Genomic DNA, 141517 nt, shown 5'->3' on the forward strand with positions numbered 1-141517 from the left:
CACGTCCTGCTCCTTGTCCCACACGGAAGGTGGCAGCCCTGAAAGCTTTTGCTGGTCTTCACCGTCCCCCTGCAGCCTATTCACAGCTACAACAGGATCTGGGACTTGGGCTTGCCCAGAGGAGGAACATCTCATGGCTCTCGTCCTCGGCAGAGCCTCTTTCCGAAAAGGCACACGTCCGGCTCCTTGTCCCACACGGAAGGTGGCAGCCCTGAAAGCTGTTGCTGGTCTTCACCGTCCCCCTGCAGCCTATTCACAGGTACAACAGGATCTGGGACCTGGGCTTGCCCAGAGGAGGAACATCTCATGGCTCTCGTCCTCGGCAGAGTCTCTTTCCGGAAAGGCACACGTCTGGCTCCTTGTCCCACACGGAAGGTGGCAGGCCGGAAAGCTGTTGCTGGTCTTCACCGTCCCCCTGCAGCCTATTCACAGGCACAACAGGATCTGGGACCCGGGCTTGCCCAGAGGAGGAACATCTCATGGCCCTCGTCCTCGGCGGAGCCTTATTCCGGAAAGGCACACGTCCGGCTCCTTGTCCCACACGGAAGGTGGCAGGCCGGAAAGCTGTTGCTGGTCTTCACCGTCCCCCTGCAGCCTATTCACAGGCACAGCAGGATCTGGGACCCGGGCTTGCCCAGAGGAGGAACATCTCATGGCTCTCGTCCTCGGCGGAGCCTTATTCCGGAAAGGCACACGTCCGGCTCCTTGTCCCACACGGAAGGTGGCAGGCCGGAAAGATGTTGCTGGTCTTCACCGTTCCCCTGCAGCCTATTCACAGGCACAACAGGATCTGGGACCTGGGCTTGCCCAGAGGAGGAACATCTCATGGCTCTCGTCCTCGGCAGAGCCTGATTCAGGAAAGGCACACTTCTGGCTCCTTGTCCCACACGGAAGGTGGCAGGCCGGAAAGCTGTTGCTGGTCTTCACCGTTCCCCTGCAGCCTATTCACAGGCACAACAGGATCTGGGACCTGGGCTTGCCCAGAGGAGGAACATCTCATGGCTCTCGTCCTCGGCAGAGCCTGATTCAGGAAAGGCACACGTCCGGCTCCTTGTCCCACACGGAAGGTGGCAGGCCGGAAAGATGTTGCTGGTCTTCACCGTCCCCCTGCAGCCTATTCACAGGCACAACAGGATCTGGGACCTGGGATTGCCCAGAGGAAGAACATCTCATGGCTCTCGTCCTCGGCGTAGCCTGATTCCGAAAAGGCACACGTCCGGCTCCTTGTCCCACACGGAAGGTGGCAGGCCGGAAAGCTGTTGATGGTCTTCACCGTCCCCCTGCAGCCTATTCACAGGTACAACAGGATCTGGGACCCGGGCTTGCCCAAAGGAGGAACATCTCATGGCTCTCGTCCTCGGCAGAGCCTGATTCCGGAAAGGCACACGTCCGGCTCCTTGTCCCACACGGAAGGTGGCAGGCCGGAAAGCTGTTGCTGGTCTTCACCGTCCCCCTGCAGCCTATTCACAGGCACAACAGGATCTGGGACCCGGGCTTGCCCAGAGGAGGAAAATCTCATGACTCTCGTTTTTGGCGGAGCCTGATTCCGGAAAGGCACCCGTCCGGCTCCTTGTCCCACACGGAAGGTGGTAGCCCTGAAAGATGTTCCTGGTCTTCACCGTCCCCCTGCAGCCTATTCAATGGCACAACAGGATTCAGGACCGGGTCTTGCCCAGAGGAGGAACATCTCATGGCTCTCGTCCTCGGCAGAGCCTGATTCCGAAAAGGCACTGGTCCGGCTCCTTGTCCCACACGGAAGGTGGCAGCCCTGAAAGCTGTTGCTGGTCTTCACCGTCCCCCTGCAGCCTATTCACAGGCACAACAGGATCTGGGACCCGGGCTTGCCCAGAGGAGGAACATCTCATGGCCCTCGTCCTCGGCGGAGCCTTATTCCGGAAAGGCACACGTCCGGCTCCTTGTCCCACACGGAAGGTGGCAGGCCGGAAAGCTGTTGCTGGTCTTCACCGTCCCCCTGCAGCCTATTCACAGGCACAGCAGGATCTGGGACCCGGGCTTGCCCAGAGGAGGAACATCTCATGGCTCTCGTCCTCGGCGGAGCCTTATTCCGGAAAGGCACACGTCCGGCTCCTTGTCCCACACGGAAGGTGGCAGGCCGGAAAGATGTTGCTGGTCTTCACCGTTCCCCTGCAGCCTATTCACAGGCACAACAGGATCTGGGACCTGGGCTTGCCCAGAGGAGGAACATCTCATGGCTCTCGTCCTCGGCAGAGCCTGATTCAGGAAAGGCACACTTCTGGCTCCTTGTCCCACACGGAAGGTGGCAGGCCGGAAAGCTGTTGCTGGTCTTCACCGTTCCCCTGCAGCCTATTCACAGGCACAACAGGATCTGGGACCTGGGCTTGCCCAGAGGAGGAACATCTCATGGCTCTCGTCCTCGGCAGAGCCTGATTCAGGAAAGGCACACGTCCGGCTCCTTGTCCCACACGGAAGGTGGCAGGCCGGAAAGATGTTGCTGGTCTTCACCGTCCCCCTGCAGCCTATTCACAGGCACAACAGGATCTGGGACCTGGGATTGCCCAGAGGAAGAACATCTCATGGCTCTCGTCCTCGGCGTAGCCTGATTCCGAAAAGGCACACGTCCGGCTCCTTGTCCCACACGGAAGGTGGCAGGCCGGAAAGCTGTTGATGGTCTTCACCGTCCCCCTGCAGCCTATTCACAGGTACAACAGGATCTGGGACCCGGGCTTGCCCAAAGGAGGAACATCTCATGGCTCTCGTCCTCGGCAGAGCCTGATTCCGGAAAGGCACACGTCCGGCTCCTTGTCCCACACGGAAGGTGGCAGGCCGGAAAGCTGTTGCTGGTCTTCACCGTCCCCCTGCAGCCTATTCACAGGCACAACAGGATCTGGGACCCGTGCTTGCCCAGAGGAGGAAAATCTCATGACTCTCGTTTTTGGCGGAGCCTGATTCCGGAAAGGCACACGTCCGGCTCCTTGTCCCACACGGAAGGTGGTAGCCCTGAAAGATGTTCCTGGTCTTCACCGTCCCCCTGCAGCCTATTCAATGGCACAACAGGATTCAGGACCGGGTCTTGCCCAGAGGAGGAACATCTCATGGCTCTCGTCCTCGGCAGAGCCTGATTCCGAAAAGGCACACGTCCGGCTCCTTGTCCCACACGGAAGGTGGCAGCCCTGAAAGCTGTTGCTGGTCTTCACCGTCCCCCTGCAGCCTATTCACAGGCACAACAGGATCTGGGACCCGGGCTTGCCCAGAGGAGGAACATCTCATGGCTCTCGTCCTCGGCGGAGCCTGATTCCGGAAAGGCACACGTCCGGCTCCTTGTCCCACACGGAAGCTGGCAGGCCGGAAAGCTGTTGCTGGTCTTCACCGTCCCCCTGCAGCCTATTCACAGGCACAGCAGGATCTGGGACCCGGGCTTGCCCAGAGGAGGAACATCTCATGGCTCTCGTCCTCGGCAGAGCCTGATTCCGAAAAGGCACTCCTCCGGCTCCTTGTCCCACACGGTAGGTGGCAGCCCTGAAAGCTGTTGCTGGTCTTCACCGTCCCCCTGCAGCCTATTCACAGGCACAACAGGATCTGGGACCCGGGCTTGCCCAGAGGAGGAACATCTCATGGCTCTCGTCCTCGGCAGAGCCTGATTCCGGAAAGGCACACGTCCGGCTCCTTGTCCCACACGGAAGGTGGCAGGCCGGAAAGATGTTGCTGGTCTTCACCGTCCCCCTGCAGCCTATTCACAGGTACAACAGGATCTGGGACCCAGGCTTGCCCAGAGGAGGAACATCTCATGGTTCTCGTCCTCGGCAGAGCCTCTTTCCGAAAAGGCACACGTCTGGCTCCTTGTCCCACACGGAAGGTGGCAGCCCTGAAAGCTGTTGCTGGTTTCACCGTTCCCCTGCAGCCTATTCACAGGCACAACAGGATCTGGGACCCGGGCTTGCCCAGAGGACGAACATCTCATGGCTCTCGTCCTCGGCGTAGCTTGATTCCGAAATGCACACGTCCTGCTCCTTGTCCCACACGGAAGGTGGCAGCCCTGAAAGCTTTTGCTGGTCTTCACCGTCCCCCTGCAGCCTATTCACAGCTACAACAGGATCTGGGACTTGGGCTTGCCCAGAGGAGGAACATCTCATGGCTCTCGTCCTCGGCAGAGCCTCTTTCCGAAAAGGCACACGTCCGGCTCCTTGTCCCACACGGAAGGTGGCAGCCCTGAAAGCTGTTGCTGGTCTTCACCGTCCCCCTGCAGCCTATTCACAGGTACAACAGGATCTGGGACCTGGGCTTGCCCAGAGGAGGAACATCTCATGGCTCTCGTCCTCGGCAGAGTCTCTTTCCGGAAAGGCACACGTCTGGCTCCTTGTCCCACACGGAAGGTGGCAGCCCTGAAAGCTGTTGCTGGTCTTCACCGTCCCCCTGCAGCCTATTCACAGGCACAACAGGATCTGGGACCCGGGCTTGCCCAGAGGAGGAACATCTCATGGCCCTCGTCTTCGGCGGAGCCTTATTCCGGAAAGGCACACGTCCGGCTCCTTGTCCCACACGGAAGGTGGCAGGCCGGAAAGCTGTTGCTGGTCTTCACCGTCCCCCTGCAGCCTATTCACAGGCACAGCAGGATCTGGGACCCGGGCTTGCCCAGAGGAGGAACATCTCATGGCTCTCGTCCTCGGCGGAGCCTTATTCCGGAAAGGCACACGTCCGGCTCCTTGTCCCACACGGAAGGTGGCAGGCCGGAAAGATGTTGCTGGTCTTCACCGTTCCCCTGCAGCCTATTCACAGGCACAACAGGATCTGGGACCTGGGCTTGCCCAGAGGAGGAACATCTCATGGCTCTCGTCCTCGGCAGAGCCTGATTCAGGAAAGGCACACTTCTGGCTCCTTGTCCCACACGGAAGGTGGCAGGCCGGAAAGCTGTTGCTGGTCTTCACCGTCCCCCTGCAACCTATTCACAGCTACAACAGGATCTGGGACCTGGGCTTGCCCAGAGGAGGAACATCTCATGGCTCTTGTCCTCGGCGAGCCTCTTTCCGAAAAGGCACACGTCCGGCTCCTTGTCCCACACGGAAGGTGGCAGCCCTGAAAGCTGTTGCTGGTCTTCACCATCCCCCTGCAGCCTATTCACAGGTACAACAGGATCTGGGACCTGGGCTTGCCCAGAGGAGGAACATCTCATGGCTCTCGTCCTCGGCAGAGCCTCTTTCCGAAAAGGCACACGTCTGGCTCCTTGTCCCACACGGAAGGTGGCAGGCCGGAAAGCTGTTGCTGGTCTTCACCGTCCCCCTGCAGCCTATTCACAGGTACAACAGGATCTAGGACCTCGCTTGCCCAGAGGCGGAACATCTCATGGCTCTCGTCCTCGGCAGAGCCTCTTTCCGAAAAGGCACACGTCTGGCTCCTTGTCCCACACGGAAGGTGGCAGCCCTGAAAGCTGTTGCTGGTCTTCACCGTTCCCCTGCAGCCTATTCACAGGCACAGCAGGATCTGGGACCCGGGCTTGCCCAGAGGAGGAACATCTCATGGCTCTCGTCCTCGGCAGAGCCTGTTTCCGAGAAGGCACACGTCCAGCTCCTTTTCCCACACGGAAGGTGGCAGCCCAGAAAGCTGTTGCTGGTCTTCACCGTCCCCCTGCAGCCTATTCACAGGCAAAACAGGATCTGGGACTCGGGCTTGCCCAGAGGAGGAACATCTCATGGCTCCCGTCCTCGGCAGAGCCTGATTCCGGAAACGTACTCCTCTGGCTCCTTGTCCCACACGGAAGGTGGCAGCCCTGAAAGCTGTTGCTGGTCTTCACCGTTCCCATGCAGCCTATTCACAGGCACAACAGGATCTGGGACCCGGGCTTGCCCAGAGGAGGAACATCTCATGGCTCTCGTCCTCGGCGTAGCTTGATTCCGAAATGCACACGTCCTGCTCCGTGTCCCACACGGAAGGTGGCAGCCCTGAAAGCTTTTGCTGGTCTTCACCGTCCCCCTGCAGCCTATTCACAGCTACAACAGGATCTGGGACTTGGGCTTGCCCAGAGGAGGAACATCTCATGGCTCTCGTCCTCGGCAGAGCCTCTTTCCGAAAAGGCACACGTCCGGCTCCTTGTCCCACACGGAAGGTGGCAGCCCTGAAAGCTGTTGCTGGTCTTCACCGTCCCCCTGCAGCCTATTCACAGGTACAACAGGATCTGGGACCTGGGCTTGCCCAGAGGAGGAACATCTCATGGCTCTCGTCCTCGGCAGAGTCTCTTTCCGGAAAGGCACACGTCTGGCTCCTTGTCCCACACGGAAGGTGGCAGCCCTGAAAGCTGTTGCTGGTCTTCACCGTCCCCCTGCAGCCTATTCACAGGCACAACAGGATCTGGGACCCGGGCTTGCCCAGAGGAGGAACATCTCATGGCCCTCGTCCTCGGCGGAGCCTTATTCCGGAAAGGCACACGTCCGGCTCCTTGTCCCACACGGAAGGTGGCAGGCCGGAAAGCTGTTGCTGGTCTTCACCGTCCCCCTGCAGCCTATTCACAGGCACAGCAGGATCTGGGACCCGGGCTTGCCCAGAGGAGGAACATCTCATGGCTCTCGTCCTCGGCGGAGCCTTATTCCGGAAAGGCACACGTCCGGCTCCTTGTCCCACACGGAAGGTGGCAGGCCGGAAAGATGTTGCTGGTCTTCACCGTTCCCCTGCAGCCTATTCACAGGCACAACAGGATCTGGGACCTGGGCTTGCCCAGAGGAGGAACATCTCATGGCTCTCGTCCTCGGCAGAGCCTGATTCAGGAAAGGCACACTTCTGGCTCCTTGTCCCACACGGAAGGTGGCAGGCCGGAAAGCTGTTGCTGGTCTTCACCGTTCCCCTGCAGCCTATTCACAGGCACAACAGGATCTGGGACCTGGGCTTGCCCAGAGGAGGAACATCTCATGGCTCTCGTCCTCGGCAGAGCCTGATTCAGGAAAGGCACACGTCCGGCTCCTTGTCCCACACGGAAGGTGGCAGGCCGGAAAGATGTTGCTGGTCTTCACCGTCCCCCTGCAGCCTATTCACAGGCACAACAGGATCTGGGACCTGGGATTGCCCAGAGGAAGAACATCTCATGGCTCTCGTCCTCGGCGTAGCCTGATTCCGAAAAGGCACACGTCCGGCTCCTTGTCCCACACGGAAGGTGGCAGGCCGGAAAGCTGTTGATGGTCTTCACCGTCCCCCTGCAGCCTATTCACAGGTACAACAGGATCTGGGACCCGGGCTTGCCCAAAGGAGGAACATCTCATGGCTCTCGTCCTCGGCAGAGCCTGATTCCGGAAAGGCACACGTCCGGCTCCTTGTCCCACACGGAAGGTGGCAGGCCGGAAAGCTGTTGCTGGTCTTCACCGTCCCCCTGCAGCCTATTCACAGGCACAACAGGATCTGGGACCCGGGCTTGCCCAGAGGAGGAAAATCTCATGACTCTCGTTTTTGGCGGAGCCTGATTCCGGAAAGGCACACGTCCGGCTCCTTGTCCCACACCGAAGGTGGTAGCCCTGAAAGATGTTCCTGGTCTTCACCGTCCCCCTGCAGCCTATTCAATGGCACAACAGGATTCAGGACCGGGTCTTGCCCAGAGGAGGAACATCTCATGGCTCTCGTCCTCGGCAGAGCCTGATTCCGAAAAGGCACTGGTCCGGCTCCTTGTCCCACACGGAAGGTGGCAGCCCTGAAAGCTGTTGCTGGTCTTCACCGTCCCCCTGCAGCCTATTCACAGGCACAACAGGATCTGGGACCCGGGCTTGCCCAGAGGAGGAACATCTCATGGCTCTCGTCCTCGGCGGAGCCTGATTCCGGAAAGGCACACGTCCGGCTCCTTGTCCCACACGGAAGCTGGCAGGCCGGAAAGCTGTTGCTGGTCTTCACCGTCCCCCTGCAGCCTATTCACAGGCACAGCAGGATCTGGGACCCGGGCTTGCCCAGAGGAGGAACATCTCATGGCTCTCGTCCTCGGCAGAGCCTGATTCCGAAAAGGCACTCCTCCGGCTCCTTGTCCCACACGGTAGGTGGCAGCCCTGAAAGCTGTTGCTGGTCTTCACCGTCCCCCTGCAGCCTATTCACAGGCACAACAGGATCTGGGACCCGGGCTTGCCCAGAGGAGGAACATCTCATGGCTCTCGTCCTCGGCAGAGCCTGATTCCGGAAAGGCACACGTCCGGCTCCTTGTCCCACACGGAAGGTGGCAGGCCGGAAAGATGTTGCTGGTCTTCACCGTCCCCCTGCAGCCTATTCACAGGTACAACAGGATCTGGGACCCAGGCTTGCCCAGAGGAGGAACATCTCATGGTTCTCGTCCTCGGCAGAGCCTCTTTCCGAAAAGGCACACGTCTGGCTCCTTGTCCCACACGGAAGGTGGCAGCCCTGAAAGCTGTTGCTGGTTTCACCGTTCCCCTGCAGCCTATTCACAGGCACAACAGGATCTGGGGCCCGGGCTTGCCCAGAGGACGAACATCTCATGGCTCTCGTCCTCGGCAGAGCCTGATTCAGGAAAGGCACACGTCCGGCTCCTTGTCCCACACGGAAGGTGGCAGGCCGGAAAGCTGTTGCTGGTCTTCACCGTCCCCCTGCAGCCTATTCACAGGCACAACAGGATCTGGGACCCGGGCTTGCCCAGAGGATGAACATCTCATGGCTCTCGTCCTTGGCGGAGCCTTATTCCGAAAAGGCACACGTCCGGCTCCTTGTCCCACACGGAAGGTGGCAGGCCGGAAAGCTGTTGCTGGTCTTCACCGTCCCCCTGCAGCCTATTCACAGGCACAACAGGATCTGGGACCCGGGCTTGCCCACAGGAGGAACATCTCATGGCTCTCGTCCTTGGCGGAGCCTGATTCTGGAAAGGCACACGTCCGGCTCCTTGTCCCACACGGAAGGTGGCAGCCCTGAAAGATGTTCCTGGTCTTCACTGTCCCCCTGCAGCCTATTCACAGGCACAACAGGATTCAGGACCGGGGTTTGCCCAGAGGAGGAACATCTCATGGCTCTCGTCCTCGGCAGAGCCTGATTCCGAAAAGGCACACGTCCGGCTCCTTGTCCCACACGGAAGGTGGCAGCCCTGAAAGCTGTTGCTGGTCTTCACCGTCCCCATGCAGCCTATTCACAGGCACAACAGGATCTGGGACCCGGGCTTGGCCAGAGGAGGAACATCTCATGGCTATCGTCCTCGGCGGAGCCTTATTCCGGAAAGGCACACGTCAGGCTCCTTGTCCCACACGGAAGGTGGCAGGCCGGAAAGCTGTTGATTGTCTTCACCGTCCCCCTGCAGCCTATTCACAGGCAGCAGGATCTGGGACCCGGGCTTGCCCAGAGGAGGAACATCTCATGGCTCTCGTCCTCGGCAGAGCCTGATTCCGAAAAGGCACACGTCCGGCTCCTTGTCCCACACGGAAGGTGGCAGCCCTGAAAGCTGTTGCTGGTCTTCACCGTCCCCCTGCAACCTATTCACAGCTACAACAGGATCTGGGACCTGGGCTTGCCCAGAGGAGGAACATCTCATGGCTCTTGTCCTCGGCGAGCCTCTTTCCGAAAAGGCACACGTCCGGCTCCTTGTCCGACACGGAAGGTGGCAGCCCTGAAAGCTGTTGCTGGTCTTCACCATCCCCCTGCAGCCTATTCACAGGTACAACAGGATCTGGGACCTGGGCTTGCCCAGAGGAGGAACATCTCATGGCTCTCGTCCTCGGCAGAGCCTCTTTCCGAAAAGGCACACGTCTGGCTCCTTGTCCCACACGGAAGGTGGCAGGCCGGAAAGCTGTTGCTGGTCTTCACCGTCCCCCTGCAGCCTATTCACAGGTACAACAGGATCTGGGACCTCGCTTGCCCAGAGGCGGAACATCTCATGGCTCTCGTCCTCGGCAGAGCCTCTTTCCGAAAAGGCACACGTCTGGCTCCTTGTCCCACACGGAAGGTGGCAGCCCTGAAAGCTGTTGCTGGTCTTCACCGTTCCCCTGCAGCCTATTCACAGGCACAGCAGGATCTGGGACCCGGGCTTGCCCAGAGGAGGAACATCTCATGGCTCTCGTCCTCGGCAGAGCCTGTTTCCGAGAAGGCACACGTCCGGCTCCTTTTCCCACACGGAAGGTGGCAGCCCAGAAAGCTGTTGCTGGTCTTCACCGTCCCCCTGCAGCCTATTCACAGGCAAAACAGGATCTGGGACTCGGGCTTGCCCAGAGGAGGAACATCTCATGGCTCCCGTCCTCGGCAGAGCCTGATTCCGGAAACGTACTCCTCTGGCTCCTTGTCCCACACGGAAGGTGGCAGCCCTGAAAGCTGTTGCTGGTCTTCACCGTTCCCCTGCAGCCTATTCACAGGCACAACAGGATCTGGGACCCGGGCTTGCCCAGAGGAGGAACATCTCATGGCTCTCGTCCTCGGCGTAGCCTGATTCCGAAAAGGCACACGTCCTGCTCCTTGTCCCACACGGAAGGTGGCAGCCCTGAAAGCTTTTGCTGGTCTTCACCGTCCCCCTGCAGCCTATTCACAGCTACAACAGGATCTGGGACTTGGGCTTGCCCAGAGGAGGAACATCTCATGGCTCTCGTCCTCGGCAGAGCCTCTTTCCGAAAAGGCACACGTCCGGCTCCTTGTCCCACACGGAAGGTGGCAGCCCTGAAAGCTGTTGCTGGTCTTCACCGTCCCCATGCAGCCTATTCACAGGTACAACAGGATCTGGGACCTGGGCTTGCCCAGAGGAGGAACATCTCATGGCTCTCGTCCTCGGCAGAGTCTCTTTCCGGAAAGGCACACGCCTGGCTCCTTGTCCCACACGGAAGGTGGCAGCCCTGAAAGCTGTTGCTGGTCTTCACCGTTCCCCTGCAGCCTATTCACAGGCACAACAGGATCTGGGACCCGGGCTTGCCCAGAGGAGGAACATCTCATGGCTATCGTCCTCGGCGGAGCCTTATTCCGGAAAGGCACACGTCAGGCTCCTTGTCCCACACGGAAGGTGGCAGGCCGGAAAGCTGTTGATGGTCTTCACCGTCCCCCTGCAGCCTATTCACAGGTACAACAGGATCTGGGACCCGGGCTTGCCCACAGGAGGAACATCTCATGGCTCTCGTCCTCGGCAGAGCCTGATTCAGGAAAGGCACACGTCCGGCACCTTGTCCCACACGGAAGGTGGCAGGCCGGAAAGCTGTTGCTGGTCTTCACCGTCCCCCTGCAGCCTATTCACAGGCACAACAGGATCTGGGACCTGGGCTTGCCCAGAGGAGGAACATCTCATGGCTCTCGTCCTTGGCGGAGCCTGATTCCGGAAAGGCACACGTCCGGCTCCTTGTCCCACACGGAAGGTGGCAGCCCTGAAAGATGTTCCTGGTCTTCACTGTCCCCCTGCAGCCTATTCACAGGCACAACAGGATTCAGGACCGGGGCTTGCCCAGAGGAGGAACATCTCATGGCTCTCGTCCTCGGCAGAGCCTGATTCCGAAAAGGCACTGGTCCGGCTCCTTGTCCCACACGGAAGGTGGCAGCCCTGAAAGCTGTTGCTGGTCTTCACCGTCCCCCTGCAGCCTATTCACAGGCACAACAGGATCTGGGACCCGGGCTTGCCCAGAGGAGGAACATCTCATGGCTCTCGTCCTCGGCGGAGCCTGATTCCGGAAAGGCACACGTCCGGCTCCTTGTCCCACACGGAAGCTGGCAGGCCGGAAAGCTGTTGCTGGTCTTCACCGTCCCCCTGCAGCCTATTCACAGGCACAGCAGGATCTGGGACCCGGGCTTGCCCAGAGGAGGAACATCTCATGGCTCTCGTCCTCGGCAGAGCCTGATTCCGAAAAGGCACTCCTCCGGCTCCTTGTCCCACACGGTAGGTGGCAGCCCTGAAAGCTGTTGCTGGTCTTCACCATCCCCCTGCAGCCTATTCACAGGCACAACAGGATCTGGGACCCGGGCTTGCCCAGAGGAGGAACATCTCATGGCTCTCGTCCTCGGCGGAGCCTTATTCCGAAAAGGCACACGTCCGGCTCCTTGTCCCACACGGAAGGTGGCAGGCCGGAAAGCTGTTGCTGGTCTTCACCGTCCCCCTGCAGCCTATTCACAGGCACAACAGGATCTGGGACCCGGGCTTGCCCACAGGAGGAACATCTCATGGCTCTCGTCCTTGGCGGAGCCTGATTCTGGAAAGGCACACGTCCGGCTCCTTGTCCCACACGGAAGGTGGCAGCCCTGAAAGATGTTCCTGGTCTTCACTGTCCCCCTGCAGCCTATTCACAGGCACAACAGGATTCAGGACCGGGGTTTGCCCAGAGGAGGAACATCTCATGGCTCTCGTCCTCGGCAGAGCCTGATTCCGAAAAGGCACACGTCCGGCTCCTTGTCCCACACGGAAGGTGGCAGCCCTGAAAGCTGTTGCTGGTCTTCACCGTCCCCATGCAGCCTATTCACAGGCACAACAGGATCTGGGACCCGGGCTTGCCCAGAGGAGGAACATCTCATGGCTCTCGTCCTCGGCAGAGCCTGATTCCGAAAAGGCACACGTCCGGCTCCTTGTCCCACACGGAAGGTGGCAGCCCTGAAAGCTGTTGCTGGTCTTCACCGTCCCCCTGCAGCCTATTCACAGCTACAACAGGATCTGGGACCTGGGCTTGCCCAGAGGAGGAACATCTCATGGCTCTTGTCCTCAGCGTGCCTCTTTCCGAAAAGGCACACGTCCGGCTCCTTGTCCCACACGGAAGGTGGCAGCCCTGAAAGCTGTTGCTGGTCTTCACCGTCCCCCTGCAGCCTATTCACAGGTACAACAGGATCTGGGACCTCGCTTGCCCAGAGGCGGAACATCTCATGGCTCTCGTCCTCGGCAGAGCCTCTTTCAGAAAAGGCACACGTCTGGCTCCTTGTCCCACACGGAAGGTGGCAGCCCTGAAAGCTGTTGCTGGTCTTCACCGTTCCCCTGCAGCCTATTCACAGGCACAGCAGGATCTGGGACCCGGGCTTGCCCAGAGGAGGAACATCTCATGGCTCTCGTCCTCGGCAGAGCCTGTTTCCAAGAAGGCACACGTCCGGCTCCTTTTCCCACACGGAATGTGGCAGCCCAGAAAGCTGTTGCTGGTCTTCACCGTCCCCCTGCAGCCTATTCACAGGCACAACAGGATCTGGGACCCGGGCTTGCCCAGAGGAGGAACATCTCATGGCTCTCGTCCTCGGCGGAGCTTTATTCCGGAAAGGCACACGTCCGGCCCCTTGTCCCACACGGAAGGTGGCAGGCCGGAAAGATGTTGCTGGTCTTCACCGTTCCCCTGCAGCCTATTCACAGGCACAACAGGATCTGGGACTTGGGCTTGCCCAGAGGAGGAACATCTCATGGTTCTCGTCCTCTGCAGAGCCTCTTTCCGAAAAGGCACACGTCCGGCTCCTTGTCCCACACGGAAGGTGGCAGCCCTGAAAGCTGATGCTGGTCTTCACCGTCCCCCTGCAGCCTATTCACAGGCAAAACAGGGTCTGGGACTCGGGCTTGCCCAGAGGAGGAACATCTCATGGCTCTCGTCCTCGGCAGAGTCTCTTTCCGGAAAGGCACACGTCTGGCTCCTTGTCCCACACGGAAGGTGGCAGCCCTGAAAGCTGTTGCTGGTCTTCACCGTTCCCCTGCAGCCTATTCACAGGCACAACAGGATCTGGGACCCGGGCTTGCCCAGAGGAGGAACATCTCATGGCTCTCGTCCTCGGCGGAGTCTGATTCCGGAAAGGCACACGTCAGGCTCCTTGTCCCACACGGAAGGTGGCAGGCCGGAAAGCTGTTGATGGTCTTCACCGTCCCCCTGCAGCCTATTCACAGGTACAACAGGATCTGGGACCCGGGCTTGCCCACAGGAGGAACATCTCATGGCTCTCGTCCTCGGCAGAGCCTGATTCAGGAAAGGCACACGTCCGGCTCCTTGTCCCACAAGGAAGGTGGCAGGCCGGAAAGCTGTTGCTGGTCTTCACCGTCCCCCTGCAGCCTATTCACAGGCACAACAGGATCTGGGACCCGGGCTTGCCCAGAGGAGGAACATCTCATGGCTCTCGTCCTTGGCGGAGCCTGATTCCGGAAAGGCACACGTCCGGCTCCTTGTCCCACACGGAAGGTGGCAGCCCTGAAAGATGTTCCTGGTCTTCACTGTCCCCCTGCAGCCTATTCACAGGCACAACAGGATTCAGGACCGGGGCTTGCCCAGAGGACGAACATCTCATGGCTCTCGTCCTCAGCAGAGCCTGATTCCGAAAAGGCACTGGTCCGGCTCCTTGTCCCACACGGAAGGTGGCAGCCCTGAAAGCTGTTGCTGGTCTTCACCGTCCCCCTGCAGCCTATTCACAGGCACAACAGGATCTGGGACCCGGGCTTGCCCAGAGGAGGAACATCTCATGGCTCTCGTCCTCGGCGGAGCCTTATTCCGGAAAGGCACACGTCCGGCTCCTTGTCCCACACGGAAGGTGGCAGGCCGGAAAGCTGTTGCTGGTCTTCACCGTCCCCCTGCAGCCTATTCACAGGCACAACAGGATCTGGGACCTGGGCTTGCCCAGAGGAGGAACATCTCATGGCTCTCGTCCTTGGCGGAGCCTGATTCCGGAAAGGCACACGTCCGGCTCCTTGTCCCACACAGAAGGTGGCAGCCCTGAAAGATGTTCCTGGTCTTCACTGTCCCCCTGCAGCCTATTCACAGGCACAACAGGATTCAGGACCGGGGCTTGCCCAGAGGAGGAACATCTCATGGCTCTCGTCCTCGGCAGAGCCTGATTCCGAAAAGGCACTGGTCCGGCTCCTTGTCCCACACGGAAGGTGGCAGCCCTGAAAGCTGTTGCTGGTCTTCACCGTCCCCCTGCAGCCTATTCACAGGCACAACAGGATCTGGGACCCGGGCTTGCCCAGAGGAGGAACATCTCATGGCTCTCGTCCTCGGCGGAGCCTTATTCCGGAAAGGCACACGTCCGGCTCCTTGTCCCACACGGAAGGTGGCAGGCCGGAAAGCTGTTGCTGGTCTTCACCGTCCCCCTGCAGCCTATTCACAGGCACAGCAGGATCTGGGACCCGGGCTTGCCCAGAGGAGGAACATCTCATGGCTCTCGTCCTCGGCGGAGCCTGATTCCGGAAAGGCACACGTCCGGCTCCTTGTCCCACACGGAAGGTGGCAGGTCGGAAAGATGTTGCTGGTCTTCACCGTCCCCCTGCAGCCTATTCACAGGCACAACAGGATCTGGGACCTGGGCTTGCCCAGAGGAGGAACATCTCATGGCTCTCGTCCTCGGCAGAGCCTCTTTCCGAAAAGGCACACTTCTGGCTCCTTGTCCCACACGGAAGGTGGCAGGCCGGAAAGCTGTTGCTGGTCTTCACCGTTCCCCTGCAGCCTATTCACAGGCACAACAGGATCTGGGACCTGGGCTTGCCCAGAGGAGGAACATCTCATGGCTCTCGTCCTCGGCAGAGCCTGATTCAGGAAAGGCACACGTCTGGCTCCTTGTCCCACACGGAAGGTGGCAGGCCGGAAAGATGTTGCTGGTCTTCACCGTCCCCCTGCAGCCTATTCACAGGCACAACAGGATCTGGGACCTGGGATTGCCCAGAGGAAGAACATCTCATGGCTCTCGTCCTCGGCGTAGCCTGATTCCGAAAAGGCACACGTCCGGCTCCTTGTCCCACACGGAAGGTGGCAGCCCTGAAAGCTGTTGCTGGTCTTCACCGTCCCCCTGCAGCCTATTCACAGGTACAACAGGATCTGGGACCCGGGCTTGCCCAAAGGAGGAACATCTCATGGCTCTCGTCCTCGGCAGAGCCTGATTCCGGAAAGGCACTGGTCCGGCTCCTTGTCCCACACGGAAGGTGGCAGCCCTGAAAGCTGTTGCTGGTCTTCACCGTCCCCCTGCAGCCTATTCACAGGCACAACAGGATCTGGGACCCGGGCTTGCCCAGAGGAGGAACATCTCATGGCTCTCGTCCTCGGCGGAGCCTGATTCCGAAAAGGCACACGTCCGGCTCCTTGTCCCACACGGAAGGTGGCAGGCCGGAAAGCTGTTGCTGGTCTTCACCGTCCCCCTGCAGCCTATTCACAGGCACAGCAGGATCTGGGACCCGGGCTTGCCCAAAGGAGGAACATCTCATGGCTCTCGTCCTCGGCAGAGCCTGATTCCGAAAAGGCACTCCTCCGGCTCCTTGTCCCACAAGGAAGGTGGCAGCCCTGAAAGATGTTGCTGGTCTTCACCGTCCCCCTGCAGCCTATTCACAGGTACAACAGGATCTGGGACCCAGGCTTGCCCAGAGGAGGAACATCTCATGGTTCTCGTCCTCGGCAGAGCCTGATTCCGGAAAGGCACACGTCCGGCTCATTGACCCACACGGAAGGTGGCAGCCCTGAAAGCTGTTGCTGGTCTTCACCGTCCCCCTGCAGCCTATTCACAGGTACAACAGGATCTGGGACCTGGGCTTGCCCAGAGGAGGAACATCTCATGGCTCTCGTCCTCGGCAGAGCCCCTTTCCGAAAAGGCACACGTCTGGCTCCTTGTCCCACACGGAAGGTGGCAGCCCTGAAAGCTGTTGCTGTTTTCACCGTTCCCCTGCAGCCTATTCACAGGCACAACAGGATCTGGGACCCGGGCTTGCCCACAGGAGGAACATCTCATGGCTCTCGTCCTCGGCGGACCCTTATTCCGGAAAGGCACACGTCCGGCTCCTTGTCCCACACGGAAGGTGGCAGGCCGGAAAGCTGTTGCTGGTCTTCACCGTCCCCCTGCAGCCTATTCACAGGCACAACAGGATCTGGGACCCGGGCTTGCCCACAGGAGGAACATCTCATGGCTCTCGTCCTTGGCGGAGCCTGATTCTGGAAAGGCACACGTCCGGCTCCTTGTCCCACACGGAAGGTGGCAGCCCTGAAAGATGTTCCTGGTCTTCACTGTCCCCCTGCAGCCTATTCACAGGCACAACAGGATTCAGGACCGGGGTTTGCCCAGAGGAGGAACATCTCATGGCTCTCGTCCTCGTCAGAGCCTCTTTCCGAAAAGGCACACGTCCGGCTCCTTGTCCCACACGGAAGGTGGCAGGCCGGAAAGCTGTTGCTGGTCTTCACCGTCCCCATGCAGCCTATTCACAGGCACAACAGGATCTGGGACCCGGGCTTGGCCAGAGGAGGAACATCTCATGGCTATCGTCCTCGCGGAGCCTTATTCCGGAAAGGCACACGTCAGGCTCCTTGTCCCACACGGAAGGTGGCAGGCCGGAAAGCTGTTGATTGTCTTCACCGTCCCCCTGCAGCCTATTCACAGGCAGCAGGATCTGGGACCCGGGCTTGCCCAGAGAGGAACATCTCATGGCTCTCGTCCTCGGCAGAGCCTGATTCCGAAAAGGCACACGTCCGGCTCCTTGTCCCACACGGAAGGTGGCAGCCCTAAAAGCTGTTGCTGGTCTTCACCGTCCCCCTGCAGCCTATTCACAGCTACAACAGGATCTGGGACCTGGGCTTGCCCAGAGGAGGAACATCTCATGGCTCTTGTCCTCGGCGTGCCTCTTTCCGAAAAGGCACACGTCCGGCTCCTTGTCCCACACGGAAGGTGGCAGCCCTGAAAGCTGTTGCTGGTCTTCACCATCCCCCTGCAGCCTATTCACAGGTACAACAGGATCTGGGACCTGGGCTTGCCCAGAGGAGGAACATCTCATGGCTCTCGTCCTCGGCAGAGCCTCTTTCCGAAAAGGCACACGTCTGGCTCCTTGTCCCACACGGAAGGTGGCAGGCCGGAAAGCTGTTGCTGGTCTTCACCGTCCCCCTGCAGCCTATTCACAGGTACAACAGGATCTGGGACCTCGCTTGCCCAGAGGCGGAACATGTCATGGCTCTCGTCCTCGGCAGAGCCTCTTTCCGAAAAGGCACACGTCTGGCTCCTTGTCCCACACGGAAGGTGGCAGCCCTGAAAGCTGTTGCTGGTCTTCACCGTTCCCCTGCAGCCTATTCACAGGCACAGCAGGATCTGGGACCCGGGCTTGCCCAGAGGAGGAACATCTCATGGCTCTCGTCCTCGGCAGAGCCTGTTTCCAAGAAGGCACACGTCCGGCTCCTTTTCCCACACGGAAGGTGGCAGCCCAGAAAGCTGTTGCTGGTCTTCACCGTCCCCCTGCAGCCTATTCACAGGCAAAACAGGATCTGGGACTCGGGCTTGCCCAGAGGAGGAACATCTCATGGCTCTCGTCCTCGGCAGAGCCTGATTCCGAAAAGGCACTCATCCGGCTCCTTGTCCCACACGGAAGGTGGCAGTCCTGAAAGATGTTGCTGGTCTTCGCCGTCCCCCTGCAGCCTATTCACAGGCACAACAGGATCTGGGACCCGGGCTTGCCCAGAGGAGGAACATCTCATGGCTCTCGTCCTCGGCGGAGCTTTATTCCGGAAAGGCACACGTCCGGCTCCTTGTCCCACACGGAAGGTGGCAGGCCGGAAAGATGTTGCTGGTCTTCACCGTTCCCCTGCAGCCTATTCACAGGCACAACAGGATCTGGGACTTGGGCTTGCCCAGAGGAGGAACATCTCATGGTTCTCGTCCTCTGCAGAGCCTCTTTCCGAAAAGGCACACGTCCGGATCCTTGTCCCACACGGAAGGTGGCAGCCCTGAAAGCTGATGCTGGTCTTCACCGTCCCCCTGCAGCCTATTCACAGGCACAACAGGATCTGGGACCCGGGCTTGCCCAGAGGAGGAACATCTCATGGCTCTCGTCCTCGGCGGAGCCTGATTCCGGAAAGGCACACGTCCGGCTCTTTGTCCCACACGGAAGGTGGCAGGCCGGAAAGCTGTTGCTGGTCTTCACCGTCCCCCTGCAGCCTATTCACAGGCACAACAGGATCTGGGACCCGGGCTTGCCCAGAGGAGGAACATCTCATGGCTCTTGTCCTCGGCAGAGCCTGATTCAGGAAAGGCACACGTCCGCCTCCTTGTCCCACACGGAAGGTGGCAGGCCGGAAAGCTGTTGCTGGTCTTCACCGTTCCCCTGCAGCCTATTCACAGGCACAACAGGATCTGGGACCCGGGCTTGCCCAGAGGAGGAACATCTCATGGCTCTCGTCCTTGGCGGAGCCTGATTCCGGAAAGGCACACGTCCGGCTCCTTGTCCCACACGGAAGGTGGCAGCCCTGAAAGATGTTCCTGGTCTTCACTGTTCCCCTGCAGCCTATTCACAGGCACAACAGGATTCAGGACCGGGGCTTGCCCAGAGGAGGAAAATCTCATGGCTCTCGTCCTTGGCAGAGCCTGATTCCGATAAGGCACTGGTCCGGCTCCTTGTCCCACATGGAAGGTGGCGGCCCTGAAAGCTGTTGCTGGTCTTCACCGTCCCCCTGCAGCCTATTCACAGGCACAACAGGATCTGGGACCCGGGCTTGCCCAGAGGAGGAACATCTCATTGCTCTCGTCCTCGGCGGAGCCTGATTCCGGAAAGGCACACGTCTGGCTCCTTGTCCCACACGGAAGGTGGCAGCCCTGAAAGATGTTCCTGGTCTTCACTGTCCCCCTGCAGCCTATTCACAGGCACAACAGGATTCAGGACCGGGGCTTGCCCAGAGGAGGAACATCTCATGGCTCTCGTCCTCGGCAGAGCCTGATTCAGGAAAGGCACACGTCCGGCTCCTTGTCCCACACGGAAGGTGGCAGGCCGGAAAGATGTTGCTGGTCTTCACCGTCCCCCTGCAGCCTATTCACAGGCACAACAGGATCTGGGACCTGGGATTGCCCAGAGGAGGAACATCTCATGGCTCTCGTCCTCGGCGGAGCCTGATTCCGGAAAGGCACACGTCCGGCTCCTTGTCCCACACGGAAGGTGGCAGCCCTGAAAGCTGTTGCTGGTCTTCACCGTCCCCCTGCAGCCTATTCACAGGTACAACAGGATCTGGGACCTGGGCTTGCCCAGAGGCGGAACATCTCATGGCTCTCGTCCTCGGCAGAGCCTCTTTCCGAAAAGGCACACGTCTGGCTCCTTGTCCCACACGGAAGGTGGCAGCCCTGAAAGCTGTTGCTGGTCTTCACCGTTCCCCTGCAGCCTATTCACAGGCACAGCAGGATCTGGGACCCGGGCTTGCCCAGAGGAGGAACATCTCATGGCTCTCGTCCTCGGCAGAGCCTGTTTCCGAGAAGGCACACGTCCGGCTCCTTGTCCCACACGGAAGGTGGCAGCCCAGAAAGCTGTTGCTGGTCTTCACCGTCCCCCTGCAGCCTATTCACAGGCAAAACAGGATCTGGGACTCGGGCTTGCCCAGAGGAGGAACATCTCATGGCTCTCGTCCTCGGCAGAGCCTGATTCCGAAAAGGCACACGTCCGGCTCCTTGTCCCACACGGAAGGTGGCAGCCCTAAAAGCTGTTGCTGGTCTTCACCGTCCCCCTGCAGCCTATTCACAGCTACAACAGGATCTGGGACCTGGGCTTGCCCAGAGGAGGAACATCTCATGGCTCTTGTTCTCGGCGTGCCTCTTTCCGAAAAGGCACACGTCCGGCTCCTTGTCCCACACGGAAGGTGGCAGCCCTGAAAGCTGTTGCTGGTCTTCACCATCCCCCTGCAGCCTATTCACAGGTACAACAGGATCTGGGACCTGGGCTTGCCCAGAGGAGGAACATCTCATGGCTCTCGTCCTCGGCAGAGCCTCTTTCCGAAAAGGCACACGTCTGGCTCCTTGTCCCACACGGAAGGTGGCAGGCCGGAAAGCTGATGCTGGTCTTCACCGTCCCCCTGCAGCCTATTCAAAGGTACAACAGGATCTGGGACCTCGCTTGCCCAGAGGAGGAACATCTCATGGATCTCGTCCTCGGCAGAGCCTCTTTCCGAAAAGGCACACGTCTGGCTCCTTGTCCCACACGGAAGGTGGCAGCCCTGAAAGCTGTTGCTGGTCTTCACCGTTCCCCTGCAGCCTATTCACAGGCACAGCAGGATCTGGGACCTCGCTTGCCCAGAGGAGGAACATCTCATGGCTCTCGTCCTCGGCAGAGCCTGTTTCCAAGAAGGCACACGTCCGGCTCCTTTTCCCACACGGAAGGTGGCAGCCCAGAAAGCTGTTGCTGGTCTTCACCGTCCCCCTGCAGCCTATTCACAGGCAAAACAGGATCTGGGACTCGGGCTTGCCCAGAGGAGGAACATCTCATGGCTCTCGTCCTCGGCAGAGCCTGATTCCGAAAAGGCACTCATCCGGCTCCTTGTCCCACACGGAAGGTGGCAGTCCTGAAAGATGTTGCTGGTCTTCGCCGTCCCCCTGCAGCCTATTCACAGGCACAACAGGATCTGGGACCCGGGCTTGCCCAGAGGAGGAACATCTCATGGCTCTCGTCCTCGGCGGAGCTTTATTCCGGAAAGGCACACGTCCGGCTCCTTGTCCCACACGGAAGGTGGCAGGCCGGAAAGATGTTGCTGGTCTTCACCGTTCCCCTGCAGCCTATTCACAGGCACAACAGGATCTGGGACTTGGGCTTGCCCAGAGGAGGAACATCTCATGGTTCTCGTCCTCTGCAGAGCCTCTTTCCGAAAAGGCACACGTCCGGATCCTTGTCCCACACGGAAGGTGGCAGCCCTGAAAGCTGATGCTGGTCTTCACCGTCCCCCTGCAGCCTATTCACAGGCAAAACAGGATCTGGGACTCGGGCTTGCACAGAGGAGGAACATCTCATGGCTCTCGTCCTCGGCAGAGCCTGATTCCGGAAACGTACTCCTCCGGCTCCTTGTCCCACACGGAAGGTGGCAGCCCTTAAAGCTGTTGCTGGTCTTCACCGTCCCCCTGCAGCCTATTCACAGGCACAACAGGATCTGGGACCCGGGCTTGCCCAGAGGAGGAACATCTCATGGCTCTCGTCCTCGGCGGAGCCTGATTCCGGAAAGGCACACGTCCGGCTCTTTGTCCCACACGGAAGGTGGCAGGCCGGAAAGCTGTTGCTGGTCTTCACCGTCCCCCTGCAGCCTATTCACAGGCACAACAGGATCTGGGACCCGGGCTTGCCCAGAGGAGGAACATCTCATGGCTCTTGTCCTCGGCAGAGCCTGATTCAGGAAAGGCACACGTCCGCCTCCTTGTCCCACACGGAAGGTGGCAGGCCGGAAAGCTGTTGCTGGTCTTCACCGTTCCCCTGCAGCCTATTCACAGGCACAACAGGATCTGGGACCCGGGCTTGCCCAGAGGAGGAACATCTCATGGCTCTCGTCCTTGGCGGAGCCTGATTCCGGAAAGGCACACGTCCGGCTCCTTGTCCCACACGGAAGGTGGCAGCCCTGAAAGATGTTCCTGGTCTTCACTGTTCCCCTGCAGCCTATTCACAGGCACAACAGGATTCAGGACCGGGGCTTGCCCAGAGGAGGAAAATCTCATGGCTCTCGTCCTTGGCAGAGCCTGATTCCGATAAGGCACTGGTCCGGCTCCTTGTCCCACATGGAAGGTGGCGGCCCTGAAAGCTGTTGCTGGTCTTCACCGTCCCCCTGCAGCCTATTCACAGGCACAACAGGATCTGTGACCCGGGCTTGCCCAGAGGAGGAACATCTCATTGCTCTCGTCCTCGGCGGAGCCTGATTCCGGAAAGGCACACGTCTGGCTCCTTGTCCCACACGGAAGGTGGCAGCCCTGAAAGATGTTCCTGGTCTTCACTGTCCCCCTGCAGCCTATTCACAGGCACAACAGGATTCAGGACCGGGGCTTGCCCAGAGGAGGAACATCTCATGGCTCTCGTCCTCGGCAGAGCCTGATTCAGGAAAGGCACACGTCCGGCTCCTTGTCCCACACGGAAGGTGGCAGGCCGGAAAGATGTTGCTGGTCTTCACCGTCCCCCTGCAGCCTATTCACAGGCACAACAGGATCTGGGACCTGGGATTGCCCAGAGCAGGAACATCTCATGGCTCTCGTCCTCGGCGGAGCCTGATTCCGGAAAGGCACACGTCCGGCTCCTTGTCCCACACGGAAGGTGGCAGCCCTGAAAGCTGTTGCTGGTCTTCACCGTCCCCCTGCAGCCTATTCACAGGTACAACAGGATCTGGGACCTGGGCTTGCCCAGAGGCGGAACATCTCATGGCTCTCGTCCTCGGCAGAGCCTCTTTCCGAAAAGGCACACGTCTGGCTCCTTGTCCCACACGGAAGGTGGCAGCCCTGAAAGCTGTTGCTGGTCTTCACCGTTCCCCTGCAGCCTATTCACAGGCACAGCAGGATCTGGGACCCGGGCTTGCCCAGAGGAGGAACATCTCATGGCTCTCGTCCTCGGCAGAGCCTGTTTCCGAGAAGGCACACGTCCGGCTCCTTGTCCCACACGGAAGGTGGCAGCCCAGAAAGCTGTTGCTGGTCTTCACCGTCCCCCTGCAGCCTATTCACAGGCAAAACAGGATCTGGGACTCGGGCTTGCCCAGAGGAGGAACATCTCATGGCTCTCGTCCTCGGCAGAGCCTGATTCCGAAAAGGCACACGTCCGGCTCCTTGTCCCACACGGAAGGTGGCAGCCCTAAAAGCTGTTGCTGGTCTTCACCGTCCCCCTGCAGCCTATTCACAGCTACAACAGGATCTGGGACCTGGGCTTGCCCAGAGGAGGAACATCTCATGGCTCTTGTTCTCGGCGTGCCTCTTTCCGAAAAGGCACACGTCCGGCTCCTTGTCCCACACGGAAGGTGGCAGCCCTGAAAGCTGTTGCTGGTCTTCACCATCCCCCTGCAGCCTATTCACAGGTACAACAGGATCTGGGACCTGGGCTTGCCCAGAGGAGGAACATCTCATGGCTCTCGTCCTCGGCAGAGCCTCTTTCCGAAAAGGCACACGTCTGGCTCCTTGTCCCACACGGAAGGTGGCAGGCCGGAAAGCTGATGCTGGTCTTCACCGTCCCCCTGCAGCCTATTCAAAGGTACAACAGGATCTGGGACCTCGCTTGCCCAGAGGAGGAACATCTCATGGATCTCGTCCTCGGCAGAGCCTCTTTCCGAAAAGGCACACGTCTGGCTCCTTGTCCCACACGGAAGGTGGCAGCCCTGAAAGCTGTTGCTGGTCTTCACCGTTCCCCTGCAGCCTATTCACAGGCACAGCAGGATCTGGGACCTCGCTTGCCCAGAGGAGGAACATCTCATGGCTCTCGTCCTCGGCAGAGCCTGTTTCCAAGAAGGCACACGTCCGGCTCCTTTTCCCACACGGAAGGTGGCAGCCCAGAAAGCTGTTGCTGGTCTTCACCGTCCCCCTGCAGCCTATTCACAGGCAAAACAGGATCTGGGACTCGGGCTTGCCCAGAGGAGGAACATCTCATGGCTCTCGTCCTCGGCAGAGCCTGATTCCGAAAAGGCACTCATCCGGCTCCTTGTCCCACACGGAAGGTGGCAGTCCTGAAAGATGTTGCTGGTCTTCGCCGTCCCCCTGCAGCCTATTCACAGGCACAACAGGATCTGGGACCCGGGCTTGCCCAGAGGAGGAACATCTCATGGCTCTCGTCCTCGGCGGAGCTTTATTCCGGAAAGGCACACGTCCGGCTCCTTGTCCCACACGGAAGGTGGCAGGCCGGAAAGATGTTGCTGGTCTTCACCGTTCCCCTGCAGCCTATTCACAGGCACAACAGGATCTGGGACTTGGGCTTGCCCAGAGGAGGAACATCTCATGGTTCTCGTCCTCTGCAGAGCCTCTTTCCGAAAAGGCACACGTCCGGATCCTTGTCCCACACGGAAGGTGGCAGCCCTGAAAGCTGATGCTGGTCTTCACCGTCCCCCTGCAGCCTATTCACAGGCAAAACAGGATCTGGGACTCGGGCTTGCACAGAGGAGGAACATCTCATGGCTCTCGTCCTCGGCAGAGCCTGATTCCGGAAACGTACTCCTCCGGCTCCTTGTCCCACACGGAAGGTGGCAGCCCTTAAAGCTGTTGCTGGTCTTCACCGTCCCCCTGCAGCCTATTCACAGGCACAACAGGATCTGGGACCCGGGCTTACCCAGAGGAGGAACATCTCATGGCTCTCGTCCTCGGCAGAGCCTGATTCTGGAAAGGCACACGTCCGGCTCCTTGTCCCACAAGGAATGTAGCAGCCCTGAAAGATGTTGCTCGTCTTCACCGTCCCCCTGCAGCCTATTCACAGGCAAAACAGGATCTGGGACTCGGGCTTGCCCAGAGGAGGAACATCTCATGGCTCTCGTTCTCGGCAGAGCCTGATTCCGGAAAGGCACACGTCCGGCTCCTTGTCCCACACGGAAGGTGGCAGGCCGGAAAGCTGTTGCTGGTCTTCACCGTCCCCCTGCAGCCTATTCACAGGCACAACAGGATCTGGGACCTGGGCTTGCCCAGAGAGGAACATCTCATGGTTCTCGTCCTCGGCAGAGCCTGATTCCGAAAAGGCACACATCCGGCTCCTTGTCCCACACGGAAGGTGGCAGCCCTGAAAGCTGTTGCTGGTCTTCACCGTCCCCATGCAGCCTATTCACAGGCAAAACAGGATCTGGGACTCGGACTTGCCCAGAGGAGGAACATCTCATGGCTCTCGTCCTCGGCAGAGCCTGATTCCGAAAAGGCACTCGTCCGGCTCCTTGTCCCACACGGAAGGTGGCAGCCCTGAAAGATGTTGCTGGTCTTCACAGTCCCCCTGCAGCCTATTCACAGGCACAACAGGATTCAGGACCGGGGCTTGCCCAGAGGAGGAACATCTCATGGCTCTCGTCCTCGGCAGAGCCTGATTCAGGAAAGGCACACGTCCGGCTCCTTGTCCCACACGGAAGGTGGCAGGCCGGAAAGCTGTTGCTGGTCTTCACTGTCCCCCTGCAGCCTATTCACAGGCACAACAGGATCTGGGACCCGGGCTTGCCCAGAGGAGGAACATCTCATGGCTCTCGTCCTTGGCGGAGCCTGATTCCGGAAAGGCACACGTCCGGCTCCTTGTCCCACACGGAAGGTGGCAGCCCTGAAAGATGTTCCTGGTCTTCACTGTCCCCCTGCAGCCTATTCACAGGCACAACAGGATTCAGGACCGGGGCTTGCCCAGAGGAGGAACATCTCATGGCTCTCGTCCTCGGCAGAGCCTGATTCCGATAAGGCACTGGTCCGGCTCCTTGTCCCACAAGGAATGTGGCAGCCCTGAAAGATGTTGCTCGTCTTCACCGTCCCCCTGCAGCCTATTCACAGGCACAACAGGATCTGGGACTCGGGCTTGCCCAGAGGAGGAACATCTCATGGCTCTCGTCCTCGGCAGAGCCTGATTCCGGAAAGGCACACGTCCGGCTCCTTGTCCCACACGGAAGGTGGCAGGCCGGAAAGCTGTTGCTGGTCTTCACCGTCCCCCTGCAGCCTATTCACAGGCACAACAGGATCTGGGACCTGGGCTTGCCCAGAGAGGAACATCTCATGGTTCTCGTCCTCGGCAGAGCCTCTTTCCGAAAAGGCACACATCCGGCTCCTTGTCCCACACGGAAGGTGGCAGCCCTGAAAGATGTTCCTGGTCTTCACCGTTCCCCTGCAGCCTATTCACAGGCACAACAGGATTCAGGACCTGGGCTTGCCCAGAGGAGGAACATCTCATGGCTCTTGTCCTCGGCGTGCCTCTTTCCGAAAAGGCACACGTCCGGCTCCTTGTCCCACACGGAAGGTGGCAGCCCTGAAAGCTGTTGCTGGTCTTCACCATCCCCCTGCAGCCTATTCACAGGTACAACAGGATCTGGGACCTGGGCTTGCCCAGAGGAGGAACATCTCATGGCTCTCGTCCTCGGCAGAGCCTCTTTCCGAAAAGGCACACGTCTGGCTCCTTGTCCCACACGGAAGGTGGCAGGCCGGAAAGCTGTTGCTGGTCTTCACCGTCCCCCTGCAGCCTATTCACAGGTACAACAGGATCTGGGACCTCGCTTGCCCAGAGGCGGAACATCTCATGGCTCTCGTCCTCGGCAGAGCCTCTTTCCGAAAAGGCACACGTCTGGCTCCTTGTCCCACACGGAAGGTGGCAGCCCTGAAAGCTGTTGCTGGTCTTCACCGTCCCCCTGCAGCCTATTCACAGGCACAGCAGGATCTGGGACCCGGGCTTGCCCAGAGGAGGAACATCTCATGGCTCTCGTCCTCGGCAGAGCCTGTTTCCAAGAAGGCACACGTCCGGCTCCTTTTCCCACACGGAAGGTGGCAGCCCAGAAAGCTGTTGCTGGTCTTCACCGTCCCCCTGCAGCCTATTCACAGGCAAAAGAGGATCTGGGACTCGGGCTTGCCCAGAGGAGGAACATCTCATGGCTCTCGTCCTCGGCAGAGCCTGATTCCGAAAAGGCACTCATCCGGCTCCTTGTCCCACACGGAAGGTGGCAGTCCTGAAAGATGTTGCTGGTCTTCGCCGTCCCCCTGCAGCCTATTCACAGGCACAACAGGATCTGGGACCCGGGCTTGCCCAGAGGAGGAACATCTCATGGCTCTCGTCCTCAGCGGAGCTTTATTCCGGAAAGGCACACGTCCGGCTCCTTGTCCCACACGGAAGGTGGCAGGCCGGAAAGATGTTGCTGGTCTTCACCGTTCCCCTGCAGCCTATTCACAGGCAAAACAGGATCTGGGACTCGGGCTTGCACAGAGGAGGAACATCTCATGGCTCTCGTCCTCGGCAGAGCCTGATTCCGGAAAGGCACACGTCCGTCTCCTTGTCCCACACGGAAGGTGGCAGGCCGGAAAGCTGTTGCTGGTCTTCACCGTCCCCCTGCAGCCTATTCACAGGCACAACAGGATCTGGGACCTGGGCTTGCCCAGAGAGGAACATCTCATGGTTCTCGTCCTCGGCAGAGCCTGATTCCGAAAAGGCACACATCCGGCTCCTTGTCCCACACGGAAGGTGGCAGCCCTGAAAGCTGTTGCTGGTCTTCACCGTCCCCATGCAGCCTATTCACAGGCAAAACAGGATCTGGGACTCAGACTTGCCCAGAGGAGGAACATCTCATGGCTCTCGTCCTCTGCAGAGCCTCTTTCCGAAAAGGCACACGTCCGGCTCCTTGTCCCACACGGAAGGTGGCAGCCCTGAAAGCTGTTGCTGGTCTTCACCGTCCCCCTGCAGCCTATTCACAGGCACAACAGGATTCAGGACCGGGGCTTGCCCAGAGGAGGAACATCTCATGGCTCTCGTCCTCGGCAGAGCCTGATTCCGGAAACGTACTCCTCCGGCTCCTTGTCCCACACGGAAGGTGGCAGCCCTTAAAGCTGTTGCTGGTCTTCACCGTCCCCCTGCAGCCTATTCACAGCTACAACAGGATCTGGGACCCGGGCTTGCCCAGAGGAGGAACATCTCATGGTTCTCGTCCTCGGCAGAGCCTGATTCTGGAAAGGCACACGTCCGGCTCCTTGTCCCACAAGGAATGTAGCAGCCCTGAAAGATGTTGCTCGTCTTCACCGTCCCCCTGCAGCCTATTCACAGGCAAAACAGGATCTGGGACTCGGGCTTGCCCAGAGGAGGAACATCTCATGGCTCTCGTTCTCGGCAGAGCCTGATTCCGGAAAGGCACACGTCCGGCTCCTTGTCCCACACGGAAGGTGGCAGGCCGGAAAGCTGTTGCTGGTCTTCACCGTCCCCCTGCAGCCTATTCACAGGCACAACAGGATCTGGGACCTGGGCTTGCCCAGAGAGGAACATCTCATGGTTCTCGTCCTCGGCAGAGCCTGATTCTGAAAAGGCACACATCCGGCTCCTTGTCCCACACGGAAGGTGGCAGCCCTGAAAGCTGTTGCTGGTCTTCACCGTCCCCATGCAGCCTATTCACAGGCAAAACAGGATCTGGGACTCGGACTTGCCCAGAGGAGGAACATCTCATGGCTCTCGTCCTCGGCAGAGCCTGATTCCGAAAAGGCACTCGTCCGGCTCCTTGTCCCACACGGAAGGTGGCAGCCCTGAAAGCTGTTGCTGGTCTTCACCGTCCCCCTGCAGCCTATTCACAGGCACAACAGGATTCAGGACCGGGGCTTGCCCAGAGGAGGAACATCTCATGGCTCTCGTCCTCGGCAGAGCCTGATTCAGGAAAGGCACACGTCCGGCTCTTTGTCCCACACGGAAGGTGGCAGGCCGGAAAGCTGTTGCTGGTCTTCACTGTCCCCCTGCAGCCTATTCACAGGCACAACAGGATCTGGGACCCGGGCTTGCCCAGAGGAGGAACATCTCATGGCTCTCGTCCTTGGCGGAGCCTGATTCCGGAAAGGCACACGTCCGGCTCCTTGTCCCACACGGAAGGTGGCAGCCCTGAAAGATGTTCCTGGTCTTCACTGTCCCCCTGCAGCCTATTCACAGGCACAACAGGATTCAGGACCGGGGCTTGCCCAGAGGAGGAACATCTCATGGCTCTCGTCCTCGGCAGAGCCTGATTCCGATAAGGCACTGGTCCGGCTCCTTGTCCCACAAGGAATGTGGCAGCCCTGAAAGATGTTGCTCGTCTTCACCGTCCCCCTGCAGCCTATTCACAGGCACAACAGGATCTGGGACTCGGGCTTGCCCAGAGGAGGAACATCTCATGGCTCTCGTCCTCGGCAGAGCCTGATTCCGGAAAGGCACACGTCCGGCTCCTTGTCCCACACGGAAGGTGGCAGGCCGGAAAGCTGTTGCTGGTCTTCACCGTCCCCCTGCAGCCTATTCACAGGCACAACAGGATCTGGGACCTGGGCTTGCCCAGAGAGGAACATCTCATGGTTCTCGTCCTCGGCAGAGCCTCTTTCCGAAAAGGCACACATCCGGCTCCTTCTCCCACACGGAAGGTGGCAGGCCGGAAAGCTGTTGCTCGTCTTCACCGTCCCCCTGCAGCCTATTCACAGGCAAAACAGGATCTGGGACTCGGACTTGCCCAGAGGAGGAACATCTCATGGCTCTCGTCCTCGGCAGAGCCTGATTCCGGAAAGGCACTCGTCCGGCTCCTTGTCCCACACGGAAGGTGGCAGCCCTGAAAGCTGTTGCTGGTCTTCACCGTCCCCCTGCAGCCTATTCACAGGCACAACAGGATCTGGGACCCGGGCTTGCCCAGAGGAGGAACATCTCATGGCTCTCGTCCTCGGCGGAGCCTGATTCCGGAAAGGCACACGTCCGGCTCCTTGTCCCACACGGAAGGTGGCAGGCCGGAAAGCTGTTGCTGGTCTTCACCGTCCCCCTGCAGCCTATTCACAGGCACAACAGGATCTGGGACCCGGGCTTGCCCAGAGGAGGAACATCTCATGGCTCTTGTCCTCGGCAGAGCCTGATTCAGGAAAGGCACACGTCCGCCTCCTTGTCCCACACGGAAGGTGGCAGGCCGGAAAGCTGTTGCTGGTCTTCACCGTCCCCCTGCAGCCTATTCACAAGCACAACAGGATCTGGGACCCGGGCTTGCCCAGAGGAGGAACATCTCATGGCTCTCGTCCTTGGCGGAGCCTGATTCCGGAAAGGCACACGTCCGGCTCCTTGTCCCACACGGAAGGTGGCAGCCCTGAAAGATGTTCCTGGTCTTCACTGTTCCCCTGCAGCCTATTCACAGGCACAACAGGATTCAGGACCGGGGCTTGCCCAGAGGAGGAAAATCTCATGGCTCTCGTCCTCGGCAGAGCCTGATTCCGATGAGGCACTGGTCCGGCTCCTTGTCCCACATGGAAGGTGGCGGCCCTGAAAGCTGTTGCTGGTCTTCACCGTCCCCCTGCAGCCTATTCACAGGCACAACAGGATCTGGGACCCGGGCTTGCCCAGAGGAGGAACATCTCATGGCCCTCGTCCTCGGCGGAGCCTTATTCCGGAAAGGCACACGTCCGGCTCCTTGTCCCACACGGAAGGTGGCAGGCCGGAAAGCTGTTGTTGGTCTTCACCGTCCCCCTGCAGCCTATTCACAGGCACAGCAGGATCTGGGACCCGGGCTTGCCCAGAGGAGGAACATCTCATGGCTCTCGTCCTCGGCGGAGCCTTATTCCGGAAAGGCACACGTCCGGCTCCTTGTCCCACACGGAAGGTGGCAGGCCGGAAAGATGTTGCTGGTCTTCACCGTTCCCCTGCAGCCTATTCACAGGCACAACAGGATCTGGGACCTGGGCTTGCCCAGAGGAGGAACATCTCATGGCTCTCGTCCTCGGCAGAGCCTGATTCAGGAAAGGCACACTTCTGGCTCCTTGTCCCACACGGAAGGTGGCAGGCCGGAAAGCTGTTGCTGGTCTTCACCGTTCCCCTGCAGCCTATTCACAGGCACAACAGGATCTGGGACCTGGGCTTGCCCAGAGGAGGAACATCTCATGGCTCTCGTCCTCGGCAGAGCCTGATTCAGGAAAGGCACACGTCCGGCTCCTTGTCCCACACGGAAGGTGGCAGGCCGGAAAGATGTTGCTGGTCTTCACCGTCCCCCTGCAGCCTATTCACAGGCACAACAGGATCTGGGACCTGGGATTGCCCAGAGGAAGAACATCTCATGGCTCTCGTCCTCGGCGTAGCCTGATTCCGAAAAGGCACACGTCCGGCTCCTTGTCCCACACGGAAGGTGGCAGGCCGGAAAGCTGTTGATGGTCTTCACCGTCCCCCTGCAGCCTATTCACAGGTACAACAGGATCTGGGACCCGGGCTTGCCCAAAGGAGGAACATCTCATGGCTCTCGTCCTCGGCAGAGCCTGATTCCGGAAAGGCACACGTCCGGCTCCTTGTCCCACACGGAAGGTGGCAGGCCGGAAAGCTGTTGCTGGTCTTCACCGTCCCCCTGCAGCCTATTCACAGGCACAACAGGATCTGGGACCCGGGCTTGCCCAGAGGAGGAAAATCTCATGACTCTCGTTTTTGGCGGAGCCTGATTCCGGAAAGGCACCCGTCCGGCTCCTTGTCCCACACGGAAGGTGGTAGCCCTGAAAGATGTTCCTGGTCTTCACCGTCCCCCTGCAGCCTATTCAATGGCACAACAGGATTCAGGACCGGGTCTTGCCCAGAGGAGGAACATCTCATGGCTCTCGTCCTCGGCAGAGCCTGATTCCGAAAAGGCACTGGTCCGGCTCCTTGTCCCACACGGAAGGTGGCAGCCCTGAAAGCTGTTGCTGGTCTTCACCGTCCCCCTGCAGCCTATTCACAGGCACAACAGGATCTGGGACCCGGGCTTGCCCAGAGGAGGAACATCTCATGGCCCTCGTCCTCGGCGGAGCCTTATTCCGGAAAGGCACACGTCCGGCTCCTTGTCCCACACGGAAGGTGGCAGGCCGGAAAGCTGTTGCTGGTCTTCACCGTCCCCCTGCAGCCTATTCACAGGCACAGCAGGATCTGGGACCCGGGCTTGCCCAGAGGAGGAACATCTCATGGCTCTCGTCCTCGGCGGAGCCTTATTCCGGAAAGGCACACGTCCGGCTCCTTGTCCCACACGGAAGGTGGCAGGCCGGAAAGATGTTGCTGGTCTTCACCGTTCCCCTGCAGCCTATTCACAGGCACAACAGGATCTGGGACCTGGGCTTGCCCAGAGGAGGAACATCTCATGGCTCTCGTCCTCGGCAGAGCCTGATTCAGGAAAGGCACACTTCTGGCTCCTTGTCCCACACGGAAGGTGGCAGGCCGGAAAGCTGTTGCTGGTCTTCACCGTTCCCCTGCAGCCTATTCACAGGCACAACAGGATCTGGGACCTGGGCTTGCCCAGAGGAGGAACATCTCATGGCTCTCGTCCTCGGCAGAGCCTGATTCAGGAAAGGCACACGTCCGGCTCCTTGTCCCACACGGAAGGTGGCAGGCCGGAAAGATGTTGCTGGTCTTCACCGTCCCCCTGCAGCCTATTCACAGGCACAACAGGATCTGGGACCTGGGATTGCCCAGAGGAAGAACATCTCATGGCTCTCGTCCTCGGCGTAGCCTGATTCCGAAAAGGCACACGTCCGGCTCCTTGTCCCACACGGAAGGTGGCAGGCCGGAAAGCTGTTGATGGTCTTCACCGTCCCCCTGCAGCCTATTCACAGGTACAACAGGATCTGGGACCCGGGCTTGCCCAAAGGAGGAACATCTCATGGCTCTCGTCCTCGGCAGAGCCTGATTCCGGAAAGGCACACGTCCGGCTCCTTGTCCCACACGGAAGGTGGCAGGCCGGAAAGCTGTTGCTGGTCTTCACCGTCCCCCTGCAGCCTATTCACAGGCACAACAGGATCTGGGACCCGGGCTTGCCCAGAGGAGGAAAATCTCATGACTCTCGTTTTTGGCGGAGCCTGATTCCGGAAAGGCACACGTCCGGCTCCTTGTCCCACACGGAAGGTGGTAGCCCTGAAAGATGTTCCTGGTCTTCACCGTCCCCCTGCAGCCTATTCAATGGCACAACAGGATTCAGGACCGGGTCTTGCCCAGAGGAGGAACATCTCATGGCTCTCGTCCTCGGCAGAGCCTGATTCCGAAAAGGCACTGGTCCGGCTCCTTGTCCCACACGGAAGGTGGCAGCCCTGAAAGCTGTTGCTGGTCTTCACCGTCCCCCTGCAGCCTATTCACAGGCACAACAGGATCTGGGACCCGGGCTTGCCCAGAGGAGGAACATCTCATGGCTCTCGTCCTCGGCGGAGCCTGATTCCGGAAAGGCACACGTCCGGCTCCTTGTCCCACACGGAAGCTGGCAGGCCGGAAAGCTGTTGCTGGTCTTCACCGTCCCCCTGCAGCCTATTCACAGGCACAGCAGGATCTGGGACCCGGGCTTGCCCAGAGGAGGAACATCTCATGGCTCTCGTCCTCGGCAGAGCCTGATTCCGAAAAGGCACTCCTCCGGCTCCTTGTCCCACACGGTAGGTGGCAGCCCTGAAAGCTGTTGCTGGTCTTCACCGTCCCCCTGCAGCCTATTCACAGGCACAACAGGATCTGGGACCCGGGCTTGCCCAGAGGAGGAACATCTCATGGCTCTCGTCCTCGGCAGAGCCTGATTCCGGAAAGGCACACGTCCGGCTCCTTGTCCCACACGGAAGGTGGCAGGCCGGAAAGATGTTGCTGGTCTTCACCGTCCCCCTGCAGCCTATTCACAGGTACAACAGGATCTGGGACCCAGGCTTGCCCAGAGGAGGAACATCTCATGGTTCTCGTCCTCGGCAGAGCCTCTTTCCGAAAAGGCACACGTCTGGCTCCTTGTCCCACACGGAAGGTGGCAGCCCTGAAAGCTGTTGCTGGTTTCACCGTTCCCCTGCAGCCTATTCACAGGCACAACAGGATCTGGGACCCGGGCTTGCCCAGAGGAGGAACATCTCATGGCCCTCGTCCTCGGCGGAGCCTTATTCCGGAAAGGCACACGTCCGGCTCCTTGTCCCACACGGAAGGTGGCAGGCCGGAAAGCTGTTGCTGGTCTTCACCGTCCCCCTGCAGCCTATTCACAGGTACAACAGGATCTGGGACCTGGGCTTGCCCAGAGGAGGAACATCTCATGGCTCTCGTCCTCGGCAGAGCCTCTTTCCGAAAAGGCACACGTCTGGCTCCTTGTCCCACACGGAAGGTGGCAGGCCGGAAAGCTGTTGCTGGTCTTCACCGTCCCCCTGCAGCCTATTCACAGGCACAACAGGATCTGGGACCCGGGCTTGCCCAGAGGAGGAACATCTCATGGCCCTCGTCCTCGGCGGAGCCTTATTCCGGAAAGGCACACGTCCGGCTCCTTGTCCGACACGGAAGGTGGCAGCCCTGAAAGCTGTTGCTGGTCTTCACCATCCCCCTGCAGCCTATTCACAGGTACAACAGGATCTGGGACCTGGGCTTGCCCAGAGGAGGAACATCTCATGGCTCTCGTCCTCGGCAGAGCCTCTTTCCGAAAAGGCACACGTCTGGCTCCTTGTCCCACACGGAAGGTGGCAGGCCGGAAAGCTGTTGCTGGTCTTCACCGTCCCCCTGCAGCCTATTCACAGGTACAACAGGATCTGGGACCTCGCTTGCCCAGAGGCGGAACATCTCATGGCTCTCGACCTCGGCAGAGCCTCTTTCCGAAAAGGCACACGTCTGGCTCCTTGTCCCACACGGAAGGTGGCAGCCCTGAAAGCTGTTGCTGGTCTTCACCGTTCCCCTGCAGCCTATTCACAGGCACAGCAGGATCTGGGACCCGGGCTTGCCCAGAGGAGGAACATCTCATGGCTCTCGTCCTCGGCAGAGCCTGTTTCCGAGAAGGCACACGTCCGGCTCCTTTTCCCACACGGAAGGTGGCAGCCCAGAAAGCTGTTGCTGGTCTTCACCGTCCCCCTGCAGCCTATTCACAGGCAAAACAGGATCTGGGACTCGGGCTTGCCCAGAGGAGGAACATCTCATGGCTCCCGTCCTCGGCAGAGCCTGATTCCGGAAACGTACTCCTCTGGCTCCTTGTCCCACACGGAAGGTGGCAGCCCTGAAAGCTGTTGCTGGTCTTCACCGTCCCCCTGCAGCCTATTCACAGGCACAACAGGATCTGGGACCCGGGCTTGCCCAGAGGAGGAACATCTCATGGCTCTCGTCCTCGGCGTAGCCTGATTCCGAAAAGGCACACGTCCTGCTCCTTGTCCCACACGGAAGGTGGCAGCCCTGAAAGCTTTTGCTGGTCTTCACCGTCCCCCTGCAGCCTATTCACAGCTACAACAGGATCTGGGACTTGGGCTTGCCCAGAGGAGGAACATCTCATGGCTCTCGTCCTCGGCAGAGCCTCTTTCCGAAAAGGCACACGTCCGGCTCCTTGTCCCACACGGAAGGTGGCAGCCCTGAAAGCTGTTGCTGGTCTTCACCGTCCCCATGCAGCCTATTCACAGGTACAACAGGATCTGGGACCTGGGCTTGCCCAGAGGAGGAACATCTCATGGCTCTCGTCCTCGGCAGAGTCTCTTTCCGGAAAGGCACACGCCTGGCTCCTTGTCCCACACGGAAGGTGGCAGCCCTGAAAGCTGTTGCTGGTCTTCACCGTTCCCCTGCAGCCTATTCACAGGCACAACAGGATCTGGGACCCGGGCTTGCCCAGAGGAGGAACATCTCATGGCTATCGTCCTCGGCGGAGCCTTATTCCGGAAAGGCACACGTCAGGCTCCTTGTCCCACACGGAAGGTGGCAGGCCGGAAAGCTGTTGATGGTCTTCACCGTCCCCCTGCAGCCTATTCACAGGTACAACAGGATCTGGGACCCGGGCTTGCCCACAGGAGGAACATCTCATGGCTCTCGTCCTCGGCAGAGCCTGATTCAGGAAAGGCACACGTCCGGCTCCTTGTCCCACACGGAAGGTGGCAGGCCGGAAAGCTGTTGCTGGTCTTCACCGTCCCCCTGCAGCCTATTCACAGGCACAACAGGATCTGGGACCTGGGCTTGCCCAGAGGAGGAACATCTCATGGCTCTCGTCCTTGGCGGAGCCTGATTCCGGAAAGGCACACGTCCGGCTCCTTGTCCCACACGGAAGGTGGCAGCCCTGAAAGATGTTCCTGGTCTTCACTGTCCCCCTGCAGCCTATTCACAGGCACAACAGGATTCAGGACCGGGGCTTGCCCAGAGGAGGAACATCTCATGGCTCTCGTCCTCGGCAGAGCCTGATTCCGAAAAGGCACTGGTCCGGCTCCTTGTCCCACACGGAAGGTGGCAGCCCTGAAAGCTGTTGCTGGTCTTCACCGTCCCCCTGCAGCCTATTCACAGGCACAACAGGATCTGGGACCCGGGCTTGCCCAGAGGAGGAACATCTCATGGCTCTCGTCCTCGGCGGAGCCTGATTCCGGAAAGGCACACGTCCGGCTCCTTGTCCCACACGGAAGGTGGCAGGCCGGAAAGCTGTTGCTGGTCTTCACCGTCCCCCTGCAGCCTATTCACAGGCACAGCAGGATCTGGGACCCGGGCTTGCCCAGAGGAGGAACATCTCATGGCTCTCGTCCTCGGCAGAGCCTGATTCCGAAAAGGCACTCCTCCGGCTCCTTGTCCCACACGGAAGGTGGCAGGCCGGAAAGCTGTTGCTGGTCTTCACCATCCCCCTGCAGCCTATTCACAGGCACAACAGGATCTGGGACCCGGGCTTGCCCAGAGGAGGAACATCTCATGGCTCTCGTCCTCGGCGGAGCCTTATTCCGAAAAGGCACACGTCCGGCTCCTTGTCCCACACGGAAGGTGGCAGGCCGGAAAGCTGTTGCTGGTCTTCACCGTCCCCCTGCAGCCTATTCACAGGCACAACAGGATCTGGGACCCGGGCTTGCCCACAGGAGGAACATCTCATGGCTCTCGTCCTTGGCGGAGCCTGATTCTGGAAAGGCACACGTCCGGCTCCTTGTCCCACACGGAAGGTGGCAGCCCTGAAAGATGTTCCTGGTCTTCACTGTCCCCCTGCAGCCTATTCACAGGCACAACAGGATTCAGGACCGGGGTTTGCCCAGAGGAGGAACATCTCATGGCTCTCGTCCTCGGCAGAGCCTGATTCCGAAAAGGCACACGTCCGGCTCCTTGTCCCACACGGAAGGTGGCAGCCCTGAAAGCTGTTGCTGGTCTTCACCGTCCCCATGCAGCCTATTCACAGGCACAACAGGATCTGGGACCCGGGCTTGCCCAGAGGAGGAACATCTCATGGCTCTCGTCCTCGGCAGAGCCTGATTCCGAAAAGGCACACGTCCGGCTCCTTGTCCCACACGGAAGGTGGCAGCCCTGAAAGCTGTTGCTGGTCTTCACCGTCCCCCTGCAGCCTATTCACAGCTACAACAGGATCTGGGACCTGGGCTTGCCCAGAGGAGGAACATCTCATGGCTCTTGTCCTCAGCGTGCCTCTTTCCGAAAAGGCACACGTCCGGCTCCTTGTCCCACACGGAAGGTGGCAGCCCTGAAAGCTGTTGCTGGTCTTCACCGTCCCCCTGCAGCCTATTCACAGGTACAACAGGATCTGGGACCTCGCTTGCCCAGAGGCGGAACATCTCATGGCTCTCGTCCTCGGCAGAGCCTCTTTCAGAAAAGGCACACGTCTGGCTCCTTGTCCCACACGGAAGGTGGCAGCCCTGAAAGCTGTTGCTGGTCTTCACCGTTCCCCTGCAGCCTATTCACAGGCACAGCAGGATCTGGGACCCGGGCTTGCCCAGAGGAGGAACATCTCATGGCTCTCGTCCTCGGCAGAGCCTGTTTCCAAGAAGGCACACGTCCGGCTCCTTTTCCCACACGGAATGTGGCAGCCCAGAAAGCTGTTGCTGGTCTTCACCGTCCCCCTGCAGCCTATTCACAGGCACAACAGGATCTGGGACCCGGGCTTGCCCAGAGGAGGAACATCTCATGGCTCTCGTCCTCGGCGGAGCTTTATTCCGGAAAGGCACACGTCCGGCCCCTTGTCCCACACGGAAGGTGGCAGGCCGGAAAGATGTTGCTGGTCTTCACCGTTCCCCTGCAGCCTATTCACAGGCACAACAGGATCTGGGACTTGGGCTTGCCCAGAGGAGGAACATCTCATGGTTCTCGTCCTCTGCAGAGCCTCTTTCCGAAAAGGCACACGTCCGGCTCCTTGTCCCACACGGAAGGTGGCAGCCCTGAAAGCTGATGCTGGTCTTCACCGTCCCCCTGCAGCCTATTCACAGGCAAAACAGGGTCTGGGACTCGGGCTTGCCCAGAGGAGGAACATCTCATGGCTCTCGTCCTCGGCAGAGTCTCTTTCCGGAAAGGCACACGTCTGGCTCCTTGTCCCACACGGAAGGTGGCAGCCCTGAAAGCTGTTGCTGGTCTTCACCGTTCCCCTGCAGCCTATTCACAGGCACAACAGGATCTGGGACCCGGGCTTGCCCAGAGGAGGAACATCTCATGGCTCTCGTCCTCGGCGGAGTCTGATTCCGGAAAGGCACACGTCAGGCTCCTTGTCCCACACGGAAGGTGGCAGGCCGGAAAGCTGTTGATGGTCTTCACCGTCCCCCTGCAGCCTATTCACAGGTACAACAGGATCTGGGACCCGGGCTTGCCCACAGGAGGAACATCTCATGGCTCTCGTCCTCGGCAGAGCCTGATTCAGGAAAGGCACACGTCCGGCTCCTTGTCCCACAAGGAAGGTGGCAGGCCGGAAAGATGTTGCTGGTCTTCACCGTCCCCCTGCAGCCTATTCACAGGCACAACAGGATCTGGGACCCGGGCTTGCCCAGAGGAGGAACATCTCATGGCTCTCGTCCTTGGCGGAGCCTGATTCCGGAAAGGCACACGTCCGGCTCCTTGTCCCACACGGAAGGTGGCAGCCCTGAAAGATGTTCCTGGTCTTCACTGTCCCCCTGCAGCCTATTCACAGGCACAACAGGATTCAGGACCGGGGCTTGCCCAGAGGACGAACATCTCATGGCTCTCGTCCTCAGCAGAGCCTGATTCCGAAAAGGCACTGGTCCGGCTCCTTGTCCCACACGGAAGGTGGCAGCCCTGAAAGCTGTTGCTGGTCTTCACCGTCCCCCTGCAGCCTATTCACAGGCACAACAGGATCTGGGACCCGGGCTTGCCCAGAGGAGGAACATCTCATGGCTCTCGTCCTCGGCGGAGCCTTATTCCGGAAAGGCACACGTCCGGCTCCTTGTCCCACACGGAAGGTGGCAGGCCGGAAAGCTGTTGCTGGTCTTCACCGTCCCCCTGCAGCCTATTCACAGGCACAACAGGATCTGGGACCTGGGCTTGCCCAGAGGAGGAACATCTCATGGCTCTCGTCCTTGGCGGAGCCTGATTCCGGAAAGGCACACGTCCGGCTCCTTGTCCCACACAGAAGGTGGCAGCCCTGAAAGATGTTCCTGGTCTTCACTGTCCCCCTGCAGCCTATTCACAGGCACAACAGGATTCAGGACCGGGGCTTGCCCAGAGGAGGAACATCTCATGGCTCTCGTCCTCGGCAGAGCCTGATTCCGAAAAGGCACTGGTCCGGCTCCTTGTCCCACACGGAAGGTGGCAGCCCTGAAAGCTGTTGCTGGTCTTCACCGTCCCCCTGCAGCCTATTCACAGGCACAACAGGATCTGGGACCCGGGCTTGCCCAGAGGAGGAACATCTCATGGCTCTCGTCCTCGGCGGAGCCTTATTCCGGAAAGGCACACGTCCGGCTCCTTGTCCCACACGGAAGGTGGCAGGCCGGAAAGCTGTTGCTGGTCTTCACCGTCCCCCTGCAGCCTATTCACAGGCACAGCAGGATCTGGGACCCGGGCTTGCCCAGAGGAGGAACATCTCATGGCTCTCGTCCTCGGCGGAGCCTTATTCCGGAAAGGCACACGTCCGGCTCCTTGTCCCACACGGAAGGTGGCAGGTCGGAAAGATGTTGCTGGTCTTCACCGTCCCCCTGCAGCCTATTCACAGGCACAACAGGATCTGGGACCTGGGCTTGCCCAGAGGAGGAACATCTCATGGCTCTCGTCCTCGGCAGAGCCTCTTTCCGAAAAGGCACACTTCTGGCTCCTTGTCCCACACGGAAGGTGGCAGGCCGGAAAGCTGTTGCTGGTCTTCACCGTTCCCCTGCAGCCTATTCACAGGCACAACAGGATCTGGGACCTGGGCTTGCCCAGAGGAGGAACATCTCATGGCTCTCGTCCTCAGCAGAGCCTGATTCAGGAAAGGCACACGTCTGGCTCCTTGTCCCACACGGAAGGTGGCAGGCCGGAAAGATGTTGCTGGTCTTCACCGTCCCCCTGCAGCCTATTCACAGGCACAACAGGATCTGGGACCTGGGATTGCCCAGAGGAAGAACATCTCATGGCTCTCGTCCTCGGCGTAGCCTGATTCCGAAAAGGCACACGTCCGGCTCCTTGTCCCACACGGAAGGTGGCAGGCCGGAAAGCTGTTGATGGTCTTCACCGTCCCCCTGCAGCCTATTCACAGGTACAACAGGATCTGGGACCCGGGCTTGCCCAAAGGAGGAACATCTCATGGCTCTCGTCCTCGGCAGAGCCTGATTCCGGAAAGGCACTGGTCCGGCTCCTTGTCCCACACGGAAGGTGGCAGCCCTGAAAGCTGTTGCTGGTCTTCACCGTCCCCCTGCAGCCTATTCACAGGCACAACAGGATCTGGGACCCGGGCTTGCCCAGAGGAGGAACATCTCATGGCTCTCGTCCTCGGCGGAGCCTGATTCCGAAAAGGCACACGTCCGGCTCCTTGTCCCACACGGAAGGTGGCAGGCCGGAAAGCTGTTGCTGGTCTTCACCGTCCCCCTGCAGCCTATTCACAGGCACAGCAGGATCTGGGACCCGGGCTTGCCCAAAGGAGGAACATCTCATGGCTCTCGTCCTCGGCAGAGCCTGATTCCGAAAAGGCACTCCTCCGGCTCCTTGTCCCACAAGGAAGGTGGCAGCCCTGAAAGATGTTGCTGGTCTTCACCGTCCCCCTGCAGCCTATTCACAGGTACAACAGGATCTGGGACCCAGGCTTGCCCAGAGGAGGAACATCTCATGGTTCTCGTCCTCGGCAGAGCCTGATTCCGGAAAGGCACACGTCCGGCTCATTGACCCACACGGAAGGTGGCAGCCCTGAAAGCTGTTGCTGGTCTTCACCGTCCCCCTGCAGCCTATTCACAGGTACAACAGGATCTGGGACCTGGGCTTGCCCAGAGGAGGAACATCTCATGGCTCTCGTCCTCGGCAGAGCCCCTTTCCGAAAAGGCACACGTCTGGCTCCTTGTCCCACACGGAAGGTGGCAGCCCTGAAAGCTGTTGCTGTTTTCACCGTTCCCCTGCAGCCTATTCACAGGCACAACAGGATCTGGGACCCGGGCTTGCCCACAGGAGGAACATCTCATGGCTCTCGTCCTCGGCGGACCCTTATTCCGGAAAGGCACACGTCCGGCTCCTTGTCCCACACGGAAGGTGGCAGGCCGGAAAGCTGTTGCTGGTCTTCACCGTCCCCCTGCAGCCTATTCACAGGCACAACAGGATCTGGGACCCGGGCTTGCCCACAGGAGGAACATCTCATGGCTCTCGTCCTTGGCGGAGCCTGATTCTGGAAAGGCACACGTCCGGCTCCTTGTCCCACACGGAAGGTGGCAGCCCTGAAAGATGTTCCTGGTCTTCACTGTCCCCCTGCAGCCTATTCACAGGCACAACAGGATTCAGGACCGGGGTTTGCCCAGAGGAGGAACATCTCATGGCTCTCGTCCTCGTCAGAGCCTCTTTCCGAAAAGGCACACGTCCGGCTCCTTGTCCCACACGGAAGGTGGCAGCCCTGAAAGCTGTTGCTGGTCTTCACCGTCCCCATGCAGCCTATTCACAGGCACAACAGGATCTGGGACCCGGGCTTGGCCAGAGGAGGAACATCTCATGGCTATCGTCCTCGCGGAGCCTTATTCCGGAAAGGCACACGTCAGGCTCCTTGTCCCACACGGAAGGTGGCAGGCCGGAAAGCTGTTGATTGTCTTCACCGTCCCCCTGCAGCCTATTCACAGGCAGCAGGATCTGGGACCCGGGCTTGCCCAGAGAGGAACATCTCATGGCTCTCGTCCTCGGCAGAGCCTGATTCCGAAAAGGCACACGTCCGGCTCCTTGTCCCACACGGAAGGTGGCAGCCCTAAAAGCTGTTGCTGGTCTTCACCGTCCCCCTGCAGCCTATTCACAGCTACAACAGGATCTGGGACCTGGGCTTGCCCAGAGGAGGAACATCTCATGGCTCTTGTCCTCGGCGTGCCTCTTTCCGAAAAGGCACACGTCCGGCTCCTTGTCCCACACGGAAGGTGGCAGCCCTGAAAGCTGTTGCTGGTCTTCACCATCCCCCTGCAGCCTATTCACAGGTACAACAGGATCTGGGACCTGGGCTTGCCCAGAGGAGGAACATCTCATGGCTCTCGTCCTCGGCAGAGCCTCTTTCCGAAAAGGCACACGTCTGGCTCCTTGTCCCACACGGAAGGTGGCAGGCCGGAAAGCTGTTGCTGGTCTTCACCGTCCCCCTGCAGCCTATTCACAGGTACAACAGGATCTGGGACCTCGCTTGCCCAGAGGCGGAACATCTCATGGCTCTCGTCCTCGGCAGAGCCTCTTTCCGAAAAGGCACACGTCTGGCTCCTTGTCCCACACGGAAGGTGGCAGCCCTGAAAGCTGTTGCTGGTCTTCACCGTTCCCCTGCAGCCTATTCACAGGCACAGCAGGATCTGGGACCCGGGCTTGCCCAGAGGAGGAACATCTCATGGCTCTCGTCCTCGGCAGAGCCTGTTTCCAAGAAGGCACACGTCCGGCTCCTTTTCCCACACGGAAGGTGGCAGCCCAGAAAGCTGTTGCTGGTCTTCACCGTCCCCCTGCAGCCTATTCACAGGCAAAACAGGATCTGGGACTCGGGCTTGCCCAGAGGAGGAACATCTCATGGCTCTCGTCCTCGGCAGAGCCTGATTCCGAAAAGGCACTCATCCGGCTCCTTGTCCCACACGGAAGGTGGCAGTCCTGAAAGATGTTGCTGGTCTTCGCCGTCCCCCTGCAGCCTATTCACAGGCACAACAGGATCTGGGACCCGGGCTTGCCCAGAGGAGGAACATCTCATGGCTCTCGTCCTCGGCGGAGCTTTATTCCGGAAAGGCACACGTCCGGCTCCTTGTCCCACACGGAAGGTGGCAGGCCGGAAAGATGTTGCTGGTCTTCACCGTTCCCCTGCAGCCTATTCACAGGCACAACAGGATCTGGGACTTGGGCTTGCCCAGAGGAGGAACATCTCATGGTTCTCGTCCTCTGCAGAGCCTCTTTCCGAAAAGGCACACGTCCGGATCCTTGTCCCACACGGAAGGTGGCAGCCCTGAAAGCTGATGCTGGTCTTCACCGTCCCCCTGCAGCCTATTCACAGGCAAAACAGGATCTGGGACTCGGGCTTGCACAGAGGAGGAACATCTCATGGCTCTCGTCCTCGGCAGAGCCTGATTCCGGAAACGTACTCCTCCGGCTCCTTGTCCCACACGGAAGGTGGCAGCCCTTAAAGCTGTTGCTGGTCTTCACCGTCCCCCTGCAGCCTATTCACAGGCACAACAGGATCTGGGACCCGGGCTTGCCCAGAGGAGGAACATCTCATGGCTCTCGTCCTCGGCGGAGCCTGATTCCGGAAAGGCACACGTCCGGCTCTTTGTCCCACACGGAAGGTGGCAGGCCGGAAAGCTGTTGCTGGTCTTCACCGTCCCCCTGCAGCCTATTCACAGGCACAACAGGATCTGGGACCCGGGCTTGCCCAGAGGAGGAACATCTCATGGCTCTTGTCCTCGGCAGAGCCTGATTCAGGAAAGGCACACGTCCGCCTCCTTGTCCCACACGGAAGGTGGCAGGCCGGAAAGCTGTTGCTGGTCTTCACCGTTCCCCTGCAGCCTATTCACAGGCACAACAGGATCTGGGACCCGGGCTTGCCCAGAGGAGGAACATCTCATGGCTCTCGTCCTTGGCGGAGCCTGATTCCGGAAAGGCACACGTCCGGCTCCTTGTCCCACACGGAAGGTGGCAGCCCTGAAAGATGTTCCTGGTCTTCACTGTTCCCCTGCAGCCTATTCACAGGCACAACAGGATTCAGGACCGGGGCTTGCCCAGAGGAGGAAAATCTCATGGCTCTCGTCCTTGGCAGAGCCTGATTCCGATAAGGCACTGGTCCGGCTCCTTGTCCCACATGGAAGGTGGCGGCCCTGAAAGCTGTTGCTGGTCTTCACCGTCCCCCTGCAGCCTATTCACAGGCACAACAGGATCTGGGACCTGGGCTTGCCCAGAGGCGGAACATCTCATGGCTCTCGTCCTCGGCAGAGCCTGTTTCCGAAAAGGCACACGTCTGGCTCCTTGTCCCACACGGAAGGTGGCAGCCCTGAAAGCTGTTGCTGGTCTTCACCGTTCCCCTGCAGCCTATTCACAGGCACAGCAGGATCTGGGACCCGGGCTTGCCCAGAGGAGGAACATCTCATGGCTCTCGTCCTCGGCAGAGCCTGTTTCCGAGAAGGCACACGTCCGGCTCCTTGTCCCACACGGAAGGTGGCAGCCCAGAAAGCTGTTGCTGGTCTTCACCGTCCCCCTGCAGCCTATTCACAGGCAAAACAGGATCTGGGACTCGGGCTTGCCCAGAGGAGGAACATCTCATGGCTCTCGTCCTCGGCAGAGCCTGATTCCGAAAAGGCACACGTCCGGCTCCTTGTCCCACACGGAAGGTGGCAGCCCTAAAAGCTGTTGCTGGTCTTCACCGTCCCCCTGCAGCCTATTCACAGCTACAACAGGATCTGGGACCTGGGCTTGCCCAGAGGAGGAACATCTCATGGCTCTTGTTCTCGGCGTGCCTCTTTCCGAAAAGGCACACGTCCGGCTCCTTGTCCCACACGGAAGGTGGCAGCCCTGAAAGCTGTTGCTGGTCTTCACCATCCCCCTGCAGCCTATTCACAGGTACAACAGGATCTGGGACCTGGGCTTGCCCAGAGGAGGAACATCTCATGGCTCTCGTCCTCGGCAGAGCCTCTTTCCGAAAAGGCACACGTCTGGCTCCTTGTCCCACACGGAAGGTGGCAGGCCGGAAAGCTGATGCTGGTCTTCACCGTCCCCCTGCAGCCTATTCAAAGGTACAACAGGATCTGGGACCTCGCTTGCCCAGAGGAGGAACATCTCATGGCTCTCGTCCTCGGCAGAGCCTGTTTCCAAGAAGGCACACGTCCGGCTCCTTTTCCCACACGGAAGGTGGCAGCCCAGAAAGCTGTTGCTGGTCTTCACCGTCCCCCTGCAGCCTATTCACAGGCAAAACAGGATCTGGGACTCGGGCTTGCCCAGAGGAGGAACATCTCATGGCTCTCGTCCTCGGCAGAGCCTGATTCCGAAAAGGCACTCATCCGGCTCCTTGTCCCACACGGAAGGTGGCAGTCCTGAAAGATGTTGCTGGTCTTCGCCGTCCCCCTGCAGCCTATTCACAGGCACAACAGGATCTGGGACCCGGGCTTGCCCAGAGGAGGAACATCTCATGGCTCTCGTCCTCGGCGGAGCTTTATTCCGGAAAGGCACACGTCCGGCTCCTTGTCCCACACGGAAGGTGGCAGGCCGGAAAGATGTTGCTGGTCTTCACCGTTCCCCTGCAGCCTATTCACAGGCACAACAGGATCTGGGACCCGGGCTTGCCCAGAGGAGGAACATCTCATGGTTCTCGTCCTCTGCAGAGCCTCTTTCCGAAAAGGCACACGTCCGGATCCTTGTCCCACACGGAAGGTGGCAGCCCTGAAAGCTGATGCTGGTCTTCACCGTCCCCCTGCAGCCTATTCACAGGCAAAACAGGATCTGGGACTCGGGCTTGCACAGAGGAGGAACATCTCATGGCTCTCGTCCTCGGCAGAGCCTGATTCCGGAAACGTACTCCTCCGGCTCCTTGTCCCACACGGAAGGTGGCAGCCCTTAAAGCTGTTGCTGGTCTTCACCGTCCCCCTGCAGCCTATTCACAGGCACAACAGGATCTGGGACCCGGGCTTGCCCAGAGGAGGAACATCTCATGGCTCTCGTCCTCGGCGGAGCCTGATTCCGGAAAGGCACACGTCCGGCTCTTTGTCCCACACGGAAGGTGGCAGGCCGGAAAGCTGTTGCTGGTCTTCACCGTCCCCCTGCAGCCTATTCACAGGCACAACAGGATCTGGGACCCGGGCTTGCCCAGAGGAGGAACATCTCATGGCTCTTGTCCTCGGCAGAGCCTGATTCAGGAAAGGCACACGTCCGCCTCCTTGTCCCACACGGAAGGTGGCAGGCCGGAAAGCTGTTGCTGGTCTTCACCGTTCCCCTGCAGCCTATTCACAGGCACAACAGGATCTGGGACCCGGGCTTGCCCAGAGGAGGAACATCTCATGGCTCTCGTCCTTGGCGGAGCCTGATTCCGGAAAGGCACACGTCCGGCTCCTTGTCCCACACGGAAGGTGGCAGCCCTGAAAGATGTTCCTGGTCTTCACTGTTCCCCTGCAGCCTATTCACAGGCACAACAGGATTCAGGACCGGGGCTTGCCCAGAGGAGGAAAATCTCATGGCTCTCGTCCTTGGCAGAGCCTGATTCCGATAAGGCACTGGTCCGGCTCCTTGTCCCACATGGAAGGTGGCGGCCCTGAAAGCTGTTGCTGGTCTTCACCGTCCCCCTGCAGCCTATTCACAGGCACAACAGGATCTGTGACCCGGGCTTGCCCAGAGGAGGAACATCTCATTGCTCTCGTCCTCGGCGGAGCCTGATTCCGGAAAGGCACACGTCTGGCTCCTTGTCCCACACGGAAGGTGGCAGCCCTGAAAGATGTTCCTGGTCTTCACTGTCCCCCTGCAGCCTATTCACAGGCACAACAGGATTCAGGACCGGGGCTTGCCCAGAGGAGGAACATCTCATGGCTCTCGTCCTCGGCAGAGCCTGATTCAGGAAAGGCACACGTCCGGCTCCTTGTCTCACACGGAAGGTGGCAGGCCGGAAAGATGTTGCTGGTCTTCACCGTCCCCCTGCAGCCTATTCACAGGCACAACAGGATCTGGGACCTGGGATTGCCCAGAGCAGGAACATCTCATGGCTCTCGTCCTCGGCGGAGCCTGATTCCGGAAAGGCACACGTCCGGCTCCTTGTCCCACACGGAAGGTGGCAGCCCTGAAAGCTGTTGCTGGTCTTCACCGTCCCCCTGCAGCCTATTCACAGGTACAACAGGATCTGGGACCTGGGCTTGCCCAGAGGCGGAACATCTCATGGCTCTCGTCCTCGGCAGAGCCTCTTTCCGAAAAGGCACACGTCTGGCTCCTTGTCCCACACGGAAGGTGGCAGCCCTGAAAGCTGTTGCTGGTCTTCACCGTTCCCCTGCAGCCTATTCACAGGCACAGCAGGATCTGGGACCCGGGCTTGCCCAGAGGAGGAACATCTCATGGCTCTCGTCCTCGGCAGAGCCTGTTTCCGAGAAGGCACACGTCCGGCTCCTTGTCCCACACGGAAGGTGGCAGCCCAGAAAGCTGTTGCTGGTCTTCACCGTCCCCCTGCAGCCTATTCACAGGCAAAACAGGATCTGGGACTCGGGCTTGCCCAGAGGAGGAACATCTCATGGCTCTCGTCCTCGGCAGAGCCTGATTCCGAAAAGGCACACGTCCGGCTCCTTGTCCCACACGGAAGGTGGCAGCCCTAAAAGCTGTTGCTGGTCTTCACCGTCCCCCTGCAGCCTATTCACAGCTACAACAGGATCTGGGACCTGGGCTTGCCCAGAGGAGGAACATCTCATGGCTCTTGTTCTCGGCGTGCCTCTTTCCGAAAAGGCACACGTCCGGCTCCTTGTCCCACACGGAAGGTGGCAGCCCTGAAAGCTGTTGCTGGTCTTCACCATCCCCCTGCAGCCTATTCACAGGTACAACAGGATCTGGGACCTGGGCTTGCCCAGAGGAGGAACATCTCATGGCTCTCGTCCTCGGCAGAGCCTCTTTCCGAAAAGGCACACGTCTGGCTCCTTGTCCCACACGGAAGGTGGCAGGCCGGAAAGCTGATGCTGGTCTTCACCGTCCCCCTGCAGCCTATTCAAAGGTACAACAGGATCTGGGACCTCGCTTGCCCAGAGGAGGAACATCTCATGGATCTCGTCCTTGGCGGAGCCTGATTCCGGAAAGGCACACGTCCGGCTCCTTGTCCCACACGGAAGGTGGCAGCCCTGAAAGCTGTTGCTGGTCTTCACCATCCCCCTGCAGCCTATTCACAGGCACAACAGGATCTGGGACCCGGGCTTGCCCAGAGGAGGAACATCTCATGGCTCTTGTCCTCGGCAGAGCCTGATTCAGGAAAGGCACACGTCCGCCTCCTTGTCCCACACGGAAGGTGGCAGGCCGGAAAGCTGTTGCTGGTCTTCACCGTCCCCCTGCAGCCTATTCACAAGCACAACAGGATCTGGGACCCGGGCTTGCCCAGAGGAGGAACATCTCATGGCTCTCGTCCTTGGCGGAGCCTGATTCCGGAAAGGCACACGTCCGGCTCCTTGTCCCACACGGAAGGTGGCAGCCCTGAAAGATGTTCCTGGTCTTCACTGTTCCCCTGCAGCCTATTCACAGGCACAACAGGATTCAGGACCGGGGCTTGCCCAGAGGAGGAAAATCTCATGGCTCTCGTCCTCGGCAGAGCCTGATTCCGATGAGGCACTGGTCCGGCTCCTTGTCCCACATGGAAGGTGGCGGCCCTGAAAGCTGTTGCTGGTCTTCACCGTCCCCCTGCAGCCTATTCACAGGCACAACAGGATCTGGGACCCGGGCTTGCCCAGAGGAGGAACATCTCATGGCCCTCGTCCTCGGCGGAGCCTTATTCCGGAAAGGCACACGTCCGGCTCCTTGTCCCACACGGAAGGTGGCAGGCCGGAAAGCTGTTGTTGGTCTTCACCGTCCCCCTGCAGCCTATTCACAGGCACAGCAGGATCTGGGACCCGGGCTTGCCCAGAGGAGGAACATCTCATGGCTCTCGTCCTCGGCGGAGCCTTATTCCGGAAAGGCACACGTCCGGCTCCTTGTCCCACACGGAAGGTGGCAGGCCGGAAAGATGTTGCTGGTCTTCACCGTTCCCCTGCAGCCTATTCACAGGCACAACAGGATCTGGGACCTGGGCTTGCCCAGAGGAGGAACATCTCATGGCTCTCGTCCTCGGCAGAGCCTGATTCAGGAAAGGCACACTTCTGGCTCCTTGTCCCACACGGAAGGTGGCAGGCCGGAAAGCTGTTGCTGGTCTTCACCGTTCCCCTGCAGCCTATTCACAGGCACAACAGGATCTGGGACCTGGGCTTGCCCAGAGGAGGAACATCTCATGGCTCTCGTCCTCGGCAGAGCCTGATTCAGGAAAGGCACACGTCCGGCTCCTTGTCCCACACGGAAGGTGGCAGGCCGGAAAGATGTTGCTGGTCTTCACCGTCCCCCTGCAGCCTATTCACAGGCACAACAGGATCTGGGACCTGGGATTGCCCAGAGGAAGAACATCTCATGGCTCTCGTCCTCGGCGTAGCCTGATTCCGAAAAGGCACACGTCCGGCTCCTTGTCCCACACGGAAGGTGGCAGGCCGGAAAGCTGTTGATGGTCTTCACCGTCCCCCTGCAGCCTATTCACAGGTACAACAGGATCTGGGACCCGGGCTTGCCCAAAGGAGGAACATCTCATGGCTCTCGTCCTCGGCAGAGCCTGATTCCGGAAAGGCACACGTCCGGCTCCTTGTCCCACACGGAAGGTGGCAGGCCGGAAAGCTGTTGCTGGTCTTCACCGTCCCCCTGCAGCCTATTCACAGGCACAACAGGATCTGGGACCCGGGCTTGCCCAGAGGAGGAAAATCTCATGACTCTCGTTTTTGGCGGAGCCTGATTCCGGAAAGGCACCCGTCCGGCTCCTTGTCCCACACGGAAGGTGGTAGCCCTGAAAGATGTTCCTGGTCTTCACCGTCCCCCTGCAGCCTATTCAATGGCACAACAGGATTCAGGACCGGGTCTTGCCCAGAGGAGGAACATCTCATGGCTCTCGTCCTCGGCAGAGCCTGATTCCGAAAAGGCACTGGTCCGGCTCCTTGTCCCACACGGAAGGTGGCAGCCCTGAAAGCTGTTGCTGGTCTTCACCGTCCCCCTGCAGCCTATTCACAGGCACAACAGGATCTGGGACCCGGGCTTGCCCAGAGGAGGAACATCTCATGGCCCTCGTCCTCGGCGGAGCCTTATTCCGGAAAGGCACACGTCCGGCTCCTTGTCCCACACGGAAGGTGGCAGGCCGGAAAGCTGTTGCTGGTCTTCACCGTCCCCCTGCAGCCTATTCACAGGCACAGCAGGATCTGGGACCCGGGCTTGCCCAGAGGAGGAACATCTCATGGCTCTCGTCCTCGGCGGAGCCTTATTCCGGAAAGGCACACGTCCGGCTCCTTGTCCCACACGGAAGGTGGCAGGCCGGAAAGATGTTGCTGGTCTTCACCGTTCCCCTGCAGCCTATTCACAGGCACAACAGGATCTGGGACCTGGGCTTGCCCAGAGGAGGAACATCTCATGGCTCTCGTCCTCGGCAGAGCCTGATTCAGGAAAGGCACACTTCTGGCTCCTTGTCCCACACGGAAGGTGGCAGGCCGGAAAGCTGTTGCTGGTCTTCACCGTTCCCCTGCAGCCTATTCACAGGCACAACAGGATCTGGGACCTGGGCTTGCCCAGAGGAGGAACATCTCATGGCTCTCGTCCTCGGCAGAGCCTGATTCAGGAAAGGCACACGTCCGGCTCCTTGTCCCACACGGAAGGTGGCAGGCCGGAAAGATGTTGCTGGTCTTCACCGTCCCCCTGCAGCCTATTCACAGGCACAACAGGATCTGGGACCTGGGATTGCCCAGAGGAAGAACATCTCATGGCTCTCGTCCTCGGCGTAGCCTGATTCCGAAAAGGCACACGTCCGGCTCCTTGTCCCACACGGAAGGTGGCAGGCCGGAAAGCTGTTGCTGGTCTTCACCGTCCCCCTGCAGCCTATTCACAGGTACAACAGGATCTGGGACCCGGGCTTGCCCAAAGGAGGAACATCTCATGGCTCTCGTCCTCGGCAGAGCCTGATTCCGGAAAGGCACACGTCCGGCTCCTTGTCCCACACGGAAGGTGGCAGGCCGGAAAGCTGTTGCTGGTCTTCACCGTCCCCCTGCAGCCTATTCACAGGCACAACAGGATCTGGGACCCGGGCTTGCCCAGAGGAGGAAAATCTCATGACTCTCGTTTTTGGCGGAGCCTGATTCCGGAAAGGCACACGTCCGGCTCCTTGTCCCACACGGAAGGTGGTAGCCCTGAAAGATGTTCCTGGTCTTCACCGTCCCCCTGCAGCCTATTCAATGGCACAACAGGATTCAGGACCGGGTCTTGCCCAGAGGAGGAACATCTCATGGCTCTCGTCCTCGGCAGAGCCTGATTCCGAAAAGGCACTGGTCCGGCTCCTTGTCCCACACGGAAGGTGGCAGCCCTGAAAGCTGTTGCTGGTCTTCACCGTCCCCCTGCAGCCTATTCACAGGCACAACAGGATCTGGGACCCGGGCTTGCCCAGAGGAGGAACATCTCATGGCTCTCGTCCTCGGCGGAGCCTGATTCCGGAAAGGCACACGTCCGGCTCCTTGTCCCACACGGAAGCTGGCAGGCCGGAAAGCTGTTGCTGGTCTTCACCGTCCCCCTGCAGCCTATTCACAGGCACAGCAGGATCTGGGACCCGGGCTTGCCCAGAGGAGGAACATCTCATGGCTCTCGTCCTCGGCAGAGCCTGATTCCGAAAAGGCACTCCTCCGGCTCCTTGTCCCACACGGTAGGTGGCAGCCCTGAAAGCTGTTGCTGGTCTTCACCGTCCCCCTGCAGCCTATTCACAGGCACAACAGGATCTGGGACCCGGGCTTGCCCAGAGGAGGAACATCTCATGGCTCTCGTCCTCGGCAGAGCCTGTTTCCGGAAAGGCACACGTCCGGCTCCTTGTCCCACACGGAAGGTGGCAGGCCGGAAAGATGTTGCTGGTCTTCACCGTCCCCCTGCAGCCTATTCACAGGTACAACAGGATCTGGGACCCAGGCTTGCCCAGAGGAGGAACATCTCATGGTTCTCGTCCTCGGCAGAGCCTCTTTCCGAAAAGGCACACGTCTGGCTCCTTGTCCCACACGGAAGGTGGCAGCCCTGAAAGCTGTTGCTGGTTTCACCGTTCCCCTGCAGCCTATTCACAGGCACAACAGGATCTGGGACCCGGGCTTGCCCAGAGGAGGAACATCTCATGGCCCTCGTCCTCGGCGGAGCCTTATTCCGGAAAGGCACACGTCCGGCTCCTTGTCCCACACGGAAGGTGGCAGGCCGGAAAGCTGTTGCTGGTCTTCACCGTCCCCCTGCAGCCTATTCACAGGTACAACAGGATCTGGGACCTGGGCTTGCCCAGAGGAGGAACATCTCATGGCTCTCGTCCTCGGCAGAGCCTCTTTCCGAAAAGGCACACGTCTGGCTCCTTGTCCCACACGGAAGGTGGCAGGCCGGAAAGCTGTTGCTGGTCTTCACCGTCCCCCTGCAGCCTATTCACAGGCACAACAGGATCTGGGACCCGGGCTTGCCCAGAGGAGGAACATCTCATGGCCCTCGTCCTCGGCGGAGCCTTATTCCGGAAAGGCACACGTCCGGCTCCTTGTCCGACACGGAAGGTGGCAGCCCTGAAAGCTGTTGCTGGTCTTCACCATCCCCCTGCAGCCTATTCACAGGTACAACAGGATCTGGGACCTGGGCTTGCCCAGAGGAGGAACATCTCATGGCTCTCGTCCTCGGCAGAGCCTCTTTCCGAAAAGGCACACGTCTGGCTCCTTGTCCCACACGGAAGGTGGCAGGCCGGAAAGCTGTTGCTGGTCTTCACCGTCCCCCTGCAGCCTATTCACAGGTACAACAGGATCTGGGACCTCGCTTGCCCAGAGGCGGAACATCTCATGGCTCTCGACCTCGGCAGAGCCTCTTTCCGAAAAGGCACACGTCTGGCTCCTTGTCCCACACGGAAGGTGGCAGCCCTGAAAGCTGTTGCTGGTCTTCACCGTTCCCCTGCAGCCTATTCACAGGCACAGCAGGATCTGGGACCCGGGCTTGCCCAGAGGAGGAACATCTCATGGCTCTCGTCCTCGGCAGAGCCTGTTTCCGAGAAGGCACACGTCCGGCTCCTTTTCCCACACGGAAGGTGGCAGCCCAGAAAGCTGTTGCTGGTCTTCACCGTCCCCCTGCAGCCTATTCACAGGCAAAACAGGATCTGGGACTCGGGCTTGCCCAGAGGAGGAACATCTCATGGCTCCCGTCCTCGGCAGAGCCTGATTCCGGAAACGTACTCCTCTGGCTCCTTGTCCCACACGGAAGGTGGCAGCCCTGAAAGCTGTTGCTGGTCTTCACCGTTCCCCTGCAGCCTATTCACAGGCACAACAGGATCTGGGACCCGGGCTTGCCCAGAGGAGGAACATCTCATGGCTCTCGTCCTCGGCGTAGCCTGATTCCGAAAAGGCACACGTCCTGCTCCTTGTCCCACACGGAAGGTGGCAGCCCTGAAAGCTTTTGCTGGTCTTCACCGTCCCCCTGCAGCCTATTCACAGCTACAACAGGATCTGGGACTTGGGCTTGCCCAGAGGAGGAACATCTCATGGCTCTCGTCCTCGGCAGAGCCTCTTTCCGAAAAGGCACACGTCCGGCTCCTTGTCCCACACGGAAGGTGGCAGCCCTGAAAGCTGTTGCTGGTCTTCACCGTCCCCATGCAGCCTATTCACAGGTACAACAGGATCTGGGACCTGGGCTTGCCCAGAGGAGGAACATCTCATGGCTCTCGTCCTCGGCAGAGTCTCTTTCCGGAAAGGCACACGCCTGGCTCCTTGTCCCACACGGAAGGTGGCAGCCCTGAAAGCTGTTGCTGGTCTTCACCGTTCCCCTGCAGCCTATTCACAGGCACAACAGGATCTGGGACCCGGGCTTGCCCAGAGGAGGAACATCTCATGGCTATCGTCCTCGGCGGAGCCTTATTCCGGAAAGGCACACGTCAGGCTCCTTGTCCCACACGGAAGGTGGCAGGCCGGAAAGCTGTTGATGGTCTTCACCGTCCCCCTGCAGCCTATTCACAGGTACAACAGGATCTGGGACCCGGGCTTGCCCACAGGAGGAACATCTCATGGCTCTCGTCCTCGGCAGAGCCTGATTCAGGAAAGGCACACGTCCGGCTCCTTGTCCCACACGGAAGGTGGCAGGCCGGAAAGCTGTTGCTGGTCTTCACCGTCCCCCTGCAGCCTATTCACAGGCACAACAGGATCTGGGACCTGGGCTTGCCCAGAGGAGGAACATCTCATGGCTCTCGTCCTTGGCGGAGCCTGATTCCGGAAAGGCACACGTCCGGCTCCTTGTCCCACACGGAAGGTGGCAGCCCTGAAAGATGTTCCTGGTCTTCACTGTCCCCCTGCAGCCTATTCACAGGCACAACAGGATTCAGGACCGGGGCTTGCCCAGAGGAGGAACATCTCATGGCTCTCGTCCTCGGCAGAGCCTGATTCCGAAAAGGCACTGGTCCGGCTCCTTGTCCCACACGGAAGGTGGCAGCCCTGAAAGCTGTTGCTGGTCTTCACCGTCCCCCTGCAGCCTATTCACAGGCACAACAGGATCTGGGACCCGGGCTTGCCCAGAGGAGGAACATCTCATGGCTCTCGTCCTCGGCGGAGCCTGATTCCGGAAAGGCACACGTCCGGCTCCTTGTCCCACACGGAAGGTGGCAGGCCGGAAAGCTGTTGCTGGTCTTCACCGTCCCCCTGCAGCCTATTCACAGGCACAGCAGGATCTGGGACCCGGGCTTGCCCAGAGGAGGAACATCTCATGGCTCTCGTCCTCGGCAGAGCCTCATTCCGAAAAGGCACTCCTCCGGCTCCTTGTCCCACACGGAAGGTGGCAGGCCGGAAAGCTGTTGCTGGTCTTCACCATCCCCCTGCAGCCTATTCACAGGCACAACAGGATCTGGGACCCGGGCTTGCCCAGAGGAGGAACATCTCATGGCTCTCGTCCTCGGCGGAGCCTTATTCCGAAAAGGCACACGTCCGGCTCCTTGTCCCACACGGAAGGTGGCAGGCCGGAAAGCTGTTGCTGGTCTTCACCGTCCCCCTGCAGCCTATTCACAGGCACAACAGGATCTGGGACCCGGGCTTGCCCACAGGAGGAACATCTCATGGCTCTCGTCCTTGGCGGAGCCTGATTCTGGAAAGGCACACGTCCGGCTCCTTGTCCCACACGGAAGGTGGCAGCCCTGAAAGATGTTCCTGGTCTTCACTGTCCCCCTGCAGCCTATTCACAGGCACAACAGGATTCAGGACCGGGGTTTGCCCAGAGGAGGAACATCTCATGGCTCTCGTCCTCGGCAGAGCCTGATTCCGAAAAGGCACACGTCCGGCTCCTTGTCCCACACGGAAGGTGGCAGCCCTGAAAGCTGTTGCTGGTCTTCACCGTCCCCATGCAGCCTATTCACAGGCACAACAGGATCTGGGACCCGGGCTTGCCCAGAGGAGGAACATCTCATGGCTCTCGTCCTCGGCAGAGCCTGATTCCGAAAAGGCACACGTCCGGCTCCTTGTCCCACACGGAAGGTGGCAGCCCTGAAAGCTGTTGCTGGTCTTCACCGTCCCCCTGCAGCCTATTCACAGCTACAACAGGATCTGGGACCTGGGCTTGCCCAGAGGAGGAACATCTCATGGCTCTTGTCCTCAGCGTGCCTCTTTCCGAAAAGGCACACGTCCGGCTCCTTGTCCCACACGGAAGGTGGCAGCCCTGAAAGCTGTTGCTGGTCTTCACCGTCCCCCTGCAGCCTATTCACAGGTACAACAGGATCTGGGACCTCGCTTGCCCAGAGGCGGAACATCTCATGGCTCTCGTCCTCGGCAGAGCCTCTTTCAGAAAAGGCACACGTCTGGCTCCTTGTCCCACACGGAAGGTGGCAGCCCTGAAAGCTGTTGCTGGTCTTCACCGTTCCCCTGCAGCCTATTCACAGGCACAGCAGGATCTGGGACCCGGGCTTGCCCAGAGGAGGAACATCTCATGGCTCTCGTCCTCGGCAGAGCCTGTTTCCAAGAAGGCACACGTCCGGCTCCTTTTCCCACACGGAATGTGGCAGCCCAGAAAGCTGTTGCTGGTCTTCACCGTCCCCCTGCAGCCTATTCACAGGCACAACAGGATCTGGGACCCGGGCTTGCCCAGAGGAGGAACATCTCATGGCTCTCGTCCTCGGCGGAGCTTTATTCCGGAAAGGCACACGTCCGGCCCCTTGTCCCACACGGAAGGTGGCAGGCCGGAAAGATGTTGCTGGTCTTCACCGTTCCCCTGCAGCCTATTCACAGGCACAACAGGATCTGGGACTTGGGCTTGCCCAGAGGAGGAACATCTCATGGTTCTCGTCCTCTGCAGAGCCTCTTTCCGAAAAGGCACACGTCCGGCTCCTTGTCCCACACGGAAGGTGGCAGCCCTGAAAGCTGATGCTGGTCTTCACCGTCCCCCTGCAGCCTATTCACAGGCAAAACAGGGTCTGGGACTCGGGCTTGCCCAGAGGAGGAACATCTCATGGCTCTCGTCCTCGGCAGAGTCTCTTTCCGGAAAGGCACACGTCTGGCTCCTTGTCCCACACGGAAGGTGGCAGCCCTGAAAGCTGTTGCTGGTCTTCACCGTTCCCCTGCAGCCTATTCACAGGCACAACAGGATCTGGGACCCGGGCTTGCCCAGAGGAGGAACATCTCATGGCTCTCGTCCTCGGCGGAGTCTGATTCCGGAAAGGCACACGTCAGGCTCCTTGTCCCACACGGAAGGTGGCAGGCCGGAAAGCTGTTGATGGTCTTCACCGTCCCCCTGCAGCCTATTCACAGGTACAACAGGATCTGGGACCCGGGCTTGCCCACAGGAGGAACATCTCATGGCTCTCGTCCTCGGCAGAGCCTGATTCAGGAAAGGCACACGTCCGGCTCCTTGTCCCACAAGGAAGGTGGCAGGCCGGAAAGCTGTTGCTGGTCTTCACCGTCCCCCTGCAGCCTATTCACAGGCACAACAGGATCTGGGACCCGGGCTTGCCCAGAGGAGGAACATCTCATGGCTCTCGTCCTTGGCGGAGCCTGATTCCGGAAAGGCACACGTCCGGCTCCTTGTCCCACACGGAAGGTGGCAGCCCTGAAAGATGTTCCTGGTCTTCACTGTCCCCCTGCAGCCTATTCACAGGCACAACAGGATTCAGGACCGGGGCTTGCCCAGAGGACGAACATCTCATGGCTCTCGTCCTCAGCAGAGCCTGATTCCGAAAAGGCACTGGTCCGGCTCCTTGTCCCACACGGAAGGTGGCAGCCCTGAAAGCTGTTGCTGGTCTTCACCGTCCCCCTGCAGCCTATTCACAGGCACAACAGGATCTGGGACCCGGGCTTGCCCAGAGGAGGAACATCTCATGGCTCTCGTCCTCGGCGGAGCCTTATTCCGGAAAGGCACACGTCCGGCTCCTTGTCCCACACGGAAGGTGGCAGGCCGGAAAGCTGTTGCTGGTCTTCACCGTCCCCCTGCAGCCTATTCACAGGCACAACAGGATCTGGGACCTGGGCTTGCCCAGAGGAGGAACATCTCATGGCTCTCGTCCTTGGCGGAGCCTGATTCCGGAAAGGCACACGTCCGGCTCCTTGTCCCACACAGAAGGTGGCAGCCCTGAAAGATGTTCCTGGTCTTCACTGTCCCCCTGCAGCCTATTCACAGGCACAACAGGATTCAGGACCGGGGCTTGCCCAGAGGAGGAACATCTCATGGCTCTCGTCCTCGGCAGAGCCTGATTCCGAAAAGGCACTGGTCCGGCTCCTTGTCCCACACGGAAGGTGGCAGCCCTGAAAGCTGTTGCTGGTCTTCACCGTCCCCCTGCAGCCTATTCACAGGCACAACAGGATCTGGGACCCGGGCTTGCCCAGAGGAGGAACATCTCATGGCTCTCGTCCTCGGCGGAGCCTTATTCCGGAAAGGCACACGTCCGGCTCCTTGTCCCACACGGAAGGTGGCAGGCCGGAAAGCTGTTGCTGGTCTTCACCGTCCCCCTGCAGCCTATTCACAGGCACAGCAGGATCTGGGACCCGGGCTTGCCCAGAGGAGGAACATCTCATGGCTCTCGTCCTCGGCGGAGCCTTATTCCGGAAAGGCACACGTCCGGCTCCTTGTCCCACACGGAAGGTGGCAGGTCGGAAAGATGTTGCTGGTCTTCACCGTCCCCCTGCAGCCTATTCACAGGCACAACAGGATCTGGGACCTGGGCTTGCCCAGAGGAGGAACATCTCATGGCTCTCGTCCTCGGCAGAGCCTCTTTCCGAAAAGGCACACTTCTGGCTCCTTGTCCCACACGGAAGGTGGCAGGCCGGAAAGCTGTTGCTGGTCTTCACCGTTCCCCTGCAGCCTATTCACAGGCACAACAGGATCTGGGACCTGGGCTTGCCCAGAGGAGGAACATCTCATGGCTCTCGTCCTCAGCAGAGCCTGATTCAGGAAAGGCACACGTCTGGCTCCTTGTCCCACACGGAAGGTGGCAGGCCGGAAAGATGTTGCTGGTCTTCACCGTCCCCCTGCAGCCTATTCACAGGCACAACAGGATCTGGGACCTGGGATTGCCCAGAGGAAGAACATCTCATGGCTCTCGTCCTCGGCGTAGCCTGATTCCGAAAAGGCACACGTCCGGCTCCTTGTCCCACACGGAAGGTGGCAGGCCGGAAAGCTGTTGATGGTCTTCACCGTCCCCCTGCAGCCTATTCACAGGTACAACAGGATCTGGGACCCGGGCTTGCCCAAAGGAGGAACATCTCATGGCTCTCGTCCTCGGCAGAGCCTGATTCCGGAAAGGCACTCGTCCGGCTCCTTGTCCCACACGGAAGGTGGCAGCCCTGAAAGCTGTTGCTGGTCTTCACCGTCCCCCTGCAGCCTATTCACAGGCACAACAGGATCTGGGACCCGGGCTTGCCCAGAGGAGGAACATCTCATGGCTCTCGTCCTCGGCGGAGCCTGATTCCGAAAAGGCACACGTCCGGCTCCTTGTCCCACACGGAAGGTGGCAGGCCGGAAAGCTGTTGCTGGTCTTCACCGTCCCCCTGCAGCCTATTCACAGGCACAGCAGGATCTGGGACCCGGGCTTGCCCAAAGGAGGAACATCTCATGGCTCTCGTCCTCGGCAGAGCCTGATTCCGAAAAGGCACTCCTCCGGCTCCTTGTCCCACAAGGAAGGTGGCAGCCCTGAAAGATGTTGCTGGTCTTCACCGTCCCCCTGCAGCCTATTCACAGGTACAACAGGATCTGGGACCCAGGCTTGCCCAGAGGAGGAACATCTCATGGTTCTCGTCCTCGGCAGAGCCTGATTCCGGAAAGGCACACGTCCGGCTCATTGACCCACACGGAAGGTGGCAGCCCTGAAAGCTGTTGCTGGTCTTCACCGTCCCCCTGCAGCCTATTCACAGGTACAACAGGATCTGGGACCTGGGCTTGCCCAGAGGAGGAACATCTCATGGCTCTCGTCCTCGGCAGAGCCCCTTTCCGAAAAGGCACACGTCTGGCTCCTTGTCCCACACGGAAGGTGGCAGCCCTGAAAGCTGTTGCTGTTTTCACCGTTCCCCTGCAGCCTATTCACAGGCACAACAGGATCTGGGACCCGGGCTTGCCCACAGGAGGAACATCTCATGGCTCTCGTCCTCGGCGGACCCTTATTCCGGAAAGGCACACGTCCGGCTCCTTGTCCCACACGGAAGGTGGCAGGCCGGAAAGCTGTTGCTGGTCTTCACCGTCCCCCTGCAGCCTATTCACAGGCACAACAGGATCTGGGACCCGGGCTTGCCCACAGGAGGAACATCTCATGGCTCTCGTCCTTGGCGGAGCCTGATTCTGGAAAGGCACACGTCCGGCTCCTTGTCCCACACGGAAGGTGGCAGCCCTGAAAGATGTTCCTGGTCTTCACTGTCCCCCTGCAGCCTATTCACAGGCACAACAGGATTCAGGACCGGGGTTTGCCCAGAGGAGGAACATCTCATGGCTCTCGTCCTCGTCAGAGCCTCTTTCCGAAAAGGCACACGTCCGGCTCCTTGTCCCACACGGAAGGTGGCAGCCCTGAAAGCTGTTGCTGGTCTTCACCGTCCCCATGCAGCCTATTCACAGGCACAACAGGATCTGGGACCCGGGCTTGGCCAGAGGAGGAACATCTCATGGCTATCGTCCTCGCGGAGCCTTATTCCGGAAAGGCACACGTCAGGCTCCTTGTCCCACACGGAAGGTGGCAGGCCGGAAAGCTGTTGATTGTCTTCACCGTCCCCCTGCAGCCTATTCACAGGCAGCAGGATCTGGGACCCGGGCTTGCCCAGAGAGGAACATCTCATGGCTCTCGTCCTCGGCAGAGCCTGATTCCGAAAAGGCACACGTCCGGCTCCTTGTCCCACACGGAAGGTGGCAGCCCTAAAAGCTGTTGCTGGTCTTCACCGTCCCCCTGCAGCCTATTCACAGCTACAACAGGATCTGGGACCTGGGCTTGCCCAGAGGAGGAACATCTCATGGCTCTTGTCCTCGGCGTGCCTCTTTCCGAAAAGGCACACGTCCGGCTCCTTGTCCCACACGGAAGGTGGCAGCCCTGAAAGCTGTTGCTGGTCTTCACCATCCCCCTGCAGCCTATTCACAGGTACAACAGGATCTGGGACCTGGGCTTGCCCAGAGGAGGAACATCTCATGGCTCTCGTCCTCGGCAGAGCCTCTTTCCGAAAAGGCACACGTCTGGCTCCTTGTCCCACACGGAAGGTGGCAGGCCGGAAAGCTGTTGCTGGTCTTCACCGTCCCCCTGCAGCCTATTCACAGGTACAACAGGATCTGGGACCTCGCTTGCCCAGAGGCGGAACATCTCATGGCTCTCGTCCTCGGCAGAGCCTCTTTCCGAAAAGGCACACGTCTGGCTCCTTGTCCCACACGGAAGGTGGCAGCCCTGAAAGCTGTTGCTGGTCTTCACCGTTCCCCTGCAGCCTATTCACAGGCACAGCAGGATCTGGGACCCGGGCTTGCCCAGAGGAGGAACATCTCATGGCTCTCGTCCTCGGCAGAGCCTGTTTCCAAGAAGGCACACGTCCGGCTCCTTTTCCCACACGGAAGGTGGCAGCCCAGAAAGCTGTTGCTGGTCTTCACCGTCCCCCTGCAGCCTATTCACAGGCAAAACAGGATCTGGGACTCGGGCTTGCCCAGAGGAGGAACATCTCATGGCTCTCGTCCTCGGCAGAGCCTGATTCCGAAAAGGCACTCATCCGGCTCCTTGTCCCACACGGAAGGTGGCAGTCCTGAAAGATGTTGCTGGTCTTCGCCGTCCCCCTGCAGCCTATTCACAGGCACAACAGGATCTGGGACCCGGGCTTGCCCAGAGGAGGAACATCTCATGGCTCTCGTCCTCGGCGGAGCTTTATTCCGGAAAGGCACACGTCCGGCTCCTTGTCCCACACGGAAGGTGGCAGGCCGGAAAGATGTTGCTGGTCTTCACCGTTCCCCTGCAGCCTATTCACAGGCACAACAGGATCTGGGACTTGGGCTTGCCCAGAGGAGGAACATCTCATGGTTCTCGTCCTCTGCAGAGCCTCTTTCCGAAAAGGCACACGTCCGGATCCTTGTCCCACACGGAAGGTGGCAGCCCTGAAAGCTGATGCTGGTCTTCACCGTCCCCCTGCAGCCTATTCACAGGCAAAACAGGATCTGGGACTCGGGCTTGCACAGAGGAGGAACATCTCATGGCTCTCGTCCTCGGCAGAGCCTGATTCCGGAAACGTACTCCTCCGGCTCCTTGTCCCACACGGAAGGTGGCAGCCCTTAAAGCTGTTGCTGGTCTTCACCGTCCCCCTGCAGCCTATTCACAGGCACAACAGGATCTGGGACCCGGGCTTGCCCAGAGGAGGAACATCTCATGGCTCTCGTCCTCGGCGGAGCCTGATTCCGGAAAGGCACACGTCCGGCTCTTTGTCCCACACGGAAGGTGGCAGGCCGGAAAGCTGTTGCTGGTCTTCACCGTCCCCCTGCAGCCTATTCACAGGCACAACAGGATCTGGGACCCGGGCTTGCCCAGAGGAGGAACATCTCATGGCTCTTGTCCTCGGCAGAGCCTGATTCAGGAAAGGCACACGTCCGCCTCCTTGTCCCACACGGAAGGTGGCAGGCCGGAAAGCTGTTGCTGGTCTTCACCGTTCCCCTGCAGCCTATTCACAGGCACAACAGGATCTGGGACCCGGGCTTGCCCAGAGGAGGAACATCTCATGGCTCTCGTCCTTGGCGGAGCCTGATTCCGGAAAGGCACACGTCCGGCTCCTTGTCCCACACGGAAGGTGGCAGCCCTGAAAGATGTTCCTGGTCTTCACTGTTCCCCTGCAGCCTATTCACAGGCACAACAGGATTCAGGACCGGGGCTTGCCCAGAGGAGGAAAATCTCATGGCTCTCGTCCTTGGCAGAGCCTGATTCCGATAAGGCACTGGTCCGGCTCCTTGTCCCACATGGAAGGTGGCGGCCCTGAAAGCTGTTGCTGGTCTTCACCGTCCCCCTGCAGCCTATTCACAGGCACAACAGGATCTGGGACCTGGGCTTGCCCAGAGGCGGAACATCTCATGGCTCTCGTCCTCGGCAGAGCCTGTTTCCGAAAAGGCACACGTCTGGCTCCTTGTCCCACACGGAAGGTGGCAGCCCTGAAAGCTGTTGCTGGTCTTCACCGTTCCCCTGCAGCCTATTCACAGGCACAGCAGGATCTGGGACCCGGGCTTGCCCAGAGGAGGAACATCTCATGGCTCTCGTCCTCGGCAGAGCCTGTTTCCGAGAAGGCACACGTCCGGCTCCTTGTCCCACACGGAAGGTGGCAGCCCAGAAAGCTGTTGCTGGTCTTCACCGTCCCCCTGCAGCCTATTCACAGGCAAAACAGGATCTGGGACTCGGGCTTGCCCAGAGGAGGAACATCTCATGGCTCTCGTCCTCGGCAGAGCCTGATTCCGAAAAGGCACACGTCCGGCTCCTTGTCCCACACGGAAGGTGGCAGCCCTAAAAGCTGTTGCTGGTCTTCACCGTCCCCCTGCAGCCTATTCACAGCTACAACAGGATCTGGGACCTGGGCTTGCCCAGAGGAGGAACATCTCATGGCTCTTGTTCTCGGCGTGCCTCTTTCCGAAAAGGCACACGTCCGGCTCCTTGTCCCACACGGAAGGTGGCAGCCCTGAAAGCTGTTGCTGGTCTTCACCATCCCCCTGCAGCCTATTCACAGGTACAACAGGATCTGGGACCTGGGCTTGCCCAGAGGAGGAACATCTCATGGCTCTCGTCCTCGGCAGAGCCTCTTTCCGAAAAGGCACACGTCTGGCTCCTTGTCCCACACGGAAGGTGGCAGGCCGGAAAGCTGATGCTGGTCTTCACCGTCCCCCTGCAGCCTATTCAAAGGTACAACAGGATCTGGGACCTCGCTTGCCCAGAGGAGGAACATCTCATGGCTCTCGTCCTCGGCAGAGCCTGTTTCCAAGAAGGCACACGTCCGGCTCCTTTTCCCACACGGAAGGTGGCAGCCCAGAAAGCTGTTGCTGGTCTTCACCGTCCCCCTGCAGCCTATTCACAGGCAAAACAGGATCTGGGACTCGGGCTTGCCCAGAGGAGGAACATCTCATGGCTCTCGTCCTCGGCAGAGCCTGATTCCGAAAAGGCACTCATCCGGCTCCTTGTCCCACACGGAAGGTGGCAGTCCTGAAAGATGTTGCTGGTCTTCGCCGTCCCCCTGCAGCCTATTCACAGGCACAACAGGATCTGGGACCCGGGCTTGCCCAGAGGAGGAACATCTCATGGCTCTCGTCCTCGGCGGAGCTTTATTCCGGAAAGGCACACGTCCGGCTCCTTGTCCCACACGGAAGGTGGCAGGCCGGAAAGATGTTGCTGGTCTTCACCGTTCCCCTGCAGCCTATTCACAGGCACAACAGGATCTGGGACCCGGGCTTGCCCAGAGGAGGAACATCTCATGGTTCTCGTCCTCTGCAGAGCCTCTTTCCGAAAAGGCACACGTCCGGATCCTTGTCCCACACGGAAGGTGGCAGCCCTGAAAGCTGATGCTGGTCTTCACCGTCCCCCTGCAGCCTATTCACAGGCAAAACAGGATCTGGGACTCGGGCTTGCACAGAGGAGGAACATCTCATGGCTCTCGTCCTCGGCAGAGCCTGATTCCGGAAACGTACTCCTCCGGCTCCTTGTCCCACACGGAAGGTGGCAGCCCTTAAAGCTGTTGCTGGTCTTCACCGTCCCCCTGCAGCCTATTCACAGGCACAACAGGATCTGGGACCCGGGCTTGCCCAGAGGAGGAACATCTCATGGCTCTCGTCCTCGGCGGAGCCTGATTCCGGAAAGGCACACGTCCGGCTCTTTGTCCCACACGGAAGGTGGCAGGCCGGAAAGCTGTTGCTGGTCTTCACCGTCCCCCTGCAGCCTATTCACAGGCACAACAGGATCTGGGACCCGGGCTTGCCCAGAGGAGGAACATCTCATGGCTCTTGTCCTCGGCAGAGCCTGATTCAGGAAAGGCACACGTCCGCCTCCTTGTCCCACACGGAAGGTGGCAGGCCGGAAAGCTGTTGCTGGTCTTCACCGTTCCCCTGCAGCCTATTCACAGGCACAACAGGATCTGGGACCCGGGCTTGCCCAGAGGAGGAACATCTCATGGCTCTCGTCCTTGGCGGAGCCTGATTCCGGAAAGGCACACGTCCGGCTCCTTGTCCCACACGGAAGGTGGCAGCCCTGAAAGATGTTCCTGGTCTTCACTGTTCCCCTGCAGCCTATTCACAGGCACAACAGGATTCAGGACCGGGGCTTGCCCAGAGGAGGAAAATCTCATGGCTCTCGTCCTTGGCAGAGCCTGATTCCGATAAGGCACTGGTCCGGCTCCTTGTCCCACATGGAAGGTGGCGGCCCTGAAAGCTGTTGCTGGTCTTCACCGTCCCCCTGCAGCCTATTCACAGGCACAACAGGATCTGTGACCCGGGCTTGCCCAGAGGAGGAACATCTCATTGCTCTCGTCCTCGGCGGAGCCTGATTCCGGAAAGGCACACGTCTGGCTCCTTGTCCCACACGGAAGGTGGCAGCCCTGAAAGATGTTCCTGGTCTTCACTGTCCCCCTGCAGCCTATTCACAGGCACAACAGGATTCAGGACCGGGGCTTGCCCAGAGGAGGAACATCTCATGGCTCTCGTCCTCGGCAGAGCCTGATTCAGGAAAGGCACACGTCCGGCTCCTTGTCTCACACGGAAGGTGGCAGGCCGGAAAGATGTTGCTGGTCTTCACCGTCCCCCTGCAGCCTATTCACAGGCACAACAGGATCTGGGACCTGGGATTGCCCAGAGCAGGAACATCTCATGGCTCTCGTCCTCGGCGGAGCCTGATTCCGGAAAGGCACACGTCCGGCTCCTTGTCCCACACGGAAGGTGGCAGCCCTGAAAGCTGTTGCTGGTCTTCACCGTCCCCCTGCAGCCTATTCACAGGTACAACAGGATCTGGGACCTGGGCTTGCCCAGAGGCGGAACATCTCATGGCTCTCGTCCTCGGCAGAGCCTCTTTCCGAAAAGGCACACGTCTGGCTCCTTGTCCCACACGGAAGGTGGCAGCCCTGAAAGCTGTTGCTGGTCTTCACCGTTCCCCTGCAGCCTATTCACAGGCACAGCAGGATCTGGGACCCGGGCTTGCCCAGAGGAGGAACATCTCATGGCTCTCGTCCTCGGCAGAGCCTGTTTCCGAGAAGGCACACGTCCGGCTCCTTGTCCCACACGGAAGGTGGCAGCCCAGAAAGCTGTTGCTGGTCTTCACCGTCCCCCTGCAGCCTATTCACAGGCAAAACAGGATCTGGGACTCGGGCTTGCCCAGAGGAGGAACATCTCATGGCTCTCGTCCTCGGCAGAGCCTGATTCCGAAAAGGCACACGTCCGGCTCCTTGTCCCACACGGAAGGTGGCAGCCCTAAAAGCTGTTGCTGGTCTTCACCGTCCCCCTGCAGCCTATTCACAGCTACAACAGGATCTGGGACCTGGGCTTTCCCAGAGGAGGAACATCTCATGGCTCTTGTTCTCGGCGTGCCTCTTTCCGAAAAGGCACACGTCCGGCTCCTTGTCCCACACGGAAGGTGGCAGCCCTGAAAGCTGTTGCTGGTCTTCACCATCCCCCTGCAGCCTATTCACAGGTACAACAGGATCTGGGACCTGGGCTTGCCCAGAGGAGGAACATCTCATGGCTCTCGTCCTCGGCAGAGCCTCTTTCCGAAAAGGCACACGTCTGGCTCCTTGTCCCACACGGAAGGTGGCAGGCCGGAAAGCTGATGCTGGTCTTCACCGTCCCCCTGCAGCCTATTCAAAGGTACAACAGGATCTGGGACCTCGCTTGCCCAGAGGAGGAACATCTCATGGATCTCGTCCTCGGCAGAGCCTCTTTCCGAAAAGGCACACGTCTGGCTCCTTGTCCCACACGGAAGGTGGCAGCCCTGAAAGCTGTTGCTGGTCTTCACCGTTCCCCTGCAGCCTATTCACAGGCACAGCAGGATCTGGGACCTCGCTTGCCCAGAGGAGGAACATCTCATGGCTCTCGTCCTCGGCAGAGCCTGTTTCCAAGAAGGCACACGTCCGGCTCCTTTTCCCACACGGAAGGTGGCAGCCCAGAAAGCTGTTGCTGGTCTTCACCGTCCCCCTGCAGCCTATTCACAGGCAAAACAGGATCTGGGACTCGGGCTTGCCCAGAGGAGGAACATCTCATGGCTCTCGTCCTCGGCAGAGCCTGATTCCGAAAAGGCACTCATCCGGCTCCTTGTCCCACACGGAAGGTGGCAGTCCTGAAAGATGTTGCTGGTCTTCGCCGTCCCCCTGCAGCCTATTCACAGGCACAACAGGATCTGGGACCCGGGCTTGCCCAGAGGAGGAACATCTCATGGCTCTCGTCCTCGGCGGAGCTTTATTCCGGAAAGGCACACGTCCGGCTCCTTGTCCCACACGGAAGGTGGCAGGCCGGAAAGATGTTGCTGGTCTTCACCGTTCCCCTGCAGCCTATTCACAGGCACAACAGGATCTGGGACTTGGGCTTGCCCAGAGGAGGAACATCTCATGGTTCTCGTCCTCTGCAGAGCCTCTTTCCGAAAAGGCACACGTCCGGATCCTTGTCCCACACGGAAGGTGGCAGCCCTGAAAGCTGATGCTGGTCTTCACCGTCCCCCTGCAGCCTATTCACAGGCAAAACAGGATCTGGGACTCGGGCTTGCACAGAGGAGGAACATCTCATGGCTCTCGTCCTCGGCAGAGCCTGATTCCGGAAACGTACTCCTCCGGCTCCTTGTCCCACACGGAAGGTGGCAGCCCTTAAAGCTGTTGCTGGTCTTCACCGTCCCCCTGCAGCCTATTCACAGGCACAACAGGATCTGGGACCCGGGCTTACCCAGAGGAGGAACATCTCATGGCTCTCGTCCTCGGCAGAGCCTGATTCTGGAAAGGCACACGTCCGGCTCCTTGTCCCACAAGGAATGTAGCAGCCCTGAAAGATGTTGCTCGTCTTCACCGTCCCCCTGCAGCCTATTCACAGGCAAAACAGGATCTGGGACTCGGGCTTGCCCAGAGGAGGAACATCTCATGGCTCTCGTTCTCGGCAGAGCCTGATTCCGGAAAGGCACACGTCCGGCTCCTTGTCCCACACGGAAGGTGGCAGGCCGGAAAGCTGTTGCTGGTCTTCACCGTCCCCCTGCAGCCTATTCACAGGCACAACAGGATCTGGGACCTGGGCTTGCCCAGAGAGGAACATCTCATGGTTCTCGTCCTCGGCAGAGCCTGATTCCGAAAAGGCACACATCCGGCTCCTTGTCCCACACGGAAGGTGGCAGCCCTGAAAGCTGTTGCTGGTCTTCACCGTCCCCATGCAGCCTATTCACAGGCAAAACAGGATCTGGGACTCGGACTTGCCCAGAGGAGGAACATCTCATGGCTCTCGTCCTCGGCAGAGCCTGATTCCGAAAAGGCACTCGTCCGGCTCCTTGTCCCACACGGAAGGTGGAAGCCCTGAAAGATGTTGCTGGTCTTCACAATCCCCCTGCAGCCTATTCACAGGCACAACAGGATTCAGGACCGGGGCTTGCCCAGAGGAGGAACATCTCATGGCTCTCGTCCTCGGCAGAGCCTGATTCAGGAAAGGCACACGTCCGGCTCCTTGTCCCACACGGAAGGTGGCAGGCCGGAAAGCTGTTGCTGGTCTTCACTGTCCCCCTGCAGCCTATTCACAGGCACAACAGGATCTGGGACCCGGGCTTGCCCAGAGGAGGAACATCTCATGGCTCTCGTCCTTGGCGGAGCCTGAGTCCGGAAAGGCACACGTCCGGCTCCTTGTCCCACACGGAAGGTGGCAGCCCTGAAAGATGTTCCTGGTCTTCACTGTCCCCCTGCAGCCTATTCACAGGCACAACAGGATTCAGGACCGGGGCTTGCCCAGAGGAGGAACATCTCATGGCTCTCGTCCTCGGCAGAGCCTGATTCCGATAAGGCACTGGTCCGGCTCCTTGTCCCACAAGGAATGTGGCAGCCCTGAAAGATGTTGCTCGTCTTCACCGTCCCCCTGCAGCCTATTCACAGGCACAACAGGATCTGGGACTCGGGCTTGCCCAGAGGAGGAACATCTCATGGCTCTCGTCCTCGGCAGAGCCTGATTCCGGAAAGGCACACGTCCGGCTCCTTGTCCCACACGGAAGGTGGCAGGCCGGAAAGCTGTTGCTGGTCTTCACCGTCCCCCTGCAGCCTATTCACAGGCACAACAGGATCTGGGACCTGGGCTTGCCCAGAGAGGAACATCTCATGGTTCTCGTCCTCGGCAGAGCCTCTTTCCGAAAAGGCACACATCCGGCTCCTTGTCCCACACGGAAGGTGGCAGCCCTGAAAGATGTTCCTGGTCTTCACTGTTCCCCTGCAGCCTATTCACAGGCACAACAGGATTCAGGACCTGGGCTTGCCCAGAGGAGGAACATCTCATGGCTCTTGTCCTCGGCGTGCCTCTTTCCGAAAAGGCACACGTCCGGCTCCTTGTCCCACACGGAAGGTGGCAGCCCTGAAAGCTGTTGCTGGTCTTCACCATCCCCCTGCAGCCTATTCACAGGTACAACAGGATCTGGGACCTGGGCTTGCCCAGAGGAGGAACATCTCATGGCTCTCGTCCTCGGCAGAGCCTCTTTCCGAAAAGGCACACGTCTGGCTCCTTGTCCCACACGGAAGGTGGCAGGCCGGAAAGCTGTTGCTGGTCTTCACCGTCCCCCTGCAGCCTATTCACAGGTACAACAGGATCTGGGACCTCGCTTGCCCAGAGGCGGAACATCTCATGGCTCTCGTCCTCGGCAGAGCCTCTTTCCGAAAAGGCACACGTCTGGCTCCTTGTCCCACACGGAAGGTGGCAGCCCTGAAAGCTGTTGCTGGTCTTCACCGTCCCCCTGCAGCCTATTCACAGGCACAGCAGGATCTGGGACCCGGGCTTGCCCAGAGGAGGAACATCTCATGGCTCTCGTCCTCGGCAGAGCCTGTTTCCAAGAAGGCACACGTCCGGCTCCTTTTCCCACACGGAAGGTGGCAGCCCAGAAAGCTGTTGCTGGTCTTCACCGTCCCCCTGCAGCCTATTCACAGGCAAAAGAGGATCTGGGACTCGGGCTTGCCCAGAGGAGGAACATCTCATGGCTCTCGTCCTCGGCAGAGCCTGATTCCGAAAAGGCACTCATCCGGCTCCTTGTCCCACACGGAAGGTGGCAGTCCTGAAAGATGTTGCTGGTCTTCGCCGTCCCCCTGCAGCCTATTCACAGGCACAACAGGATCTGGGACCCGGGCTTGCCCAGAGGAGGAACATCTCATGGCTCTCGTCCTCAGCGGAGCTTTATTCCGGAAAGGCACACGTCCGGCTCCTTGTCCCACACGGAAGGTGGCAGGCCGGAAAGATGTTGCTGGTCTTCACCGTTCCCCTGCAGCCTATTCACAGGCAAAACAGGATCTGGGACTCGGGCTTGCACAGAGGAGGAACATCTCATGGCTCTCGTCCTCGGCAGAGCCTGATTCCGGAAACGTACTCCTCCGGCTCCTTGTCCCACACGGAAGGTGGCAGCCCTTAAAGCTGTTGCTGGTCTTCACCGTCCCCCTGCAGCCTATTCACAGGCACAACAGGATCTGGGACCCGGGCTTGCCCAGAGGAGGAACATCTCATGGCTCTCGTCCTCGGCAGAGCCTGATTCTGGAAAGGCACACGTCCGGCTCCTTGTCCCACAAGGAATGTAGCAGCCCTGAAAGATGTTGCTCGTCTTCACCGTCCCCCTGCAGCCTATTCACAGGCAAAACAGGATCTGGGACTCGGGCTTGCCCAGAGGAGGAACATCTCATGGCTCTCGTTCTCGGCAGAGCCTGATTCCGGAAAGGCACACGTCCGTCTCCTTGTCCCACACGGAAGGTGGCAGGCCGGAAAGCTGTTGCTGGTCTTCACCGTCCCCCTGCAGCCTATTCACAGGCACAACAGGATCTGGGACCTGGGCTTGCCCAGAGAGGAACATCTCATGGTTCTCGTCCTCGGCAGAGCCTGATTCCGAAAAGGCACACATCCGGCTCCTTGTCCCACACGGAAGGTGGCAGCCCTGAAAGCTGTTGCTGGTCTTCACCGTCCCCATGCAGCCTATTCACAGGCAAAACAGGATCTGGGACTCAGACTTGCCCAGAGGAGGAACATCTCATGGCTCTCGTCCTCTGCAGAGCCTCTTTCCGAAAAGGCACACGTCCGGCTCCTTGTCCCACACGGAAGGTGGCAGCCCTGAAAGCTGTTGCTGGTCTTCACCGTCCCCCTGCAGCCTATTCACAGGCACAACAGGATTCAGGACCGGGGCTTGCCCAGAGGAGGAACATCTCATGGCTCTCGTCCTCGGCAGAGCCTGATTCAGGAAAGGCACACGTCCGGCTCCTTGTCCCACACGGAAGGTGGCAGGCCGGAAAGCTGTTGCTGGTCTTCACTGTCCCCCTGCAGCCTATTCACAGGCACAACAGGATCTGGGACCCGGGCTTGCCCAGAGGAGGAACATCTCATGGCTCTCGTCCTTGGCGGAGCCTGATTCCGGAAAGGCACACGTCCGGCTCCTTGTCCCACACGGAAGGTGGCAGCCCTGAAAGATGTTCCTGGTCTTCACTGTCCCCCTGCAGCCTATTCACAGGCACAACAGGATTCAGGACCGGGGCTTGCCCAGAGGAGGAACATCTCATGGCTCTCGTCCTCGGCAGAGCCTGATTCCGGAAACGTACTCCTCCGGCTCCTTGTCCCACACGGAAGGTGGCAGCCCTTAAAGCTGTTGCTGGTCTTCACCGTCCCCCTGCAGCCTATTCACAGCTACAACAGGATCTGGGACCCGGGCTTGCCCAGAGGAGGAACATCTCATGGCTCTCGTCCTTGGCGGAGCCTGATTCCGGAAAGGCACACGTCCGGCTCCTTGTCCCACACGGAAGGTGGCAGCCCTGAAAGCTGTTCCTGGTCTTCACTGTTCCCCTGCAGCCTATTCACAGGCACAACAGGATTCAGGACCGGGGCTTGCCCAGAGGAGGAAAATCTCATGGCTCTCGTCCTTGGCAGAGCCTGATTCCGATAAGGCACTGGTCCGGCTCCTTGTCCCACATGGAAGGTGGCGGCCCTGAAAGCTGTTGCTGGTCTTCACCGTCCCCCTGCAGCCTATTCACAGGCACAACAGGATCTGGGACCTGGGCTTGCCCAGAGGCGGAACATCTCATGGCTCTCGTCCTCGGCAGAGCCTGTTTCCGAAAAGGCACACGTCTGGCTCCTTGTCCCACACGGAAGGTGGCAGCCCTGAAAGCTGTTGCTGGTCTTCACCGTTCCCCTGCAGCCTATTCACAGGCACAGCAGGATCTGGGACCCGGGCTTGCCCAGAGGAGGAACATCTCATGGCTCTCGTCCTCGGCAGAGCCTGTTTCCGAGAAGGCACACGTCCGGCTCCTTGTCCCACACGGAAGGTGGCAGCCCAGAAAGCTGTTGCTGGTCTTCACCGTCCCCCTGCAGCCTATTCACAGGCAAAACAGGATCTGGGACTCGGGCTTGCCCAGAGGAGGAACATCTCATGGCTCTCGTCCTCGGCAGAGCCTGATTCCGAAAAGGCACACGTCCGGCTCCTTGTCCCACACGGAAGGTGGCAGCCCTAAAAGCTGTTGCTGGTCTTCACCGTCCCCCTGCAGCCTATTCACAGCTACAACAGGATCTGGGACCTGGGCTTGCCCAGAGGAGGAACATCTCATGGCTCTTGTTCTCGGCGTGCCTCTTTCCGAAAAGGCACACGTCCGGCTCCTTGTCCCACACGGAAGGTGGCAGCCCTGAAAGCTGTTGCTGGTCTTCACCATCCCCCTGCAGCCTATTCACAGGTACAACAGGATCTGGGACCTGGGCTTGCCCAGAGGAGGAACATCTCATGGCTCTCGTCCTCGGCAGAGCCTCTTTCCGAAAAGGCACACGTCTGGCTCCTTGTCCCACACGGAAGGTGGCAGGCCGGAAAGCTGATGCTGGTCTTCACCGTCCCCCTGCAGCCTATTCAAAGGTACAACAGGATCTGGGACCTCGCTTGCCCAGAGGAGGAACATCTCATGGCTCTCGTCCTCGGCAGAGCCTGTTTCCAAGAAGGCACACGTCCGGCTCCTTTTCCCACACGGAAGGTGGCAGCCCAGAAAGCTGTTGCTGGTCTTCACCGTCCCCCTGCAGCCTATTCACAGGCAAAACAGGATCTGGGACTCGGGCTTGCCCAGAGGAGGAACATCTCATGGCTCTCGTCCTCGGCAGAGCCTGATTCCGAAAAGGCACTCATCCGGCTCCTTGTCCCACACGGAAGGTGGCAGTCCTGAAAGATGTTGCTGGTCTTCGCCGTCCCCCTGCAGCCTATTCACAGGCACAACAGGATCTGGGACCCGGGCTTGCCCAGAGGAGGAACATCTCATGGCTCTCGTCCTCGGCGGAGCTTTATTCCGGAAAGGCACACGTCCGGCTCCTTGTCCCACACGGAAGGTGGCAGGCCGGAAAGATGTTGCTGGTCTTCACCGTCCCCCTGCAGCCTATTCACAGGCACAACAGGATCTGGGACCCGGGCTTGCCCAGAGGAGGAACATCTCATGGTTCTCGTCCTCTGCAGAGCCTCTTTCCGAAAAGGCACACGTCCGGATCCTTGTCCCACACGGAAGGTGGCAGCCCTGAAAGCTGATGCTGGTCTTCACCGTCCCCCTGCAGCCTATTCACAGGCAAAACAGGATCTGGGACTCGGGCTTGCACAGAGGAGGAACATCTCATGGCTCTCGTCCTCGGCAGAGCCTGATTCCGGAAACGTACTCCTCCGGCTCCTTGTCCCACACGGAAGGTGGCAGCCCTTAAAGCTGTTGCTGGTCTTCACCGTCCCCCTGCAGCCTATTCACAGGCACAACAGGATCTGGGACCCGGGCTTGCCCAGAGGAGGAACATCTCATGGCTCTCGTCCTCGGCGGAGCCTGATTCCGGAAAGGCACACGTCCGGCTCTTTGTCCCACACGGAAGGTGGCAGGCCGGAAAGCTGTTGCTGGTCTTCACCGTCCCCCTGCAGCCTATTCACAGGCACAACAGGATCTGGGACCCGGGCTTGCCCAGAGGAGGAACATCTCATGGCTCTTGTCCTCGGCAGAGCCTGATTCAGGAAAGGCACACGTCCGCCTCCTTGTCCCACACGGAAGGTGGCAGGCCGGAAAGCTGTTGCTGGTCTTCACCGTTCCCCTGCAGCCTATTCACAGGCACAACAGGATCTGGGACCGGGGCTTGCCCAGAGGAGGAACATCTCATGGCTCTCGTCCTTGGCGGAGCCTGATTCCGGAAAGGCACACGTCCGGCTCCTTGTCCCACACGGAAGGTGGCAGCCCTGAAAGATGTTCCTGGTCTTCACTGTTCCCCTGCAGCCTATTCACAGGCACAACAGGATTCAGGACCGGGGCTTGCCCAGAGGAGGAAAATCTCATGGCTCTCGTCCTTGGCAGAGCCTGATTCCGATAAGGCACTGGTCCGGCTCCTTGTCCCACATGGAAGGTGGCGGCCCTGAAAGCTGTTGCTGGTCTTCACCGTCCCCCTGCAGCCTATTCACAGGCACAACAGGATCTGTGACCCGGGCTTGCCCAGAGGAGGAACATCTCATTGCTCTCGTCCTCGGCGGAGCCTGATTCCGGAAAGGCACACGTCTGGCTCCTTGTCCCACACGGAAGGTGGCAGCCCTGAAAGATGTTCCTGGTCTTCACTGTCCCCCTGCAGCCTATTCACAGGCACAACAGGATTCAGGACCGGGGCTTGCCCAGAGGAGGAACATCTCATGGCTCTCGTCCTCGGCAGAGCCTGATTCAGGAAAGGCACACGTCCGGCTCCTTGTCTCACACGGAAGGTGGCAGGCCGGAAAGATGTTGCTGGTCTTCACCGTCCCCCTGCAGCCTATTCACAGGCACAACAGGATCTGGGACCTGGGATTGCCCAGAGCAGGAACATCTCATGGCTCTCGTCCTCGGCGGAGCCTGATTCCGGAAAGGCACACGTCCGGCTCCTTGTCCCACACGGAAGGTGGCAGCCCTGAAAGCTGTTGCTGGTCTTCACCGTCCCCCTGCAGCCTATTCACAGGTACAACAGGATCTGGGACCTGGGCTTGCCCAGAGGCGGAACATCTCATGGCTCTCGTCCTCGGCAGAGCCTCTTTCCGAAAAGGCACACGTCTGGCTCCTTGTCCCACACGGAAGGTGGCAGCCCTGAAAGCTGTTGCTGGTCTTCACCGTTCCCCTGCAGCCTATTCACAGGCACAGCAGGATCTGGGACCCGGGCTTGCCCAGAGGAGGAACATCTCATGGCTCTCGTCCTCGGCAGAGCCTGTTTCCGAGAAGGCACACGTCCGGCTCCTTGTCCCACACGGAAGGTGGCAGCCCAGAAAGCTGTTGCTGGTCTTCACCGTCCCCCTGCAGCCTATTCACAGGCAAAACAGGATCTGGGACTCGGGCTTGCCCAGAGGAGGAACATCTCATGGCTCTCGTCCTCGGCAGAGCCTGATTCCGAAAAGGCACACGTCCGGCTCCTTGTCCCACACGGAAGGTGGCAGCCCTAAAAGCTGTTGCTGGTCTTCACCGTCCCCCTGCAGCCTATTCACAGCTACAACAGGATCTGGGACCTGGGCTTGCCCAGAGGAGGAACATCTCATGGCTCTTGTTCTCGGCGTGCCTCTTTCCGAAAAGGCACACGTCCGGCTCCTTGTCCCACACGGAAGGTGGCAGCCCTGAAAGCTGTTGCTGGTCTTCACCATCCCCCTGCAGCCTATTCACAGGTACAACAGGATCTGGGACCTGGGCTTGCCCAGAGGAGGAACATCTCATGGCTCTCGTCCTCGGCAGAGCCTCTTTCCGAAAAGGCACACGTCTGGCTCCTTGTCCCACACGGAAGGTGGCAGGCCGGAAAGCTGATGCTGGTCTTCACCGTCCCCCTGCAGCCTATTCAAAGGTACAACAGGATCTGGGACCTCGCTTGCCCAGAGGAGGAACATCTCATGGATCTCGTCCTCGGCAGAGCCTCTTTCCGAAAAGGCACACGTCTGGCTCCTTGTCCCACACGGAAGGTGGCAGCCCTGAAAGCTGTTGCTGGTCTTCACCGTTCCCCTGCAGCCTATTCACAGGCACAGCAGGATCTGGGACCTCGCTTGCCCAGAGGAGGAACATCTCATGGCTCTCGTCCTCGGCAGAGCCTGTTTCCAAGAAGGCACACGTCCGGCTCCTTTTCCCACACGGAAGGTGGCAGCCCAGAAAGCTGTTGCTGGTCTTCACCGTCCCCCTGCAGCCTATTCACAGGCAAAACAGGATCTGGGACTCGGGCTTGCCCAGAGGAGGAACATCTCATGGCTCTCGTCCTCGGCAGAGCCTGATTCCGAAAAGGCACTCATCCGGCTCCTTGTCCCACACGGAAGGTGGCAGTCCTGAAAGATGTTGCTGGTCTTCGCCGTCCCCCTGCAGCCTATTCACAGGCACAACAGGATCTGGGACCCGGGCTTGCCCAGAGGAGGAACATCTCATGGCTCTCGTCCTCGGCGGAGCTTTATTCCGGAAAGGCACACGTCCGGCTCCTTGTCCCACACGGAAGGTGGCAGGCCGGAAAGATGTTGCTGGTCTTCACCGTTCCCCTGCAGCCTATTCACAGGCACAACAGGATCTGGGACTTGGGCTTGCCCAGAGGAGGAACATCTCATGGTTCTCGTCCTCTGCAGAGCCTCTTTCCGAAAAGGCACACGTCCGGATCCTTGTCCCACACGGAAGGTGGCAGCCCTGAAAGCTGATGCTGGTCTTCACCGTCCCCCTGCAGCCTATTCACAGGCAAAACAGGATCTGGGACTCGGGCTTGCACAGAGGAGGAACATCTCATGGCTCTCGTCCTCGGCAGAGCCTGATTCCGGAAACGTACTCCTCCGGCTCCTTGTCCCACACGGAAGGTGGCAGCCCTTAAAGCTGTTGCTGGTCTTCACCGTCCCCCTGCAGCCTATTCACAGGCACAACAGGATCTGGGACCCGGGCTTACCCAGAGGAGGAACATCTCATGGCTCTCGTCCTCGGCAGAGCCTGATTCTGGAAAGGCACACGTCCGGCTCCTTGTCCCACAAGGAATGTAGCAGCCCTGAAAGATGTTGCTCGTCTTCACCGTCCCCCTGCAGCCTATTCACAGGCAAAACAGGATCTGGGACTCGGGCTTGCCCAGAGGAGGAACATCTCATGGCTCTCGTTCTCGGCAGAGCCTGATTCCGGAAAGGCACACGTCCGGCTCCTTGTCCCACACGGAAGGTGGCAGGCCGGAAAGCTGTTGCTGGTCTTCACCGTCCCCCTGCAGCCTATTCACAGGCACAACAGGATCTGGGACCTGGGCTTGCCCAGAGAGGAACATCTCATGGTTCTCGTCCTCGGCAGAGCCTGATTCCGAAAAGGCACACATCCGGCTCCTTGTCCCACACGGAAGGTGGCAGCCCTGAAAGCTGTTGCTGGTCTTCACCGTCCCCATGCAGCCTATTCACAGGCAAAACAGGATCTGGGACTCGGACTTGCCCAGAGGAGGAACATCTCATGGCTCTCGTCCTCGGCAGAGCCTGATTCCGAAAAGGCACTCGTCCGGCTCCTTGTCCCACACGGAAGGTGGCAGCCCTGAAAGATGTTGCTGGTCTTCACAGTCCCCCTGCAGCCTATTCACAGGCACAACAGGATTCAGGACCGGGGCTTGCCCAGAGGAGGAACATCTCATGGCTCTCGTCCTCGGCAGAGCCTGATTCAGGAAAGGCACACGTCCGGCTCCTTGTCCCACACGGAAGGTGGCAGGCCGGAAAGCTGTTGCTGGTCTTCACTGTCCCCCTGCAGCCTATTCACAGGCACAACAGGATCTGGGACCCGGGCTTGCCCAGAGGAGGAACATCTCATGGCTCTCGTCCTTGGCGGAGCCTGATTCCGGAAAGGCACACGTCCGGCTCCTTGTCCCACACGGAAGGTGGCAGCCCTGAAAGATGTTCCTGGTCTTCACTGTCCCCCTGCAGCCTATTCACAGGCACAACAGGATTCAGGACCGGGGCTTGCCCAGAGGAGGAACATCTCATGGCTCTCGTCCTCGGCAGAGCCTGATTCCGATAAGGCACTGGTCCGGCTCCTTGTCCCACAAGGAATGTGGCAGCCCTGAAAGATGTTGCTCGTCTTCACCGTCCCCCTGCAGCCTATTCACAGGCACAACAGGATCTGGGACTCGGGCTTGCCCAGAGGAGGAACATCTCATGGCTCTCGTCCTCGGCAGAGCCTGATTCCGGAAAGGCACACGTCCGGCTCCTTGTCCCACACGGAAGGTGGCAGGCCGGAAAGCTGTTGCTGGTCTTCACCGTCCCCCTGCAGCCTATTCACAGGCACAACAGGATCTGGGACCTGGGCTTGCCCAGAGAGGAACATCTCATGGTTCTCGTCCTCGGCAGAGCCTCTTTCCGAAAAGGCACACATCCGGCTCCTTGTCCCACACGGAAGGTGGCAGCCCTGAAAGATGTTCCTGGTCTTCACTGTTCCCCTGCAGCCTATTCACAGGCACAACAGGATTCAGGACCTGGGCTTGCCCAGAGGAGGAACATCTCATGGCTCTTGTCCTCGGCGTGCCTCTTTCCGAAAAGGCACACGTCCGGCTCCTTGTCCCACACGGAAGGTGGCAGCCCTGAAAGCTGTTGCTGGTCTTCACCATCCCCCTGCAGCCTATTCACAGGTACAACAGGATCTGGGACCTGGGCTTGCCCAGAGGAGGAACATCTCATGGCTCTCGTCCTCGGCAGAGCCTCTTTCCGAAAAGGCACACGTCTGGCTCCTTGTCCCACACGGAAGGTGGCAGGCCGGAAAGCTGTTGCTGGTCTTCACCGTCCCCCTGCAGCCTATTCACAGGTACAACAGGATCTGGGACCTCGCTTGCCCAGAGGCGGAACATCTCATGGCTCTCGTCCTCGGCAGAGCCTCTTTCCGAAAAGGCACACGTCTGGCTCCTTGTCCCACACGGAAGGTGGCAGCCCTGAAAGCTGTTGCTGGTCTTCACCGTCCCCCTGCAGCCTATTCACAGGCACAGCAGGATCTGGGACCCGGGCTTGCCCAGAGGAGGAACATCTCATGGCTCTCGTCCTCGGCAGAGCCTGTTTCCAAGAAGGCACACGTCCGGCTCCTTTTCCCACACGGAAGGTGGCAGCCCAGAAAGCTGTTGCTGGTCTTCACCGTCCCCCTGCAGCCTATTCACAGGCAAAAGAGGATCTGGGACTCGGGCTTGCCCAGAGGAGGAACATCTCATGGCTCTCGTCCTCGGCAGAGCCTGATTCCGAAAAGGCACTCATCCGGCTCCTTGTCCCACACGGAAGGTGGCAGTCCTGAAAGATGTTGCTGGTCTTCGCCGTCCCCCTGCAGCCTATTCACAGGCACAACAGGATCTGGGACCCGGGCTTGCCCAGAGGAGGAACATCTCATGGCTCTCGTCCTCAGCGGAGCTTTATTCCGGAAAGGCACACGTCCGGCTCCTTGTCCCACACGGAAGGTGGCAGGCCGGAAAGATGTTGCTGGTCTTCACCGTTCCCCTGCAGCCTATTCACAGGCAAAACAGGATCTGGGACTCGGGCTTGCACAGAGGAGGAACATCTCATGGCTCTCGTCCTCGGCAGAGCCTGATTCCGGAAACGTACTCCTCCGGCTCCTTGTCCCACACGGAAGGTGGCAGCCCTTAAAGCTGTTGCTGGTCTTCACCGTCCCCCTGCAGCCTATTCACAGGCACAACAGGATCTGGGACCCGGGCTTGCCCAGAGGAGGAACATCTCATGGCTCTCGTCCTCGGCAGAGCCTGATTCTGGAAAGGCACACGTCCGGCTCCTTGTCCCACAAGGAATGTAGCAGCCCTGAAAGATGTTGCTCGTCTTCACCGTCCCCCTGCAGCCTATTCACAGGCAAAACAGGATCTGGGACTCGGGCTTGCCCAGAGGAGGAACATCTCATGGCTCTCGTTCTCGGCAGAGCCTGATTCCGGAAAGGCACACGTCCGTCTCCTTGTCCCACACGGAAGGTGGCAGGCCGGAAAGCTGTTGCTGGTCTTCACCGTCCCCCTGCAGCCTATTCACAGGCACAACAGGATCTGGGACCTGGGCTTGCCCAGAGAGGAACATCTCATGGTTCTCGTCCTCGGCAGAGCCTGATTCCGAAAAGGCACACATCCGGCTCCTTGTCCCACACGGAAGGTGGCAGCCCTGAAAGCTGTTGCTGGTCTTCACCGTCCCCATGCAGCCTATTCACAGGCAAAACAGGATCTGGGACTCAGACTTGCCCAGAGGAGGAACATCTCATGGCTCTCGTCCTCTGCAGAGCCTCTTTCCGAAAAGGCACACGTCCGGCTCCTTGTCCCACACGGAAGGTGGCAGCCCTGAAAGCTGTTGCTGGTCTTCACCGTCCCCCTGCAGCCTATTCACAGGCACAACAGGATTCAGGACCGGGGCTTGCCCAGAGGAGGAACATCTCATGGCTCTCGTCCTCGGCAGAGCCTGATTCAGGAAAGGCACACGTCCGGCTCCTTGTCCCACACGGAAGGTGGCAGGCCGGAAAGCTGTTGCTGGTCTTCACTGTCCCCCTGCAGCCTATTCACAGGCACAACAGGATCTGGGACCCGGGCTTGCCCAGAGGAGGAACATCTCATGGCTCTCGTCCTTGGCGGAGCCTGATTCCGGAAAGGCACACGTCAGGCTCCTTGTCCCACACGGAAGGTGGCAGCCCTGAAAGATGTTCCTGGTCTTCACTGTCCCCCTGCAGCCTATTCACAGGCACAACAGGATTCAGGACCGGGGCTTGCCCAGAGGAGGAACATCTCATGGCTCTCGTCCTCGGCAGAGCCTGATTCCGGAAACGTACTCCTCCGGCTCCTTGTCCCACACGGAAGGTGGCAGCCCTTAAAGCTGTTGCTGGTCTTCACCGTCCCCCTGCAGCCTATTCACAGCTACAACAGGATCTGGGACCCGGGCTTGCCCAGAGGAGGAACATCTCATGGTTCTCGTCCTCGGCAGAGCCTGATTCTGGAAAGGCACACGTCCGGCTCCTTGTCCCACAAGGAATGTAGCAGCCCTGAAAGATGTTGCTCGTCTTCACCGTCCCCCTGCAGCCTATTCACAGGCAAAACAGGATCTGGGACTCGGGCTTGCCCAGAGGAGGAACATCTCATGGCTCTCGTTCTCGGCAGAGCCTGATTCCGGAAAGGCACACGTCCGGCTCCTTGTCCCACACGGAAGGTGGCAGGCCGGAAAGCTGTTGCTGGTCTTCACCGTCCCCCTGCAGCCTATTCACAGGCACAACAGGATCTGGGACCTGGGCTTGCCCAGAGAGGAACATCTCATGGTTCTCGTCCTCGGCAGAGCCTGATTCTGAAAAGGCACACATCCGGCTCCTTGTCCCACACGGAAGGTGGCAGCCCTGAAAGCTGTTGCTGGTCTTCACCGTCCCCATGCAGCCTATTCACAGGCAAAACAGGATCTGGGACTCGGACTTGCCCAGAGGAGGAACATCTCATGGCTCTCGTCCTCGGCAGAGCCTGATTCCGAAAAGGCACTCGTCCGGCTCCTTGTCCCACACGGAAGGTGGCAGCCCTGAAAGCTGTTGCTGGTCTTCACCGTCCCCCTGCAGCCTATTCACAGGCACAACAGGATTCAGGACCGGGGCTTGCCCAGAGGAGGAACATCTCATGGCTCTCGTCCTCGGCAGAGCCTGATTCAGGAAAGGCACACGTCCGGCTCTTTGTCCCACACGGAAGGTGGCAGGCCGGAAAGCTGTTGCTGGTCTTCACTGTCCCCCTGCAGCCTATTCACAGGCACAACAGGATCTGGGTCCCGGGCTTGCCCAGAGGAGGAACATCTCATGGCTCTCGTCCTTGGCGGAGCCTGATTCCGGAAAGGCACACGTCCGGCTCCTTGTCCCACACGGAAGGTGGCAGCCCTGAAAGATGTTCCTGGTCTTCACTGTCCCCCTGCAGCCTATTCACAGGCACAACAGGATTCAGGACCGGGGCTTGCCCAGAGGAGGAACATCTCATGGCTCTCGTCCTCGGCAGAGCCTGATTCCGATAAGGCACTGGTCCGGCTCCTTGTCCCACAAGGAATGTGGCAGCCCTGAAAGATGTTGCTCGTCTTCACCGTCCCCCTGCAGCCTATTCACAGGCACAACAGGATCTGGGACTCGGGCTTGCCCAGAGGAGGAACATCTCATGGCTCTCGTCCTCGGCAGAGCCTGATTCCGGAAAGGCACACGTCCGGCTCCTTGTCCCACACGGAAGGTGGCAGGCCGGAAAGCTGTTGCTGGTCTTCACCGTCCCCCTGCAGCCTATTCACAGGCACAACAGGATCTGGGACCTGGGCTTGCCCAGAGAGGAACATCTCATGGTTCTCGTCCTCGGCAGAGCCTCTTTCCGAAAAGGCACACATCCGGCTCCTTCTCCCACACGGAAGGTGGCAGGCCGGAAAGCTGTTGCTCGTCTTCACCGTCCCCCTGCAGCCTATTCACAGGCAAAACAGGATCTGGGACTCGGACTTGCCCAGAGGAGGAACATCTCATGGCTCTCGTCCTCGGCAGAGCCTGATTCCGGAAAGGCACTCGTCCGGCTCCTTGTCCCACACGGAAGGTGGCAGCCCTGAAAGCTGTTGCTGGTCTTCACCGTCCCCCTGCAGCCTATTCACAGGCACAACAGGATCTGGGACCCGGGCTTGCCCAGAGGAGGAACATCTCATGGCTCTCGTCCTCGGCGGAGCCTGATTCCGGAAAGGCACACGTCCGGCTCCTTGTCCCACACGGAAGGTGGCAGGCCGGAAAGCTGTTGCTGGTCTTCACCGTCCCCCTGCAGCCTATTCACAGGCACAACAGGATCTGGGACCCGGGCTTGCCCAGAGGAGGAACATCTCATGGCTCTTGTCCTCGGCAGAGCCTGATTCAGGAAAGGCACACGTCCGCCTCCTTGTCCCACACGGAAGGTGGCAGGCCGGAAAGCTGTTGCTGGTCTTCACCGTCCCCCTGCAGCCTATTCACAAGCACAACAGGATCTGGGACCCGGGCTTGCCCAGAGGAGGAACATCTCATGGCTCTCGTCCTTGGCTGAGCCTGATTCCGGAAAGGCACACGTCCGGCTCCTTGTCCCACACGGAAGGTGGCAGCCCTGAAAGATGTTCCTGGTCTTCACTGTTCCCCTGCAGCCTATTCACAGGCACAACAGGATTCAGGACCGGGGCTTGCCCAGAGGAGGAAAATCTCATGGCTCTCGTCCTCGGCAGAGCCTGATTCCGATGAGGCACTGGTCCGGCTCCTTGTCCCACATGGAAGGTGGCGGCCCTGAAAGCTGTTGCTGGTCTTCACCGTCCCCCTGCAGCCTATTCACAGGCACAACAGGATCTGGGACCCGGGCTTGCCCAGAGGAGGAACATCTCATGGCTCTCGTCCTCGGCGGAGCCTGATTCCGGAAAGGCACACGTCCGGCTCCTTGTCCCACACGGAAGGTGGCAGCCCTGAAAGCTGTTGCTGGTCTTCACCGTCCCCCTGCAGCCTATTCACAGGCACAACAGGATTCAGGACCGGGGCTTGCCCAGAGGACGAACATCTCATGGCTCTCGTCCTCGGCAGAGCCTGATTCAGGAAAGGCACACGTCCGGCTCTTTGTCCCACACAGAAGGTGGCAGGCCGGAAAGCTGTTGCTGGTCTTCACTGTCCCCCTGCAGCCTATTCACAGGCACAACAGGATCTGGGACCCGGGCTTGCCCAGAGGAGGAACATCTCATGGCTCTCGTCCTTGGCGGAGCCTGATTCCGGAAAGGCACACGTCCGGCTCCTTGTCCCACACGGAAGGTGGCAGCCCTGAAAGATGTTCCTGGTCTTCACTGTCCCCCTGCAGCCTATTCACAGGCACAACAGGATTCAGGACCGGGGCTTGCCCAGAGGAGGAACATCTCATGGCTCTCGTCCTCGGCAGAGCCTGATTCCGATAAGGCACTGGTCCGGCTCCTTGTCCCACAAGGAATGTGGCAGCCCTGAAAGATGTTGCTCGTCTTCACCGTCCCCCTGCAGCCTATTCACAGGCACAACAGGATCTGGGACTCGGGCTTGCCCAGAGGAGGAACATCTCATGGCTCTCGTCCTCGGCAGAGCCTGATTCCGGAAAGGCACACGTCCGGCTCCTTGTCCCACACGGAAGGTGGCAGGCCGGAAAGCTGTTGCTGGTCTTCACCGTCCCCCTGCAGCCTATTCGCAGGCACAACAGGATCTGGGACCTGGGCTTGCCCAGAGAGGAACATCTCATGGTTCTCGTCCTCGGCAGAGCCTCTTTCCGAAAAGGCACACATCCGGCTCCTTCTCCCACACGGAAGGTGGCAGGCCGGAAAGCTGTTGCTCGTCTTCACCGTCCCCCTGCAGCCTATTCACAGGCAAAACAGGATCTGGGACTCGGACTTGCCCAGAGGAGGAACATCTCATGGCTCTCGTCCTCGGCAGAGCCTGATTCCGGAAAGGCACTCGTCCGGCTCCTTGTCCCACACGGAAGGTGGCAGCCCTGAAAGCTGTTGCTGGTCTTCACCGTCCCCCTGCAGCCTATTCACAGGCACAACAGGATCTGGGACCCGGGCTTGCCCAGAGGAGGAACATCTCATGGCTCTCGTCCTCGGCGGAGCCTGATTCCGGAAAGGCACACGTCCGGCTCCTTGTCCCACACGGAAGGTGGCAGGCCGGAAAGCTGTTGCTGGTCTTCACCGTCCTCCTGCAGCCTATTCACAGGCACAACAGGATCTGGGACCCGGGCTTGCCCAGAGGAGGAACATCTCATGGCTCTTGTCCTCGGCAGAGCCTGATTCAGGAAAGGCACACGTCCGCCTCCTTGTCCCACACGGAAGGTGGCAGGCCGGAAAGCTGTTGCTGGTCTTCACCGTCCCCCTGCAGCCTATTCACAAGCACAACAGGATCTGGGACCCGGGCTTGCCCAGAGGAGGAACATCTCATGGCTCTCGTCCTTGGCGGAGCCTGATTCCGGAAAGGCACACGTCCGGCTCCTTGTCCCACACGGAAGGTGGCAGCCCTGAAAGATGTTCCTGGTCTTCACTGTTCCCCTGCAGCCTATTCACAGGCACAACAGGATTCAGGACCGGGGCTTGCCCAGAGGAGGAAAATCTCATGGCTCTCGTCCTCGGCAGAGCCTGATTCCGATGAGGCACTGGTCCGGCTCCTTGTCCCACATGGAAGGTGGCGGCCCTGAAAGCTGTTGCTGGTCTTCACCGTCCCCCTGCAGCCTATTCACAGGCACAACAGGATCTGGGACCCGGGCTTGCCCAGAGGAGGAACATCTCATGGCTCTCGTCCTCGGCGGAGCCTGATTCCGGAAAGGCACACGTCTGGCTCCTTGTCCCACACGGAAGGTGGCAGCCCTGAAAGATGTTCCTGGTCTTCACTGTCCCCCTGCAGCCTATTCACAGGCACAACAGGATTCAGGACCGGGGCTTGCCCAGAAGAGGAACATCTCATGGCTCTCGTCCTCGGCAGAGCCTGATTCAGGAAAGGCACACGTCCGGCTCCTTGTCCCACACGGAAGGTGGCAGGCCGGAAAGATGTTGCTGGTCTTCACCGTCCCCCTGCAGCCTATTCACAGGCACAACAGGATCTGGGACCTGGGATTGCCCAGAGCAGGAACATCTCATGGCTCTCGTCCTCGGCAGAGCCTCTTTCCGAAAAGGCACACGTCCGGCTCCTTGTCCCACACGGAAGGTGGCAGGCCGGAATGCTGTTGCTGGTCTTCACCGTCCCCCTGCAGCCTATTCACAGGTACAACAGGATCTGGGACCTGGGCTTGCCCAGAGGCGGAACATCTCATGGCTCTCGTCCTCGGCAGAGCCTCTTTCCGAAAAGGCACACGTCTGGCTCCTTGTCCCACACGGAAGGTGGCAGCCCTGAAAGCTGTTGCTGGTCTTCACCGTTCCCCTGCAGCCTATTCACAGGCACAGCAGGATCTGGGACCCGGGCTTGCCCAGAGGAGGAACATCTCATGGCTCTCGTCCTCGGCAGAGCCTGTTTCCGAGAAGGCACACGTCCGGCTCCTTGTCCCACACGGAAGGTGGCAGCCCTGAAAGATGTTCCTGGTCTTCACCGTCCCCCTGCAGCCTATTCACAGGCAAAACAGGATCTGGGACTCGGGCTTGCCCAGAGGAGGAACATCTCATGGCTCTCGTCCTCGGCAGAGCCTGATTCCGAAAAGGCACACGTCCGGCTCCTTGTCCCACACGGAAGGTGGCAGCCCTAAAAGCTGTTGCTGGTCTTCACCGTCCCCCTGCAGCCTATTCACAGCTACAACAGGATCTGGGACCTGGGCTTGCCCAGAGGAGGAACATCTCATGGCTCTTGTCCTCGGCGTGCCTCTTTCCGAAAAGGCACACGTCCGGCTCCTTGTCCCACACGGAAGGTGGCAGCCCTGAAAGCTGTTGCTGGTCTTCACCATCCCCCTGCAGCCTATTCACAGGTACAACAGGATCTGGGACCTGGGCTTGCCCAGAGGAGGAACATCTCATGGCTCTCGTCCTCGGCAGAGCCTCTTTCCGAAAAGGCACACGTCTGGCTCCTTGTCCCACACGGAAGGTGGCAGGCCGGAAAGCTGTTGCTGGTCTTCACCGTCCCCCTGCAGCCTATACACAGGTACAACAGGATCTGGGACCTCGCTTGCCCAGAGGCGGAACATCTCATGGCTCTCGTCCTCGGCAGAGCCTCTTTCCGAAAAGGCACTCATCCGGCTCCTTGTCCCACACGGAAGGTGGCAGCCCTGAAAGATGTTGCTGGTCTTCGCCGTCCCCCTGCAGCCTATTCACAGGCACAACAGGATCTGGGACCCGGGCTTGCCCAGAGGAGGAACATCTCATGGCTCTCGTCCTCGGCGGAGCTTTATTCCGGAAAGGCACACGTCCGGCTCCTTGTCCCACACGGAAGGTGGCAGGCCGGAAAGATGTTGCTGGTCTTCACCGTTCCCCTGCAGCCTATTCACAGGCACAACAGGATCTGGGACTTGGGCTTGCCCAGAGGAGGAACATCTCATGGTTCTCGTCCTCTGCAGAGCCTCTTTCCGAAAAGGCACACGTCCGGATCCTTGTCCCACACGGAAGGTGGCAGCCCTGAAAGCTGATGCTGGTCTTCACCGTCCCCCTGCAGCCTATTCACAGGCAAAACAGGATCTGGGACTCGGGCTTGCACAGAGGAGGAACATCTCATGGCTCTCGTCCTCGGCAGAGCCTGATTCCGGAAACGTACTCCTCCGGCTCCTTGTCCCACACGGAAGGTGGCAGCCCTTAAAGCTGTTGCTGGTCTTCACCGTCCCCCTGCAGCCTATTCACAGGCACAACAGGATCTGGGACCCGGGCTTGCCCAGAGGAGGAACATCTCATGGCTCTCGTCCTCGGCAGAGCCTGATTCTGGAAAGGCACACGTCCGGCTCCTTGTCCCACACGGAATGTAGCAGCCCTGAAAGATGTTGCTCGTCTTCACCGTCCCCCTGCAGCCTATTCACAGGCACAACAGGATCTGTGACCTGGGCTTGCCCAGAGAGGAACATCTCATGGTTCTCGTCCTCGGCAGAGCCTGATTCCGAAAAGGCACACATCCGGCTCCTTGTCCCACACGGAAGGTGGCAGCCCTGAAAGCTGTTGCTGGTCTTCACCGTCCCCATGCAGCCTATTCACAGGCAAAACAGGATCTGGGACTCGGACTTGCCCAGAGGAGGAACATCTCATGGCTCTCGTCCTCGGCAGAGCCTGATTCCGAAAAGGCACTCGTCCGGGTCCTTGTCCCACACGGAAGGTGGCAGCCCTGAAAGCTGTTGCTGGTCTTCACCGTCCCCCTGCAGCCTATTCACAGGCACAACAGGATTCAGGACCGGGGCTTGCCCAGAGGAGGAATATCTCATGGCTCTCGTCCTCGGCAGAGCCTGATTCAGGAAAGGCACACGTCCGGCTCCTTGTCCCACACGGAAGGTGGCAGGCCGGAAAGCTGTTGCTGGTCTTCACTGTCCCCCTGCAGCCTATTCACAGGCACAACAGGATCTGGGACCCGGGCTTGCCCAGAGGAGGAACATCTCATGGCTCTCGTCCTTGGCGGAGCCTGATTCCGGAAAGGCACACGTCCGGCTCCTTGTCCCACACGGAAGGTGGAAGCCCTGAAAGATGTTCCTGGTCTTCACTGTCCCCCTGCAGCCTATTCACAGGCACAACAGGATTCAGGACCGGGGCTTGCCCAGAGGAGGAACATCTCATGGCTCTCGTCCTCGGCAGAGCCTGATTCCGATAAGGCACTGGTCCGGCTCCTTGTCCCACAAGGAATGCGGCAGCCCTGAAAGATGTTGCTCGTCTTCACCGTCCCCCTGCAGCCTATTCACAGGCACAACAGGATCTGGGACCCGGGCTTGCCCAGAGGAGGAACATCTCATGGCTCTCGTCCTCGGCAGAGCCTGATTCCGGAAAGGCACACGTCCGGCTCCTTGTCCCACACGGAAGGTGGCAGGCCGGAAAGCTGTTGCTGGTCTTCACCGTCCCCCTGCAGCCTATTCACAGGCACAACAGGATCTGGGACCTGGGCTTGCCCAGAGAGGAACATCTCATGGTTCTCGTCCTCGGAAGAGCCTCTTTCCGAAAAGGCACACATCCGGCTCCTTCTCCCACACGGAAGGTGGCAGGCCGGAAAGCTGTTGCTCGTCTTCACCGTCCCCCTGCAGCCTATTCACAGGCAAAACAGGATCTGGGACTCGGACTTGCCCAGAGGAGGAACATCTCATGGCTCTCGTCCTCGGCAGAGCCTGATTCCTAAAAGGCACTCGTCCGGCTCCTTGTCCCACACGGAAGGTGGCAGCCCTGAAAGATGTTGCTGGTCTTCACCGTCCCCCTGCAGCCTATTCACAGGCACAACAGGATCTGGGACCCGGGCTTGCCCAGAGGAGGAACATCTCATGGCTCTCGTCCTCGGCGGAGCCTGATTCCGGAAAGGCACACGTCCGGTTCCTTGTCCCACACGGAAGGTGGCAGGCCGGAAAGCTGTTGCTGGTCTTCACCGTCCCCCTGCAGCCTATTCACAGGCACAACAGGATCTGGGACCCGGGCTTGCCCAGAGGAGGAACATCTCATGGCTCTTGTCCTCGGCAGAGCCTGATTCAGGAAAGGCACACGTCCGCCTCCTTGTCCCACACGGAAGGTGGCAGGCCGGAAAGCTGTTGCTGGTCTTCACCGTCCCCCTGCAGCCTATTCAAAAGCACAACAGGATCTGGGACCCGGGCTTGCCCAGAGGAGGAACATCTCATGGCTCTCGTCCTTGGCGGAGCCTGATTCCGGAAAGGCACACGTCCGGCTCCTTGTCCCACACGGAAGGTGGCAGCCCTGAAAGATGTTCCTGGTCTTCACTGTTCCCCTGCAGCCTATTCACAGGCACAACAGGATTCAGGACCGGGGCTTGCCCAGAGGAGGAAAATCTCATGGCTCTCGTCCTCGGCAGAGCCTGATTCCGATAAGGCACTGGTCCGGCTCCTTGTCCCACATGGAAGGTGGAGGCCGTGAAAGCTCTTGCTGGTCTTCACCGTCCCCCTGCAGCCTATTCACAGGCACAACAGGATCTGGGACCTGGGCTTGCCCAGAGGAGGAACATCTCATGGCTCTCGTCCTCGGCGGAGCCTGATTCCGGAAAGGCACACGTCTGGCTCCTTGTCCCACACGGAAGGTGGCAGCCCTGAAAGATGTTCCTGGTCTTCACTGTCCCCCTGCAGCCTATTCACAGGCACAACAGGATTCAGGACCGGGGCTTGCCCAGAGGAGGAACATCTCATGGCTCTCGTCCTCGGCGGAGCCTGATTCAGGAAAGGCACACGTCCGGCTCCTTGTCCCACACGGAAGGTGGCAGGCCGGAAAGATGTTGCTGGTCTTCACCGTCCCCCTGCAGCCTATTCACAGGCACAACAGGATCTGGGACCTGGGATTGCCCAGAGCAGGAACATCTCATGGCTCTCGTCCTCGGCAGAGCCTCTTTCCGAAAAGGCACACGTCTGGCTCCTTGTCCCACACGGAAGGTGGCAGCCCTGAAAGCTGTTGCTGGTCTTCACCGTTCCCCTGCAGCCTATTCACAGGCACAGCAGGATCTGGGACCCGGGCTTGCCCAGAGGAGGAACATCTCATGGCTCTCGTCCTCGGCAGAGCCTGTTTCCGAGAAGGCACACGTCCGGCTCCTTGTCCCACACGGAAGGTGGCAGCCCAGAAAGCTGTTGCTGGTCTTCACCGTCCCCCTGCAGCCTATTCACAGGCAAAACAGGATCTGGGACTCGGGCTTGCCCAGAGGAGGAACATCTCATGGCTCTCGTCCTCGGCAGAGCCTGATTCCGAAAAGGCACACGTCCGGCTCCTTGTCCCACACGGAAGGTGGCAGCCCTAAAAGCTGTTGCTGGTCTTCACCGTCCCCCTGCAGCCTATTCACAGCTACAACAGGATCTGGGACCTGGGCTTGCCCAGAGGAGGAACATCTCATGGCTCTTGTCCTCGGCGTGCCTCTTTCCGAAAAGGCACACGTCCGGCTCCTTGTCCCACACGGAAGGTGGCAGCCCTGAAAGCTGTTGCTGGTCTTCACCATCCCCCTGCAGCCTATTCACAGGTACAACAGGATCTGGGACCTGGGCTTGCCCAGAGGAGGAACATCTCATGGCTCTCGTCCTCGGCAGAGCCTCTTTCCGAAAAGGCACACGTCCGGCTCCTTGTCCCACACGGAAGGTGGCAGCCCTGAAAGCTGTTGCTGGTCTTCACCGTCCCCCTGCAGCCTATTCACAGGTACAACAGGATCTGGGACCTCGCTTGCCCAGAGGCGGAACATCTCATGGCTCTCGTCCTCGGCAGAGCCTCTTTCCGAAAAGGCACACGTCTGGCTCCTTGTCCCACACGGAAGGTGGCAGCCCTGAAAGCTGTTGCTGGTCTTCACCGTTCCCCTGCAGCCTATTCACAGGCACAGCAGGATCTGGGACCCGGGCTTGCCCAGAGGAGGAACATCTCATGGCTCTCGTCCTCGGCAGAGCCTGTTTCCAAGAAGGCACACGTCCGGCTCCTTTTCCCACACGGAAGGTGGCAGCCCAGAAAGCTGTTGCTGGTCTTCACCGTCCCCCTGCAGCCTATTCACAGGCACAACAGGATCTGGGACTCGGGCTTGCCCAGAGGAGGAACATCTCATGGCTCTCGTCCTCGGCAGAGCCTGATTCCGAAAAGGCACTCATCTGGCTCCTTGTCCCACACGGAAGGTGGCAGTCCTGAAAGATGTTGCTGGTCTTCGCCGTCCCCCTGCAGCCTATTCACAGGCACAACAGGATCTGGGACCCGGGCTTGCCCAGAGGAGGAACATCTCATGGCTCTCGTCCTCGGCGGAGCTTTATTCCGGAAAGGCACACGTCCGGCTCCTTGTCCCACACGGAAGGTGGCAGGCCGGAAAGCTGTTGCTGGTCTTCACCGTTCCCCTGCAGCCTATTCACAGGCACAACAGGATCTGGGACTTGGGCTTGCCCAGAGGAGGAACATCTCATGGTTCTCGTCCTCTGCAGAGCCTCTTTCCGAAAAGGCACACGTCCGGATCCTTGTCCCACACGGAAGGTGGCAGCCCTGAAAGCTGATGCTGGTCTTCACTGTCCCCCTGCAGCCTATTCACAGGCAAAACAGGATCTGGGACTCGGGCTTGCACAGAGGAGGAACATCTCATGGCTCTCGTCCTCGGCAGAGCCTGATTCCGGAAACGTACTCCTCCGGCTCCTTGTCCCACACGGAAGGTGGCAGCCCTTAAAGCTGTTGCTGGTCTTCACCGTCCCCCTGCAGCCTATTCACAGGCACAACAGGATCTGGGACCCGGGCTTGCCAGAGGAGGAACATCTCATGGCTCTCGTCCTCGGCAGAGCCTGATTCTGGAAAGGCACACGTCCGGCTCCTTGTCCCACAAGGAATGTAGCAGCCCTGAAAGATGTTGCTCGTCTTCACCGTCCCCCTGCAGCCTATTCACAGGCAAAACATGCTCTGGGACTCGGGCTTGCCCAGAGGAGGAACATCTCATGGCTCTCGTTCTCGGCAGAGCCTGATTCCGGAAAGGCACACGTCCGGCTCCTTGTCCCACACGGAAGGTGGCAGTCCGGAAAGCTGTTGCTGGTCTTCACCGTCCCCCTGCAGCCTATTCACAGGCACAACAGGATCTGGGACCTGGGCTTGCCCAGAGAGGAACATCTCATGGTTCTCGTCCTCGGCAGAGCCTGATTCCGAAAAGGCACACATCCGGCTCCTTGTCCCACACGGAAGGTGGCAGCCCTGAAAGCTGTTGCTGGTCTTCACCGTCCCCATGCAGCCTATTCACAGGCAAAACAGGATCTGGGACTCGGACTTGCCCAGAGGAGGAACATCTCATGGCTCTCGTCCTCGGCAGAGCCTGATTCCGAAAAGGCACTCGTCCGGCTCCTTGTCCCACACGGAAGGTGGCAGCCCTGAAAGCTGTTGCTGGTCTTCACCGTCCCCCTGCAGCCTATTCACAGGCACAACAGGATTCAGGACCGGGGCTTGCCCAGAGGAGGAACATCTCATGGCTCTCGTCCTCGGCAGAGCCTGATTCAGGAAAGGCACACGTCCGGCTCCTTGTCCCACACGGAAGGTGGCAGGCCGGAAAGATGTTGCTGGTCTTCACCGTCCCCCTGCAGCCTATTCACAGGCACAACAGGATTCAGGACCGGGGCTTGCCCAGAGGAGGAAAATCTCATGGCTCTCGTCCTCGGCAGAGCCTGATTCCGATAAGGCACTGGTCCGGCTCCTTGTCCCACACGGAAGGTGGCAGGCCGGAAAGCTGTTGCTGGTCTTCACCGTCCCCCTGCAGCCTATTCACAGGCAAAACAGGATCTGGGACTCGGGCTTGCCCAGAGGAGGAACATCTCATGGCTCTCGTCCTCGGCAGAGCCTGATTCCGGAAAGGCACACGTCCGGCTCCTTGTCCCACACGGAAGGTGGCAGGCCGGAAAGCTGTTGCTGGTCTTCACCGTCCCCCTGCAGCCTATTCACAGGCACAACAGGATCTGGGACCCGGGCTTGCCCAGAGGAGGAACATCTCATGGCTCTCGTCCTCGGCAGAGCCTCTTTCCGAAAAGGCACACGTCCGGCTCCTTGTCCCACACGGAAGGTGGCAGGCCGGAAAGCTGTTGCTGGTCTTCACCGTCCCCCTGCAGCCTATTCACAGGTACAACAGGATCTGGGACCTGGGCTTGCCCAGAGGCGGAACATCTCATGGCTCTCGTCCTCGTCAGAGCCTCTTTCCGAAAAGGCACACGTCTGGCTCCTTGTCCCACACGGAAGGTGGCAGCCCTGAAAGCTGTTGCTGGTCTTCACCGTCCCCCTGCAGCCTATTCACAGGCACAGCAGGATCTGGGACCCGGGCTTGCCCAGAGGAGGAACATCTCATGGCTCTCGTCCTCAGCGGAGCCTGATTCCGAAAAGGCACACGTCTGGCTCCTTGTCCCACACGGAAGGTGGCAGCCCTGAAAGATGTTCCTGGTCTTCACTGTCCCCCTGCAGCCTATTCACAGGCACAACAGGATTCAGGACCGGGGCTTGCCCAGAGGAGGAACATCTCATGGCTCTCGTCCTCGGCAGAGCCTGATTCAGGAAAGGCACACGTCCGGCTCCTTGTCCCACACGGAAGGTGGCAGGCCGGAAAGATGTTGCTGGTCTTCACCGTCCCCCTGCAGCCTATTCACAGGCACAACAGGATCTGGGACCTGGGATTGCCCAGAGCAGGAACATCTCATGGCTCTCGTCCTCGGCAGAGCCTCTTTCCGAAAAGGCACACGTCCGGCTCCTTGTCCCACACGGAAGGTGGCAGGCCGGAAAGCTGTTGCTGGTCTTCACCGTCCCCCTGCAGCCTATTCACAGGCACAGCAGGATCTGGGACCTGGGCTTGCCCAGAGGCGGAACATCTCATGGCTCTCGTCCTCGGCAGAGCCTCTTTCCGAAAAGGCACACGTCCGGCTCCTTGTCCCACACGGAAGGTGGCAGGCCGGAAAGCTGTTGCTGGTCTTCACCGTCCCCCTGCAGCCTATTCACAGGCAAAACAGGATCTGGGACTCGGACTTGCCCAGAGGAGGAACATCTCATGGCTCTCGTCCTCGGCGGAGCCTGATTCCTAAAAGGCACTGGTCCGGCTCCTTGTCCCACACGGAAGGTGGCAGCCGTGAAAGCTGTTGCTGGTCTTCACCGTCCCCCTGCAGCCTATTCACAGGCACAACAGGATCTGGGACCCGGGCTTGCCCAGAGGAGGAACATCTCATGGCTCTTGTCCTCGGCAGAGCCTGATTCCGGAAAGGCACACGTCCGGCTCCTTGTCCCACACGGAAGGTGGCAGGCCGGAAAGCTGTTGCTGGTCTTCACCGTCCCCCTGCAGCCTATTCACAGGCACAACAGGATCTGGGACCTGGGCTTGCCCAGAGAGGAACATCTCATGGCTCTCGTCCTTGGCGGAGCCTGATTCCGGAAAGGCACACGTCCGGCTCCTTGTCCCACACGGAAGGTGGCAGGCCGGAAAGCTGTTGCTGGTCTTCACCGTCCCCATGCAGCCTATTCACAGGCAAAACAGGATCTGGGACCCGGGCTTGCCCAGAGGAGGAACATCTCATGGCTCTCGTCCTCGGCGGAGCCTGATTCCGGAAAGGCACACGTCTGGCTCCTTGTCCCACACGGAAGGTGGCAGCCCTGAAAGATGTTCCTGGTCTTCACTGTCCCCCTGCAGCCTATTCACAGGCACAACAGGATTCAGGACCGGGGCTTGCCCAGAGGAGGAACATCTCATGGCTCTCGTCCTCGGCAGAGCCTGATTCAGGAAAGGCACACGTCCGGCTCCTTGTCCCACACGGAAGGTGGCAGGCCGGAAAGATGTTGCTGGTCTTCACCGTCCCCCTGCAGCCTATTCACAGGCACAACAGGATCTGGGACCCGGGATTGCCCAGAGGAGGAACATCTCATGGCTCTCGTCCTCGGCAGAACCTGATTCAGGAAAGGCACACGTCCGGCTCCTTGTCCCACAAGGAATGTGGCAGCCCTGAAAGCTGTTGCTGGTCTTCACCGTCCCCCTGCAGCCTATTCACAGGCACAACAGGATCTGGGACCCGGGCTTGCCCAGAGGAGGAACATCTCATGGCTCTCGTCCTCGGCAGAGCCTGATTCTGGAAAGGCACACGTCCGGCTCCTTCTCCCACAAGGAATGTGGCAGCCCTGAAAGCTGTTGCTGGACTTCACCGTCCCCCTGCAGCCTATTCACAGGCAAAACAGGATCTGGGACTCGGGCTTGCCCAGAGGAGGAACATCTCATGGCTCTCGTCCTCGGCGGAGCCTGATTCCGGAAAGGCACACGTCCGGCTCCTTGTCCCACACGGAAGGTGGCAGGCCGGAAAGCTGTTGCTGGTCTTCACCGTCCCCCTGCAGCCTATTCACAGGTACAACAGGATCTGGGACCTGGGCTTGCCCAGAGAGGAACATCTCATGGTTCTTGTCCTCGGCAGAGCCTGATTCCGAAAAGGCACACATCCGGCTCCTTGTCCCACACGGAAGGTGGCAGCCCTGAAAGCTGTTGCTGGTCTTCACCGTCCCCATGCAGCCTATTCACAGGCAAAACAGGATCTGGGACTCGGACTTGCCCAGAGGAGGAACATCTCATGGCTCTCGTCCTCGGCAGAGCCTGATTCCGAAAAGGCACTGGTCCGGCTCCTTGTCCCACACGGAAGGTGGCAGCCCTGAAAGCTGTTGCTGGTCTTCACCGTCCCCCTGCAGCCTATTCACAGGCACAACAGGATCTGGGACCCGGGCTTGCCCAGAGGAGGAACATCTCATGGCTCTCGTCCTCGGCGGAGTCTGATTCCGGAAAGGCACACGTCCGGCTCCTTCTCCCACACGGAAGGTGGCAGGCCGGAAAGCTGTTGCTGGTCTTCACCGTCCCCCTGCAGCCTATTCACAGGCACAACAGGATCTGGGACCCGGGCTTGCCCAGAGGAGGAACATCTCATGGCTCTTGTCCTCGGCAGAGCCTGATTCAGGAAAGGCACACGTCCGGCTCCTTGTCCCACACGGAAGGTGGCAGGCCGGAAAGCTGTTGCTGGTCTTCACCGTCCCCCTGCAGCCTATTCACAGGCACAACAGGATCTGGGACCCGGGCTTGCCCAGAGGAGGAACATCTCATGGCTCTCGTCCTTGGCGGAGCCTGATTCCGGAAAGGCACACGTCCGGCTCCTTGTCCCACACGGAAGGTGGCAGCCCTGAAAGATGTTCCTGGTCTTCACTGTCCCCCTGCAGCCTATTCACAGGCACAACAGGATTCAGGACCGGGGCTTGCCCAGAGGAGGAACATCTCATGGCTCTCGTCCTCGGCAGAGCCTGATTCCGATAAGGCACTGGTCCGGCTCCTTGTCCCACATGGAAGGTGGCGGCACTGAAAGCTGTTGCTGGTCTTCACCGTCCCCCTGCAGCCTATTCACAGGCACAACAGGATCTGGGACCCGGGCTTGCCCAGAGGAGGAACATCTCATGGCTCTCGTCCTCGGCGGAGCCTGATTCCGGAAAGGCACACGTCTGGCTCCTTGTCCCACACGGAAGGTGGCAGCCCTGAAAGATGTTCCTGGTCTTCACTGTCCCCCTGCAGCCTATTCACAGGCACAACAGGATTCAGGACCGGGGCTTGCCCAGAGGAGGAACATCTCATGGCTCTCGTCCTCGGCAGAGCCTGATTCAGGAAAGGCACACGTCCGGCTCCTTGTCCCACACGGAAGTTGGCAGGCCGGAAAGATGTTGCTGGTCTTCACCGTCCCCCTGCAGCCTATTCACAGGCACAACAGGATCTGGGACCCGGGCTTGCCCAGAGGAGGAACATCTCATGGCTCTCGTCCTCGGCAGAGCCTGATTCTGGAAAGGCACACGTCCGGCTCCTTGTCCCACAAGGAATGTAGCAGCCCTGAAAGATGTTGCTGGTCTTCACCGTCCCCCTGCAGCCTATTCACAGGCACAACAGGATTCAGGACCGGGGCTTGCCCAGAGGAGGAAAATCTCATGGCTCTCGTCCTCGGCAGAGCCTGATTCCGATAAGGCACTGGTCCGGCTCCTTGTCCCACACGGAAGGTGGCAGCCCTGAAAGCTGTTGCTGGTCTTCACCGTCCCCCTGCAGCCTATTCACAGGCACAACAGGATCTGGGACCTGGGCTTGCCCAGAGGCGGAACATCTCATGGCTCTCGTCCTCGGCAGAGCCTCTTTCCGAAAAGGCACACGTCTGGCTCCTTGTCCCACACGGAAGGTGGCAGCCCTGAAAGATGTTGCTGGTCTTCACCGTTCCCCTGCAGCCTATTCACAGGCACAGCAGGATCTGGGACCCGGGCTTGCCCAGAGGAGGAACATCTCATGGCTCTCGTTCGGCAGAGCCTGTTTCCGAGAAGGCACACGTCCGGCTCCTTGTCTCACAAGGAAGGTGGCAGCCCTGAAAGCTGTTGCTGGTCTTCACCGTCCCCCTGCAGCCTATTCACAGGCAAAACAGGATCTGGGACTCGGGCTTGCCCAGAGGAGGAACATCTCATGGTTCTCGTCCTCGGCAGAGCCTGATTCCGAAAAGGCACACGTCCGGCTCCTTGTCCCACACGGAAGGTGGCAGGCCGGAAAGCTGTTGCTGGTGTTCACCGTCCCCCTGCAGCCTATTCACAGGCACAACAGGAACTGGGACCCGGGCTTGCCCAGAGGAGGAACATCTCATGGCTCTCGTCCTCGGCGGAGCCTTATTCCGAAAAGGCACACGTCCGGCTCCTTGTCCCACACGGAAGGTGGCAGCCCTGAAAGCTGTTGCTGGTCTTCACCGTCCCCCTGCAGCCTATTCACAGGTACAACAGGATCTGGGACCTGGGCTTGCCCAGAGGAGGAACATCTCATGGCTCTTGTCCTCGGCGTGCCTCTTTCCGAAAAGGCACACGTCCGGCTCCTTGTCCCACACGGAAGGTGGCAGCCCTGAAAGCTGTTGCTGGTCTTCACCATCCCCCTGCAGCCTATTCACAGGTACAACAGGATCTGGGACCTGGGCTTGCCCAGAGGAGGAACATCTCATGGCTCTCGTCCTCGGCAGAGCCTCTTTCCGAAAAGGCACACGTCTGGCTCCTTGTCCCACACGGAAGGTGGCAGCCCTGAAAGCTGTTGCTGGTCTTCACCGTCCCCCTGCAGCCTATTCACAGGCACAACAGGATCTGGGACCTCGCTTGCCCAGAGGCGGAACATCTCATGGCTCTCGTCCTCGGCAGAGCCTCTTTCCGAAAAGGCACACGTCTGGCTCCTTGTCCCACACGGAAGGTGGCAGCCCTGAAAGCTGTTGCTGGTCTTCACCGTTCCCCTGCAGCCTATTCACAGGCACAGCAGGATCTGGGACCCGGGCTTGCCCAGAGGAGGAACATCTCATGGCTCTCGTCCTCGGCAGAGCCTGTTTCCAAGAAGGCACACGTCCGGCTCCTTTTCCCACACGGAAGGTGGCAGCCCTGAAAGCTGATGCTGGTCTTCACCGTCCCCCTGCAGCCTATTCACAGGCAAAACAGGATCTGGGACTCGGGCTTGCACAGAGGAGGAACATCTCATGGCTCTCGTCCTCGGCAGAGCCTGATTCCGAAAAGGCACTCCTCCGGCTCCTTGTCCCACACGGAAGGTGGCAGCCCTTAAAGCTGTTGCTGGTCTTCACCGTCCCCCTGCAGCCTATTCACAGGCACAACAGGATCTGGGACCCGGGCTTGCCCAGAGGAGGAACATCTCATGGCTCTCGTCCTCGGCAGAGCCTGATTCTGGAAAGGCACACGTCCGGCTCCTTGTCCCACAAGGAATGTAGCAGCCCTGAAAGATGTTGCTCGTCTTCACCGTCCCCCTGCAGCCTATTCACAGGCAAAACATGATCTGGGACTCGGGCTTGCCCAGAGGAGGAACATCTCATGGCTCTCGTTCTCGGCAGAGCCTGATTCCGGAAAGGCACACGTCCGGCTCCTTGTCCCACACGGAAGGTGGCAGTCCGGAAAGCTGTTGCTGGTCTTCACCGTCCCCCTGCAGCCTATTCACAGGCACAACAGGATCTGGGACCTGGGCTTGCCCAGAGAGGAACATCTCATGGTTCTCGTCCTCGGCAGAGCCTGATTCCGAAAAGGCACACATCCGGCTCCTTGTCCCACACGGAAGGTGGCAGCCCTGAAAGCTGTTGCTGGTCTTCACCGTCCCCATGCAGCCTATTCACAGGCAAAACAGGATCTGGGACTCGGACTTGCCCAGAGGAGGAACATCTCATGGCTCTCGTCCTCGGCAGAGCCTGATTCCGAAAAGGCACTCGTCCGGCTCCTTGTCCCACACGGAAGGTGGCAGCCCTGAAAGCTGTTGCTGGTCTTCACCGTCCCCCTGCAGCCTATTCACAGGCACAACAGGATTCAGGACCGGGGCTTGCCCAGAGGAGGAACATCTCATGGCTCTCGTCCTCGGCAGAGCCTGATTCAGGAAAGGCACACGTCCGGCTCCTTGTCCCACACGGAAGGTGGCAGGCCGGAAAGATGTTGCTGGTCTTCACCGTCCCCCTGCAGCCTATTCACAGGCACAACAGGATTCAGGACCGGGGCTTGCCCAGAGGAGGAAAATCTCATGGCTCTCGTCCTCGGCAGAGCCTGATTCCGATAAGGCACTGGTCCGGCTCCTTGTCCCACATGGAAGGTGGCGGCCCTGAAAGCTGTTGCAGGTCTTCACCGTCCCCCTGCAGCCTATTCACAGGCACAACAGGATCTGGGACCCGGGCTTGCCCAGAGGAGGAACATCTCATGGCTCTCGTCCTCGGCGGAGCCTGATTCCGGAAAGGCACACGTCTGGCTCCTTGTCCCACACGGAAGGTGGCAGCCCTGAAAGATGTTCCTGGTCTTCACTGTCCCCCTGCAGCCTATTCACAGGCACAACAGGATTCAGGACCGGGGCTTGCCCAGAGGAGGAACATCTCATGGCTCTCGTCCTCGGCAGAGCCTGATTCAGGAAAGGCACACGTCCAGCTCCTTGTCCCACACGGAAGGTGGCAGGCCGGAAAGATGTTGCTGGTCTTCACCGTCCCCCTGCAGCCTATTCACAGGCACAACAGGATTCAGGACCGGGGCTTGCCCAGAGGACGAACATCTCATGGCTCTCGTCCTCGGCAGAGCCTGATTCAGGAAAGGCACACGTCCGGCTCTTTGTCCCACACAGAAGGTGGCAGGCCGGAAAGCTGTTGCTGGTCTTCACTGTCCCCCTGCAGCCTATTCACAGGCACAACAGGATCTGGGACCCGGGCTTGCCCAGAGGAGGAACATCTCATGGCTCTCGTCCTTGGCGGAGCCTGATTCCGGAAAGGCACACGTCCGGCTCCTTGTCCCACACGGAAGGTGGCAGCCCTGAAAGATGTTCCTGGTCTTCACTGTCCCCCTGCAGCCTATTCACAGGCACAACAGGATTCAGGACCGGGGCTTGCCCAGAGGAGGAACATCTCATGGCTCTCGTCCTCGGCAGAGCCTGATTCCGATAAGGCACTGGTCCGGCTCCTTGTCCCACAAGGAATGTGGCAGCCCTGAAAGATGTTGCTCGTCTTCACCGTCCCCCTGCAGCCTATTCACAGGCACAACAGGATCTGGGACTCGGGCTTGCCCAGAGGAGGAACATCTCATGGCTCTCGTCCTCGGCAGAGCCTGATTCCGGAAAGGCACACGTCCGGCTCCTTGTCCCACACGGAAGGTGGCAGGCCGGAAAGCTGTTGCTGGTCTTCACCGTCCCCCTGCAGCCTATTCACAGGCACAACAGGATCTGGGACCTGGGCTTGCCCAGAGAGGAACATCTCATGGTTCTCGTCCTCGGCAGAGCCTCTTTCCGAAAAGGCACACATCCGGCTCCTTCTCCCACACGGAAGGTGGCAGGCCGGAAAGCTGTTGCTCGTCTTCACCGTCCCCCTGCAGCCTATTCACAGGCAAAACAGGATCTGGGACTCGGACTTGCCCAGAGGAGGAACATCTCATGGCTCTCGTCCTCGGCAGAGCCTGATTCCGGAAAGGCACTCGTCCGGCTCCTTGTCCCACACGGAAGGTGGCAGCCCTGAAAGCTGTTGCTGGTCTTCACCGTCCCCCTGCAGCCTATTCACAGGCACAACAGGATCTGGGACCCGGGCTTGCCCAGAGGAGGAACATCTCATGGCTCTCGTCCTCGGCGGAGCCTGATTCCGGAAAGGCACACGTCCGGCTCCTTGTCCCACACGGAAGGTGGCAGGCCGGAAAGCTGTTGCTGGTCTTCACCGTCCCCCTGCAGCCTATTCACAGGCACAACAGGATCTGGGACCCGGGCTTGCCCAGAGGAGGAACATCTCATGGCTCTTGTCCTCGGCAGAGCCTGATTCAGGAAAGGCACACGTCCGCCTCCTTGTCCCACACGGAAGGTGGCAGGCCGGAAAGCTGTTGCTGGTCTTCACCGTCCCCCTGCAGCCTATTCACAAGCACAACAGGATCTGGGACCCGGGCTTGCCCAGAGGAGGAACATCTCATGGCTCTCGTCCTTGGCGGAGCCTGATTCCGGAAAGGCACACGTCCGGCTCCTTGTCCCACACGGAAGGTGGCAGCCCTGAAAGATGTTCCTGGTCTTCACTGTTCCCCTGCAGCCTATTCACAGGCACAACAGGATTCAGGACCGGGGCTTGCCCAGAGGAGGAAAATCTCATGGCTCTCGTCCTCGGCAGAGCCTGATTCCGATGAGGCACTGGTCCGGCTCCTTGTCCCACATGGAAGGTGGCGGCCCTGAAAGCTGTTGCTGGTCTTCACCGTCCCCCTGCAGCCTATTCACAGGCACAACAGGATCTGGGACCCGGGCTTGCCCAGAGGAGGAACATCTCATGGCTCTCGTCCTCGGCGGAGCCTGATTCCGGAAAGGCACACGTCTGGCTCCTTGTCCCACACGGAAGGTGGCAGCCCTGAAAGATGTTCCTGGTCTTCACTGTCCCCCTGCAGCCTATTCACAGGCACAACAGGATTCAGGACCGGGGCTTGCCCAGAAGAGGAACATCTCATGGCTCTCGTCCTCGGCAGAGCCTGATTCAGGAAAGGCACACGTCCGGCTCCTTGTCCCACACGGAAGGTGGCAGGCCGGAAAGATGTTGCTGGTCTTCACCGTCCCCCTGCAGCCTATTCACAGGCACAACAGGATCTGGGACCTGGGATTGCCCAGAGCAGGAACATCTCATGGCTCTCGTCCTCGGCAGAGCCTCTTTCCGAAAAGGCACACGTCCGGCTCCTTGTCCCACACGGAAGGTGGCAGGCCGGAATGCTGTTGCTGGTCTTCACCGTCCCCCTGCAGCCTATTCACAGGTACAACAGGATCTGGGACCTGGGCTTGCCCAGAGGCGGAACATCTCATGGCTCTCGTCCTCGGCAGAGCCTCTTTCCGAAAAGGCACACGTCTGGCTCCTTGTCCCACACGGAAGGTGGCAGCCCTGAAAGCTGTTGCTGGTCTTCACCGTTCCCCTGCAGCCTATTCACAGGCACAGCAGGATCTGGGACCCGGGCTTGCCCAGAGGAGGAACATCTCATGGCTCTCGTCCTCGGCAGAGCCTGTTTCCGAGAAGGCACACGTCCGGCTCCTTGTCCCACACGGAAGGTGGCAGCCCTGAAAGATGTTCCTGGTCTTCACCGTCCCCCTGCAGCCTATTCACAGGCAAAACAGGATCTGGGACTCGGGCTTGCCCAGAGGAGGAACATCTCATGGCTCTCGTCCTCGGCAGAGCCTGATTCCGAAAAGGCACACGTCCGGCTCCTTGTCCCACACGGAAGGTGGCAGCCCTAAAAGCTGTTGCTGGTCTTCACCGTCCCCCTGCAGCCTATTCACAGCTACAACAGGATCTGGGACCTGGGCTTGCCCAGAGGAGGAACATCTCATGGCTCTTGTCCTCGGCGTGCCTCTTTCCGAAAAGGCACACGTCCGGCTCCTTGTCCCACACGGAAGGTGGCAGCCCTGAAAGCTGTTGCTGGTCTTCACCATCCCCCTGCAGCCTATTCACAGGTACAACAGGATCTGGGACCTGGGCTTGCCCAGAGGAGGAACATCTCATGGCTCTCGTCCTCGGCAGAGCCTCTTTCCGAAAAGGCACACGTCTGGCTCCTTGTCCCACACGGAAGGTGGCAGGCCGGAAAGCTGTTGCTGGTCTTCACCGTCCCCCTGCAGCCTATACACAGGTACAACAGGATCTGGGACCTCGCTTGCCCAGAGGCGGAACATCTCATGGCTCTCGTCCTCGGCAGAGCCTCTTTCCGAAAAGGCACTCATCCGGCTCCTTGTCCCACACGGAAGGTGGCAGCCCTGAAAGATGTTGCTGGTCTTCGCCGTCCCCCTGCAGCCTATTCACAGGCACAACAGGATCTGGGACCCGGGCTTGCCCAGAGGAGGAACATCTCATGGCTCTCGTCCTCGGCGGAGCTTTATTCCGGAAAGGCACACGTCCGGCTCCTTGTCCCACACGGAAGGTGGCAGGCCGGAAAGATGTTGCTGGTCTTCACCGTTCCCCTGCAGCCTATTCACAGGCACAACAGGATCTGGGACTTGGGCTTGCCCAGAGGAGGAACATCTCATGGTTCTCGTCCTCTGCAGAGCCTCTTTCCGAAAAGGCACACGTCCGGATCCTTGTCCCACACGGAAGGTGGCAGCCCTGAAAGCTGATGCTGGTCTTCACCGTCCCCCTGCAGCCTATTCACAGGCAAAACAGGATCTGGGACTCGGGCTTGCACAGAGGAGGAACATCTCATGGCTCTCGTCCTCGGCAGAGCCTGATTCCGGAAACGTACTCCTCCGGCTCCTTGTCCCACACGGAAGGTGGCAGCCCTTAAAGCTGTTGCTGGTCTTCACCGTCCCCCTGCAGCCTATTCACAGGCACAACAGGATCTGGGACCCGGGCTTGCCCAGAGGAGGAACATCTCATGGCTCTCGTCCTCGGCAGAGCCTGATTCTGGAAAGGCACACGTCCGGCTCCTTGTCCCACACGGAATGTAGCAGCCCTGAAAGATGTTGCTCGTCTTCACCGTCCCCCTGCAGCCTATTCACAGGCACAACAGGATCTGTGACCTGGGCTTGCCCAGAGAGGAACATCTCATGGTTCTCGTCCTCGGCAGAGCCTGATTCCGAAAAGGCACACATCCGGCTCCTTGTCCCACACGGAAGGTGGCAGCCCTGAAAGCTGTTGCTGGTCTTCACCGTCCCCATGCAGCCTATTCACAGGCAAAACAGGATCTGGGACTCGGACTTGCCCAGAGGAGGAACATCTCATGGCTCTCGTCCTCGGCAGAGCCTGATTCCGAAAAGGCACTCGTCCGGGTCCTTGTCCCACACGGAAGGTGGCAGCCCTGAAAGCTGTTGCTGGTCTTCACCGTCCCCCTGCAGCCTATTCACAGGCACAACAGGATTCAGGACCGGGGCTTGCCCAGAGGAGGAATATCTCATGGCTCTCGTCCTCGGCAGAGCCTGATTCAGGAAAGGCACACGTCCGGCTCCTTGTCCCACACGGAAGGTGGCAGGCCGGAAAGCTGTTGCTGGTCTTCACTGTCCCCCTGCAGCCTATTCACAGGCACAACAGGATCTGGGACCCGGGCTTGCCCAGAGGAGGAACATCTCATGGCTCTCGTCCTTGGCGGAGCCTGATTCCGGAAAGGCACACGTCCGGCTCCTTGTCCCACACGGAAGGTGGCAGCCCTGAAAGATGTTCCTGGTCTTCACTGTCCCCCTGCAGCCTATTCACAGGCACAACAGGATTCAGGACCGGGGCTTGCCCAGAGGAGGAACATCTCATGGCTCTCGTCCTCGGCAGAGCCTGATTCCGATAAGGCACTGGTCCGGCTCCTTGTCCCACCAGGAATGCGGCAGCCCTGAAAGATGTTGCTCGTCTTCACCGTCCCCCTGCAGCCTATTCACAGGCACAACAGGATCTGGGACCCGGGCTTGCCCAGAGGAGGAACATCTCATGGCTCTCGTCCTCGGCAGAGCCTGATTCCGGAAAGGCACACGTCCGGCTCCTTGTCCCACACGGAAGGTGGCAGGCCGGAAAGCTGTTGCTGGTCTTCACCGTCCCCCTGCAGCCTATTCACAGGCACAACAGGATCTGGGACCTGGGCTTGCCCAGAGAGGAACATCTCATGGTTCTCGTCCTCGGAAGAGCCTCTTTCCGAAAAGGCACACATCCGGCTCCTTCTCCCACACGGAAGGTGGCAGGCCGGAAAGCTGTTGCTCGTCTTCACCGTCCCCCTGCAGCCTATTCACAGGCAAAACAGGATCTGGGACTCGGACTTGCCCAGAGGAGGAACATCTCATGGCTCTCGTCCTCGGCAGAGCCTGATTCCTAAAAGGCACTCGTCCGGCTCCTTGTCCCACACGGAAGGTGGCAGCCCTGAAAGATGTTGCTGGTCTTCACCGTCCCCCTGCAGCCTATTCACAGGCACAACAGGATCTGGGACCCGGGCTTGCCCAGAGGAGGAACATCTCATGGCTCTTGTCCTCGGCAGAGCCTGATTCAGGAAAGGCACACGTCCGCCTCCTTGTCCCACACGGAAGGTGGCAGGCCGGAAAGCTGTTGCTGGTCTTCACCGTCCCCCTGCAGCCTATTCAAAAGCACAACAGGATCTGGGACCCGGGCTTGCCCAGAGGAGGAACATCTCATGGCTCTCGTCCTTGGCGGAGCCTGATTCCGGAAAGGCACACGTCCGGCTCCTTGTCCCACACGGAAGGTGGCAGCCCTGAAAGATGTTCCTGGTCTTCACTGTTCCCCTGCAGCCTATTCACAGGCACAACAGGATTCAGGACCGGGGCTTGCCCAGAGGAGGAAAATCTCATGGCTCTCGTCCTCGGCAGAGCCTGATTCCGATAAGGCACTGGTCCGGCTCCTTGTCCCACATGGAAGGTGGAGGCCGTGAAAGCTCTTGCTGGTCTTCACCGTCCCCCTGCAGCCTATTCACAGGCACAACAGGATCTGGGACCTGGGCTTGCCCAGAGGAGGAACATCTCATGGCTCTCGTCCTCGGCGGAGCCTGATTCCGGAAAGGCACACGTCTGGCTCCTTGTCCCACACGGAAGGTGGCAGCCCTGAAAGATGTTCCTGGTCTTCACTGTCCCCCTGCAGCCTATTCACAGGCACAACAGGATTCAGGACCGGGGCTTGCCCAGAGGAGGAACATCTCATGGCTCTCGTCCTCGGCAGAGCCTGATTCAGGAAAGGCACACGTCCGGCTCCTTGTCCCACACGGAAGGTGGCAGGCCGGAAAGATGTTGCTGGTGTTCACCGTCCCCCTGCAGCCTATTCACAGGCACAACAGGATCTGGGACCTGGGATTGCCCAGAGCAGGAACATCTCATGGCTCTCGTCCTCGGCAGAGCCTCTTTCCGAAAAGGCACACGTCTGGCTCCTTGTCCCACACGGAAGGTGGCAGCCCTGAAAGCTGTTGCTGGTCTTCACCGTTCCCCTGCAGCCTATTCACAGGCACAGCAGGATCTGGGACCCGGGCTTGCCCAGAGGAGGAACATCTCATGGCTCTCGTCCTCGGCAGAGCCTGTTTCCGAGAAGGCACACGTCCGGCTCCTTGTCCCACACGGAAGGTGGCAGCCCAGAAAGCTGTTGCTGGTCTTCACCGTCCCCCTGCAGCCTATTCACAGGCAAAACAGGATCTGGGACTCGGGCTTGCCCAGAGGAGGAACATCTCATGGCTCTCGTCCTCGGCAGAGCCTGATTCCGAAAAGGCACACGTCCGGCTCCTTGTCCCACACGGAAGGTGGCAGCCCTAAAAGCTGTTGCTGGTCTTCACCGTCCCCCTGCAGCCTATTCACAGCTACAACAGGATCTGGGACCTGGGCTTGCCCAGAGGAGGAACATCTCATGGCTCTTGTCCTCGGCGTGCCTCTTTCCGAAAAGGCACACGTCCGGCTCCTTGTCCCACACGGAAGGTGGCAGCCCTGAAAGCTGTTGCTGGTCTTCACCATCCCCCTGCAGCCTATTCACAGGTACAACAGGATCTGGGACCTGGGCTTGCCCAGAGGAGGAACATCTCATGGCTCTCGTCCTCGGCAGAGCCTCTTTCCGATAAGGCACACGTCTGGCTCCTTGTCCCACACGGAAGGTGGCAGCCCTGAAAGCTGTTGCTGGTCTTCACCGTCCCCCTGCAGCCTATTCACAGGTACAACAGGATCTGGGACCTCGCTTGCCCAGAGGCGGAACATCTCATGGCTCTCGTCCTCGGCAGAGCCTCTTTCCGAAAAGGCACACGTCTGGCTCCTTGTCCCACACGGAAGGTGGCAGCCCTGAAAGCTGTTGCTGGTCTTCACCGTTCCCCTGCAGCCTATTCACAGGCACAGCAGGATCTGGGACCCGGGCTTGCCCAGAGGAGGAACATCTCATGGCTCTCGTCCTCGGCAGAGCCTGTTTCCAAGAAGGCACACGTCCGGCTCCTTTTCCCACACGGAAGGTGGCAGCCCAGAAAGCTGTTGCTGGTCTTCACCGTCCCCCTGCAGCCTATTCACAGGCACAACAGGATCTGGGACTCGGGCTTGCCCAGAGGAGGAACATCTCATGGCTCTCGTCCTCGGCAGAGCCTGATTCCGAAAAGGCACTCATCTGGCTCCTTGTCCCACACGGAAGGTGGCAGCCCTGAAAGCTGTTGCTGGTCTTCGCCGTCCCCCTGCAGCCTATTCACAGGCACAACAGGATCTGGGACCCGGGCTTGCCCAGAGGAGGAACATCTCATGGCTCTCGTCCTCGGCGGAGCTTTATTCCGGAAAGGCACACGTCCGGCTCCTTGTCCCACACGGAAGGTGGCAGGCCGGAAAGATGTTGCTGGTCTTCACCGTTCCCCTGCAGCCTATTCACAGGCACAACAGGATCTGGGACTTGGGCTTGCCCAGAGGAGGAACATCTCATGGTTCTCGTCCTCTGCAGAGCCTCTTTCCGAAAAGGCACACGTCCGGATCCTTGTCCCACACGGAAGGTGGCAGCCCTGAAAGCTGATGCTGGTCTTCACTGTCCCCCTGCAGCCTATTCACAGGCAAAACAGGATCTGGGACTCGGGCTTGCACAGAGGAGGAACATCTCATGGCTCTCGTCCTCGGCAGAGCCTGATTCCGGAAACGTACTCCTCCGGCTCCTTGTCCCACACGGAAGGTGGCAGCCCTTAAAGCTGTTGCTGGTCTTCACCGTCCCCCTGCAGCCTATTCACAGGCAAAACAGGATCTGGGACCCGGGCTTGCCCAGAGGAGGAACATCTCATGGCTCTCGTCCTCGGCAGAGCCTGATTCTGGAAAGGCACACGTCCGGCTCCTTGTCCCACAAGGAATGTAGCAGCCCTGAAAGATGTTGCTCGTCTTCACCGTCCCCCTGCAGCCTATTCACAGGCAAAACATGATCTGGGACTCGGGCTTGCCCAGAGGAGGAACATCTCATGGCTCTCGTTCTCGGCAGAGCCTGATTCCGGAAAGGCACACGTCCGGCTCCTTGTCCCACACGGAAGGTGGCAGTCCGGAAAGCTGTTGCTGGTCTTCACCGTCCCCCTGCAGCCTATTCACAGGCACAACAGGATCTGGGACCTGGGCTTGCCCAGAGAGGAACATCTCATGGTTCTCGTCCTCGGCAGAGCCTGATTCCGAAAAGGCACACATCCGGCTCCTTGTCCCACACGGAAGGTGGCAGCCCTGAAAGCTGTTGCTGGTCTTCACCGTCCCCATGCAGCCTATTCACAGGCAAAACAGGATCTGGGACTCGGACTTGCCCAGAGGAGGAACATCTCATGGCTCTCGTCCTCGGCAGAGCCTGATTCCGAAAAGGCACTCGTCCGGCTCCTTGTCCCACACGGAAGGTGGCAGCCCTGAAAGCTGTTGCTGGTCTTCACCGTCCCCCTGCAGCCTATTCACAGGCACAACAGGATTCAGGACCGGGGCTTGCCCAGAGGAGGACCATCTCATGGCTCTCGTCCTCGGCAGAGCCTGATTCAGGAAAGGCACACGTCCGGCTCCTTGTCCCACACGGAAGGTGGCAGGCCGGAAAGATGTTGCTGGTCTTCACCGTCCCCCTGCAGCCTATTCACAGGCACAACAGGATTCAGGACCGGGGCTTGCCCAGAGGAGGAAAATCTCATGGCTCTCGTCCTCGGCAGAGCCTGATTCCGATAAGGCACTGGTCCGGCTCCTTGTCCCACATGGAAGGTGGCGGCCCTGAAAGCTGTTGCTGGTCTTCACCGTCCCCCTGCAGCCTATTCACAGGCACAACAGGATCTGGGACCTGGGCTTGCCCAGAGAGGAACATCTCATGGTTCTCGTCCTCGGCAGAGCCTGATTCCGAAAAGGCACACATCCGGCTCCTTGTCCCACACGGAAGGTGGCAGCCCTGAAAGCTGTTGCTGGTCTTCACCGTCCCCATGCAGCCTATTCACAGGCACAACAGGATCTGGGACCCGGGCTTGCCCAGAGGAGGAACATCTCATGGCTCTCGTCCTCGGCGGAGCCTGATTCCGGAAAGGCACACGTCTGGCTCCTTGTCCCACACGGAAGGTGGCAGCCCTGAAAGATGTTCCTGGTCTTCACTGTCCCCCTGCAGCCTATTCACAGGCACAACAGGATTCAGGACCGGGGCTTGCCCAGAGGAGGAACATCTCATGGCTCTCGTCCTCGGCAGAGCCTGATTCAGGAAAGGCACACGTCCAGCTCCTTGTCCCACACGGAAGGTGGCAGGCCGGAAAGATGTTGCTGGTCTTCACCGTCCCCCTGCAGTCTATTCACAGGCACAACAGGATCTGGGACCTGGGATTGCCCAGAGCAGGAACATCTCATGGCTCTCGTCCTCGGCAGAGCCTCTTTCCGAAAAGGCACACGTCCGGCTCCTTGTCCCACACGGAAGGTGGCAGGCCGGAAAGCTGTTGCTGGTCTTCACCGTCCCCCTGCAGCCTATTCACAGGCAAAACAGGATCTGGGACTCGGGCTTGCCCAGAGGAGGAACATCTCATGGCTCTCGTCCTCGGCAGAGCCTGATTCCGGAAAGGCACACGTCCGGCTCCTTGTCCCACACGGAAGGTGGCAGGCCGGAAAGCTGTTGCTGGTCTTCACCGTCCCCCTGCAGCCTATTCACAGGCACAACAGGATCTGGGACCCGGGCTTGCCCAGAGGAGGAACATCTCATGGCTCTCGTCCTCGGCAGAGCCTCTTTCCGAAAAGGCACACGTCCGGCTCCTTGTCCCACACGGAAGGTGGCAGGCCGGAAAGCTGTTGCTGGTCTTCACCGTCCCCCTGCAGCCTATTCACAGGTACAACAGGATCTGGGACCTGGGCTTGCCCAGAGGCGGAACATCTCATGGCTCTCGTCCTCGTCAGAGCCTCTTTCCGAAAAGGCACACGTCTGGCTCCTTGTCCCACACGGAAGGTGGCAGCCCTGAAAGCTGTTGCTGGTCTTCACCGTCCCCCTGCAGCCTATTCACAGGCACAGCAGGATCTGGGACCCGGGCTTGCCCAGAGGAGGAACATCTCATGGCTCTCGTCCTCAGCGGAGCCTGATTCCGAAAAGGCACACGTCTGGCTCCTTGTCCCACACGGAAGGTGGCAGCCCTGAAAGATGTTCCTGGTCTTCACTGTCCCCCTGCAGCCTATTCACAGGCACAACAGGATTCAGGACCGGGGCTTGCCCAGAGGAGGAACATCTCATGGCTCTCGTCCTCGGCAGAGCCTGATTCAGGAAAGGCACACGTCCGGCTCCTTGTCCCACACGGAAGGTGGCAGGCCGGAAAGATGTTGCTGGTCTTCACCGTCCCCCTGCAGCCTATTCACAGGCACAACAGGATCTGGGACCTGGGATTGCCCAGAGCAGGAACATCTCATGGATCTCGTCCTCGGCAGAGCCTCTTTCCGAAAAGGCACACGTCCGGCTCCTTGTCCCACACGGAAGGTGGCAGGCCGGAAAGCTGTTGCTGGTCTTCACCGTCCCCCTGCAGCCTATTCACAGGCACAGCAGGATCTGGGACCTGGGCTTGCCCAGAGGCGGAACATCTCATGGCTCTCGTCCTCGGCAGAGCCTCTTTCCGAAAAGGCACACGTCCGGCTCCTTGTCCCACACGGAAGGTGGCAGGCCGGAAAGCTGTTGCTGGTCTTCACCGTCCCCCTGCAGCCTATTCACAGGCAAAACAGGATCTGGGACTCGGACTTGCCCAGAGGAGGAACATCTCATGGCTCTCGTCCTCGGCGGAGCCTGATTCCTAAAAGGCACTGGTCCGGCTCCTTGTCCCACACGGAAGGTGGCAGGCGTGAAAGCTGTTGCTGGTCTTCACCGTCCCCCTGCAGCCTATTCACAGGCACAACAGGATCTGGGACCCGGGCTTGCCCAGAGGAGGAACATCTCATGGCTCTTGTCCTCGGCAGAGCCTGATTCCGGAAAGGCACACGTCCGGCTCCTTGTCCCACACGGAAGGTGGCAGGCCGGAAAGCTGTTGCTGGTCTTCACCGTCCCCCTGCAGCCTATTCACAGGCACAACAGGATCTGGGACCTGGGCTTGCCCAGAGAGGAACATCTCATGGCTCTCGTCCTTGGCGGAGCCTGATTCCGGAAAGGCACACGTCCGGCTCCTTGTCCCACACGGAAGGTGGCAGCCCTAAAAGATGTTCCTGGTCTTCACCGTCCCCATGCAGCCTATTCACAGGCAAAACAGGATCTGGGACCCGGGCTTGCCCAGAGGAGGAACATCTCATGGCTCTCGTCCTCGGCGGAGCCTGATTCCGGAAAGGCACACGTCTGGCTCCTTGTCCCACACGGAAGGTGGCAGCCCTGAAAGATGTTCCTGGTCTTCACTGTCCCCCTGCAGCCTATTCACAGGCACAACAGGATTCAGGACCGGGGCTTGCCCAGAGGAGGAACATCTCATGGCTCTCGTCCTCGGCAGAGCCTGATTCAGGAAAGGCACACGTCCGGCTCCTTGTCCCACACGGAAGGTGGCAGGCCGGAAAGATGTTGCTGGTCTTCACCGTCCCCCTGCAGCCTATTCACAGGCACAACAGGATCTGGGACCCGGGATTGCCCAGAGGAGGAACATCTCATGGCTCTCGTCCTCGGCGGAGCCTGATTCCGGAAAGGCACACGTCCGGCTCCTTGTCCCACAAGGAATGTGGCAGCCCTGAAAGCTGTTGCTGGTCTTCACCGTCCCCCTGCAGCCTATTCACAGGCACAACAGGATCTGGGACCCGGGCTTGCCCAGAGGAGGAACATCTCATGGCTCTCGTCCTCGGCAGAGCCTGATTCAGGAAAGGCACACGTCCGGCTCCTTGTCCCACACGGAAGGTGGCAGGCCGGAAAGATGTTGCTGGTCTTCACCGTCCCCCTGCAGCCTATTCACAGGCACAACAGGATCTGGGACCCGGGATTGCCCAGAGGAGGAACATCTCATGGCTCTCGTCCTCGGCAGAACCTGATTCAGGAAAGGCACACGTCCGGCTCCTTCTCCCACAAGGAATGTGGCAGCCCTGAAAGCTGTTGCTGGACTTCACCGTCCCCCTGCAGCCTATTCACAGGCAAAACAGGATCTGGGACTCGGGCTTGCCCAGAGGAGGAACATCTCATGGCTCTCGTCCTCGGCGGAGCCTGATTCCGGAAAGGCACACGTCCGGCTCCTTGTCCCACACGGAAGGTGGCAGGCCGGAAAGCTGTTGCTGGTCTTCACCGTCCCCCTGCAGCCTATTCACAGGTACAACAGGATCTGGGACCTGGGCTTGCCCAGAGAGGAACATCTCATGGTTCTTGTCCTCGGCAGAGCCTGATTCCGAAAAGGCACACATCCGGCTCCTTGTCCCACACGGAAGGTGGCAGCCCTGAAAGCTGTTGCTGGTCTTCACCGTCCCCATGCAGCCTATTCACAGGCAAAACAGGATCTGGGACTCGGACTTGCCCAGAGGAGGAACATCTCATGGCTCTCGTCCTCGGCAGAGCCTGATTCCGAAAAGGCACTGGTCCGGCTCCTTGTCCCACACGGAAGGTGGCAGCCCTGAAAGCTGTTGCTGGTCTTCACCGTCCCCCTGCAGCCTATTCACAGGCACAACAGGATCTGGGACCCGGGCTTGCCCAGAGGAGGAACATCTCATGGCTCTCGTCCTCGGCGGAGTCTGATTCCGGAAAGGCACACGTCCGGCTCCTTGTCCCACACGGAAGGTGGCAGGCCGGAAAGCTGTTGCTGGTCTTCACCGTCCCCCTGCAGCCTATTCACAGGCACAACAGGATCTGGGACCCGGGCTTGCCCAGAGGAGGAACATCTCATGGCTCTTGTCCTCGGCAGAGCCTGATTCAGGAAAGGCACACGTCCGGCTCCTTGTCCCACACGGAAGGTGGCAGGCCGGAAAGCTGTTGCTGGTCTTCACCGTCCCCCTGCAGCCTATTCACAGGCACAACAGGATCTGGGACCCGGGCTTGCCCAGAGGAGGAACATCTCATGGCTCTCGTCCTTGGCGGAGCCTGATTCCGGAAAGGCACACGTCCGGCTCCTTGTCCCACACGGAAGGTGGCAGCCCTGAAAGATGTTCCTGGTCTTCACTGTCCCCCTGCAGCCTATTCACAGGCACAACAGGATTCAGGACCGGGGCTTGCCCAGAGGAGGAACATCTCATGGCTCTCGTCCTCGGCAGAGCCTGATTCCGATAAGGCACTGGTCCGGCTCCTTGTCCCACATGGAAGGTGGCGGCACTGAAAGCTGTTGCTGGTCTTCACCGTCCCCCTGCAGCCTATTCACAGGCACAACAGGATCTGGGACCCGGGCTTGCCCAGAGGAGGAACATCTCATGGCTCTCGTCCTCGGCGGAGCCTGATTCCGGAAAGGCACACGTCTGGCTCCTTGTCCCACACGGAAGGTGGCAGCCCTGAAAGATGTTCCTGGTCTTCACTGTCCCCCTGCAGCCTATTCACAGGCACAACAGGATTCAGGACCGGGGCTTGCCCAGAGGAGGAACATCTCATGGCTCTCGTCCTCGGCAGAGCCTGATTCAGGAAAGGCACACGTCCGGCTCCTTGTCCCACACGGAAGGTGGCAGGCCGGAAAGATGTTGCTGGTCTTCACCGTCCCCCTGCAGCCTATTCACAGGCACAACAGGATCTGGGACCTGGGATTGCCCAGAGCAGGAACATCTCATGGCTCTCGTCCTCGGCAGAGCCTCTTTCTGAAAAGGCACACGTCCGGCTCCTTGTCCCACACGGAAGGTGGCAGGCCGGAAAGCTGTTGCTGGTCTTCACCGTCCCCCTGCAGCCTATTCACAGGTACAACAGGATCTGGGACCTGGGCTTGCCCAGAGGCGGAACATCTCATGGCTCTCGTCCTCGGCAGAGCCTCTTTCCGAAAAGGCACACGTCTGGCTCCTTGTCCCACACGGAAGGTGGCAGGCCGGAAAGCTGTTGCTGGTCTTCACCGTCCCCCTGCAGCCTATTCACAGGCACAACAGGAACTGGGACCCGGGCTTGCCCAGAGGAGGAACATCTCATGGCTCTCGTCCTCGGCGGAGCCTTATTCCGAAAAGGCACACGTCCGGCTCCTTGTCCCACACGGAAGGTGGCAGCCCTGAAAGCTGTTGCTGGTCTTCACCGTCCCCCTGCAGCCTATTCACAGGTACAACAGGATGTGGGACCTGGGCTTGCCCAGAGGAGGAACATCTCATGGCTCTTGTCCTCGGCGTGCCTCTTTCCGAAAAGGCACACGTCCGGCTCCTTGTCCCACACGGAAGGTGGCAGCCCTGAAAGCTGTTGCTGGTCTTCACCATCCCCCTGCAGCCTATTCACAGGTACAACAGGATCTGGGACCTGGGCTTGCCCAGAGGAGGAACATCTCATGGCTCTCGTCCTCGGCAGAGCCTCTTTCCGAAAAGGCACACGTCTGGCTCCTTGTCCCACACTGAAGGTGGCAGCCCTGAAAGCTGTTGCTGGTCTTCACCGTCCCCCTGCAGCCTATTCACAGGTACAACAGGATCTGGGACCTCGCTTGCCCAGAGGCGGAACATCTCATGGCTCTCGTCCTCGGCAGAGCCTCTTTCCGAAAAGGCACACGTCTGGCTCCTTGTCCCACACGGAAGGTGGCAGCCCTGAAAGCTGTTGCTGGTCTTCACCGTTCCCCTGCAGCCTATTCACAGGCACAGCAGGATCTGGGACCCGGGCTTGCCCAGAGGAGGAACATCTCATGGCTCTCGTCCTCGGCAGAGCCTGTTTCCAAGAAGGCACACGTCCGGCTCCTTTTCCCACACGGAAGGTGGCAGCCCAGAAAGCTGTTGCTGGTCTTCACCGTCCCCCTGCAGCCTATTCACAGGCAAAACAGGATCTGGGACTCGGGCTTGCCCAGAGGAGGAACATCTCATGGCTCTCGTCCTCGGCAGAGCCTGATTCCGAAAAGGCACTCATCTGGCTCCTTGTCCCACACGGAAGGTGGCAGTCCTGAAAGATGTTGCTGGTCTTCGCCGTCCCCCTGCAGCCTATTCACAGGCACAACAGGATCTGGGACCCGGGCTTGCCCAGAGGAGGAACATCTCATGGCTCTCGTCCTCGGCGGAGCTTTATTCCGGAAAGGCACACGTCCGGCTCCTTGTCCCACACGGAAGGTGGCAGGCCGGAAAGATGTTGCTGGTCTTCACCGTTCCCCTGCAGCCTATTCACAGGCACAACAGGATCTGGGACTTGGGCTTGCCCAGAGGAGGAACATCTCATGGTTCTCGTCCTCTGCAGAGCCTCTTTCCGAAAAGGCACACGTCCGGATCCTTGTCCCACACGGAAGGTGGCAGCCCTGAAAGCTGATGCTGGTCTTCACCGTCCCCCTGCAGCCTATTCACAGGCAAAACAGGATCTGGGACTCGGGCTTGCACAGAGGAGGAACATCTCATGGCTCTCGTCCTCGGCAGAGCCTGATTCCGGAAACGTACTCCTCCGGCTCCTTGTCCCACACGGAAGGTGGCAGCCCTTAAAGCTGTTGCTGGTCTTCACCGTCCCCCTGCAGCCTATTCACAGGCACAACAGGATCTGGGACCCGGGCTTGCCCAGAGGAGGAACATCTCATGGCTCTCGTCCTCGGCAGAGCCTGATTCTGGAAAGGCACACGTCCGGCTCCTTGTCCCACAAGGAATGTAGCAGCCCTGAAAGATGTTGCTGGTCTTCACCGTCCCCCTGCAGCCTATTCACAGGCAAAACATGATCTGGGACTCGGGCTTGCCCAGAGGAGGAACATCTCATGGCTCTCGTTCTCGGCAGAGCCTGATTCCGGAAAGGCACACGTCCGGCTCCTTGTCCCACACGGAAGGTGGCAGTCCGGAAAGCTGTTGCTGGTCTTCACCGTCCCCCTGCAGCCTATTCACAGGCACAACAGGATCTGGGACCTGGGCTTGCCCAGAGAGGAACATCTCATGGTTCTCGTCCTCGGCAGAGCCTGATTCCGAAAAGGCACACATCCGGCTCCTTGTCCCACACGGAAGGTGGCAGCCCTGAAAGCTGTTGCTGGTCTTCACCGTCCCCATGCAGCCTATTCACAGGCAAAACAGGATCTGGGACTCGGACTTGCCCAGAGGAGGAACATCTCATGGCTCTCGTCCTCGGCAGAGCCTGATTCCGAAAAGGCACTCGTCCGGCTCCTTGTCCCACACGGAAGGTGGCAGCCCTGAAAGATGTTGCTGGTCTTCACCGTCCCCCTGCAGCCTATTCACAGGCACAACAGGATTCAGGACCGGGGCTTGCCCAGAGGAGGAACATCTCATGGCTCTCGTCCTCGGCAGAGCCTGATTCAGGAAAGGCACACGTCCGGCTCCTTGTCCCACACGGAAGGTGGCAGGCCGGAAAGATGTTGCTGGTCTTCACCGTCCCCCTGCAGCCTATTCACAGGCACAACAGGATTCAGGACCGGGGCTTGCCCAGAGGAGGAAAATCTCATGGCTCTCGTCCTCGGCAGAGCCTGATTCCGATAAGGCACTGGTCCGGCTCCTTGTCCCACATGGAAGGTGGCGGCCCTGAAAGCTGTTGCTGGTCTTCACCGTCCCCCTGCAGCCTATTCACAGGCACAACAGGATCTGGGACCCGGGCTTGCCCAGAGGAGGAACATCTCATGGCTCTCGTCCTCGGCGGAGCCTGATTCCGGAAAGGCACACGTCTGGCTCCTTGTCCCACACGGAAGGTGGCAGCCCTGAAAGATGTTCCTGGTCTTCACTGTCCCCCTGCAGCCTATTCACAGGCACAACAGGATTCAGGACCGGGGCTTGCCCAGAGGAGGAACATCTCATGGCTCTCGTCCTCGGCAGAGCCTGATTCAGGAAAGGCACACGTCCAGCTCCTTGTCCCACACGGAAGGTGGCAGGCCGGAAAGATGTTGCTGGTCTTCACCGTCCCCCTGCAGCCTATTCACAGGCACAACAGGATCTGGGACCTGGGATTGCCCAGAGCAGTAACATCTCATGGCTCTCGTCCTCGGCAGAGCCTCTTTCCGAAAAGGCACACGTCCGGCTCCTTGTCCCACACGGAAGGTGGCAGGCCGGAAAGCTGTTGCTGGTCTTCACCGTCCCCCTGCAGCCTATTCACAGGCAAAACAGGATCTGGGACTCGGACTTGCCCAGAGGAGGAACATCTCATGGCTCTCGTCCTCGGCAGAGCCTGATTCCGGAAAGGCACACGTCCGGCTCCTTGTCCCACACGGAAGGTGGCAGCCCTGAAAGCTGTTGCTGGTCTTCACCGTCCCCCTGCAGCCTATTCACAGGCACAACAGGATCTGGGACCCGGGCTTGCCCAGAGGAGGAACATCTCATGGCTCTCGTCCTCGGCAGAGCCTCTTTCCGAAAAGGCACACGTCCGGCTCCTTGTCCCACACGGAAGGTGGCAGGCCGGAAAGCTGTTGCTGGTCTTCACCGTCCCCCTGCAGCCTATTCACAGGTACAACAGGATCTGGGACCTGGGCTTGCCCAGAGGCGGAACATCTCATGGCTCTCGTCCTCGGCAGAGCCTCTTTCCGAAAAGGCACACGTCTGGCTCCTTGTCCCACACGGAAGGTGGCAGCCCTGAAAGCTGTTGCTGGTCTTCACCGTCCCCCTGCAGCCTATTCACAGGCACAGCAGGATCTGGGACCCGGGCTTGCCCAGAGGAGGAACATCTCATGGCTCTCGTCCTCGGCGGAGCCTGATTCCGGAAAGGCACACGTCTGGCTCCTTGTCCCACACGGAAGGTGGCAGCCCTGAAAGATGTTCCTGGTCTTCACTGTCCCCCTGCAGCCTATTCACAGGCACAACAGGATTCAGGACCGGGGCTTGCCCAGAGGAGGAACATCTCATGGCTCTCGTCCTCGGCAGAGCCTGATTCAGGAAAGGCACACGTCCGGCTCCTTGTCCCACACGGAAGGTGGCAGGCCGGAAAGATGTTGCTGGTCTTCACCGTCCCCCTGCAGCCTATTCACAGGCACAACAGGATCTGGGACCTGGGATTGCCCAGAGCAGGAACATCTCATGGCTCTCGTCCTCGGCAGAGCCTCTTTCCGAAAAGGCACACGTCCGGCTCCTTGTCCCACACGGAAGGTGGCAGGCTGGAAAGCTGTTGCTGGTCTTCACCGTCCCCCTGCAGCCTATTCACAGGTACAACAGGATCTGGGACCTGGGCTTGCCCAGAGGCGGAACATCTCATGGCTCTCGTCCTCGGCAGAGCCTCTTTCCGAAAAGGCACACGTCCGGCTCCTTGTCCCACACGGAAGGTGGCAGGCCGGAAAGCTGTTGCTGGTCTTCACCGTCCCCCTGCAGCCTATTCACAGGCAAAACAGGATCTGGGACTCGGACTTGCCCAGAGGAGGAACATCTCATGGCTCTCGTCCTCGGCGGAGCCTGATTCCTCAAAGGCACTGGTCCGGCTCCTTGTCCCACACGGAAGGTGGCAGGCGTGAAAGCTGTTGCTGGTCTTCACCGTCCCCCTGCAGCCTATTCACAGGCACAACAGGATCTGGGACCCGGGCTTGCCCAGAGGAGGAACATCTCATGGCTCTTGTCCTCGGCAGAGCCTGATTCCGGAAAGGCACACGTCCGGCTCCTTGTCCCACACGGAAGGTGGCAGGCCGGAAAGCTGTTGCTGGTCTTCACCGTCCCCCTGCAGCCTATTCACAGGCACAACAGGATCTGGGACCTGGGCTTGCCCAGAGAGGAACATCTCATGGCTCTCGTCCTTGGCGGAGCCTGATTCCGGAAAGGCACACGTCCGGCTCCTTGTCCCACACGGAAGGTGGCAGCCCTGAAAGCTGTTGCTGGTCTTCACCGTCCCCATGCAGCCTATTCACAGGCACAACAGGATCTGGGACCCGGGCTTGCCCAGAGGAGGAACATCTCATGGCTCTCGTCCTCGGCGGAGCCTGATTCCGGAAAGGCACACGTCTGGCTCCTTGTCCCACACGGAAGGTGGCAGCCCTGAAAGATGTTCCTGGTCTTCACTGTCCCCCTGCAGCCTATTCACAGGCACAACAGGATTCAGGACCGGGGCTTGCCCAGAGGAGGAACATCTCATGGCTCTCGTCCTCGGCAGAGCCTGATTCAGGAAAGGCACACGTCCGGCTCCTTGTCCCACACGGAAGGTGGCAGGCCGGAAAGATGTTGCTGGTCTTCACCGTCCCCCTGCAGCCTATTCACAGGCACAACAGGATCTGGGACCCGGGATTGCCCAGAGGAGGAACATCTCATGGCTCTCGTCCTCGGCAGAACCTGATTCAGGAAAGGCACACGTCCGGCTCCTTGTCCCACAAGGAATGTGGCAGCCCTGAAAGCTGTTGCTGGTCTTCACCGTCCCCCTGCAGCCTATTCACAGGCACAACAGGATCTGGGACCCGGGCTTGCCCAGAGGAGGAACATCTCATGGCTCTCGTCCTCGGCAGAGCCTGATTCTGGAAAGGCACACGTCCGGCTCCTTCTCCCACAAGGAATGTGGCAGCCCTGAAAGCTGTTGCTGGACTTCACCGTCCCCCTGCAGCCTATTCACAGGCAAAACAGGATCTGGGACTCGGGCTTGCCCAGAGGAGGAACATCTCATGGCTCTCGTCCTCGGCGGAGCCTGATTCCGGAAAGGCACACGTCCGGCTCCTTGTCCCACACGGAAGGTGGCAGGCCGGAAAGCTGTTGCTGGTCTTCACCGTCCCCCTGCAGCCTATTCACAGGTACAACAGGATCTGGGACCTGGGCTTGCCCAGAGAGGAACATCTCATGGTTCTTGTCCTCGGCAGAGCCTGATTCCGAAAAGGCACACATCCGGCTCCTTGTCCCACACGGAAGGTGGCAGCCCTGAAAGCTGTTGCTGGTCTTCACCGTCCCCATGCAGCCTATTCACAGGCAAAACAGGATCTGGGACTCGGACTTGCCCAGAGGAGGAACATCTCATGGCTCTCGTCCTCGGCAGAGCCTGATTCCGAAAAGGCACTGGTCCGGCTCCTTGTCCCACACGGAAGGTGGCAGCCCTGAAAGCTGTTGCTGGTCTTCACCGTCCCCCTGCAGCCTATTCACAGGCACAACAGGATCTGGGACCCGGGCTTGCCCAGAGGAGGAACATCTCATGGCTCTCGTCCTCGGCGGAGCCTGATTCCGGAAAGGCACACGTCCGGCTCCTTGTCCCACACGGAAGGTGGCAGGCCGGAAAGCTGTTGCTGGTCTTCACCGTCCCCCTGCACCCTATTCACAGGCACAACAGGATCTGGGACCCGGGCTTGCCCAGAGGAGGAACATCTCATGGCTCTTGTCCTCGGCAGAGCCTGATTCAGGAAAGGCACACGTCCGGCTCCTTGTCCCACACGGAAGGTGGCAGGCCGGAAAGCTGTTGCTGGTCTTCACCGTCCCCCTGCAGCCTATTCACAGGCACAACAGGATCTGGGACCCGGGCTTGCCCAGAGGAGGAACATCTCATGGCTCTCGTCCTTGGCGGAGCCTGATTCCGGAAAGGCACACGTCCGGCTCCTTGTCCCACACGGAAGGTGGCAGCCCTGAAAGATGTTCCTGGTCTTCACTGTCCCCCTGCAGCCTATTCACAGGCACAACAGGATTCAGGACCGGGGCTTGCCCAGAGGAGGAACATCTCATGGCTCTCGTCCTCGGCAGAGCCTGATTCCGATAAGGCACTGGTCCGGCTCCTTGTCCCACATGGAAGGTGGCGGCACTGAAAGCTGTTGCTGGTCTTCACTGTCCCCATGCAGCCTATTCACAGGCACAACAGGATCTGGGACCCGGGCTTGCCCAGAGGAGGAACATCTCATGGCTCTCGTCCTCGGCGGAGCCTGATTCCGGAAAGGCACACGTCTGGCTCCTTGTCCCACACGGAAGGTGGCAGCCCTGAAAGATGTTCCTGGTCTTCACTGTCCCCCTGCAGCCTATTCACAGGCACAACAGGATTCAGGACCGGGGCTTGCCCAGAGGAGGAACATCTCATGGCTCTCGTCCTCGGCAGAGCCTGATTCAGGAAAGGCACACGTCCGGCTCCTTGTCCCACACGGAAGGTGGCAGGCCGGAAAGATGTTGCTGGTCTTCACCGTCCCCCTGCAGCCTATTCACAGGCACAACAGGATCTGGGACCTGGGATTGCCCAGAGCAGGAACATCTCATGGCTCTCGTCCTCGGCAGAGCCTCTTTCTGAAAAGGCACACGTCCGGCTCCTTGTCCCACACGGAAGGTGGCAGGCCGGAAAGCTGTTGCTGGTCTTCACCGTCCCCCTGCAGCCTATTCACAGGTACAACAGGATCTGGGACCTGGGCTTGCCCAGAGGAGGAACATCTCATGGCTCTCGTCCTCGGCAGAGCCTCTTTCCGAAAAGGCACACGTCTGGCTCCTTGTCCCACACGGAAGGTGGCAGCCCTGAAAGCTGTTGCTGGTCTTCACCGTTCCCCTGCAGCCTATTCACAGGTACAACAGGATCTGGGACCCGGGCTTGCCCAGAGGAGGAACATCTCATGGCTCTCGTCCTCGGCAGAGCCTGTTTCCGAGAAGGCACACGTCCGGCTCCTTGTCCCACAAGGAAGGTGGCAGCCCTGAAAGCTCTTGCTGGTCTTCACCGTCCCCCTGCAGCCTATTCACAGGCAAAACAGGATCTGGGACTCGGGCTTGCCCAGAGGAGGAACATCTCATGGTTCTCGTCCTCGGCAGTGCCTGATTCCGAAAAGGCACTCGTCCGGCTCCTTGTCCCACACGGAAGGTGGCAGTCCTGAAAGATGTTGCTCGTCTTCACCGTCCCCCTGCAGCCTATTCACAGGCACAACAGGATCTGGGACCCGGGCTTGCCCAGAGGAGGAACATCTCATGGCTCTCGTCCTCGGCAGAGCCTGATTCTAGAAAGGCACACGTCCGGCTCCTTGTCCCACAAGGAATGTGGCAGCCCTGAAAGATGTTGCTCGTCTTCACCGTCCCCCTGCAGCCTATTCACAGGCAAAACAGGATCTGGGACTCGGGCTTGCCCAGAGGAGGAACATCTCATGGCTCTCGTCCTCGGCGGAGCCTGATTCCGGAAAGGCACACGTCCGGCTCCTTGTCCCACACGGAAGGTGGCAGGCCGGAAAGCTGTTGCTGGTCTTCACCGTCCCCCTGCAGCCTATTCACAGGCACAACAGGATCTGGGACCTGGGCTTGCCCAGAGAGGAACATCTCATGGTTCTCGTCCTCGGCAGAGACTGATTCCGAAAAGGCACACATCCGGCTCCTTGTCCCACACGGAAGGTGGCAGCCCTGAAAGCTGTTGCTGGTCTTCACCGTCCCCATGCAGCCTATTCACAGGCAAAACAGGATCTGGGACTCGGACTTGCCCAGAGGAGGAACATCTCATGGCTCTCGTCCTCGGCAGAGCCTGATTCCGAAAAGGCACTGGTCCGGCTCCTTGTCCCACACGGAAGGTGGCAGCCCTGAAAGCTGTTGCTGGTCTTCACCGTCCCCCTGCAGCCTATTCACAGGCACAACAGGATCTGGGACCCGGGCTTGCCCAGAGGAGGAACATCTCATGGCTCTCGTCCTCGGCGGAGCCTGATTCCGGAAAGGCACACGTCCGGCTCCTTGTCCCACACGGAAGGTGGCAGGCCGGAAAGCTGTTGCTGGTCTTCACCGTCCCCATGCAGCCTATTCACAGGCACAACAGGATCTGGGACCCGGGCTTGCCCAGAGGAGGAACATCTCATGGCTCTTGTCCTCGGCAGAGCCTGATTCAGGAAAGGCACACGTCCGGCTCCTTGTCCCACACGGAAGGTGGCAGGCCGGAAAGCTGCTGCTGGTCTTCACCGTCCCCCTGCAGCCTATTCACAGGCACAACAGGATCTGGGACCTGGGATTGCCCAGAGCAGGAACATCTCATGGCTCTCGTCCTTGGCGGAGCCTGATTCCGGAAAGGCACACGTCCGGCTCCTTGTCCCACACGGAAGGTGGCAGCCCTGAAAGATGTTCCTGGTCTTCACTGTCCCCCTGCAGCCTATTCACAGGCACAAGAGGATTCAGGACCGGGGCTTGCCCAGAGGAGGAACATCTCATGGCTCTCGTCCTCGGCAGAGCCTGATTCCGATAAGGCACTGGTCCGGCTCCTTGTCCCACATGGAAGGTGGCGGCCCTGAAAGCTGTTGCTGGTCTTCACCGTCCCCCTGCAGCCTATTCACAGGCACAACAGGATCTGGGACCCGGGCTTGCCCAGAGGAGGAACATCTCATGGCTCTCGTCCTCGGCGGAGCCTGATTCCGGAAAGGCACACGTCCGGCTCCTTGTCCCACACGGAAGGTGGCAGCCCTGAAAGATGTTCCTGGTCTTCACTGTCCCCCTGCAGCCTATTCACAGGCACAACAGGATTCAGGACCGGGGCTTGCCCAGAGGAGGAACATCTCATGGCTCTCGTCCTCAGCAGAGCCTGATTCAGGAAAGGCACACGTCCGGCTCCTTGTCCCACACGGAAGGTGGCAGGCCGGAAAGATGTTGCTGGTCATCACCGTCCCCCTGCAGCCTATTCACAGGCACAACAGGATCTGGGACCTGGGATTGCCCAGAGCAGGAACATCTCATGGCTCTCGTCCTCGGCAGAGCCTCTTTCCGAAAAGGCACACGTCCGGCTCCTTGTCCCACACGGAAGGTGGCAGGCCGGAAAGCTGTTGCTGGTCTTCACCGTCCCCCTGCAGCCTATTCACAGGTACAACAGGATCTGGGACCTGGGCTTGCCCAGAGGCGGAACATCTCATGGCTCTCGTCCTCGGCAGAGCCTCTTTCCGAAAAGGCACACGTCTGGCTCCTTGTCCCACACGGAAGGTGGCAGCCCTGAAAGCTGTTGCTGGTCTTCACCGTTCCCCTGCAGCCTATTCACAGGCACAGCAGGATCTGGGACCCGGGCTTGCCCAGAGGAGGAACATCTCATGGCTCTCGTCCTCGGCAGAGCCTGTTTCCGAGAAGGCACACGTCCGGCTCCTTGTCCCACACGGAAGGTGGCAGCCCTGAAAGCTGTTGCTGGTCTTCACCGTCCCCGTGCAGCCTATTCACAGGCAAAACAGGATCTGGGACTCGGGCTTGCCCAGAGGAGGAACATCTCATGGCTCTCGTCCTCGGCAGAGCCTGATTCCGAAAAGGCACTCATCCGGCTCCTTGTCCCACACGGAAGGTGGCAGTCCTGAAAGATGTTGCTGGTCTTCGCCGTCCCCCTGCAGCCTATTCAAGAGGCACAACAGGATCTGGGACCCGGGCTTGCCCAGAGGAGGAACATCTCATGGTTCTCGTCCTCGGCGGAGCCTTATTCCGGAAAGGCACACGTCCGGCTCCTTGTCCCACACGGAAGGTGGCAGGCCGGAAAGCTGTTGCTGGTCTTCACCGTCCCCCTGCAGCCTATTCACAGGCACAACAGGATCTGGGACCTGGGCTTGCCCAGAGAGGAACATCTCATGGTTCTCGTCCTCGGCAGAGCCTGATTCCGAAAAGGCACACATCCGGCTCCTTGTCCCACACGGAAGGTGGCAGCCCTGAAAGCTGTTGCTGGTCTTCACCGTCCCCATGCAGCCTATTCACAGGCAAAACAGGATCTGGGACTCGGACTTGCCCAGAGGAGGAACATCTCATGGCTCTCGTCCTCGGCAGAGCCTGATTCCGAAAAGACACTCGTCCGGCTCTTTGTCCCACACGGAAGGTGGCAGCCCTGAAAGCTGTTGCTGGTCTTCACCGTCCCCCTGCAGCCTATTCACAGGCACAACAGGATCTGGGACCCGGGCTTGCCCAGAGGAGGAACATCTCATGGCTCTCGTCCTCGGCAGAGCCTTATTCCGAAAAGGCACACGTCCGGCTCCTTGTCCCACACAGAAGGTGGCAGGCCGGAAAGCTGTTGATGGTCTTCACCGTCCCCCTGCAGCCTATTCACAGGTACAACAGGATCTGGGACCCGGGCTTGCCCAGAGGAGGAACATATCATGGCTCTCGTCCTCGGCAGAGCCTGATTCAGGAAAGGCACACGTCCGGCTCCTTGTCCCACACAGAAGGTGGCAGGCCGGAAAGCTGTTGCTGGTCTTCACCGTCCCCCTGCAGCCTATTCACAGGCACAACAGGATCTGGGACCCGGGCTTGCCCAGAGGAGGAACATCTCATGGCTCTCGTCCTTGGCGGAGCCTGATTCCGGAAAGGCACACGTCCGGCTCCTTGTCCCACACGGAAGGTGGCAGCCCTGAAAGATGTTCCTGGTCTTCACTGTCCCCCTGCAGCCTATTCACAGGCACAACAGGATTCAGGACCGGGGCTTGCCCAGAGGAGGAACATCTCATGGCTCTCGTCCTCGGCAGAGCCTGATTCTGGAAAGGCACACGTCCGGCTCCTTGTCCCACAAGGAATGTGGCAGCCCTGAAAGATGTTGCTCGTCTTCACCGTCCCCCTGCAGCCTATTCACAGGCAAAACAGGATCTGGGACTCGGGCTTGCCCAGAGGAGGAACATCTCATGGCTCTCGTCCTCGGCAGAGCCTGATTCCGGAAAGGCACACGTCCGGCTCCTTGTCCCAAACGGAAGGTGGCAGGCCGGAAAGCTGTTCCTGGTCTTCACTGTCCCCCTGCAGCCTATTCACAGGCACAACAGGATTCAGGACCGGGGCTTGCCCAGAGGAGGAACATCTCATGGCTCTCGTCCTCGGCAGAGCCTGATTCAGGAAAGGCACACGTCCGGCTCCTTGTCCCACACGGAAGGTGGCAGGCCGGAAAGATGTTGCTGGTCTTCACCGTCCCCCTGCAGCCTATTCACAGGCACAACAGGATCTGGGACCTGGGATTGCCCAGAGCAGGAACATCTCATGGCTCTCGTCCTCGGCAGAGCCTCTTTCCGAAAAGGCACACGTCCGGCTCCTTGTCCCACACGGAACGTGGCAGGCCGGAAAGCTGTTGCTGGTCTTCACCGTCCCCCTGCAGCCTATTCACAGGTACAACAGGATCTGGGACCTGGGCTTGCCCAGAGGCGGAACATCTCATGGCTCTCGTCCTCGGCAGAGCCTCTTTCCGAAAAGGCACACGTCTGGCTCCTTGTCCCACACGGAAGGTGGCAGCACTGAAAGCTGTTGCTGGTCTTCACCGTTCCCCTGCAGCCTATTCACAGGCACAGCAGGATCTGGGACTCGGGCTTGCCCAGAGGAGGAACATCTCATGGCTCTCGTCCTCGGCGGAGCCTGATTCCGGAAAGGCACACGTCCGGCTCCTTGTCCCACACGGAAGGTGGCAGGCCGGAAAGCTGTTGCTGGTCTTCACCGTCCCCCTGCAGCCTATTCACAGGCACAACAGGATCTGGGACCTGGGCTTGCCCAGAGAGGAACATCTCATGGTTCTCGTCCTCGGCAGAGCCTGATTCCGAAAAGGCACACATCCGGCTCCTTCTCCCACACGGAAGGTGGCAGCCCTGAAAGCTGTTGCTGGTCTTCACCGTCCCCATGCAGCCTATTCACAGGCAAAACAGGATCTGGGACTCGGACTTGCCCAGAGGAGGAACATCTCATGGCTCTCGTCCTCGGCGGAGCCTGATTCCGGAAAGGCACACGTCCGGCTCCTTGTCCCACACGGAAGGTGGCAGGCCGGAAAGCTGTTGCTGGTCTTCACCGTCCCCATGCAGCCTATTCACAGGCACAACAGGATCTGGGACCCGGGCTTGCCCAGAGGAGGAACATCTCATGGCTCTTGTCCTCGGCAGAGCCTGATTCAGGAAAGGCACACGTCCGGCTCCTTGTCCCACACGGAAGGTGGCAGGCCGGAAAGCTGTTGCTGGTCTTCACCGTCCCCCTGCAGCCTATTCACAGGCACAACAGGATCTGGGACTCGGTCTTGCCCAGAGGAGGAACATCTCATGGCTCTCGTCCTTGGCGGAGCCTGATTCCGGAAAGGCACACGTCCGGCTCCTTGTCCCACACGGAAGGTGGCAGCCCTGAAAGATGTTCCTGGTCTTCACTGTCCCCCTGCAGCCTATTCACAGGCACAAGAGGATTCAGGACCGGGGCTTGCCCAGAGGAGGAACATCTCATGGCTCTCGTCCTCGGCAGAGCCTGATTCCGATAAGGCACTGGTCCGGCTCCTTGTCCCACATGGAAGGTGGCGGCCCTGAAAGCTGTTGCTGGTCTTCACCGTCCCCCTGCAGCCTATTCACAGGCACAACAGGATCTGGGACCCGGGCTTGCCCAGAGGAGGAACATCTCATGGCTCTCGTCCTCGGCGGAGCCTGATTCCGGAAAGGCACACGTCTGGCTCCTTGTCCCACACGGAAGGTGGCAGCCCTGAAAGATGTTCCTGGTCTTCACTGTCCCCCTGCAGCCTATTCACAGGCACAACAGGATTCAGGACCGGGGCTTGCCCAGAGGAGGAACATCTCATGGCTCTCGTCCTCAGCAGAGCCTGATTCAGGAAAGGCACACGTCCGGCTCCTTGTCCCACACGGAAGGTGGCAGGCCGGAAAGATGTTGCTGGTTTTCACCGTCCCCCTGCAGCCTATTCACAGGCACAACAGGATCTGGGACCTGGGATTGCCCAGAGCAGGAACATCTCATGGCTCTCGTCCTCGGCAGAGCCTCTTTCCGAAAAGGCACACGTCCGGCTCCTTGTCCCACACGGAAGGTGGCAGGCCGGAAAGCTGTTGCTGGTCTTCACCGTCCCCCTGCAGCCTATTCACAGGTACAACAGGATCTGGGACCTGGGCTTGCCCAGAGGCGGAACATCTCATGGCTCTCGTCCTCGGCAGAGCCTCTTTCCGAAAAGGCACACGTCTGGCTCCTTGTCCCACACGGAAGGTGGCAGCCCTGAAAGCTGTTGCTGGTCTTCACCGTTCCCCTGCAGCCTATTCACAGGCACAGCAGGATCTGGGACCCGGGCTTGCCCAGAGGAGGAACATCTCATGGCTCTCGTCCTCGGCAGAGCCTGTTTCCGAGAAGGCACACGTCCGGCTCCTTGTCCCACACGGAAGGTGGCAGCCCTGAAAGCTGTTGCTGGTCTTCACCGTCCCCCTGCAGCCTATTCACAGGCAAAACAGGATCTGGGACTCGGGCTTGCCCAGAGGAGGAACATCTCATGGCTCTCGTCCTCGGCAGAGCCTGATTCCGAAAAGGCACTCATCCGGCTCCTTGTCCCACACGGAAGGTGGCAGTCCTGAAAGATGTTGCTGGTCTTCGCCGTCCCCCTGCAGCCTATTCAACAGGCACAACAGGATCTGGGACCCGGGCTTGCCCAGAGGAGGAACATCTCATGGTTCTCGTCCTCGGCGGAGCCTTATTCCGGAAAGGCACACGTCCGGCTCCTTGTCCCACACGGAAGGTGGCAGGCCGGAAAGATGTTGCTGGTCTTCACCGTCCCCCTGCAGCCTATTCACAGGCACAACAGGATCTGGGACTTGGGCTTGCCCAGAGGAGGAACATCTCATGGTTCTCGTCCTCTGCAGAGCCTCTTTCCGAAAAGGCACACGTCCGGCTCCTTGTCCCACACGGAAGGTGGCAGCCCTGAAAGCTGTTGCTGGTCTTCACCGTCCCCCTGCAGCCTATTCACAGGCAAAACAGGATCTGGGACTCGGGCTTGCCCAGAGGAGGAACATCTCATGGCTCTCGTCCTCGGCAGAGCCTGATTCCGGAAACGCACTCCTCCGGCTCCTTGTCCCACACGGAAGGTGGCAGCCCTGAAAGCTGTTGCTGGTCTTCACCGTCCCCCTGCAACCTATTCACAGGCACAACAGGATCTGGGACCCGGGCTTGCCCAGAGGAGGAACATCTCATGGCTCTCGTCCTCGGCAGAGCCTGATTCCGAAAAGGCACACGTCCGGCTCCTTGTCCCACAAGGAATGTGGCAGCCCTGAAAGATGTTGCTCGTCTTCACCGTCCCCCTGCAGCCTATTCACAGGCAAAACAGGATCTGGGACTTGGGCTTGCCCAGAGGAGGAACATCTCATGGCTCTCGTCCTCGGCGGAGCCTGATTCCGGAAAGGCACACGTCCGGCTCCTTGTCCCACACGGAAGGTGGCAGGCCGGAAAGCTGTTGCTGGTCTTCACCGTCCCCCTGCAGCCTATTCACAGGCACAACAGGATCTGGGACCTGGGCTTGCCCAGAGAGGAACATCTCATGGTTCTCGTCCTCGGCAGAGCCTGATTCCGAAAAGGCACACATCCGGCTCCTTGTCCCACACGGAAGGTGGCAGCCCTGAAAGCTGTTGCTGGTCTTCACCGTCCCCATGCAGCCTATTCACAGGCAAAACAGGATCTGGGACTCGGACTTGCCCAGAGGAGGAACATCTCATGGCTCTCGTCCTCGGCAGAGCCTGATTCCGAAAAGACACTCGTCCGGCTCTTTGTCCCACACGGAAGGTGGCAGCCCTGAAAGCTGTTGCTGGTCTTCACCGTCCCCCTGCAGCCTATTCACAGGCACAACAGGATCTGGGACCCGGGCTTGCCCAGAGGAGGAACATCTCATGGCTCTCGTCCTCGGCAGAGCCTTATTCCGAAAAGGCACACGTCCGGCTCCTTGTCCCACACGGAAGGTGGCAGGCCGGAAAGCTGTTGATGGTCTTCACCGTCCCCCTGCAGCCTATTCACAGGTACAACAGGATCTGGGACCCGGGCTTGCCCAGAGGAGGAACATATCATGGCTCTCGTCCTCGGCAGAGCCTGATTCAGGAAAGGCACACGTCCGGCTCCTTGTCCCACACAGAAGGTGGCAGGCCGGAAAGCTGTTGCTGGTCTTCACCGTCCCCCTGCAGCCTATTCACAGGCACAACAGGATCTGGGACCCGGGCTTGCCCAGAGGAGGAACATCTCATGGCTCTCGTCCTTGGCGGAGCCTGATTCCGGAAAGGCACACGTCCGGCTCCTTGTCCCACACGGAAGGTGGCAGCCCTGAAAGATGTTCCTGGTCTTCACTGTCCCCCTGCAGCCTATTCACAGGCACAACAGGATTCAGGACCGGGGCTTGCCCAGAGGAGGAACATCTCATGGCTCTCGTCCTCGGCAGAGCCTGATTCTGGAAAGGCACACGTCCGGCTCCTTGTCCCACAAGGAATGTGGCAGCCCTGAAAGATGTTGCTCGTCTTCACCGTCCCCCTGCAGCCTATTCACAGGCAAAACAGGATCTGGGACCCGGGCTTGCCCAGAGGAGGAACATCTCATGGCTCTCGTCCTTGGCGGAGCCTGTTTCCGAAAAGGCACACATCCGGCTCCTTGTCCCAAACGGAAGGTGGCAGGCCGGAAAGCTGTTCCTGGTCTTCACTGTCCCCCTGCAGCCTATTCACAGGCACAACAGGATTCAGGACCGGGGCTTGCCCAGAGGAGGAACATCTCATGGCTCTCGTCCTCGGCAGAGCCTGATTCAGGAAAGGCACACGTCCGGCTCCTTGTCCCACACGGAAGGTGGCAGGCCGGAAAGATGTTGCTGGTCTTCACCGTCCCCCTGCAGCCTATTCACAGGCACAACAGGATCTGGGACCTGGGATTGCCCAGAGCAGGAACATCTCATGGCTCTCGTCCTCGGCAGAGCCTCTTTCCGAAAGGCACACGTCCGGCTCCTTGTCCCACACGGAACGTGGCAGGCCGGAAAGCTGTTGCTGGTCTTCACCGTCCCCCTGCAGCCTATTCACAGGTACAACAGGATCTGGTACCTGGGCTTGTCCAGAGGCGGAACATCTCATGGCTCTCGTCCTCGGCAGAGCCTCTTTCCGAAAAGGCACACGTCTGGCTCCTTGTCCCACACGGAAGGTGGCAGCCCTGAAAGCTGTTGCTGGTCTTCACCGTTCCCCTGCAGCCTATTCACAGGCACAGCAGGATCTGGGACTCGGGCTTGCCCAGAGGAGGAACATCTCATGGTTCTCGTCCTCGGCAGAGCCTGATTCCGAAAAGGCACTCATCCGGCTCCTTGTCCCACACGGAAGGTGGCAGTCCTGAAAGATGTTGCTGGTCTTCGCCGTCCTCCTGCAGCCTATTCACAGGCACAACAGGATCTGGGACCCGGGCTTGCCCAGAGGAGGAACATCTCATGGCTCTCGTCCTCGGCGGAGCCTTATTCCGGAAAGGCACACGTCCGGCTCCTTGTCCCACACGGAAGGTGGCAGGCCGGAAAGATGTTGCTGGTCTTCACCGTCCCCCTGCAGCCTATTCACAGGCACAACAGGATCTGGGACTTGGGCTTGCCCAGAGGAGGAACATCTCATGGTTCTCGTCCTCTGCAGAGCCTCTTTCCGAAAAGGCACACGTCCGGCTCCTTGTCCCACACGGAAGGTGGCAGCCCTGAAAGCTGTTGCTGGTCTTCACCGTCCCCCTGCAGCCTATTCACAGGCAAAACAGGATCTGGGACTCGGGCTTGCCCAGAGGAGGAACATCTCATGGCTCTCGTCCTCGGCAGAGCCTGATTCCGGAAACGCACTCCTCCGGCTCCTTGTCCCACACGGAAGGTGGCAGCCCTGAAAGCTGTTGCTGGTCTTCACCGTCCCCCTGCAGCCTATTCACAGGCACAACAGGATCTGGGACCCGGGCTTGCCCAGAGGAGGAACATCTCATGGCTCTCGTCCTCGGCAGAGCCTGATTCTAGAAAGGCACACGTCCGGCTCCTTGTCCCACAAGGAATGTGGCAGCCCTGAAAGATGTTGCTCGTCTTCACCGTCCCCCTGCAGCCTATTCACAGGCAAAACAGGATCTGGTACTCGGGCTTGCCCAGAGGAGGAACATCTCATGGCTCTCGTCCTCGGCAGAGCCTCTTTCCGAAAAGGCACACGTCCGGCTCCTTGTCCCACACGGAACGTGGCAGGCCGGAAAGCTGTTGCTGGTCTTCACCGTCCCCCTGCAGCCTATTCACAGGTACAACAGGATCTGGGACCTGGGCTTGTCCAGAGGCGGAACATCTCATGGCTCTCGTCCTCGGCAGAGCCTCTTTCCGAAAAGGCACACGTCTGGCTCCTTGTCCCACACGGAAGGTGGCAGCCCTGAAAGCTGTTGCTGGTCTTCACCGTTCCCCTGCAGCCTATTCACAGGCACAGCAGGATCTGGGACTCGGGCTTGCCCAGAGGAGGAACATCTCATGGTTCTCGTCCTCGGCAGAGCCTGATTCCGAAAAGGCACTCATCCGGCTCCTTGTCCCACACGGAAGGTGGCAGTCCTGAAAGATGTTGCTGGTCTTCGCCGTCCTCCTGCAGCCTATTCACAGGCACAACAGGATCTGGGACCCGGGCTTGCCCAGAGGAGGAACATCTCATGGCTCTCGTCCTCGGCGGAGCCTTATTCCGGAAAGGCACACGTCCGGCTCCTTGTCCCACACGGAAGGTGGCAGGCCGTAAAGATGTTGCTGGTCTTCACCGTCCCCCTGCAGCCTATTCACAGGCACAACAGGATCTGGGACTTGGGCTTGCCCAGAGGAGGAACATCTCATGGTTCTCGTCCTCTGCAGAGCCTCTTTCCGAAAAGGCACACGTCCGGCTCCTTGTCCCACACGGAAGGTGGCAGCCCTGAAAGCTGTTGCTGGTCTTCACCGTCCCCCTGCAGCCTATTCACAGGCAAAACAGGATCTGGGACTCGGGCTTGCCCAGAGGAGGAACATCTCATGGCTCTCGTCCTCGGCAGAGCCTGATTCCGGAAACGCACTCCTCCGGCTCCTTGTCCCACACGGAAGGTGGCAGCCCTGAAAGCTGTTGCTGGTCTTCACCGTCCCCCTGCAGCCTATTCACAGGCACAACAGGATCTGGGACCCGGGCTTGCCCAGAGGAGGAACATCTCATGGCTCTCGTCCTCGGCAGAGCCTGATTCTAGAAAGGCACACGTCCGGCTCCTTGTCCCACAAGGAATGTGGCAGCCCTGAAAGATGTTGCTCGTCTTCACCGTCCCCCTGCAGCCTATTCACAGGCAAAACAGGATCTGGGACTCGGGCTTGCCCAGAGGAGGAACATCTCATGGCTCTCGTCCTCGGCGGAGCCTGATTCCGGAAAGGCACACGTCCGGCTCCTTGTCCCACACGGAAGGTGGCAGGCCGGAAAGCTGTTGCTGGTCTTCACCGTCCCCCTGCAGCCTATTCACAGGCACAACAGGATCTGGGACCTGGGCTTGCCCAGAGAGGAACATCTCAGGGTTCTCGTCCTCGGCAGAGCCTGATTCCGGAAAGGCACACGTCCGGCTCCTTGTCCCACACGGAAGGTGGCAGCCCTGAAAGCTGTTGCTGGTCTTCACCGTCCCCATGCAGCCTATTCACAGGCAAAACAGGATCTGGGACTCGGACTTGCCCAGAGGAGGAACATCTCATGGCTCTCGTCCTCGGCAGAGCCTGATTCCGAAAAGGCACTGGTCCGGCTCCTTGTCCCACACGGAAGGTGGCAGCCCTGAAAGCTGTTGCTGGTCTTCACCGTCCCCCTGCAGCCTATTCACAGGCACAACAGGATCTGGGACCCGGGCTTGCCCAGAGGAGGAACATCTCATGGCTCTCGTCCTCGGCGGAGCCTGATTCCGGAAAGGCACACGTCCGGCTCCTTGTCCCACACGGAAGGTGGCAGGCCGGAAAGCTGTTGCTGGTCTTCACCGTCCCCATGCAGCCTATTCACAGGCACAACAGGATCTGGGACCCGGGCTTGCCCAGAGGAGGAACATCTCATGGCTCTTGTCCTCGGCAGAGCCTGATTCAGGAAAGGCACACGTCCGGCTCCTTGTCCCACACGGAAGGTGGCAGGCCGGAAAGCTGTTGCTGGTCTTCACCGTCCCCCTGCAGCCTATTCACAGGCACAACAGGATCTGGGACCCGGGCTTGCCCAGAGGAGGAACATCTCATGGCTCTCGTCCTTGGCGGAGCCTGATTCCGGAAAGGCACACGTCCGGCTCCTTGTCCCACACGGAAGGTGGCAGCCCTGAAAGATGTTCCTGGTCTTCACTGTCCCCCTGCAGCCTATTCACAGGCACAAGAGGATTCAGGACCGGGGCTTGCCCAGAGGAGGAACATCTCATGGCTCTCGTCCTCGGCAGAGCCTGATTCCGATAAGGCACTGGTCCGGCTCCTTGTCCCACATGGAAGGTGGCGGCCCTGAAAGCTGTTGCTGGTCTTCACCGTCCCCCTGCAGCCTATTCACAGGCACAACAGGATCTGGGACCCGGGCTTGCCCAGAGGAGGAACATCTCATGGCTCTCGTCCTCGGCGGAGCCTGATTCCGGAAAGGCACACGTCTGGCTCCTTGTCCCACACGGAAGGTGGCAGCCCTGAAAGATGTTCCTGGTCTTCACTGTCCCCCTGCAGCCTATTCACAGGCACAACAGGATTCAGGACCGGGGCTTGCCCAGAGGAGGAACATCTCATGGCTCTCGTCCTCAGCAGAGCCTGATTCAGGAAAGGCACACGTCCGGCTCCTTGTCCCACACGGAAGGTGGCAGGCCGGAAAGATGTTGCTGGTTTTCACCGTCCCCCTGCAGCCTATTCACAGGCACAACAGGATCTGGGACCTGGGATTGCCCAGAGCAGGAACATCTCATGGCTCTCGTCCTCGGCAGAGCCTGATTCCGAAAAGGCACACGTCCGGCTCCTTGTCCCACACGGAAGGTGGCAGGCCGGAAAGCTGTTGCTCGTCTTCACCGTCCCCCTGCAGCCTATTCACAGGTACAACAGGATCTGGGACCTGGGCTTGCCCAGAGGCGGAACATCTCATGGCTCTCGTCCTCGGCAGAGCCTCTTTCCGAAAAGGCACACGTCTGGCTCCTTGTCCCACACGTAAGGTGGCAGCCATGAAAGCTGTTGCTGGTCTTCACCGTTCCCCTGCAGCCTATTCACAGGCACAGCAGGATCTGGGACCCGGGCTTGCCCAGAGGAGGAACATCTCATGGCTCTCGTCCTCGGCAGAGCCTGTTTCCGAGAAGGCACACGTCCGGCTCCTTGTCCCACACGGAAGGTGGCAGCCCTGAAAGCTGTTGCTGGTCTTCACCGTCCCCCTGCAGCCTATTCACAGGCAAAACAGGATTCAGGACCGGGGCTTGCCCAGAGGAGGAACATCTCATGGCTCTCGTCCTCGGCAGAGCCTGATTCCGAAAAGGCACTCATCCGGCTCCTTGTCCCACACGGAAGGTGGCAGTCCTGAAAGATGTTGCTGGTCTTCGCCGTCCCCCTGCAGCCTATTCAACAGGCACAACAGGATCTGGGACCCGGGCTTGCCCAGAGGAGGAACATCTCATGGTTCTCGTCCTCGGCGGAGCCTTATTCCGGAAAGGCACACGTCCGGCTCCTTGTCCCACACGGAAGGTGGCAGGCCGGAAAGATGTTGCTGGTCTTCACCGTCCCCCTGCAGCCTATTCACAGGCACAACAGGATCTGGGACTTGGGCTTGCCCAGAGGAGGAACATCTCATGGTTCTCGTCCTCTGCAGAGCCTCTTTCCGAAAAGGCACACGTCCGGCTCCTTGTCCCACACGGAAGGTGGCAGCCCTGAAAGCTGTTGCTGGTCTTCACCGTCCCCCTGCAGCCTATTCACAGGCAAAACAGGATCTGGGACTCGGGCTTGCCCAGAGGAGGAACATCTCATGGCTCTCGTCCTCGGCAGAGCCTGATTCCGGAAACGCACTCCTCCGGCTCCTTGTCCCACACGGAAGGTGGCAGCCCTGAAAGCTGTTGCTGGTCTTCACCGTCCCCCTGCAACCTATTCACAGGCACAACAGGATCTGGGACCCGGGCTTGCCCAGAGGAGGAACATCTCATGGCTCTCGTCCTCGGCAGAGCCTGATTCCGAAAAGGCACACGTCCGGCTCCTTGTCCCACAAGGAATGTGGCAGCCCTGAAAGATGTTGCTCGTCTTCACCGTCCCCCTGCAGCCTATTCACAGGCAAAACAGGATCTGGGACTCGGGCTTGCCCAGAGGAGGAACATCTCATGGCTCTCGTCCTCGGCGGAGCCTGATTCCGGAAAGGCACACGTCCGGCTCCTTGTCCCACACGGAAGGTGGCAGGCCGGAAAGCTGTTGCTGGTCTTCACCGTCCCCCTGCAGCCTATTCACAGGCACAACAGGATCTGGGACCTGGGCTTGCCCAGAGAGGAACATCTCATGGTTCTCGTCCTCGGCAGAGCCTGATTCCGAAAAGGCACACATCCGGCTCCTTGTCCCACACGGAAGGTGGCAGCCCTGAAAGCTGTTGCTGGTCTTCACCATCCCCATGCAGCCTATTCACAGGCAAAACAGGATCTGGGACTCGGACTTGCCCAGAGGAGGAACATCTCATGGCTCTCGTCCTCGGCAGAGCCTGATTCCGAAAAGACACTCGTCCGGCTCTTTGTCCCACACGGAAGGTGGCAGCCCTGAAAGCTGTTGCTGGTCTTCACCGTCCCCCTGCAGCCTATTCACAGGCACAACAGGATCTGGGACCCGGGCTTGCCCAGAGGAGGAACATCTCATGGCTCTCGTCCTCGGCAGAGCCTTATTCCGAAAAGTCACACGTCCGGCTCCTTGTCCCACACGGAAGGTGGCAGGCCGGAAAGCTGTTGATGGTCTTCACCGTCCCCCTGCAGCCTATTCACAGGTACAACAGGATCTGGGACCCGGGCTTGCCCAGAGGAGGAACATATCATGGCTCTCGTCCTCGGCAGAGCCTGATTCAGGAAAGGCACACGTCCGGCTCCTTGTCCCACACAGAAGGTGGCAGGCCGGAAAGCTGTTGCTGGTCTTCACCGTCCCCCTGCAGCCTATTCACAGGCACAACAGGATCTGGGACCCGGGCTTGCCCAGAGGAGGAACATCTCATGGCTCTCGTCCTTGGCGGAGCCTGATTCCGGAAAGGCACACGTCCGGCTCCTTGTCCCACACGGAAGGTGGCAGCCCTGAAAGCTGTTGCTGGTCTTCACCGTCCCCCTGCAGCCTATTCAGAGGCACAACAGGATTCAGGACCGGGGCTTGCCCAGAGGAGGAACATCTCATGGCTCTCGTCCTCGGCAGAGCCTGATTCTGGAAAGGCACACGTCCGGCTCCTTGTCCCACAAGGAATGTGGCAGCCCTGAAAGATGTTGCTCGTCTTCACCGTCCCCCTGCAGCCTATTCACAGGCAAAACAGGATCTGGGACTCGGGCTTGCCCAGAGGAGGAACATCTCATGGCTCTCGTCCTCGGCAGAGCCTGATTCCGGAAAGGCACACGTCCGGCTCCTTGTCCCAAACGGAAGGTGGCAGGCCGGAAAGCTGTTCCTGGTCTTCACTGTCCCCCTGCAGCCTATTCACAGGCACAACAGGATTCAGGACCGGGGCTTGCCCAGAGGAGGAACATCTCATGGCTCTCGTCCTCGGCAGAGCCTGATTCAGGAAAGGCACACGTCCGGCTCCTTGTCCCACACGGAAGGTGGCAGGCCGGAAAGATGTTGCTGGTCTTCACCGTCCCCCTGCAGCCTATTCACAGGCACAACAGGATCTGGGACCTGGGATTGCCCAGAGCAGGAACATCTCATGGCTCTCGTCCTCGGCAGAGCCTCTTTCCGAAAAGGCACACGTCCGGCTCCTTGTCCCACACGGAACGTGGCAGGCCGGAAAGCTGTTGCTGGTCTTCACCGTCCCCCTGCAGCCTATTCACAGGTACAACAGGATCTGGGACCTGGGCTTGTCCAGAGGCGGAACATCTCATGGCTCTCGTCCTCGGCAGAGCCTCTTTCCGAAAAGGCACACGTCTGGCTCCTTGTCCCACACGGAAGGTGGCAGCCCTGAAAGCTGTTGCTGGTCTTCACCGTTCCCCTGCAGCCTATTCACAGGCACAGCAGGATCTGGGACTCGGGCTTGCCCAGAGGAGGAACATCTCATGGTTCTCGTCCTCGGCAGAGCCTGATTCCGAAAAGGCACTCATCCGGCTCCTTGTCCCACACGGAAGGTGGCAGTCCTGAAAGACGTTGCTGGTCTTCGCCGTCCTCCTGCAGCCTATTCACAGGCACAACAGGATCTGGGACCCGGGCTTGCCCAGAGGAGGAACATCTCATGGCTCTCGTCCTCGGCGGAGCCTTATTCCGGAAAGGCACACGTCCGGCTCCTTGTCCCACACGGAAGGTGGCAGGCCGGAAAGCTGTTGCTGGTCTTCACCGTCCCCCTGCAGCCTATTCACAGGCACAACAGGATCTGGGACTTGGGCTTGCCCAGAGGAGGAACATCTCATGGTTCTCGTCCTCTGCAGAGCCTCTTTCCGAAAAGGCACACGTCCGGCTCCTTGTCCCACACGGAAGGTGGCAGCCCTGAAAGCTGTTGCTGGTCTTCACCATCCCCCTGCAGCCTATTCACAGGCAAAACAGGATCTGGGACTCGGGCTTGCCCAGAGGAGGAACATCTCATGGCTCTCGTCCTCGGCAGAGCCTGATTCCGGAAACGCACTCCTCCGGCTCCTTGTCCCACACGGAAGGTGGCAGCCCTGAAAGCTGTTGCTGGTCTTCACCGTCCCCCTGCAGCCTATTCACAGGCACAACAGGATCTGGGACCCGGGCTTGCCCAGAGGAGGAACATCTCATGGCTCTCGTCCTCGGCAGAGCCTGATTCTAGAAAGGCACACGTCCGGCTCCTTGTCCCACAAGGAATGTGGCAGCCCTGAAAGATGTTGCTCGTCTTCACCGTCCCCCTGCAGCCTATTCACAGGCAAAACAGGATCTGGGACTCGGGCTTGCCCAGAGGAGGAACATCTCATGGCTCTCGTCCTCGGCTGAGCCTGATTCCGGAAAGGCACACGTCCGGCTCCTTGTCCCACACGGAAGGTGGCAGGCCGGAAAGCTGTTGCTGGTCTTCACCGTCCCCCTGCAGCCTATTCACAGGCACAACAGGATCTGGGACCTGGGCTTGCCCAGAGAGGAACATCTCATGGTTCTCGTCCTCGGCAGAGCCTGATTCCGAAAAGGCACACATCCGGCTCCTTGTCCCACACGGAAGGTGGCAGCCCTGAAAGCTGTTGCTGGTCTTCACCGTCCCCATGCAGCCTATTCACAGGCAAAACAGGATCTGGGACTCGGACTTGCCCAGAGGAGGAACATCTCATGGCTCTCGTCCTCGGCAGAGCCTCTTTCCGAAAAGGCACTGGTCCGGCTCCTTGTCCCACACGGAAGGTGGCAGCCCTGAAAGCTGTTGCTGGTCTTCACCGTCCCCCTGCAGCCTATTCACAGGCACAACAGGATCTGGGACCCGGGCTTGCCCAGAGGAGGAACATCTCATGGCTCTCGTCCTCGGCGGAGCCTGATTCCGGAAAGGCACACGTCCGGCTCCTTGTCCCACACGGAAGGTGGCAGGCCGGAAAGCTGTTGCTGGTCTTCACCGTCCCCCTGCAGCCTATTCACAGGCACAACAGGATCTGGGACCCGGGCTTGCCCAGAGGAGGAACATCTCATGGCTCTTGTCCTCGGCAGAGCCTGATTCAGGAAAGGCACACGTCCGGCTCCTTGTCCCACACGGAAGGTGGCAGGCCGGAAAGATGTTGCTGGTCTTCACCGTCCCCCTGCAGCCTATTCACAGGCACAACAGGATCTGGGACCCGGGCTTGCCCAGAGGAGGAACATCTCATGGCTCTCGTCCTTGGCGGAGCCTGATTCCGGAAAGGCACACGTCCGGCTCCTTGTCCCACACGGAAGGTGGCAGCCCTGAAAGATGTTCCTGGTCTTCACTGTCCCCCTGCAGCCTATTCACAGGCACAAGAGGATTCAGGACCGGGGCTTGCCCAGAGGAGGAACATCTCATGGCTCTCGTCCTCGGCAGAGCCTGATTCCGATAAGGCACTGGTCCGGCTCCTTGTCCCACATGGAAGGTGGCGGCCCTGAAAGCTGTTGCTGGTCTTCACCGTCCCCCTGCAGCCTATTCACAGGCACAACAGGATCTGGGACCCGGGCTTGCCCAGAGGAGGAACATCTCATGGCTCTCGTCCTCGGCGGAGCCTGATTCCGGAAAGGCACACGTCCGGCTCCTTGTCCCACACGGAAGGTGGCAGCCCTGAAAGATGTTCCTGGTCTTCACTGTCCCCCTGCAGCCTATTCACAGGCACAACAGGATTCAGGACCGGGGCTTGCCCAGAGGAGGAACATCTCATGGCTCTCGTCCTCAGCAGAGCCTGATTCAGGAAAGGCACACGTCCGGCTCCTTGTCCCACACGGAAGGTGGCAGGCCGGAAAGATGTTGCTGGTCTTCACCGTCCCCCTGCAGCCTATTCACAGGCACAACAGGATCTGGGACCTGGGATTGCCCAGAGCAGGAACATCTCATGGCTCTCGTCCTCGGCAGAGCCTCTTTCCGAAAAGGCACACGTCCGGCTCCTTGTCCCACACGGAAGGTGGCAGGCCGGAAAGCTGTTGCTGGTCTTCACCGTCCCCCTGCAGCCTATTCACAGGTACAACAGGATCTGGGACCTGGGCTTGCCCAGAGGCGGAACATCTCATGGCTCTCGTCCTCGGCAGAGCCTCTTTCCGAAAAGGCACACGTCTGGCTCCTTGTCCCACACGGAAGGTGGCAGCCCTGAAAGCTGTTGCTGGTCCTCACCGTTCCCCTGCAGCCTATTCACAGGCACAGCAGGATCTGGGACCCGGGCTTGCCCAGAGGAGGAACATCTCATGGCTCTCGTCCTCGGCAGAGCCTGTTTCCGAGAAGGCACACGTCCGGCTCCTTGTCCCACACGGAAGGTGGCAGCCCTGAAAGCTGTTGCTGGTCTTCACCGTCCCCCTGCAGCCTATTCACAGGCAAAACAGGATCTGGGACTCGGGCTTGCCCAGAGGAGGTACATCTCATGGCTCTCGTCCTCGGCAGAGCCTGATTCCGAAAAGGCACTCATCCGGCTCCTTGTCCCACACGGAAGGTGGCAGTCCTGAAAGATGTTGCTGGTCTTCGCCGTCCCCCTGCAGCCTATTCAACAGGCACAACAGGATCTGGGACCCGGGCTTGCCCAGAGGAGGAACATCTCATGGCTCTCGTCCTCGGCGGAGCCTTATTCCGGAAAGGCACAAGTCCGGCTCCTTGTCCCACACGGAAGGTGGCAGGCCGGAAAGATGTTGCTGGTCTTCACCGTCCCCCTGCAGCCTATTCACAGGCACAACAGGATCTGGGACTTGGGCTTGCCCAGAGGAGGAACATCTCATGGTTCTCGTCCTCTGCAGAGCCTCTTTCCGAAAAGGCACACGTCCGGCTCCTTGTCCCACACGGAAGGTGGCAGCCCTGAAAGCTGTTGCTGGTCTTCACCGTCCCCCTGCAGCCTATTCACAGGCAAAACAGGATCTGGGACTCGGGCTTGCCCAGAGGAGGAACATCTCATGGCTCTCGTCCTCGGCAGAGCCTGATTCCGGAAACGCACTCCTCCGGCTCCTTGTCCCACACGGAAGGTGGCAGCCCTGAAAGCTGTTGCTGGTCTTCACCGTCCCCCTGCAGCCTATTCACAGGCACAACAGGATCTGGGACCCGGGCTTGCCCAG

The sequence above is a fragment of the Accipiter gentilis genome, chromosome 10, assembly GCF_929443795.1.
Source record: "Accipiter gentilis chromosome 10, bAccGen1.1, whole genome shotgun sequence".
Taxonomy (NCBI): domain Eukaryota; kingdom Metazoa; phylum Chordata; class Aves; order Accipitriformes; family Accipitridae; genus Astur; species Astur gentilis.